Genomic DNA, 125,975 nt, shown 5'->3' with positions numbered 1-125,975 from the left:
AGGAGTGTTGCTGAGGGAGAGTCTCACTGTGGGGGGATTGTTGCTAAGGGGGAGTCTCACTGTGGGAGAGTGTTGGTGAGGGAGAATCTCACTGTGGGGGAGTGTTGCTAAGGGAGAGTCTCACTGTGGGGAGAGTGTTGGTGAGGGAGAGTCTCACTGTGGGGGAGTGTTGCTGAGGGAGAGTCTCACTGTGGGGGAGTGTTGGTGAGGGGGAGTCTCACTGTGAGGGAGTCTCACTGTGGGGAAGTGTTGCTGGGGGAGGGTCTCACTGTGGGGGAGTGTTGCTGAGGGAGAGTCTCACTGTGGGGGGAGTGTTGCTGAGGGAGAGTCTCACTGTGGGGGAGTGTTGCTGAGGGAGAGTCTCACCAAGGGGTAAGTGCTGCTGAGGGAGAGTCTCACTGTGGGGGAGTGTTGGTGAGGGAGAGTCTCACTGTGGGGGAGTGTTGGTGAGGGGGAGTCTCACTGTGGGGGAGTGTTGCTGAGGGAGAGTCTCACTGTGGGGGAGTGTTGCTGAGGGAGAGTCTCACTGTGGGGGAGTGTTGGTGAGGGGGAGTCTCACTGTGGGGGAGTCTCACTGTGGGGAAGTGTTGCTGGGGAGAGTCTCACTGTGGGGGAGTGTTGCTGAGGGAGAGTCTCAGTGTGGACGTGTGTTGGTGAGTGAGAGTCTCACTGTGGGGGGAGTGTTGGTGAGGGAGAGTCTCACTGTGGGGGAGTGTTGCTGAGGGAGAGTCTCACTGGGGGAAGTGTTGCTGAAGGAGAGTCTCACTGTGAGGGAAGTGTTGCTGAGGGGGAGTCTCACTGTGGGGGGAGTGTTGCTGAGGGAGAGTGTTGGTGAGGGAGAGTCTCACTGTGGGGGGAGTGTTGGTGAGGGAGAGTCTCACTGTGGGGGAGTGTTGCTGAGGGAGAGTCTCACTGTGGGGGGAGTGTTGCTGAAGGAGAGTCTCACTGTGAGGGAAGTGTTGCTGAGGGGGAGTCTCACTGTGGGGGGAGTGTTGCTGAGGGAGAGTGTTGGTGAGGGAGAGTCTCACTGGGGGAAGTGTTGCTGAAGGAGAGTCTCACTGTGGGGGGAGTGTTGCTGAGGGAGAGTGTTGGTGAGGGAGAGTCTCACTGTGGGGGGAGTGTTGGTGAGGGAGAGTCTCACTGTGGGGGAGTGTTGCTGAGGGAGAGTCTCACTGTGGGGGGAGTGTTGCTGAAGGAGAGTCTCACTGTGAGGGAAGTGTTGCTGAGGGGGAGTCTCACTGTGGGGGGAGTGTTGCTGAGGGAGAGTGTTGGTGAGGGAGAGTCTCACTGTGGGGGGAGTGTTGGTGAGGGAGAGTCTCACTGTGGGGGAGTGTTGCTGAGGGAGAGTCTCACTGTGGGGGAGTGTTGCTAAGGGAGAGTCTCATTGTGGGGGAAGTGTTGCTGAGGGAGAGTCTCACTGTGAGGGAAGTGTTGCTGAGGGGGAGTCTCACTGTGGGGGGAGTGTTGCTGAGGGAGAGTGTTGGTGAGGGAGAGTCTCACTGTGGGGGGGGAGAGTTGCTGAGGGAGAGTCTCACTGTGGGGAAGTGTTGGTGAGGGAGAGTCTCACTGTGAGGGAAGTGTTGCTGAGGGAGAGTCTCACTGTGGGGGAGTGGTGGTGAGGGAGAGTCTCACTGTGGGAGAGTGTTGGTGAGGGAGAGTCTCACTGTGGGGAAGTGTTGCTGAGGGAGAGTCTCACTGTGGGGGGATTGTTGCTGAGGGGGAGTCTCACTGTGGGAGAGTGTTGCTAAGGGAGAGTCTCACTGTGGGGAGAGTGTTGGTGAGGGAGAGTCTCACTGTGGGGGAGTGTTGCTGAGGGAGAGTCTCACTGTGGGGGAGTGTTGGTGAGGGAGGGTCTCACTGTTGGAGGAGTGTTGGTGAGGGAGAGTCTCACTGTGGGGGAAGTGTTGGTGAGGGAGAGTCTCACTGTGAGGGAGTGTTGCTGAGGGAGAGTCTCATTGTGGGGGGAGTGTTGCTGAGGGAAAGTCTCACTGTGAGGGAAGTGTTGCTGAGGGGAAGTCTCACTGTGGGGGGAGTGTTGCTGAGGGAGAGTGTTGGTGAGGGAGAGTCTCACTGTGGGGGGAGTGTTGGTGAGGGAGAGTCTCACTGTGGGGGGATTGTTGCTAAGGGGGAGTCTCACTGTGGGAGAGTGTTGGTGAGGGAGAATCTCACTGTGGGGGAGTGTTGCTAAGGGAGAGTCTCACTGTGGGGAGAGTGTTGGTGAGGGAGAGTCTCACTGTGGGGGAGTGTTGCTGAGGGAGAGTCTCACTGTGGGGGAGTGTTGGTGAGGGGGAGTCTCACTGTGGGGGAGTGTTGCTGAGGGAGAGTCTCACTGTGGGGGAGTGTTGCTGAGGGAGAGTCTCACTGTGGGGGAGTGTTGGCGAGGGGGAGTCTCACTGTGGGGGAGTCTCACTGTGGGGAAGTGTTGCTGGGGAGAGTCTCACTGTGGGGGAGTGTTGCTGAGGGAGAGTCTCAGTGTGGACGTGTGTTGGTGAGTGAGAGTCTCACTGTGGGGGGAGTGTTGGTGAGGGAGAGTCTCACTGTGGGGGAGTGTTGCTGAGGGAGAGTCTCACTGGGGGAAGTGTTGCTGAAGGAGAGTCTCACTGTGAGGGAAGTGTTGCTGAGGGGGAGTCTCACTGTGGGGGGAGTGTTGCTGAGGGAGAGTGTTGGTGAGGGAGAGTCTCACTGTGGGGGGAGTGTTGGTGAGGGAGAGTCTCACTGTGGGGGAGTGTTGCTGAGGGAGAGTCTCACTGTGGGGGGAGTGTTGCTGAAGGAGAGTCTCACTGTGAGGGAAGTGTTGCTGAGGGGGAGTCTCACTGTGGGGGGAGTGTTGCTGAGGGAGAGTGTTGGTGAGGGAGAGTCTCACTGGGGGAAGTGTTGCTGAGGGAGAGTCTCACTGTGGGAAGGGTGTTGCTGAGGGGGAGTCTCACTGTGGGGGAGTGTTGGTGAGGGAGGGTCTCACTGTTGGAGGAGTGTTGGTGAGGGAGAGTCTCACTGTGGGGGAAGTGTTGGTGAGGGAGAGTCTCACTGTGAGGGAGTGTTGGTGAGTGAGAGTCTCACTGTGGGGGGAGTGTTGCTGAGTGAGAGTCTCACTGTGGGGGAGTGTTGCTAAGGGAGAGTCTCATTGTGGGGGGAGTGTTGCTGAGGGAGAGTCTCACTGTGAGGGAAGTGTTGCTGAGGGGGAGTCTCACTGTGGGGGGAGTGTTGCTGAGGGAGAGTGTTGGTGAGGGAGAGTCTCACTGTGGGGGGAGTGTTGGTGAGGGAGAGTCTCACTATGGAGGAGTGTTGCTGAGGGAGAGTCTCACTGTGGGGGGATTGTTGCTAAGGGGGAGTCTCACTGTGGGAGAGTGTTGGTGAGGGAGAATCTCACTGTGGGGGAGTGTTGCTAAGGGAGAGTCTCACTGTGGGGAGAGTGTTGGTGAGGGAGAGTCTCACTGTGGGGGAGTGTTGCTGAGGGAGAGTCTCACTGTGGGGGAGTGTTGGTGAGGGGGAGTCTCACTGTGAGGGAGTCTCACTGTGGGGAAGTGTTGCTGGGGGAGGGTCTCACTGTGGGGGAGTGTTGCTGAGGGAGAGTCTCACTGTGGGGGGAGTGTTGCTGAGGGAGAGTCTCACTGTGGGGGAGTGTTGCTGAGGGAGAGTCTCACCAAGGGGTAAGTGCTGCTGAGGGAGAGTCTCACTGTGGGGGAGTGTTGGTGAGGGAGAGTCTCACTGTGGGGGAGTGTTGGTGAGGGGGAGTCTCACTGTGGGGGAGTGTTGCTGAGGGAGAGTCTCACTGTGGGGGAGTGTTGCTGAGGGAGAGTCTCACTGTGGGGGAGTGTTGGTGAGGGGGAGTCTCACTGTGGGGGAGTCTCACTGTGGGGAAGTGTTGCTGGGGAGAGTCTCACTGTGGGGGAGTGTTGCTGAGGGAGAGTCTCAGTGTGGACGTGTGTTGGTGAGTGAGAGTCTCACTGTGGGGGGAGTGTTGGTGAGGGAGAGTCTCACTGTGGGGGAGTGTTGCTGAGGGAGAGTCTCACTGGGGGAAGTGTTGCTGAAGGAGAGTCTCACTGTGAGGGAAGTGTTGCTGAGGGGGAGTCTCACTGTGGGGGGAGTGTTGCTGAGGGAGAGTGTTGGTGAGGGAGAGTCTCACTGTGGGGGGAGTGTTGGTGAGGGAGAGTCTCACTGTGGGGGAGTGTTGCTGAGGGAGAGTCTCACTGTGGGGGGAGTGTTGCTGAAGGAGAGTCTCACTGTGAGGGAAGTGTTGCTGAGGGGGAGTCTCACTGTGGGGGGAGTGTTGCTGAGGGAGAGTGTTGGTGAGGGAGAGTCTCACTGGGGGAAGTGTTGCTGAAGGAGAGTCTCACTGTGGGGGGAGTGTTGCTGAGGGAGAGTGTTGGTGAGGGAGAGTCTCACTGTGGGGGGAGTGTTGGTGAGGGAGAGTCTCACTGTGGGGGAGTGTTGCTGAGGGAGAGTCTCACTGTGGGGGGAGTGTTGCTGAAGGAGAGTCTCACTGTGAGGGAAGTGTTGCTGAGGGGGAGTCTCACTGTGGGGGGAGTGTTGCTGAGGGAGAGTGTTGGTGAGGGAGAGTCTCACTGTGGGGGGAGTGTTGGTGAGGGAGAGTCTCACTGTGGGGGAGTGTTGGTGAGGGAGAGTCTCACTGTGAGGGAAGTGTTGCTGAGGGAGAGTCTCACTGTGGGGGGAGTGTTGCTGAAGGAGAGTCTCACTGTGAGGGAAGTGTTGCTGAGGGGGAGTCTCACTGTGGGGGGAGTGTTGCTGAGGGAGAGTCTCACTGTGGGGGAGTGTTGGTGAGGGAGAGTCTCACTGTGAGGGAAGTGTTGCTCAGGGAGAGTCTCACTGTGGGGGAGTGTTGCTGAGGGAGAGTCTCACTCTGGGGGAAGTGTTGCTGAGGGAGAGTCTCACTCTGGGGGAGTGTTGGTGAGGGAGAGTCTCACTGTGGGGGAGTGTTGCTGAGGGAGAGTCTCACTGTGGGGGGAGTGTTGGGGAGTCTCACTGTGAGGGGAGTGTTGGTGAGGGAGAGTCTCACTGTGGGGGGAGTGTTGCTGAGGGAGAGTCTCACTGTCAGGGGAGTGTTACTGAGGGAGAGTCTCACTGTGGGGGAAGTGTTGCTGAGGGAGAGTCTCACTGTGTGGGAGTGTTGGTGAGGGAGAGTCCCACTCTGGGGGAGTGTTGCTGAGGGAGAGTCTCACTGTGTGGGAATGTTGGTGAGGGAGAGTCTCACTGTGGGGGGAGTGTTACTGAGGGAGAGTCTCACTGTGGGGGAAGTGTTGCTGGGAGAGTCTCACTGTGGGGGAGCGTTGCTGAGGGAGAGTCTCATTGTGGGGGAGTGTTGGTGAGGGGGAGTCTCACTGTGAGGGAGTGTTGGTGAGGGAGAGTCTCACTGTGGGGAGAGTGTTGCTGAGGGAGAGTCTCACTGTGGGGGGAGTGTTGCTGACGGAGAGTCTCACTGTCGGGGAGTGTTGGTGAGGGGGAGTCTCACTGTGGGGGAGTGTTTGTGAGGGGGAGTCTCACTGTGGGGGGATCAGTGAGGAAGGGACTGTACTCTGATGCCCGAGCTTCGGGACCCTTTGGTGCCTATGGCTGGGGTCTCCTGGGACAGATTGGTGTCGGTGGGGGAGTGGGCTTGAGGGTGAAGATGGAAGTGCACTGACTCCCATTTGAGAATCAAAGGAGAAGGTTCAAGTCTTGGCAGATGGTCGTGCTGCTGCCTCGCTGTTTCACTCTTGAACTTGGGCGCCAGCTGTGTGGGGTTTGTACATTCTCCCTGTGACAGACTCCACACAGACGTCTGGTTCTCCTGGTGCTCTCAGTTCCTCACATATTCCCATGATATGTTGTGGTCGTTTCATTGGCAGCTATCATTTGTCTGCAGTGCGTAGGTGGGTAGTAGAATGGGTGGTTGATGTTCATCAGGGCCTCAGTGGGCTGTGGGTCATCTTTCAGGACTGTATCACTGTATGACTGGCTGCAGAGATCTGGAAAGCTGAAAAGGAGGGGAGCAGGGGTATGTATTAAGTAAGAGTAATTCAACAAAGTAAACTGTTACTGTGTACAGTATTCGGTGAGTTGTCAGGGATGAGGAATCTAATTGGTTAATTGTTGTCACGTGTTCCAAGCTATAGTTGTTACGAAATGTAACATTTTAGAAATGAACCAGCAGCAACAGATTACACATAGAGTCTGGTTTTGATGTTAAAACCACTGTCTTTATTAGTAACTACTTATGATACAGTAACTTAGCCAAGATAAACAAGAGTTAACAGTGAGCTTGGGGAAACAAGGCTTAGAGTGTTGAGATGGTAAAGCAGGAAAGTTCAGTCAATCACGAAATAAATGATGGGAGAGAGACATTTGTAATCCAAGGTGAAACATAGAGAAAAGGTAAGTACAAAATATTCCACAGGTTCCACGCTGGTAAAACGAGATAACAGTCACCGTAGATCTTGTCTGACGTGTTGTTCAAATGCACATAGGAATTACCACCGAAAGTGACCTTTCACGGGAATGTCGTCTTCTAGTGGTTACCACACAACATACCCAGGCAAGGGTTAACACAGAAGTGGTCCACAAACTATCCCAAAAAAAATCCACTCCTATGGATTATACGAAGTGACAGTCCCACATTCGTTGTGCAACGTGTGCCGACGTTTAACCCAATCTCTTGGGCAAAAGAGGGTTCTAAGCCCCAGCTGTGACAAGCTGAAGCTACCGGCTTCCCCAGTCTTTCTCTCTCGCTCTCTTTTGACTGAAGGTCGCTCTCTGTATATGAGTTTAAGTTCGCAGCAGCCTGTGACTAACGTCATAGTCCCACCTCACTCAGGCGCTTAAAGTGACAGTCCACAGTAAACGAAACCTGTGGGTTCCTAACATAGTGAATAGCTTACTTTGTCTACAGATCACACACGTGGAAAATCCTGTTCAGTTCTGGTCACCTCGTTATGGGAAGATTGCCAAAGCTTCAGAGAGGGTGCAGAGGAGATTTTCCAGGATGCTGCCTGGATTAGAGAGGGTGCAGAGGAGATTTACCAGGATGCTGCCTGGATTAGAGAGGGTGCAGAGGAGATCTACCAGGATGCTGCCTGATTGGAGAGGGTGCAGAGGAGATTCACCAGGATGCTGCCTGGATTAGAGAGGGTGCAGAGGAGATTCACCAGGATGCTGCCTGGATTAGAGAGGGTGGTTTATGAGGACAGGTTGAGCGAGCCAGGGTTTTTCTCTTTGGAGAGGAGAATAAGAGGCAACTTGTTAGAGGTGTACAAGATGATAAGAGGCGTAGATCGAGTGGACTGCCAGAGATTTTTTCCCCCCAGGACAGAAATGTCTAATGCCAGGGGACATCATTTTGGTGTTGGAGCTAAGTACAGAGGGAGGTGTTGGAGGTAGGATTTTTACACAGACAATGGTGGGTGTATAGAACATGTTGCCAGGGGTGGTGGTAGAGGCAGGTAGATTAGGGACATTTAAAAGACTCTTAGATAGGCACATGGATGATAGAAAAATGGAGGGCTATGTGGGAGGAAAGGGTTAGATTTACCTTAGAGTAGGTTAAGGGGTCAGCATAACATTGTTGGCTGAAGGGCCTGTACTGTGTTCTAATGTTTTATGTTCTTGCATAAGGAGTATTATGAACTCTTCTCCAAAAGTGGCCACACCAGTGCCCCAACCACTGAAGCATAACCTCTCCACTAGTCTTTAGCTCTCACAATCGACAGTAATATTCTTTTAGCTTACTGCCCCTTCATGTATACCAACCTTTCAGTCTGCTGTCTGAGTTCTGCCGTCCCTCAACATCTATGAAATAGCTTTCTCTTTCATGTATAACTAGATCACAAGACGTTTCCCTACAATAAGACAGAAGGAGTCACAGCTCATCACTAGATCTTGTGTTATGAACGTAACTTCCTTCCCTGCCCATCCCTGGGTCCTTACGCCCTTAAGTGAGATGTAAAGAGCTGAGCTTCCATCACCCTACCCTGTGACTCTCCTCACCTCTCACAGCTTTTCCAGAATAACCGCTGATGTGGCAGCTTATCAAATGCCTTCGGGAACCTGAGCACCACCTGGTTCCGCTTTCTTCACAGCTCATAGTATTCATTCCAAAACAGTTGGTCAAACATGACCTTGCCATTTACAAACCCACACTGGCTGCCTGGTTTCCTTGAATTTTTCTATGATGAGATTGGCCGTTACCTCAATGGGTGAAGGAGCAGGGAGGAGGGGCCGAATTGCCTCGGTCCTGTTAGTGATGTTGGGATGGAGAGGACACGGGGGCTCTGAGGCTTGTAGATCTTCAGTCTGCGAGCAGGATAAGCAGAGGCTGTTTTGCTTCGGTACAGCAGTGAGCAGTGTGTGCTGACTAATATTGTTCCACCACTTCCTCATTCTTACCTCAATCTCTGTATCTGCCGAGCATCTTGACTTCATTCCTAACAATTAGTTACAATTAAAGCACTGATATCTTCTGGGCTGGGATGTGGAGCAGGAAGCTGTGGGAATCTAATCTCTGCATCACTGCACTCACTGGCCCTTACACAGAGTGACTAGGATCACATGCGGACGGGTGCCTCTGCTTCCCCGCTGAGGATCACTTGCCCAGAATAGAGTCTGCCTAACATTGGGGTAGCTTCCTTCCGCTCTGGGAGCAGCTGTTCTCTGCCTTGTCTAACTCTGTGGGTTTCCTCTTGTGGGAAAATGAACACACTCTGAATTCAAAGTGCCTTGTGAGGGTTGGACCCATTACAGCCCTCAGCTTGTTTCTTACATTCCGGATCATCAGAGGTGAGTGTAGTGTTTCTCAGTTGAGTCTGTGTGTGTGTATCTGCGCGTGTGCCTGTCTGAATGTGAGTGTGTGTCAATGTGTGGGGACATTCATACAAGTCATAATCTCCAGGTATGTGTCAGCTATTCCACATGGAATCTATTCTTATGGCCGGGGTGTGCAGTCTCAGGAGCTGGGGGAGTGAGACAGCTCGTGTTATAATGCTGCACCAGGATGGCCATGTCCACTCTCCCCCATGAGAGCAAGACCAACCTTTGCTGGGGTGGGGAGTTGGGAACCGGAAAAGGCACTGGCTTAGGTCAGGGTCAGAATATGGGATCATGATTAAGATTTGAGGTTTAGTGTCAATGTCGTGGTGTGGAGTTTGGGTTCAGAGTTTGTGACAAGGTTCTGTGTCAGAGTGTGAGTGTGTGTGATTGATTGTGGACCTGCAAGCATCGATCTGTGAGTGTGTGTGTGTGTGTGAGTGTGTGCTTGTCTGTATGTCTGTGACTGTGGGTCTATCCGTGTCTGTTTGTGTGTCTATCTGTGTGTCTGAATGTGTGTGTGTGGGGGTGTGTGTGTGTGTATCTATCTATGTGTGTGTTTATCTCTCTGAGAGTCTCTTTATCTGTGCGTGTAATTGTGTGTCTATCTGCATGCATCGATCTGTGTGTGTGTGTGTGTGTGTGTGTGTGTTTGTGCGTATTTGTGTGTCTATCTGTGAGTGAGAGTGTGTGTGTGTATCTCTCTGAGAGTCTGTCTATCTGTGTGTGTAATTGTGTGTCATCTGCGTGCATCGATCTGCGTGTGTGTGTGTGTGAGTGTGTGTGTCCGTCTCTCTGAGCTTATAAGAAATAGGAGCAGGAGTGGCCATCTGGCCTGTCGAGCCTGCTCCACCATTCAATAAGATCATGGCTGATCTGGCCATGGACTCATCTCCACCTACCTGCCTTTCCCCCATAACCCTCAATTCCCCGACCACGCAGAAATCTGTCCAACCTTGTCTTAAATATATTTACTGAGGTAGCCTCCATTGCTTCATTGGGCAGAGAATTCCACAGATTCATCACTCCCTGAGAAAAGCAGTTCCTCCTCATCTCCGTCCTAAATCTACTCCCCTGAATCTTGAGGCTGTGTGTGTGTGTGTGTGTGTGTGTGTGTGTGTGTGTGTGTGTCTATGTCTGTGGGTGAGTGTCTGGGACAGGTGTGTGGGTAAGTGTCCGGGAGAGGTCTATGGGTGAGTGTCTGGGAGAGGTCTGTGACTGGGTGAGTATCTGGGACAGGTCTGTGGGTGAATGGGTGAGGTCTGTGGGTGAGTGTCTGGGTGAGGTCTCTGGGTGAGTGTCTGGGAGAGGTCTGTGACTGGGTGAGTGTCTGGGACAGGTCTGTGGGTGAGTGGGTGAGGTCTGTGGGTGAGTGTCTGGGAGAGGTCTGTGGGTGAGTGGGTGAGGTCTGTGACTGGGTGAGTGTCTGGGACAGGTCTGTGGGTGAGTGGGTGAGGTCTGTGGGTGAGTGTCTGGGAGAGGTCTGTGACTGGGTGAGTGTCTGGGACAGGTCTGTGACTGGGTGAGGTCTGTGGGTGAGTGTCTGGGAGAGGTCTGTGACTGGGTGAGTGTCTGGGACAGGTCTGTGGGTGAGTGTCTGGGTGAGGTTTGTGGGTGAGTGTCTGGGACAGGTCTGTGGGTGAGTGTCTGGGACAGGTCTGTGACTGGGTGAGGTCTGTGGGTGAGTGTCTGGGTGAGGTCTGTGGGTGAGTGTCTGGGACAGGTCTGTGACTGGGTGAGGTCTGTGGGTGAGTGTCTGGGACAGGTCTGTGGGTGAATGGGTGAGGTTTGTGGGTGAGTGTCTGGGAGAGGTCTGTGACTGGGTGAGTGTCTGGGACAGGTCTGTGGGTGAGTGTCTGGGATAGGTCTGTGACTGGGTGAGGTCTGTGGGTGAGTGTCTGGGACAGGTCTGTGGGTGAGTGTCTGGGACAGGTCTGTGACTGGGTGAGGTCTGTGGGTGAGTGTCTGGGTGAGGTCTGTGGGTGAGTGTCTGGGACAGGTCTGTGGGTGAGTGTCTGGGACAGGTCTGTGACTGGGTGAGGTCTGTGGGTGAGTGTCTGGGACAGGTCTGTGGGTGAGTGGGTGAGGTTTGTGGGTGAGTGTCTGGGAGAGGTCTGTGACTGGGTGAGTGTCTGGGACAGGTCTGTGGGTGAGTGTCTGGGATAGGTCTGTGACTGGGTGAGGTCTGTGGGTGAGTGTCTGGGACAGGTCTGTGGGTGAGTGGGACAGATCTGTGACTGGGAGAGGTCTGTGGGTGAGTGTCTGGGACAGGTCTGTGACTGGGCGAGGTCTGTGGGTGAGTGTCTGGGACAGGTCTGTGACTGGGTGAGGTCTGTGGGTGAGTGTCTGGGACAGGTCTGTGACTGGGAGAGGTCTGTGGGTGAGTGTCTGGGACAGGTCTGTGACTGGGTTTAGGCTACATTGCACGACCTGTTGGAGAGTCTGTGATGTGTCAGATGGAACGCTGACCAGGGTGTGACCAAGCTCTGGGGGCTGTGTTCTGGGTATTTGGAGCTGCAGCCTGTTTATAAACCTTGGCTGTCTGGAGAAACTGCAGAAACTGCAGACCAGCTATCATAATAAGCTAAATGTTGACAAGAAAAGGCAGAAGTAAACAGGATATTCATGGACACCTCCCCTCCCCACCTAACCCTCCTCTGAAATTTGATTGTTTCCTCCTTGTAGCCTTTCCCGTAACATCCCCCCTTGCTAACCCCTGCTCTTCCACTCCAATTTCTGCTGCCCCAAGTCCCCTTTGTCCCACAATCTATCCTCTACCCCTCCAACTCTTCTCTCCACACCCTCTGAGGGTCAGCCATGACTTCCTGAATTGCCAGTTGGGCTAATCTCCCTCAGCACATACCCTAGTTCACCGCTGGGGAGAGGGTTTTCTCCGTCTGGGACTGTCTAGTTCACCGCTGGTGAGGGGGTTTTCTCTGTCTGGGACTGTCTAGTTCACCACTGGTGAGAGGGTTTTCTCCATCTGGGACTGTCTAGTTCACCGCTGGTGAGGGGGTTTTCTCTGTCTGGGACTGTCTAGTTCACCACTGGTGAGAGGGCTTTCTCTGTCTGGGACTGTCTAGTTCACCGCTGGTGAGAGGACTTTCTCTGTCTGGGACTGTCTAGTTCACTGCTGGTGAGAGGGTTTTCTCTGTCTGGGACTGTCCCACCACTCGGTGGCAAGACCTGTCTCCCCTCTGCCAGGGACTGTCCTGCTGTAGCAAGACCTGTCTCCCCTCTGCCAGTGTCTGTGCAGATTTGCTGATGTTGGAGGGGGGAGCAGGGAGGGGTCCTGGCCAGGCTGTCACGGGGGTGTGATGGGTGTCGGAGTGCAGAATGAGGGGGATCTTTTGAATATTGAAAGAACTAGATAGAGTGGATGTGGAGAGGACGTTTCCTATACTGGGGCAGTCTAAGAGTAGAAGGTACAGACTCAGAATAGAGGGACCTTCCATTTAGCACAGAGGTGAGGAGGGATTTCTTTAGCCAGAGGGTGGTGAATCTGTGGAACTCATTGCTACAGACAGCTGTGGTGGCCAAATCATTGGGTATATTTAAAACGAAGGTTGATGGATGATTGATTAGACAGAGCGTCAATAGTTACGGGGAGAAGGCAGGAGAATGGGGTTGAGAGGGATAATAACTCAGCCATGATGGAATAGCAGAGCAGACTCGATGGGCTGAATGGCCTCACTCTGTTCCTATGTCTTATGGTGTTAAAGTCTTATGAGTAGGGCATCGTGAGCGGACAGATGTAGGGAGCGCTGTCCCTTCCCCACTCCTTTATACAATATGCTTCCCTCAGAAAAACCCTCCCCAAATGTGTAAAATCAGTGGAGACAAATGTGAGTTCCTTCTGGTCACAAACAGGAGAACTTAAAATGGGGAACACAGGAAGTGCAGAGCAATTAAACAAATACTTTCACACAACACACACAAAATGCTGGAGGAACTGAGCAGGCCAGGCAGCACCTATGGAAAAGAGTAAACAGTCGACGTTTTGGGGCCTCGGACTGAAAAGTCGACTTTGTTCTTTTCCATCGATGCTGCCTGACCTGCTGAGTTCCTCCAGCATGCTGTGGGTGTTGTTTTGGATTTCCAGCCTTTGCAGATTTTCTCGTGTTTGAAATGCTTTCACTTTGTCTTCACACAGTAAACCACAAGTAACTTCCCAGAAATGCTGCCCAACCAAGGGGCTAATCAAAGAACATGAATTCTAATTAAAACAAAGGTACTGGAGAAATTAATGGGACTGGGAGCTGTTAAGTTCCTGATTTCGGCCAGAATGTTGCTGTTTCTTCATTTCTGCAGACACTACCTGACCTGCTGAGTTCCACCAGCGTTTTGTGTGTGTTACGTTGGAAGTGTGGGCCAGTTCAGCCAGGAACAGGCCATTTTGTCCATCTGTGCCAACAGTGATACCAAAATAAGACTGTTAGACATAGGGCAGAAGCTGGCCACTGGGCCCATTGTGTTCACTGTGCCTTTTCATCATGACTGATCTACCATATTCTCTGTTCAGGGCCTCACCCCTTTTCCTACCTATGTTGTTGGTACCAATAAGTACCATGACTTCCGGCTGCTCACTTTTCCATGAGGTCCTGTGCTCTCATGGACTGCTATATTTTCCCCTCATTCTCCTGCCTTCTTCCCATAAACTTTGTCATCCTTACTGAATTTATAAAAATAAATCCCATCTGCATGTGATTAATATTCCACATTTCATATCTGTTTAAATGGCTTTTAAACATTCCTGTCGAATCTGCTTCTGCTACCATCCCTGACAAGTATGTTGCAGGGACCCACTGTTCCCCATGTAAAACAAAACCTGCATTTTATTTAAACGTTCTCCCTCTCACCTTAAACTTCTGTCTTTACTATTTGACATTTACACCCTGGAGAAAAGACTCTAACTATCTAGCCTATTCACACCTCTCATAGTTTTACAGAATCCCGATGAAGGGTCTCGGACTGAAATGTCAACTGTTAATTTCTCTCCATCGATGCTGCCTGACCTGTTGAGTTCCTCCAGGATTTTGTGTGCGTATTGCTGGAAATAGTGGCGTTCATTGGGACAGAATTTGTAAAGTGTTTTGCTGAGGCAGTGTACAATTATGTGGCTTTCTCTTAGGGTTTGAGGCTGAAGTGTCAGTGGGCAAGTACTTGGGAACTGGGTAACGTGTTCTGTAATGCCCCAGTGCAAAGTGTCTCTGCCTCCTCCGCAGGCTCTTCACACAGAGAGGGGGTGAGATGCCAGCCATGAAGAAAACTGTTGGAGTGATAGCAAAAGCAGGCGTGCGGGGAAGCCAGGCTCCTACCTCAGTATCGCAGCCACCCCAAGCCGGACCCTCACTCCGCAGACCCACACAGCACAATGAGGTAGGAGGAAACATCAACCCTCAACGAGATGAGGGAAGGTCGCCCACCTCCACCTCTTGGACAGCACTGGTTACAGGGGCGAACTGGATTTCCTCAAGGTGTGGAGGGATTGGTGAGAGAGCTGGGTGGGGAGGACCTCTCCTTTTATGAGAGATTTGGAACAGGAGGGCTGCTCCTCGATGGCAGACTCCACCAGTGTGGCACTGACCCCTCCAGTGGGGATGGCACTGAGGTCAAGGACTGACCCCTCCACTGGAGGTAACACTGGGGTCAAGGTTTGACCCTTCAGTGGGTGTGACACTAGGGTGAGAGTTTGGGTTGATGCTGAGGCAGGAGCAGTGGGACAATCCTGACCAAACCGAGAAGGAAGAGGTGCAAGGGGCTAAATAACCTGTTGTTGCAAGAACTGGGATGGTTTGGCTGTGCTGATGTGGCCCAGATCATCACTAAACTCAATCCCTTCCACAGGTAAAGAGTCGAAGCTTTGCTGAGGTCACCCCCAGGAGCAAAGCTCGGACAAAGAATCTGCAAATGACAGCGACATCCATTACGACCAAGGCCAGGAGTCCAGGTCAGAGGGCAGAGGGCAGCACCAGACCTTATATTGAACATGGGTGATGACAGAATAACTTAGAACAGAGCTCAGATTAAGTCAGGGATGGCTTGGGACTGGGAATAAAGGATGGGGTCTGCGAATAGAGATGGGGAATAGGGAGTGGGAATAGGAAATGGGGAGGAGACTGTGTCTGAGTGGTGAAGAAAGTTGTCACAGATTACAATGGGTTCTTGATCAGTTAGGGAAGTGGCAAATGGATTTCAATACAGATACGTGTGAGGAGATGCATTTTGGTAAGACAAACCATTGAAGGAGTTATCCTGTGAATGGTTGGGCACGAGGGAGTTTAATGGGACAGAGAGACCTTGGAGTACAAGTGCATGCTTCATTGAAAGTGGCATCACAAGTAGGCAGGGTGATAAAAAGGATGTTTAGCACGCTGGACCTTCACCAGTCAGGACATTGAATATAGGAGCTGGGACGTTATGTTACAGTGGAACAAGTCGTTGGTAAACTACATTTGCAGTAGTTGCACAGTTTTGGTCACCCTGTCATACAAAAGATGTGGTTAAACTGGAAAGAGTGCGGGAAAGATTTCACAAGGATGTTGCTGGGATGAGAAGGTTTGAGTTATAGGGAGAGGGGTGATCTTATAGAAATGTTTAAAATGACGATGGATGGTAGCAGTCTTCTCCCCAGGGTAGGGGAATCCAAAATTAGGGGGCATAGATTTAGGGTGAAAGAGAGGGGAAAGATTTTAAAAGGGACCTGAAGGGCAACTTTTTCACACAGAGGGTGGTGAGTTTATAGAATGAGCTGCCAGAGGAAGTGGTTCTGGCAGCTACAATAAAAGAACTTGGACGGGTACATGGAGGAGGTGGGGGCTTAGAGGAATATGGCCTGAACACAGGAAATTGAGACTAGCTGGGTGGGCACTGTAGTCAATATGGACTGGTTGGGCGGAAGGGCCTTATCCGTGCTGTCTTGCTCCGTGACCCTGTTGTTGATGCAAATGTGTTTGCAATAAGGAGTAGAGGGCGGTTTGAGGGTAAGGGGGGGATGGTTTGGATGTAGGAAAGGTTCAGCAAGGATTTGCTGTTTGAGGGGAGCTAGAGCTGTTGGGGTTTGAAACTGTGTACCCCAACCGTTTGGCAAAAGTTTGGGGGTGAGGTTCAACAAGAGGGCAGAGTGCGATGCAAGCTTTCTGGTGACGATGGTTTGGGGTTGCAGTTGGGTTGGAGTAAGGTTAGGGTTGAACATCAACCCTATGACTTACAGTGGACTGAAGAACTTGAGCATATAGACATTAAGAAAGAGGATGAGCTGGTGCTTTTGGAAAACATCAAGTTGGATAAGTCACCAGGACTGGATGAGATGTACCCCAGGCTACTGTGGAAGGCGAGGGAGAAGATTGCTGAGCCTCTGGCGATGATCTTTGCATCATCAATGGGGAGAGGAGAGTCCCGGAGGATTGGAGGGTTGCAGATGTTGTTTCCTTATTCAAGAAAGGGAGTAGAGATAGCCCAAGAAATTAGAAACCAGTGAGTCTTACTTCAATGGTTGGTAAGCTGATGGAGAAGATCCTGAGAGGCAGGATTTACGAACATTTGGAGAGGCATAATATGATTAGGGATAGTCGGCATGGCTTTGTGAAAGTCAGGTCGTGCCTTACGAACCTGATTGAATTTTTTGAGGATATGACTAAACACATTGATGAAGGTAGAGCAGTAGATGTAGTGTATATGGATTTCAGCAAGGCATTTGATAAGGTACCCCATGCAAGGCTTATTGAGAAAGTAAGGAGGCATGGGATCCAAGGGAACCTTGCTTTGTGGATCCAGAATTGTCTCGCCCACAGAAGGCAAAGAGTGGTTGTGGACGGGTCATATTCTGCATGGATGTCGGTGACCAGTGGTGTGCCTCAGGGAACTGTTCTGGGACCCCTTCTCTTTGTGATTTTTATAATTGACCTGGATGAGGAAGTAGAGGGATGGGTTAGTAAATTTGCTGATGATACAAAGGTTGGGGGTGTTGTGGATAGTGTGGAGGGCTGTCAGAGGTTACAGTGGGACATCGATAGGATGCAAAACTGGGCTGAGAAGTGGCAGATGGAGTTCAACCCAGATAAGTGTGAAGTGCATCAAGAATTTTTTGATCCTCAGCCGAGATCTTAGGAAAAAAACTCTTTCGTAAAAAAGCATTCATTTCAGAGGACTCTAACGGACATTGAGATTTATAAAGTTCAGCATAAAAATTTTGAAAAATCTTATTAATTTCTTCATATTCCTGAGCCAAGGTACCATCTTTCCTACGAATTTTCATGATTTGGCTGCAGCTATTTTTAATTGAGATGCAAGCAGTTTATTATTTTTATCTCTGAACATATAGAATTGGCTCTTTAACTTAAGCAAATATCCCTCAATGGGATGAGTTAATAACAGGTTATATTGTGATTGAAGTTCCACCCTTTGTTTAAATAAATCAATATTGGGGGAAATTGCATAGATATTATCTAAATCTTTAATTTGTTTTGAAATTCTATCTAATTCTGCTTTAGTCTGTTTTTTAAGTTTAGCTGAATAAGAAATAGTCTGACCACATAAAAATGCTTTAAATGTATCCCATATAATTAATTTAGACATACCCCCTATATCATTAAAAAGAAAAGAATTCTTTTATCTGGGTTTTAATGAAACTGACAAAGTCAGAGTTTTGCAATAATGTCTGAGACATGCGCCATGGTGGATGGGCAAGAATGACATCATCAACTTCAAAAGACAAACTCAGAGGCATATGATCAGATATAGCAATAGTGTCATGTTCACAATTTTTAACACTAGGCAAGAAGCGGGGATCGATTATAATATAATCGATCCTTGAATATTTTTTATAAATATGTGAGAAGAAAGAATATTCTCTGTTATTGGGGTGCAGATACCTCCACAAAACAATCAATGCAAAATCAATCAAAAAAGAATTAATTAATGATGCAGAATGATTTGGAAGTTGCTGATTGGTTGAGCTCTTATCAATCATAGGATTTAAGCAGCAGTTAAAATCCCCGCCTATTATCAGCATATATTCATTTAAATCTTATATAAGATGATGAGGGGCATTGATCGTGTGGATAGTCAGAGGCTTTTTCCCAGGGCTGAAATGGGTAACACGAGAGGACACAGTTTTAAGGTGCTTGGAAGTAGGTACAGAGGAGATGTCAGGGGTAAGTTTTTTACACAGAGAGTGGTGAGTGCGTGGAATGGGCTGCCGGCGATGGTGGTGGAGGCGGATACGATAGGGTCTTTTGAGAGACTCCTGGATGGGTACATGGAGCTTAGAAAAATACAGGGCTATGGGTAACTCGAGGTAATTTATAAAGTTACGTACATGTTTGGCACAGCTTTGTGGGCTGGAGGGCCTGTATTGTTTTCTATGTTTCTATCAGGGCCAGTGTTGGGTTTCAAATGAAGTCAAGGCTGGGGTCAGTTCAGAATCAGAGCTCAGGGTCAGTGGTCAGGGTTGGTCAAGATTTGTGGTCCGACCTTTGAACTCTGCCCTCTCCCCACAGGGACCCTGTCGTCAGGCCGAGCCACTACTCCAATCCGCAGGGCGGTGCCGAAGGAGCCCGTTTCCCAGGGTCAGACTCACCGGCTGGGGCTGGGCCCCAGGGATCAGCGGTCACAGGGTCCCGTGAGTCCGAGACCGCCGGAGGTGGCCAGATCCCGACTGAAGGGCTGTTCAGCACTGCCCACACTGGAAAGAGGAGGTGTGAGGTCCCGCAGAGAACCCAGCAGCTTCTCCCGGGGCCCCCGGACCTTTGACCCCTCAACCTCCAACTCCTGCCCTGCCATAGATCTGCCCTTTGACCCTTCAAGCTCCAACCCCCCGACTTCCAACTCCTGCCTTGCCAAAGATCTGCCCTGTGATCTCCTGACCTCCAACCTTTTGACCACTGACCCCAACCCTGCCCAAAACCTGTCCTCTGACTCTCTGACCTCTGTCTCCCCTCCCTCCAACCCTATGCCCTTCAAACATTTGGCCTCTGACCCCCTGACTTTCAGCTCCATCCCCTTATGTCACATCAGTGCTAATAACTCCAACCCAGGATCATTGTCTCTGTGTGGGGAGGGGAACCACCCTCCCCCGGTGGTCCAGACCCCTCAGTTTCAGGGGCCAGGCCAGGGGAGGGAGCTGGGATCTGAGCAGCAGCTTACGGCCTGTCCAGGATGGTCCAGGAACCTCAGAGATGAAGGAGGAGTGGAAGACTCAGTGGGAAGTCATAGTGGTGAGGCAAGCACGCCTCAGGCAGAGAAACACAGAGCAGCGCAGGCTGGGGAATGCAGCACAATGGAAGCTGGGAATGGCAGAACAGTGCAGGGTGAGGAACGTGGAACAGCGCAGACGGAGAATTGTAGTGCAGCGCAGGCCAGGGAATGCAGAGCAGCACAGACAGAGAACTGTAGTACAGCGCAGGCCGGGGAGTTTGAAACAGTATTTGCCGGGGAATGCAGAGCAGTGCAGGCAGACGGAAGCAGTACAGTGCAGGCCAGGGAATGCAGAGCAGCGCAGGCCGGGGAATGCGGAGCAGCGCAGGCAGACGGAAGTAGTACAGTGCAGGCCGGGGAACGCGGAGCAGCGCAGGCAGACGGAAGTAGTACAGTGCAGGCCGGGGAACGCGGAGCAGCGCAGGCTGGGGAATGCGGAGCAGCGCAGGCAGACGGAAGTAGTACAGTGCAGGCCGGGGAACGCGGAACAGCGCAGGCCGGGGAATGCGGAGCAGCGCAGGCCGGGGAATGCAGAGCAGCACAGGCAGACGGAAGTAGTACAGTGCAGTACCGGGATCATGGAACAGTGGCAACCAGGGAGTGTGGATCACTGCGGACTGTGGAATGCAGAACAGTACAGGCTGGGGAGTTTGAAACAGCACAGGCCAGCGAGTTGTTCAGCATCCAGGTGGTAGTCACTGACGGGGAGCAGTCAAGCAGTGGGTGCTCGAAGCAGGGAGAGTGTCGGCACATGGAGAGTTCGGCAACGGGAACAGCGTCACTGGACCCTGGCTCCCAGCCTCTGGAGCACAGCGACTCACAGGTGAGGCTTTATGCTGCGGTACTGCTTCCTGCATGGTAGCAGCTGGAATAGATTGTGGTTGGGATGACTTGGGTCCCCAATGATCCTACGGGCCGTTTTTACACACCTGACCTTGTAAATGTCCTGAATCATGGGAAGTTCACAATTACAGATGCGCTGGGCTGACCACATCACTCTCTGCAGAGTCCTGTGATTAAGGGGGGTATAGGAGGAGATATAGATATAGGAGGAGAACTAGGCCCATTGTGTCTGCTCTGCCATCTCATCCTGGCTGATCCAGCCCCAGTCTCCTGTCTTCTCCCCGTATCCCTTCATGCCCTGATCAATCAAGGATCTTTCATCCTCTGCCTTAAATATACATAAAGACTTGGCCTCCAACCTGCCTGTGGCAAAGAATTCCACAGATTCACAACTCTCTGGCTAAAGAAATTCTTCCTCATCTCCGTTCTAAAAGGACACCCTTCTATTCTGAGGCTGTGCCCTCTGGTCTTACACTGTCCCATGAAGTTCCCAGCTATAATCCTCTTTCAGACATGATTCAGTGATGGCTACATCATCATACCTACCAATCTGCAACTGTGCTCCAAGTCCATTTACCTTACTCTGTACACTGCGTGCATTCAGATACAACACCTTCAGTCCTGTATTCTTCCTTTACAATTTTGTCACACCATGTTCAACCTTTTGATCTTTAACTCGTCTGAGGTCTTACCAACATCTGCCTTCACAACATCTCCACTAACTGCTCTGGCATTCTGGTACCCTTCCCCCTGCAACTCTAGTTTAAACCCCGCCATGCAGTATTAACAAACCTTACCCCTAGGCTATTAGTCCCCCTCCAGTTCAGGTGTAAATAGTCCTTTCTGTACAGGTCCCACTTTCCCTGTAAGAGAGCCCAATGATCCAAAAATCTTTTGCCCTCCCTCCCACACCAACTCCTTAGCCACATATTAAACGGTATAATCTTCCTAGGTCTTGCCTCACTGGCACGTGGCATGGGTACCAATCCCGAGTTCATAACCCTGGAGGTCCTGCCCTTTAATTTAGCACCTAACTCCCTGAGCTTGCCTTGCAGAACCTCGTCACTCATCCTCCCCATGTCATTGGAACCTACATGGACCATGCCCTCTGGCTGGTCATCCTCCCACTGAATGCTGAGCACTTGTGAAACCCCCTGGTTTTCTTGGCTGCGTAAGTCTCGGGAAGGCTCTCCGCGGTCCCATTAAGCTCCTGAGACAGAGACGGCTCTCCCACCCCAAACCACGGCTTGTGTGGGTGCTGTGTAAGCTGCCACCCTGCTACAAGTTAGTGCCACAAAATAACAGACGGGACACTGCATAAGACTAATGGAATTATATTTATTAACCTTAACTTAAGGGTTAGTAAAGAAAAACAAAAAGAAATAGGCCCACTGTAATTAAACAGTCCAATGTGCGCAAGTTGGAGGTCATCTTGAACTTCTCAGTCACTCACGTGCTGGTCCCTCGGTCTGCGTGAAAGTACACACCACCTTCCCAACGTCCCTCACAATCCATCTCGACAAACGCGTCTCCCACCAGGTTGTACCCTACGACTGGTTCTCCCCAATGTCTTCTCTATTCATCTCCTGCCAAACAAAAGACCCAAGCTGAACATTAGTTTCTTTCACCAGAGAAACCTCCCCTCAGCTTTACCATCCTGATTGGATGGCATCCATTTCTCATCATCTCTTATCTTCAACAATAACCCAAACAGGCTGAAAACGGAACAGAAAGCTCCTTCTGAACTGCTAAATGAGATACATACAGCGTGACAGTAAAAACATGAACCAGGGCATTACACTTGATTCGAGATATCCTGGACCCTGGTACCCAGGATACACCATACCATCCAGGAATCTCATTCTCACCCACAGACCCATCTGTCTGTTGCCCAAACTACGAATTCCCTGTCACCATAGCATGCCTCTTCTTCTCTCCTCCCTTCTGAGTCACAGAGGCAGTACTGACTCTCCCCGGGGTACAGTCCCTGACATACTGACTCTCCCCGGGGTACAGTCCCTGAAGTACCAAATCTCCCCGGGTACAGTCCATGACGTACTGACTCTCCCAGGTACAGTCTGTGACGTACCGACTCTCCCTGGGGACAGTCTCTGAAGTACTGCCTCCCGCCAGGGTCCGGTCAAGCTGTGCAAGGCCCAGAACTAACATTTTAAACAGTGTTTATCCACATCAGTTTAGAGACGCTAAGGTGTATGGATCTGAGGCGTGCTATGCTTACAGGTGGATTGTGGAGGACATGGTGGAGACGGAGGGAAGGAGCAGCAGGTGAGGGAGCTGGAGGAGACGGTCTTCGAGCTGAGGGACCAGTTGGAACAACATCAGGCCGTGCGCCTGCACAACGAGAGGATCATCGAGCAGCTGGAGTGTAAGTTCCACATCCTCCACCTCAAAACCCAGCCGGTCAACACCCACCAGGGTCCACACCCTCCACCTCAAAACCCAGCTGGTCAACACCCACCAGGGTCCACACCCTCCACCTCAAAACCCAGCCGGTCAACACCCACCAGGGTCCACACCCTCCACCTCAAAACCCAGCCGGTCAACACCCACCAGGGTCCACACCCTCCACCTCAAAACCCAGCCGGTCAACGCCCACCAGGGTCCATACCGTCCACCTCAAAACCCAGCCGGTCAACGGCCACCAGGGTCCACACCCTCCACCTCAAAACCCAGCCGGTCAACACCCACCGGGGTCCACACCCTCCACCTCAAAACCCAGCTGGTCAACACGCAACAGGGTCCACACCCTCCACCTCAAAACCCAGCCGGTCAACATCACTGAAATCTCAACACCCAACAGGGTCCACACCCTCCACCTCAAAACCCAGCTGGTCAACACCCACCAGGGTCCACACCCTCCATCTTAAAACCCAGCCGGTCAACACCCACCAGGGTCCACACCCTCCACCTCAAAACTCATCCGGCCAACATCACTGAAATCTCACCACTTACCAGGGTCCATACCCTCCACCTCAAACCTCATCTGGTCAACATCACTGAAATCTCAACACTCACCAGGGTGCATACCCTCCACCTCAAACCTCATCTGGCCAACATCACTGAAATCTCAACACTCACCAGGGTCCACACTCTCCACCTCAAAACCCAGCTGGTCAACAACCACCAGGGCCACACCCTCCACCTCAAAACCCAGCCGGTCAACACCCACCAGGGTCCACACCCTCCACCTCAAAACCCAGCCAGTCAACACCCACCAGGGTCCACACCCTCCACCTCAAACCTCATCCGGCCAACATCACTGAAATCTCACCACTCACCAGGGTCCATACCCTCCACCTCAAACCTCATCTGGCCAACATCACTGAAATCTCAACACTCACCAGGGTCCACACCCTCCACCTCAAAACCCAGCCGGTCAACACCCACCAGGGTCCACACCCTCCACCTCAAACCTCATCCGGCCAACATCACTGAAATCTCAACACTTACCAGGGTCCATACCCTCTGCCTCAAAACCCAGCCGGTCAACGCCCACCAGGGTCCACACCCTCCACCTCAAAACCCAGCCGGTCAACATCACTGAAATCTCAACACCCACCAGGGTCCACACCCTCCATCTCAAAACCCAGCCGGTCAACACCCACCAGGGTCCACACCCTCCACCTCAAAACCCAGCTGGTCAACACCCATCAGGGTCCACACCCTCCACCTCAAAACCCAGCTGGTCAACACCCACCAGGGTCCACACCCTCCACCTCAAAACCCAGCCGGTCAACACCCACCGGAGTCCACACCCTCCACCTCAAAACCCAGCCGGTCAACACCCACCAGGGTCCACACCCTCCACTGAAACCCATTTGACCAACACCCACTGGGGACAAGACCCTCCAACCCAAACCCACCTAGCCAACACCCACCGGGGACCACACCGTCTAACCCAAACCCCAACCGGCCAACACCCACCGGAGTCCACACCCTCCATCTTAAACCCATTTGACCAACACCCACCGGGGTCAACATCCTTCACCTCAAACCCCACCTAGCCAACACCCACCGGGGACCACACCCTCCACCTGAAACGCATTTGACCAACACCCACCGGGTTCAACATCCTTCACCTCAAACCCCACCCGGCCAACACCCACCGGAGTCCACACCCTCCATCTTAAACCCACCCTACACCTCAAGCACTACTCCGCCAATATCACTGAAATCTCAACACCCACCAGGGCCACACCCTCCACCTCAAAACCCAGCCGGTCAACACCCAACAGGGTCCACACCCTCCACCTCAAAACCCAGCCAGTCAACACCCATCAGGGTCCACACCCTCCACCTCAAAACCCAGCCGGTCAACACCCACCAGGGTCCACACCCTCCACCTCAAAACCCAGCTGGTCAACATCACTGAAATCTCAACACCCACCAGGGTCCACACCCTCCACCTCAAAACCCAACCGGTCAACACCCACCAGGGTCCACACCCTCCACCTCAAAACCCAGCCTGTCAACATCACTGAAATCTCAACACCCACCAGGGTCCACACCCTCCACCTCAAAACCCAGCCGGTCAACACCCACCAGGGTCCACGCCCTCCACCTCAAAACCCAGCCAGTCAACACCCACCAGGGTCCACACCCTCCACCTCAAAACCCAGCCGGTCAACACCCACCAGGGTCCACACCCTCCACCTCAAAACCCAGCCGGTCAACATGCACCAGAGTCCACACCCTCCACCTCAAACCTCATCCGGATAACATCACTGAAATCTCACCACTCACCGGAGTTCATACCCTCCACCTCAAACCTCATCTGGCCAACATCACTGAAATCTCAGCACTCACCAGGGTCTATACCCTCTGCCTCAAAACCCAGCCGGTCAACACCCACCAGGGTCCACACCCTCCACCTCAAAACCCAACCGGTCAACACCCACCAGGGTCCACACCCTCCACCTCAAAACCCAGCCGGTCAACATCACTGAAATCTCAACACCCACCAGGGTCCACACCCTCCACCTCAAAACCCAGCCGGTCAACACCCACCAGGGTCCACACCCTCCACCTCAAAACCCAGCAGGTCAACACGCACCAGGGTCCACACCCTCCACCTCAAACCTCATCCGGCCAACATCACTGAAATCTCACCACTCACCAGAGTCCATACCCTCCACCTCAAACCTCATCTGGCCAACATCACTGAAATCTCAACACTCACCAGGGTCCATACCCTCCACCTCAAAACCCAGCCGGTCAACACCCACCAGGGTCCACACCCTCCACCTCAAAACCCAGCCGGTCAACACCAACCAGGGTCCACACCCTCCACCTCAAACCTCATCCGGCCAACATCACTGAAATCTCAACACTCACCAGGGTCCATACCCTCTGCCTCAAAACCCAGCCGGTCAACACCCACCAGGGACAACACCCTCCACCTCAAAACCCAGCCGGTCAACATCACTGAAATCTCAACACCCATCAGGGTCCACACCCTCCACCTCAAAACCCAGCCGGTCAACACCCACCAGGGTCCACACCCTCCACCTCAAAACCCAGCTGGTCAACATCACTGAAATCTCAATACCCACCAGGGTCCACACCCTCCACCTCAAAACCCAACCGGTCAACACCCACCAGGGTCCACACCCTCCACCTCAAAACCCAGCCAGTCAACACCCATCAGGGTCCACACCCTCCACCTCAAAACCCAGCCGGTCAACACCCACCAGGGTCCACACCCTCCACCTCAAAACCCAGCTGGTCAACATCACTGAAATCTCAACACCCACCAGGGTCCACACCCTCCACCTCAAAACCCAGCCGGTCAACACCCACCAGGGTCCACGCCCTCCACCTCAAAACCCAGCCAGTCAACACCCACCAGGGTCCACACCCTCCACCTCAAAACCCAGCCGGTCAACACCCACCAGGGTCCACACCCTCCACCTCAAAACCCAGCCGGTCAACATGCACCAGAGTCCACACCCTCCACCTCAAACCTCATCCGGCCAACATCACTGAAATCTCACCACTCACCGGAGTCCATACCCTCCACCTCAAACCTCATCTGGCCAACATCACTGAAATCTCAGCACTCACCAGGGTCCATACCCTCCACCTCAAAACCCAGCCGGTCAACACCCACCAGGGTCCACACCCTCCACCTCAAAACCCAGCCGGTCAACACCCACCAGGGTCCACACCCTCCACCTCAAAACTCATCCGGCCAACATCACTGAAATCTCAACACTCACCATGGTCCATACCCTCTGCCTCAAAACCCAGCCGGTCAACACCCACCAGGGTCCACACCCTCCACCTCAAAACCCAACCGGTCAACACCCACCAGGGTCCACACCCTCCACCTCAAAACCCAGCCGGTCAACATCACTGAAATCTCAACACCCACCAGGGTCCACACCCTCCACCTCAAAACCCAGCCGGTCAACACCCACCAGGGTCCACACCCTCCACCTCAAAACCCAGCAGGTCAACACGCACCAGGGTCCACACCCTCCACCTCAAACCTCATCCGGCCAACATCACTGAAATCTCACCACTCACCAGAGTCCATACCCTCCACCTCAAACCTCATCTGGCCAACATCACTGAAATCTCAACACTCACCAGGGTCCATACCCTCCACCTCAAAACCCAGCCGGTCAACACCCACCAGGGTCCACACCCTCCACCTCAAAACCCAGCCGGTCAACACCAACCAAGGTCCACACCCTCCACCTCAAACCTCATCCGGCCAACATCACTGAAATCTCAACACTCACCAGGGTCCATACCCTCTGCCTCAAAACCCAGCCGGTCAACACCCACCAGGGACAACACCCTCCACCTCAAAACCCAGCCGGTCAACATCACTGAAATCTCAACACCCATCAGGGTCCACACCCTCCACCTCAAAACCCAGCCGGTCAACACCCACCAGGGTCCACACCCTCCACCTCAAAACCCAGCTGGTCAACATCACTGAAATCTCAATACCCACCAGGGTCCACACCCTCCACCTCAAAACCCAACCGGTCAACACCCACCAGGGTCCACACCCTCCACCTCAAAACCCAGCCGGTCAACACCCACCAGGGTCCACACCCTCCACCTCAAAACCCAGCCGGTCAACACCCACCAGGGTCCACACCCTCCACCTCAAAACCCAGCCGGTCAACACCCACCAGGGTCCACACCCTCCACCTCAAAACCCAGCCGGTCAACACGCACCAGGGTCCACACCCTCCACCTCAAACCTCATCCGGACAACATCACTGAAATCTCACCACTCACCAGAGTCCATACCCTCCACCTCAAACCTCATCTGGCCAACATCACTGAAATCTCAACACTCACCAGGGTCCATACCCTCCACCTCAAAACCCAGCCAGTCAACACTCACCAGGGTCCACACCCTCCACCTCAAAACCCAGCCGGTCAACACCCACCAGGGTCCACACCCTCCACCTCAAACCTCATCTGGCTAACATCACTGAAATCTCAACACTCACCAGGGTCCATACCCTCTGCCTCAAACCTCATCTGGCCAACATCACTGAAATCTCAGCACTCACCAGGGTCCATACCCTCCACCTCAAAACCCAGCCAGTCAACACCCACCAGGGTCGACACCCTCCACCTCACAACCCAGCCGGTCAACACCCACCAGGGTCCACACCCTCCACCTCAAACCTCATCCGGCCAACATCACTGAAATCTCAACACCCACCAGGGTCCACACCCTCCACCTCAAAACCCAGCCGGTCAACACCCACCAGGTTCCACACCCTCCACCTCAAAACCCAGCCGGACAACACCCACCAGGGTCCACACTCTCCACCTCAAAACCCAGCTGGTCAACACCCATCAGGGTCCACACCCTCCACCTCAAAACCCAGCCGGTCAACATCACTGAAATCTCAACACCCACCGGGGACCACACCCTCCACCTGAAATGCATTTGACCAACACCCACCGAGGTTAACATCCTTCACCTCAAACCCCACCCGGCCAACACCCACCGGAGTCCACACCCTCCATCTTAAACCCACCCTACACCTCAAGCACCACTCAGCCAATATCACTGAAATCTCAACACCCACCAGGGCCACACCCTCCACCTCAAAACCCAGCTGGTCAACACCCACCAGGGTCTACACCCTCCACCTCAAAACCCAGCCGGTCAACACCCAACAGGGTCCACACCCTCCACCTCAAAACCCAGCTGGTCAACACCCATCAGGGTCCACACCCTCCACCTCAAAACCCAGCTGGTCAACACCCACCAGGGTCCACACCCTCCACCTCAAAACCCAGCCGGTCAACACCCACCAGCGTCCACACCCTCCACCTCAAAACCCAGCCGGTCAACACCCACCAGGGTCCACACCCTCCACCTCAAAACCCAGCCGGTCAACACCCACCAGGGTCCACACCCTCCACCTCAAAACCCAGCCGGTCAACATCACTGAAATCTCAACACCCACCAGGGTCCACACCCTCCACCTCAAAACCCAGCCGGTCAACACCCACCAGGGTCCACGCCCTCCACCTCAAAACCTCATCCGGCCAACATCACTGAAATCTCAACACCCACCAGGGTCCACACCCTCCACCTCAAAACCCAGCCGGTCAACACCCATCAGGGTCCACACCCTCCACCTCAAAACCCAGCTGGTCAACACCCACCAGGGTCCACACCCTCCACCTCAAAACCCAGTCGGTCAACACCCACCAGGGTCCACACCCTCCACCTCAAAACCCAGCCGGTCAACACCCACCAGGGTCCACACCCTCCACCTCAAACCTCATCTGGCCAACATCACTGAAATCTCAACACCCACCAGGGTCCACACCCTCCACCTCAAAACCCAGCTGGTCAACACCCACCAGGGTCCACACCCTCCACCTCAAAACCCAGCCGGTCAACGCCCAACAGGGTCCACACCCTCCACCTCAAAACCCAGCCGGTCAACACCCACCAGGGTCCACACCCTCCACCTCAAAACCCAGCCAGTCAACACCCACCAGGGTCCACACCCTCCACCTCAAAACCCAGCCGGTCAACGCCCAACAGGGTCCACACCCTCCACCTCAAAACCCAGCCGGTCAACACCCATCAGGGTCCACATCCTCCACCTCAAAACCCAGCCGGTCAACACCCACCAGGGTCCACACCCTCCACCTCAAAACCCAGCCAGTCAACACCCACCAGGGTCCACACCCTCCACCTCAAAACCCAGCCGGTCAACACCCACCAGGGTCCACACCCTCCACCTCAAAACCCAGCTGGTCAACACCCACCAGGGTCCACACCCTCCACCTCAAAACCCAGCCGGTCAACACCCACCAGGGTCCACACCCTCCACCTCAAAACCCAGCCGGTCAACACCCACCAGAGTCCACACTCTCCATCTTAAAACCCAGCCGGTCAACACCCACCAGGGTCCACAACCTCCACCTCCAACCTCATCCGGCCAACATCACTGAAATCTCAACACCCACCAGGGTCCACACCCTCCACCTTAAAACCCAGCCGGTCAACACCCACCAGGGTCCACACCCTCCACCTCAAAACCCAGCCGGTCAACACCCACCAGGGTCCACACCCTCCACCTCAAACCTCATCCGGCCAACATCACTGAAATCTCAACACTCACCAGGGTCCATACCCTCCACCTCAAACACATCTGGCCCACATCACTGAAATCTCAACACTCACCAGGGTCCATACGCTCTACCTCAAAACCCAGCTGGTCAACACCCACCAGGGTCCACACCCTCCACCTCAAAACCCAGCCGGTCAACACCCACCAGGGTCCACACTCTCCACCTCAAAACCCAGCCGGTCAACACCCACCAGGGTCCACACTCTCCACCTCAAAACCTAGCCGGTCAACACCCACCAGGGTCCACACCCTCCACCTCAAAACCCAGCCGGTCAACACCCACCAGGGTCCATACCCTCCACCTCAAAACCCAGCCGGTCAACACCCACCAGGGTCCACACCCTCCACCTCAAACCTCATCCGGCCAATATCACTGAAATCTCACCACTCACCAGGGTCCATACCCTCCACCTCAAACCTCAGCTGGCCAACATCACTGAAATCTCAACACTCACCAGGGTCCATACCCTCCACCTCAAAACCCAGCCGGTCAACACCCACTAGGGTCCACACCCTCCACCTCAAAACCCAGCTGGTCAACACCCACCAGGGTCCACACCCTCCACCTCAAAACCCAGCCGGTCAACACCCACCGGAGTCCACACCCTCCATCTTAAACCCACCCTACACCTCAAGCACCACTCAGCCAATATCACTGAAATCTCAACACCCACTGGGGTCCACATCCTCCAACCCAAACCCCACCCAGTCCACACCCACTGGGGTCCACACCCTCCATCTTAAACCCCACCCAGTCTACACCCACTGGGGTCAACATCCTCCACCTCAAACCTCACCTGTTCAATGCCTTCTACCTCAAACCCTACCCGACCATCATCACTGGGATCCCAACACCTACTGGGATCTGCACCCTCCACCTCAAACTCCACCCAGCCAACACAGTATCTGTTGGGAGAGAACTAGTGACTATTTCAAGTGGTGGTGTCACTGTCACCCGGTCCTCAATAGCAAAGAGCTGAGCATAGCCGAGAGGCTGAGTGCATCGGAGGCCTGTGTGAGGAACTCAAACCTTGGGCTCTCTTTCTCACTGCCCGTACCTGTCCCCATCAACTCCCCCCGCTTCCCCAGCCTCCCTTTCCTAACACCAGCTTAACACTCCTCCTCCGCTCTCCATGTCACCGATCGCTGCTTCACTGTGCCATAATGGACAGGTCATAGAAGATATACAGGCCTTTCAGCCATTCTTGTCCATGTTGCCAAACTCCTCCTCGCCCGTCCCCGTAGCTGCCCAAGTGTATTTTAAATGTTCTTGTTTCTGCCTCTGGCAGATTGTTCCATATTCTCACCACCCGCTGTGTGAAGAAGCTGCCCTCTAATCTCTCCTCTCTCAACTGAATATCGAATTTATGAATTTTCTTTCCTAGGTAAAGTGAAGTCTTTGGAAAGGCAGAACCTGGAACTGGAGAAACAGCTGAAGATGTCCAACAAGAAAATGAAGGTGAGTGCAAGATCAGAGTTACTCAGTGTGCCAGCCTGTCATTGCAAAGGACCCAAGGATAATATTACAACAGCTTCAGCCGGAGGTGGTGAATCGGTGGAATTCATTGCCATAGATGGCAGTGGAGGCCAAGTCATTGGGTATATTTAAAGCAGCGGATAGGTTCTTGATTAGTCAGGGTGTCAAAGGTTACAGGGAGAAGGTCAGAGAATGGGGACGAGAGAGATCACAAATCAGGCATGATGGTATGCTGCAGGCTCAGGCCGAGTGGCATAATTCTACAGTTGTGTCTTATGGTCTGTGGATGTCCAGGAGATCTGAGCTGCAGCTTCCATTCCGTGAGCCGTTCACTGGGTGGTGGTTGGAATGTGTGTGTTTGTCCTTGGGCTGCACTGGCTGGGCAATGGCAATATTCGGGGTGGTCAGGGCTGGAACGTAATGCACCCCATCTGCTCCATATAGGCTCTTTACGATTCGAGTTCATCGTTAGGTTGATCCTCAGAAGAGCTTCACAAAATCAGAATCAGGTTTATTATCACCGGCATGTGTCGTGAAACTTAGTTTGGCAACACCAGTACAATGCAATACATGATAATATAGAAAGAAGAAAGAAATCATTTACAGTAAATATATATGCATATTAAATAGATTAAACTAGTGCAAAACGGAAATAATATATTTTTAAAAAGTGAGGTAATGTTCAAGGGTTCAATGTCCATTTAGGAATCGGATGGCAGAGGGGAAGAAGCTGTTCCTGAATCGCTGAGTGTGTGCCTTCAGGCTTCTGTACCTCCTGCCTGACAGTAACAATGAGAAGAGGACATGTCCTGGGAGATGGGGTTCTTCAATAATGGATGCTGATTTCTACATCCATACTATTTGAAGATTTCTTTGATACTACGGAGACTGGTACCCTAGATGGAGCTGGCTAATTTTACAACTCTCTGTAGCTACTTTCTGTCCTGTGCAGTATCAACCCCCCACCCCCCATACCAGACGGTGATGCAGCCTGTCAGAATGCTCTCCATGGTACATCTATAGAAGTTTTCGAGTGTTTTAGGTAACAGATCAAATCTCTTCAAGCTCCTAATGAAATAGAGCCACTATCTTGCCTTTGTAGCTGTACCAATATTTTGGGAATAGATTATATGCCCAGAGATCTTGACATCCAGAAATTGAAATTGCTCACTCTCTCCACTTATGATCCCTCTCTGAAGATTGGTTCGTGTTCCCATGTCCTACCCTTCCTGAAGTCCACAATCAGCTCTTTAGTAGTACTGATATTGAGTGCCAGGTTATTGTTGTGACACCACTCAAGTAGGTGGTATAACTTGCTCCTGTATGGCCTCTCATCTCCATCTGAGATTCTACCAACAATTATTGTATCATCAGCAAATTTATAGATGGTATTTGAGCAGTGCCTAGCCACACAGTAATGGGTATAGAGAGAGTAGAGCAGTGGTGTGTGGCCAGTGTTGATTGTCAGCGAGGAGGAGACATTATTATCAATCCATAAAGATTGTGGTCTTCAGGTTAGAAAGTTGAGGATCCAATTACAGAAGGAGGTACAGAAGCCCAGGTTCAGTTACTTATTGATTAGGACTGTGGGACTGATGATGTTATACGCTGAGCTATAGTCAACAAACAGCATCCTGACAGGTGTTTGTATTGTCCAGGTAATCTAAGAGTGTGTGAAGAGCCATTGAGATTGCGTCTGCCGTAGACCTATTGTGGTGATAGGCAAATCGTAGTTGGCCCAGGTCCTTGCTGAGGCAGGAGTTGATTCTAGCCATGACCAATGGGCAATCAGCCTATTGCTCTGTACTAACACCATCAAGAGCTGTCCAGGCGGAATCACTCCTCACACTCTCCCCACAGTTTGGGCAATCCTTTCAGGTATTTCCTTGCCCCTCAAATTCGGCAGAGGAGGTGTGATGGATACTCCATGCAGCGAGGCATGGCAGAAGTGATGGTGTTGGCAAAACTTCAGGAGGAAGATGCTACTGCTAAAGGTCAAGTGCAGCAGTGGAAACAGAAAGTGTGGGACACAGAATGAGGCAATTCAGCCCATCTTGTTCATGTCTGTCAACAGAGTTCTCCAGCCTTAGCCCAGGAATGCCCAGTTCTTCATGTACAACTCCCAGGCACAGTTAAACATAAAGGATTTCAGTCATTGAGTTCCAGGAACCCCCCCCCCCCACCCTCTGGATTTACCCCATTGTCCCCTAATCTACCAGTTACTTCTGTTATCTGTCCCTGGTCTCTGACTGCCCTCTGCTCAGGTAATTAGCTCTGAAAGGACTCTGACAGTTTTACGCATTTCAACCACTCTCCCCTCAACCTTCTCCACTGTAAGTTACCCCAATCATTCCTTCTGGCCACATTTTACCAATTCTGATGACATCTTTGCAGTCTCCTCTGGCATCCTGTAGCCTGGGGAGGATTGGGATATCTGGGCTCACCTCCACCATTCCCCCTGGCATTTCTCAGTGCTCTGGGATACAGCATATCTGGGCTGGAATATGAAAGGTGAATGTGTGTGACCTCCACTAGAATAACGGGAGATGGAGAACTGTGCTGAAAATGTGTGTGACAGATCAAATTTAGAGGCTGTGGTTGAAATTTATAGAGTCACATAACAGAGAAACCACTCTTCTACTTTCCTACCTGTCTATTCTTGCTCTAAACCAATGTCCTCTTGCTCCAAACCAATGTCCTCTTCACACTTGCCCCAAATGAATGTCCTCTTCCCTCAAACCAATGTCTTTTTCCCCTTCCCCAAACCAATGTCTTCTTTCCTCTTCCCCCAAACCAATGTACCCTTTCCTTTTCCCCCAAACCAATGTACTCTTCCCTTTTCCCTAAACCAATGTCCTTTTCCCTTTTCCCTAAACCAATGTCCTTTTCCCACCTGCCACAAATGAATGTGCTCTTCCCCCAAACTAATATCCTCTTCCTTCTTACCTGACACCAATATCCGCTGGTTTTGGGCAAAAGTTTACTACTATTGGCCTTCCCTTTGCACGTCTTAATTTTATACACCTCCATCAGTCTCTCCCTCAGCCTCCCCTGCCCCAGAGAAAAGAGACCTGACGCCTCCAGTTACTGAAGCATTCCATCACAGGTGAGATTGTGGTGTGTCTCCTCTGCACTCTGTACCATGCGGTCTCCATCACCCTACTGAGCTACACACTTCTCCCACTGTAGCTGTGACCAATAGCTTATAGAATAACAGAAAATTCCAGTGGTCATGGGCTGTGAATCACACAGCAAGCGTCCAGCATCACCCACTGCCTCCTGGTGCCGAGGCAGTTTGCATCCCACATATCCCTGGCTAGTAGAGAGCTGCAGAGTGTCAGTGAGAGAGAGAACATCCCATGAGGAGTGTTGGTCAGGTAAACAATGAGGGCCTGTGTCTAGGACAAGGAGTGTGGGTAGGCAGAGGGGACGCAGAGTCAAGGGGGTCGGCAGAGAACCAAATGAAGAATGTGTCCTGTGGTGAGTGACCCCGCTGAAAGGCAAGTGGAAGCAGTTTGTGTAACAACTTGCCAAAGGGAAACATCAGTGGAATGTGGGAAAGGCCGAAGCACGGAGCTAAGTGGAGAGCATCGTTTGAATGGGTTGAATGGCCTCGAGTGAATTAGGGAAAATCTCTAAGAGGAAAGTTGCAATGAGGAGGTCATCTGTAAGTCGAGGCCAACCATGGATGTTGCATCCATGCCATACTCAAGCAAGGGCAGGAAGATATGGCATCCATGGCATACTCAAGCCAGGGCAGTACGATATGCCATTCATGGCATACTCAAGCCAGGGCGGTACGATATGGCATTCATGGCATACTCAACCCAGGGTGGTACGATATGTCATCCATGGCATACTCAACCCAGGGTGGTACGATATGTCATCCATGGCATGCTCAAGCCAGGGCGGTAGGATATGGCATCCAAGGCATACTCAAGCCAGGGCGGTAAGATATGGCATCCATGGCATACTCAAGCCAGGGCGGTACGATATGGCGTCCATGGCATACTCAAGCCAGGACGGTACGATTTATGACATCCATGGCAAACTCAACCCAGGGCGGTATGATATGGCATCCATGGCATATTCAAGCCAGGGCGGTACGATATGGCAGCCAGGGCATACTCAAGCCAGGGTGGTACGATATGGCATCCATGGCATATTCAAGCCAGGGCGGTACGATATGGCATCCATGGCATACTCAAGCCAGGGCAGTAAGATATGGCATCCATGGCATACTCAAGCAGGGTGGTACGATATAGCATCCATGGCATACAAAAGCCAGGGCAGTACGATATGCCATCCATCCATCCATGGCGTACTCAAGCTAGGGCAGTACGATATGGCATCCATGGCATACTCAAGCCAGGGCAGTAAGATATGGCATCCATAGCATCTTCAAGCCAGGGCAGTAAGATATGGCATCCAGGGCATACTCAAGCCAGGATGGTACGATATGGCATCCATGGCGTACTCAAGCCAGGGCAATACAATATGGAGAGCATCCATGGCATACTCAAGCCAGGGCGGTACAATATGGCATCCATGAAATACTCAAGCCAGGGTGGTATGATATAGCATCCATGGCATACTCAAGCCAGGATGGTACGATATGGCATCCATGGCGTACTCAAGCCAGGGCAATACAATATGGAGAGCATCCATGGCATACTCAAGCCAGGGCGGTACGATATGGCATCCATGGCATACTCAAGCCAAGGCGGTACGATATGGCATCCATGGCATACTCAAGCCAGGGTGGTACGATATAGCACCCATGGCATACTCAAGCCAGGGTGATACAATATGTCATCCATGGCATACTCAAGCCAGGGAGGTACCATATGGCATCCATGGCATACTCAAGCCAGGGCAGTATGATATGGCAGCCATGGCATACTCAAGCCAGGGCGGTACGATATGGCATCCATGGCATATTCAAGCCAGGGTGGTATGATATGGCAGCCATGGCATACTCAAGCCAGGGCGGTACGATGTGGCACCATGGCATACTCAAGCCAGGGTGGTACGATATGGCATCCATGGCATATTCAAGCCAGGGCGGTACGATATGGCATCCATGGCATACTAAAGCCAGGGCGGTACGATATGGCACCATGGCATACTCACGCCAGGGCTGTACAATATGGCATCCATGGCATATTCAAGCCAGGGCGGTACGATATGGCAGCCATGGCATACTCAAGCCAGTGCAGTACAATATGGCATCCATGGCATACACAAGCCAGGGCAATACAATATGGAGAGCAACCATGGCATACTCAAGCCAGGGCAGTACAATATGGCATCCATGGCATACTCAAGCCAGGGCGGTACGATATGGCATCCATGGCAAACTCAAGCCAGGGTGGTACGATATGTCATCCATAGCATACTCGAGCTAGGGCGGTACGATATAGCAGCCATGGCATACTCAAGCCAGGGCAGTACGATATGGCATCCATGGCATACTCAAGACAGGGCGGTACGATATGCCATCCATGGCATACTCAAGCCAGGGCAGTACGATATGCCATCCACGGCATACTCAAGCCAGGGCAGTACGATATAGCATCCATAGCATACTCAAGCCAGGGCAGTAAGATATGGCATTCAGGGCATACTCAAGCCAGGACAGTAAGATATGGCATCCATGGCATAGTCAAACCAGGGCGGTACGATATGGCATCCATGGCATACTCAAGCCAGGATGGTACGATATGGCATTCATGGCATACTCAAACCAGGGCGGTACGATATCGCATCCATGGCATACTCAAGCCAGGGCTGTACGATATGGCATGCATGGCATATTCAAGCCAGGGCAGTACGATATGGCATCCATGGCATACTCAAGCCAGGGCAGTAAGATGTGGCATTCATGGCATACTCAAGCCAGGGCAGTAGAATATGGGATCCATGGCATACTCAAACCAGGGCAATACAATATGGAGAGCAACCATGGCATACTCAAGCCAGGGCAGTACGATATGGCATCCATGGCATACTCAACCAGGGCGGTAGAATATGGCATTCATGGCATACTCAGCCCAGGATGGTACGATATTTCATCCATGGCATGCTCAAGCCAGGGTGGTACGATATGGCATCCATGGCATACTCAAGCCAGGGCGGTACGATATGGCGTCCATGGCATACTCAAGCCAGGGCGGTACGATTTTGACATCCATGGCAAATTCAAGCCAGGGTGGTACGATATGGCATCCATGGCATATTCAAGCCAGGGCGGTACGATATGGCATCCATGGCATATTCAAGCCAGGGTGGTACGATATGGCATCCATGGCATACTCAAGCCAGGGCAGTAAGATATGGCATCCATGGCATACTCAAGCCAGGTCAGTACGATATGGCATCCATGGCATACTCAAGACAGCATGGTACGATATGGCATCCATGGCATACTCAAGCCAGGGTGGTACGACATAGCATCCATGGCATACTCAAGCCAGGATGGTACGATATGGCATTCATGGCATACTCAAACCAGGGCGGTACGATATGGCATCCATGGCATGCTCAAGCCAGGGTGGTACGATATGGCATCCATGCCATACTCAAGCCAGGGCTGTACGATATGGCATCCATGGCATACTCAAGCCAGGGCGGTATGATATGGCATCCATGGCATACTCAAGCCAGGGCGGTATGATATGGCATCCATGGCATACTCAAGCCAGGGCGGTACAATATGGCACCATGGCATACTCAAGCCAGGGCGGTACGATATGGCATCCATGGCATACTCAAGCCAGGGCAATACAACATCTAGAGCAACCATGGCATACTCAAGCTAGGACAGTACAATATGGCATTCATGGCATACTCAAGCCAGGGTGGTATGATATAGCATCCATGGCATACTCAAGCCAGGATGGTACGATATGGCATCCATGGCGTACTCAAGCCAGGGCAATACAATATGGAGAGCATCCATGGCATACTCAAGCCAGGGCGGTACGATATGGCATCCATGGCATACTCAAGCCAAGGCGGTACGATATGGCATCCATGGCATACTCAAGCCAGGGTGGTACGATATAGCACCCATGGCATACTCAAGCCAGGGCGATACAATATGTCATCCATGGCATACTCAAGCCAGGGAGGTACCATATGGCATCCATGGCATACTCAAGCCAGGGCAGTATGATATGGCAGCCATGGCATACTCAAGCCAGGGCGGTACGATATGGCATCCATGGCATATTCAAGCCAGGGTGGTATGATATGGCAGCCATGGCATACTCAAGCCAGGGCGGTACGATGTGGCACCATGGCATACTCAAGCCAGGGTGGTACGATATGGCATCCATGGCATATTCAAGCCAGGGCGGTACGATATGGCATCCATGGCATACTAAAGCCAGGGCGGTACGATATGGCACCATGGCATACTCACGCCAGGGCTGTACAATATGGCATCCATGGCATATTCAAGCCAGGGCGGTACGATATGGCAGCCATGGCATACTCAAGCCAGTGCAGTACAATATGGCATCCATGGCATACACAAGCCAGGGCAATACAATATGGAGAGCAACCATGGCATACTCAAGCCAGGGCAGTACAATATGGCATCCATGGCATACTCAAGCCAGGGCGGTACGATATGGCATCCATGGCAAACTCAAGCCAGGGTGGTACGATATGTCATCCATAGCATACTCGAGCTAGGGCGGTACGATATAGCAGCCATGGCATACTCAAGCCAGGGCAGTACGATATGGCATCCATGGCATACTCAAGACAGGGCGGTACGATATGCCATCCACGGCATACTCAAGCCAGGGCAGTACGATATAGCATCCATAGCATACTCAAGCCAGGGCAGTAAGATATGGCATTCAGGGCATACTCAAGCCAGGACAGTAAGATATGGCATCCATGGCATAGTCAAACCAGGGCGGTACGATATGGCATCCATGGCATACTCAAGCCAGGATGGTACGATATGGCATTCATGGCATACTCAAACCAGGGCGGTACGATATCGCATCCATGGCATACTCAAGCCAGGGCTGTACGATATGGCATGCATGGCATATTCAAGCCAGGGCAGTACGATATGGCATCCATGGCATACTCAAGCCAGGGCAGTAAGATGTGGCATTCATGGCATACTCAAGCCAGGGCAGTAGAATATGGGATCCATGGCATACTCAAACCAGGGCAATACAATATGGAGAGCAACCATGGCATACTCAAGCCAGGGCAGTACGATATGGCATCCATGGCATACTCAACCAGGGCGGTAGAATATGGCATTCATGGCATACTCAGCCCAGGATGGTACGATATTTCATCCATGGCATGCTCAAGCCAGGGTGGTACGATATGGCATCCATGGCATACTCAAGCCAGGGCGGTACGATATGGCGTCCATGGCATACTCAAGCCAGGGCGGTACGATTTTGACATCCATGGCAAATTCAAGCCAGGGTGGTACGATATGGCATCCATGGCATATTCAAGCCAGGGCGGTACGATATGGCATCCATGGCATATTCAAGCCAGGGTGGTACGATATGGCATCCATGGCATACTCAAGCCAGGGCAGTAAGATATGGCATCCATGGCATACTCAAGCCAGGTCAGTACGATATGGCATCCATGGCATACTCAAGACAGCATGGTACGATATGGCATCCATGGCATACTCAAGCCAGGGTGGTACGACATAGCATCCATGGCATACTCAAGCCAGGATGGTACGATATGGCATTCATGGCATACTCAAACCAGGGCGGTACGATATGGCATCCATGGCATGCTCAAGCCAGGGTGGTACGATATGGCATCCATGCCATACTCAAGCCAGGGCTGTACGATATGGCATCCATGGCATACTCAAGCCAGGGCGGTATGATATGGCATCCATGGCATACTCAAGCCAGGGCGGTATGATATGGCATCCATGGCATACTCAAGCCAGGGCGGTACAATATGGCACCATGGCATACTCAAGCCAGGGCGGTACGATATGGCATCCATGGCATACTCAAGCCAGGGCAATACAACATCTAGAGCAACCATGGCATACTCAAGCTAGGACAGTACAATATGGCATTCATGGCATACTGAACCCACGGTGGTACGATATGTCATCCATGGCATACTCAACCTTGGGCAGTACGATATGGCATCCAAGGCATACTCAAGCCAGGGTAGTAAGATATGGCATCCTTGACATACTCAAGCCAGGGCAGTACGATATGGCATCCATGGCATACTCAAGCCAGGGTAGTACAATATGGCATTCATGGCATACTCAACCCAGGGCGGTATGATATGGCATCCATGGCATATTCAAGCCAGGGCGGTACGATATGGCAGCCATGGCATACTCAACCCAGGATGGTACGATATGTCATCCATGGCATGCTCAAGCCAGGGCAGTACGATATGGCATCCAGGACATACACAAGCCAGGGCGGTATGATATGGCATCCATGGCATATTCAAGCCAGGGCGGTACGATATGGCAGCCATGGCATACTGAAGCCAGGGCGGTACGATATGGCATCCATAGCATACTCAAGCCAGGGTAGTACAATATGGCATTCATGACATACTCAACCCAGGGCGGTATGATATGGCATCCATGGCATACTCAAGCCAGGGCAGTAAGATATGGCATCCATGGCATACTCAAGCCAGGTCAGTACGATATGGCATCCATGGCATACTCAAGACAGCATGGTACGATATGGCATCCATGGCATACTCAAGCCAGGGTGGTACGACATAGCATCCATGGCATACTCAAGCCAGGATGGTACGATATGGCATTCATGGCATACTCAAACCAGGGCGGTACGATATGGCATCCATGGCATGCTCAAGCCAGGGTGGTACGATATGGCATCCATGCCATACTCAAGCCAGGGCTGTACGATATGGCATCCATGGCATACTCAAGCCAGGGCGGTATGATATGGCATCCATGGCATACTCAAGCCAGGGCGGTATGATATGGCATCCATGGCATACTCAAGCCAGGGCGGTACAATATGGCCCCATGGCATACTCAAGCCAGGGCGGTACGATATGGCATCCATGGCATACTCAAGCCAGGGCAATACAACATCTAGAGCAACCATGGCATACTCAAGCTAGGACAGTACAATATGGCATTCATGGCATACTCAACCCACGGTGGTACGATATGTCATCCATGGCATACTCAACCTTGGGCAGTACGATATGGCATCCAAGGCATACTCAAGCCAGGGTAGTAAGATATGGCATCCATGACATACTCAAGCCAGGGCAGTACGATATGGCATCCATGGCATACTCAAGCCAGGGTAGTACAATATGGCATTCATGGCATACTCAACCCAGGGCAGTATGATATGGCATCCATGGCATATTCAAGCCAGGGCGGTACGATATGGCAGCCATGGCATACTCAACCCAGGATGGTACGATATGTCATCCATGGCATGCTCAAGCCAGGGCAGTACGATATGGCATCCATGACATACACAAGCCAGGGCGGTATGATATGGCATCCATGGCATATTCAAGCCAGGGCGGTACGATATGGCAGCCATGGCATACTGAAGCCAGGGCGGTACGATATGGCATCCATGGCATACTCAAGCCAGGGCAGTACGATATGGCATCCATGACATACACAAGCCAGGGCGGTATGATATGGCATCCATGGCATATTCAAGCCAGGGCGTACGATATGGCAGCCATGGCATACTCAAGCCAGGGCGGTACGATATGGCAGCCATGGCATACTCAAGCCAGGGCGGTACGATATGGCATCCATGGAATATTCAAGCCAGGGCGGTACGATATGGCATCCATGGCATACTAAAGCCAGGGCGGTACGATATGGCACCATGGCATACTCACGCCAGGGCTGTACGATATGGCATCCATGGCATATTCAAGCCAGGGCAGTACGATATGGCAGCCATGGCATACTCAAGCCAGGGCAGTAAGATATGGCATTCATGGCATACTCAAGCCAGGGCAGTACAATATGGTATCCATAGCATTCTCAAGCCAGGGCAATACAATATGGAGAGCAACCATGGCATACTCAAGCCAGGGTGATACGATATGGCATCCATGGCATACTCGAGCTAGGGCGGTACGATATAGCATCCATGGCATACTCAAGCCAGGGTAGTACGATATGGCATCCATGGCATACTCAAGACAGGGCGGTACGATATGGCATCTATGGCATACTAAAGCCAGGGCAGTACGATATGCCATCCATGGCATACTCAAGCCAGGGCGGTACGATATGGCATCCATGGCATACTCAAGCCAGGGCAATACAACATCTAGAGCAACCATGGCATACTCAAGCTAGGACAGTACAATATGGCATTCATGGCATACTCAACCCACGGTGGTACGATATGTCATCCATGGCATACTCAACCTTGGGCAGTACGATATGGCATCCATGGCATATTCAAGCCAGGGTGGTATGATATGGCAGCCATGGCATACTCAAGCCAGGGCGGTACGATGTGGCACCATGGCATACTCAAGCCAGGGTGGTACGATATGGCATCCATGGCATATTCAAGCCAGGGCGGTACGATATGGCATCCATGGCATACTAAAGCCAGGGCGGTACGATATGGCACCATGGCATACTCACGCCAGGGCTGTACAATATGGCATCCATGGCATATTCAAGCCAGGGCGGTACGATATGGCAGCCATGGCATACTCAAGCCAGTGCAGTACAATATGGCATCCATGGCATACACAAGCCAGGGCAATACAATATGGAGAGCAACCATGGCATACTCAAGCCAGGGCAGTACAATATGGCATCCATGGCATACTCAAGCCAGGGCGGTACGATATGGCATCCATGGCAAACTCAAGCCAGGGTGGTACGATATGTCATCCATAGCATACTCGAGCTAGGGCGGTACGATATAGCAGCCATGGCATACTCAAGCCAGGGCAGTACGATATAGCATCCATAGCATACTCAAGCCAGGGCAGTAAGATATGGCATTCAGGGCATACTCAAGCCAGGACAGTAAGATATGGCATCCATGGCATAGTCAAACCAGGGCGGTACGATATGGCATCCATGGCATACTCAAGCCAGGATGGTACGATATGGCATTCATGGCATACTCAAACCAGGGCGGTACGATATCGCATCCATGGCATACTCAAGCCAGGGCTGTACGATATGGCATGCATGGCATATTCAAGCCAGGGCAGTACGATATGGCATCCATGGCATACTCAAGCCAGGGCAGTAAGATGTGGCATTCATGGCATACTCAAGCCAGGGCAGTAGAATATGGGATCCATGGCATACTCAAACCAGGGCAATACAATATGGAGAGCAACCATGGCATACTCAAGCCAGGGCAGTACGATATGGCATCCATGGCATACTCAACCAGGGCGGTAGAATATGGCATTCATGGCATACTCAGCCCAGGATGGTACGATATTTCATCCATGGCATGCTCAAGCCAGGGTGGTACGATATGGCATCCATGGCATACTCAAGCCAGGGCGGTACGATATGGCGTCCATGGCATACTCAAGCCAGGGCGGTACGATTTTGACATCCATGGCAAATTCAAGCCAGGGTGGTACGATATGGCATCCATGGCATATTCAAGCCAGGGCGGTACGATATGGCATCCATGGCATATTCAAGCCAGGGTGGTACGATATGGCATCCATGGCATACTCAAGCCAGGGCAGTAAGATATGGCATCCATGGCATACTCAAGCCAGGTCAGTACGATATGGCATCCATGGCATACTCAAGACAGCATGGTACGATATGGCATCCATGGCATACTCAAGCCAGGGTGGTACGACATAGCATCCATGGCATACTCAAGCCAGGATGGTACGATATGGCATTCATGGCATACTCAAACCAGGGCGGTACGATATGGCATCCATGGCATGCTCAAGCCAGGGTGGTACGATATGGCATCCATGCCATACTCAAGCCAGGGCTGTACGATATGGCATCCATGGCATACTCAAGCCAGGGCGGTATGATATGGCATCCATGGCATACTCAAGCCAGGGCGGTATGATATGGCATCCATGGCATACTCAAGCCAGGGCGGTACAATATGGCACCATGGCATACTCAAGCCAGGGCGGTACGATATGGCATCCATGGCATACTCAAGCCAGGGCAATACAACATCTAGAGCAACCATGGCATACTCAAGCTAGGACAGTACAATATGGCATTCATGGCATACTCAAGCCAGGGTGGTATGATATAGCATCCATGGCATACTCAAGCCAGGATGGTACGATATGGCATCCATGGCGTACTCAAGCCAGGGCAATACAATATGGAGAGCATCCATGGCATACTCAAGCCAGGGCGGTACGATATGGCATCCATGGCATACTCAAGCCAAGGCGGTACGATATGGCATCCATGGCATACTCAAGCCAGGGTGGTACGATATAGCACCCATGGCATACTCAAGCCAGGGCGATACAATATGTCATCCATGGCATACTCAAGCCAGGGAGGTACCATATGGCATCCATGGCATACTCAAGCCAGGGCAGTATGATATGGCAGCCATGGCATACTCAAGCCAGGGCGGTACGATATGGCATCCATGGCATATTCAAGCCAGGGTGGTATGATATGGCAGCCATGGCATACTCAAGCCAGGGCGGTACGATGTGGCACCATGGCATACTCAAGCCAGGGTGGTACGATATGGCATCCATGGCATATTCAAGCCAGGGCGGTACGATATGGCATCCATGGCATACTAAAGCCAGGGCGGTACGATATGGCACCATGGCATACTCACGCCAGGGCTGTACAATATGGCATCCATGGCATATTCAAGCCAGGGCGGTACGATATGGCAGCCATGGCATACTCAAGCCAGTGCAGTACAATATGGCATCCATGGCATACACAAGCCAGGGCAATACAATATGGAGAGCAACCATGGCATACTCAAGCCAGGGCAGTACAATATGGCATCCATGGCATACTCTAGCCAGTGCGGTACGATATGGCATCCATGGCAAACTCAAGCCAGGGTGGTACGATATGTCATCCATAGCATACTCGAGCTAGGGCGGTACGATATAGCAGCCATGGCATACTCAAGCCAGGGCAGTACGATATGGCATCCATGGCATACTCAAGACAGGGCGGTACGATATGCCATCCATGGCATACTCAAGCCAGGGCAGTACGATATGCCATCCACGGCATACTCAAGCCAGGGCAGTACGATATAGCATCCATAGCATACTCAAGCCAGGGCAGTAAGATATGGCATTCAGGGCATACTCAAGCCAGGACAGTAAGATATGGCATCCATGGCATAGTCAAACCAGGGCGGTACGATATGGCATCCATGGCATACTCAAGCCAGGATGGTACGATATGGCATTCATGGCATACTCAAACCAGGGCGGTACGATATCGCATCCATGGCATACTCAAGCCAGGGCTGTACGATATGGCATGCATGGCATATTCAAGCCAGGGCAGTACGATATGGCATCCATGGCATACTCAAGCCAGGGCAGTAAGATGTGGCATTCATGGCATACTCAAGCCAGGGCAGTACAATATGGGATCCATGGCATACTCAAACCAGGGCAATACAATATGGAGAGCAACCATGGCATACTCAAGCCAGGGCAGTACGATATGGCATCCATGGCATACTCAACCAGGGCGGTAGAATATGGCATTCATGGCATACTCAGCCCAGGATGGTACGATATTTCATCCATGGCATGCTCAAGCCAGGGTGGTACGATATGGCATCCATGGCATACTCAAGCCAGGGCGGTACGATATGGCGTCCATGGCATACTCAAGCCAGGGCGGTACGATTTTGACATCCATGGCAAATTCAAGCCAGGGTGGTACGATATGGCATCCATGGCATATTCAAGCCAGGGCGGTACGATATGGCATCCATGGCATATTCAAGCCAGGGTGGTACGATATGGCATCCATGGCATACTCAAGCCAGGGCAGTACGATATGGCATCCATGGCATACTCAACCAGGGCGGTAGAATATGGCATTCATGGCATACTCAGCCCAGGATGGTACGATATTTCATCCATGGCATGCTCAAGCCAGGGTGGTACGATATGGCATCCATGGCATACTCAAGCCAGGGCGGTACGATATGGCGTCCATGGCATACTCAAGCCAGGGCGGTACGATTTTGACATCCATGGCAAATTCAAGCCAGGGTGGTACGATATGGCATCCATGGCATATTCAAGCCAGGGCGGTACGATATGGCATCCATGGCATATTCAAGCCAGGGTGGTACGATATGGCATCCATGGCATACTCAAGCCAGGGCAGTAAGATATGGCATCCATGGCATACTCAAGCCAGGTCAGTACGATATGGCATCCATGGCATACTCAAGACAGCATGGTACGATATGGCATCCATGGCATACTCAAGCCAGGGTGGTACGACATAGCATCCATGGCATACTCAAGCCAGGATGGTACGATATGGCATTCATGGCATACTCAAACCAGGGCGGTACGATATGGCATCCATGGCATGCTCAAGCCAGGGTGGTACGATATGGCATCCATGCCATACTCAAGCCAGGGCTGTACGATATGGCATCCATGGCATACTCAAGCCAGGGCGGTATGATATGGCATCCATGGCATACTCAAGCCAGGGCGGTATGATATGGCATCCATGGCATACTCAAGCCAGGGCGGTACAATATGGCACCATGGCATACTCAAGCCAGGGCGGTACGATATGGCATCCATGGCATACTCAAGCCAGGGCAATACAACATCTAGAGCAACCATGGCATACTCAAGCTAGGACAGTACAATATGGCATTCATGGCATACTCAACCCACGGTGGTACGATATGTCATCCATGGCATACTCAACCTTGGGCAGTACGATATGGCATCCAAGGCATACTCAAGCCAGGGTAGTAAGATATGGCATCCTTGACATACTCAAGCCAGGGCAGTACGATATGGCATCCATGGCATACTCAAGCCAGGGTAGTACAATATGGCATTCATGGCATACTCAACCCAGGGCGGTATGATATGGCATCCATGGCATATTCAAGCCAGGGCGGTACGATATGGCAGCCATGGCATACTCAACCCAGGATGGTACGATATGTCATCCATGGCATGCTCAAGCCAGGGCAGTACGATATGGCATCCATGACATACACAAGCCAGGGCGGTATGATATGGCATCCATGGCATATTCAAGCCAGGGCGGTACGATATGGCAGCCATGGCATACTGAAGCCAGGGCGGTACGATATGGCATCCATAGCATACTCAAGCCAGGGTAGTACAATATGGCATTCATGACATACTCAACCCAGGGCGGTATGATATGGCATCCATGGCATACTCAAGCCAGGGCAGTAAGATATGGCATCCATGGCATACTCAAGCCAGGTCAGTACGATATGGCATCCATGGCATACTCAAGACAGCATGGTACGATATGGCATCCATGGCATACTCAAGCCAGGGTGGTACGACATAGCATCCATGGCATACTCAAGCCAGGATGGTACGATATGGCATTCATGGCATACTCAAACCAGGGCGGTACGATATGGCATCCATGGCATGCTCAAGCCAGGGTGGTACGATATGGCATCCATGCCATACTCAAGCCAGGGCTGTACGATATGGCATCCATGGCATACTCAAGCCAGGGCGGTATGATATGGCATCCATGGCATACTCAAGCCAGGGCGGTATGATATGGCATCCATGGCATACTCAAGCCAGGGCGGTACAATATGGCCCCATGGCATACTCAAGCCAGGGCGGTACGATATGGCATCCATGGCATACTCAAGCCAGGGCAATACAACATCTAGAGCAACCATGGCATACTCAAGCTAGGACAGTACAATATGGCATTCATGGCATACTCAACCCACGGTGGTACGATATGTCATCCATGGCATACTCAACCTTGGGCAGTACGATATGGCATCCAAGGCATACTCAAGCCAGGGTAGTAAGATATGGCATCCATGACATACTCAAGCCAGGGCAGTACGATATGGCATCCATGGCATACTCAAGCCAGGGTAGTACAATATGGCATTCATGGCATACTCAACCCAGGGCGGTATGATATGGCATCCATGGCATATTCAAGCCAGGGCGGTACGATATGGCAGCCATGGCATACTCAACCCAGGATGGTACGATATGTCATCCATGGCATGCTCAAGCCAGGGCAGTACGATATGGCATCCATGACATACACAAGCCAGGGCGGTATGATATGGCATCCATGGCATATTCAAGCCAGGGCGGTACGATATGGCAGCCATGGCATACTGAAGCCAGGGCGGTACGATATGGCATCCATGGCATACTCAAGCCAGGGCAGTACGATATGGCATCCATGACATACACAAGCCAGGGCGGTATGATATGGCATCCATGGCATATTCAAGCCAGGGCGTACGATATGGCAGCCATGGCATACTCAAGCCAGGGCGGTACGATATGGCAGCCATGGCATACTCAAGCCAGGGCGGTACGATATGGCATCCATGGAATATTCAAGCCAGGGCGGTACGATATGGCATCCATGGCATACTAAAGCCAGGGCGGTACGATATGGCACCATGGCATACTCACGCCAGGGCTGTACGATATGGCATCCATGGCATATTCAAGCCAGGGCAGTACGATATGGCAGCCATGGCATACTCAAGCCAGGGCAGTAAGATATGGCATTCATGGCATACTCAAGCCAGGGCAGTACAATATGGTATCCATAGCATTCTCAAGCCAGGGCAATACAATATGGAGAGCAACCATGGCATACTCAAGCCAGGGTGATACGATATGGCATCCATGGCATACTCGAGCTAGGGCGGTACGATATAGCATCCATGGCATACTCAAGCCAGGGTAGTACGATATGGCATCCATGGCATACTCAAGACAGGGCGGTACGATATGGCATCTATGGCATACTAAAGCCAGGGCAGTACGATATGCCATCCATGGCATACTCAAGCCAGGGCGGTACGATATGGCATCCATGGCATACTCAAGCCAGGGCAATACAACATCTAGAGCAACCATGGCATACTCAAGCTAGGACAGTACAATATGGCATTCATGGCATACTCAACCCACGGTGGTACGATATGTCATCCATGGCATACTCAACCTTGGGCAGTACGATATGGCATCCAAGGCATACTCAAGCCAGGGTAGTAAGATATGGCATCCATGACATACTCAAGCCAGGGCAGTACGATATGGCATCCATGGCATACTCAACCACGGTAGTACAATATGGCATTCATGGCATACTCAACCCAGGGCGGTATGATATGGCATCCATGGCATATTCAAGCCAGGGCGGTACGATATGGCAGCCATGGCATACTCAGCTCAGGATGGTACGATATGTCATCCATGGCATGCTCAAGCCAGGGCAGTACGATATGGCATCCATGACATACACAAGCCAGGGCGGTATGATATGGCATCCATGGCATATTCAAGCCAGGGCGGTACGATATGGCAGCCATGGCATACTCAAGCCAGGGCGGTACGATATGGCAGCCATGGCATACTCAAGCCAGGGCGGTACGATATGGCATCCATGGAATATTCAAGCCAGGGTGGTACGATATGGCATCCATGGCATACTAAAGCCAGGGCGGTACGATATGGCACCATGGCATACTCACGCCAGGGCTGTACGATATGGCATCCATGGCATATTCAAGCCAGGGCAGTACGATATGGCAGCCATGGCATACTCAAGCCAGGGCAGTAAGATATGGCATTCATGGCATACTCAAGCCAGGGCAGTACAATATGGTATCCATAGCATTCTCAAGCCAGGGCAATACAATATGGAGAGCAACCATGGCATACTCAAGCCAGGGTGATACGATATAGCATCCATGGCATACTCAAGCCAGGGTAGTACGATATGGCATCCATGGCATACTCAAGACAGGGCGGTACGATATGGCATCTATGGCATACTAAAGCCAGGGCAGTACGATATGCCATCCATGGCATACTCAAGCCAGGGCGGTACGATATGGCATCCAAGACATACGCAAGCCAGGGCAGTATGAGATGGCATCCATGGCATACTCAAGCCAGGGCAGTACGATATGGCATCCATGGCATACTCAAGCAAGGGCAATGCAATATGGAGAGCAACCATGGCATACGCAAGCCAGGGCAGTACGATATGTCATCCATGGCATACTCAAGCCAGGGCGGTACGATATGGCATCCATGGTATACTCAAGCCAGGGCGGTACGATATGGCATCCATGGTATACTCAAGCAGGGCGGTACGATTTGGCATCCATGGCATATTGAAGCCAGGGCAGTACGATATGGCATCCATGGCATATTCAAGCCAGGGCGGTACGATATGGCATCCATGGCATACTCAAGCCAGGGCAGTAAGATATGGCATCCATGGCATACTCAAGCCAGGGCAATACAATATGGAGAGCAACCATGGCATACTCAAGCCAGGGCAGTACGATATGGCATCCATGGCATACTCAAGCCAGGGCAGTACTATATGGCATCCATGGCATACTCAAGCCAGTGCGGTACGATATGGCATCCAAGACATACGCAAGCCAGGGCTGTACGAGATGGCATCCATGGCATACTCAAGCCAGGGCAATACAATATGGAGAGCAACCATGGCATACGCAAGCCAGGGCAGTATGATATGGCATCCATGGCATACTCAAGCCAGGGATGTACGATATGGCATCCATGGCATACTAAAGCCCGGGCAGTACGATATGGCATCCATGGCATACTCAAGCCAGGGCGGTATGATATTGGCATCCATGGCATACTCAAGCCAGGGCGGGACGATATGGCATCCATGGCATACTCAAGCCAGGGTGGTATGATATAGCATCCATGACATACTCAAGCCAGGGCGGTACGATATGGCATCCATGGCATACTCAAACCAGGGCAGTAAGGTATGGCATCCATTGCGTACTCAAGCCAGGGCAAGACGATATGGCATCCATGGCATACTCAAGCCAGGGTGGTACGATATGGCAGCCATGGCATACTCAAACCAGGGTAGTAAGATATGGCATTCATGGCATACTCAAGCCAGGGCAGTATGATATGGCATCCATGGCATACTTAAGCCAGGGCAGTACGATATGGCATCCATGGCATACTCAAGCCAGGGCGGTACGATACGGCATCCATGGTATACTCAAGCCAGGGCGGTACGATATGGCATCCATGGCATACTCAAGCTAGGGCAGTAAGATATGGCATTCATGGCATACTCAAACCAGGGCAGTACTATATGGCATCCATGGCATACTTAAGCCAGGGCAGTACTATATGGCATCCATGGCATACTCAAGCCAGGGCGGTACGATATGGCATCCAAGACATACGCAAGCCAGGGCAGTACGAGATGGCATCCATGGCATACTCAAGCCAGGGCGGTACGATATGTCATCCATGGCATACTCAAGCCAGGGCGGTACGATATGGCATCCAAGACATACGCAAGCCAGGGCAGTATGAGATGGCATCCATGGCATACTCAAGCCAGGGCAATACAATATGCAGAGCAACCATGGCATACGCAAGCCAGGGCACTACGATATGGCATCCATGGCATACTCAAGCCAGGGCGGTACGATATGCCATCCATGGCATACTCAAGCCAGGGCGGTACGATATGGCATCCAAGACATACGCAAGCCAGGGCAGTATGAGATGGCATCCATGGCATACTCAAGCCAGGGCAGTACGATATGGCATCCATGGCATACTCAAGCAAGGGCAATGCAATATGGAGAGCAACCATGGCATACGCAAGCCAGGGCAGTACGATATGTCATCCATGGCATACTCAAGCCAGGGCGGTACGATATGGCATCCATGGCATACTCAAGCCAGGGCGGTACGATATGGCATCCATGGCATACTCAAGCCAGGGCGGTACGATATGGCATCCATGGTATACTCAAGCCAGGGCGGTACGATATGGCATCCATGGTATACTCAAGCAGGGCGGTACGATTTGGCATCCATGGCATATTGAAGCCAGGGCAGTACGATATGGCATCCATGGCATATTCAAGCCAGGGCGGTACGATATGGCATCCATGGCATACTCAAGCCAGGGCAGTAAGATATGGCATCCATGGCATACTCAAGCCAGGGCAATACAATATGGAGAGCAACCATGGCATACTCAAGCCAGGGCAGTACGATATGGCATCCATGGCATACTCAAGCCAGGGCAGTACTATATGGCATCCATGGCATACTCAAGCCAGTGCGGTACGATATGGCATCCAAGACATACGCAAGCCAGGGCTGTACGAGATGGCATCCATGGCATACTCAAGCCAGGGCAATACAATATGGAGAGCAACCATGGCATACGCAAGCCAGGGCAGTATGATATGGCATCCATGGCATACTCAAGCCAGGGATGTACGATATGGCATCCATGGCATACTAAAGCCCGGGCAGTACGATATGGCATCCATGGCATACTCAAGCCAGGGCGGTATGATATTGACATCCATGGCATACTCAAGCCAGGGCGGGACAATATGGCATCCATGGCATACTCAAGCCAGGGTGGTATGATATAGCATCCATGACATACTCAAGCCAGGGCGGTACGATATGGCATCCATGGCATACTCAAACCAGGGCAGTAAGGTATGGCATCCATTGCGTACTCAAGCCAGGGCAAGACGATATGGCATCCATGGCATACTCAAGCCAGGGTGGTACGATATGGCAGCCATGGCATACTCAAACCAGGGTAGTAAGATATGGCATTCATGGCATACTCAAGCCAGGGCAGTATGATATGGCATCCATGGCATACTTAAGCCAGGGCAGTACGATATGGCATCCATGGCATACTCAAGCCAGGGCGGTACGATACGGCATCCATGGTATACTCAAGCCAGGGCGGTACGATATGGCATCCATGGCATATTCAAGCCAGGGCGGTACGATATGGCATCCATGGCATACTCAAGCTAGGGCAGTAAGATATGGCATTCATGGCATACTCAAACCAGGGCAGTACTATATGGCATCCATGGCATACTCAAGCCAGGGCAGTACTATATGGCATCCATGGCATACTCAAGCCAGGGCGGTACGATATGGCATCCAAGACATACGCAAGCCAGGGCAGTACGAGATGGCATCCATGGCATACTCAAGCTAGGGCGGTACGATATGGCATCCATGGCATACTCAAGCCAGGGCAATACAATATGCAGAGCAACCATGGCATACGCAAGCCAGGGCACTACGATATGGCATCCATGGCATACTCAAGCCAGGGCGGTACGATATGTCATCCATGGCATACTCAAGCCAGGGAGGTACGATATGGCATCCATGGCATACTAAAGCCCGGGCAGTACGATATGGCATCCATGGCATACTCAAGCCAGGGCGGTATGATATTGGCATCCATGGCATACTCAAGCCAGGGCGGGACAATATGGCATCCATGGCATACTCAAGCCAGGGTGGTACGATATAGCATCCATGACATACTCAAGCCAGGGCGGTACGATATGGAATCCATGGCATACTCAAACCAGGGCAGTAAGATATGGCATCCATGGCATACTCAAGCCAGGGCAGTACGATATGGCATCCATGGCATACTCAAGCCAGGGTGGTACGATATAGCATCCATGACCTACTCAAGCCAGGGCGGTACGATATGGCATCCATGCCATACTCAAGCCAGGGCAGTAAGATATGGCATTCATGGCATACTCAAGCCAGGGCAGTATCATATGGCATCCATGGCATACTTAAGCCAGGGCAGTACGATATGGCATCCATGGCATACTCAAGCCAGGGTGGTATGATATTGGCATCCATGGCATATTCAAGCCAGGGCGGGACAATATGGCATCCATGGCATATTCAAGCTAGGGTGGTACGATATGGCATCCATGGCATATTCAAGCTAGGGCGGTACGATATGGCATCCATGGCATACTCAAGCTAGGGCAGTAAGATATGGCATTCATGGCATACTCAAACCAGGGCAGTACAATATGGCATCCATGGCATACTCAAGCCAGGGCGATACGATATAACATCCATGGCATACTCGAGCTAGGGCGGTACGATATGGCATGCATGGCATACTGAACCCAGGGTGGTACGATATGTCATCCATGGCATGCTCAAGCCAGGGCGGTACGATATGGCATGCATGGCATACTCAACCCAGGGTGGTACGATATGTCATCCATGGCATGCTCAAGCCAGGGCGGTACGATATGGCATCCAAGACATACGCAAGCCAGGGCAATACAATATGGAGAGCAACCATGGCATACTCAAGCCAGGGTGGAACGATATGTCATCCATGGCATACTCAAGCCAGGGCAGTACGATATGGAGAGCAAGCTGTTGCTCAGGCAGCAGGCTCTCTCCCTGTCTACGTAGCTGATGAACCTAAAGGAACTCCAGTGGTATCTCAGGAGTTGACAATCAATTTAGAACTGCCTTAGGGACTCCAGCTCTGGATTTCCCTCTGGGTTTACTTCCAAAGCCTCGCCTGTGAATGGGTACAGCTCCAGGGCAGTGGAAGTTTGAGATCGGAGTTTTCCTTCTCTCAAATGGATTGTCAACCATAGCTGACAAACCCCATCTGCCTGAATCGGCTGGTTTTAAAGTGCCTATAATCCACCTTTGCCCCTTCTCTTGTCTGTAGAAATGGTTCCAAAGGGCTTAGTAGCTAAGCCACACATGAGGGCCAGGAGCTGGACATGGTTTTTGGAGGCTCTTTGTGCTGCACACCACTGAGAGCATTTAATAGGCAGTGGGAGCTTGTCCCCATTACCACCCCCAGCTCTGACAACATTAAGGAAACTTAAGGAACTTGGAATGAAGAGGAAGTAACAATGTTTGAAGAGAGGAGGAAGTGAAAGTGAGAGTGATAGGGTGAAGCTAAGAGGGTGGTTTGCAGTTCTTGGACTGTCTGGGTGCTGGAACTCTGCCCCACAGTATGGCTCTGTGCTCATCACAGGTAGGTGGTGTGATGAGAAAGGCAGATCATCATGGGGTGGGGGCTCTGTTCATCAGATCCCGGGGCGGGGGCCTCTGTTCATCAGATCCCGGGGTGGGGGCCTCTGTTCATCAGATCCCGGGGCGGGGGCCTCTGTTCATCAGATCCCAGGGTGGGGCCTCTGTTCATCAGATCCCGGGGCGGGGGCCTCTGTTCATCAGATCCCGGGGCGGGGGCTCTGTTCATCAGATCCCGGGGCGGGGCCTCTGTTCATCAGATCCCGGGGCGGGGGCTCTGTTCATCAGATCCGGGGGCGGGGGCTCTGTTCATCAGATCCCGGGGCGGGGCCTCTGTTCATCAGATCCCGGGGCGGGGGCTCTGTTCATCAGATCCCGGGGTGGGGCCTCTGTTCATCAGATCCCGGGGTGGGGGCCTCTGTTCATCAGATCCCGGGGTGGGGGCTCTGTTCATCAGATCCCGGGGTGGGGCCTCTGTTCATCAGATCCCAACCCATAAGCAGATGCAAGTCCATCAATAACTTTGCTTTCCATCTCTTCTGACCCTGCCTTTCTCACTGAGTTGCTCTCTGTCTCTGTCCCTCTCTGTCTCTCTCTCTCCTTCCTTCCCTCCCTCTCTCACGTCTTTCTTCCTCTCCCACCTCACCCCTCCCACACTCCCCTCTTTCCTCCTATCCCCTCCCCCCTCTCTCCACTCCCGTCTCTGTCCTACCCCATCCCCATGGGTTATGATGAACCAAGAGGTTGTGTGTTCACACCTCCACTCCATTTGATGTTGGGTCATGGGGTGTAGGGACAACAGCCCACTCCAGCGGTTGGTGAGGAAGGAAGAGTATGTCGGCTGTCCCTGGGAATTACTGTTATTCCTTGGCAGGAGGAAGAGGAGGAGTGGCAATACTTCCAGGCTGACCTACAGACAGCGGTAGTGGTGGCCAACGACATGAAGTGCGAAGCACAGGAGGAGGTGCAGGAGCTGAGGAGGGAGCTCCAGGAAGAGAGGAGGAAAACGAGGCAGCTGCACAGGGAGCTGGCTGCCGTTCGGGCTCTCAGGTGGGCCAGCAACTTATGTCTGATGGCCAAAGTGGTCACTTGCACAGTAATCAGGCTCTGCTCTGCCAACTGCTGCCATCACCATAGGGATGTTCCTCACTGATTACGCCCTGGTTTGGATTTCCACAGCTCCTGATGGGTCTATCAGCAGAGGTTCAAAGTGACACACCAGCAAGGAGGAACTTGCATATTTGAAAGGGCTGGGGATTGGCCAAGGGGTGGTGGGGACAGGGCCATTATTACTGAGTCCCATTAAATCAGTGTACATGTCCATTGTCCTGCCTGCCCAAAGCCTCTGCACTCTGATCATCTCCATCTCACTCCCTACCCGTCCTTCTCCATCTACAAACCCCCATGAAATGGGGGTAGGGGAGTGGATGACCCATTCCACCCATCGTTTCAGACTGTTCTTCAAACTCAGCAGCACGTTCCTTCCTGATCTTGTAATAAAGCTATGGATCCCTTCCCAACGGTATACGGGGACATGATCCAAAGCCTTGTTATCCTCAGTGAAGACATCCCTCCTCCTCTCTCTCCACTCCTCCCTTGCCCCCACCGTGTTTGAGACTGTGATTCCTGGCTGAATATACCCCATCTAGAAGAAACAGCAATACCCCTCCCAACCGGTGAAGCTCAGAACTTCATACCTTTCTATTTGTCACCTCCTGTCATCCAGAACGGGAGAGTACGGGCCCAGGATGCCGAATCTCTCCCCTTTCAAGAGTCCAGCCATCCTGAGTCAATTTGAGATCCCCAATCTCACAACTACACCTTTTCTTTGATAAACAGCCCAAAAGGTATGCAATGTTCTAAATGTGGCCTCACTAAAGATGGAGATATCTGTTCTTGTTCTTACATACATTTGTCACAGAGTTGTACAAAACAGAGTCTTCAGCCCACCCTAGTGCTAACCTTTTTGCCATCTACACTAATCCAAGTTTTAGGTCTATATTCTTTTGTATATTTCCTAATGGTGTCTGTGTTAATGTCTGTCAAACATGGGGATTGTATCTGATTCTACACTTCCTCTCTCTGAACACTGAGTCCTGCCAAGATCTACCATTCCCTATAGAGTGAGCACCACATTTTCTATGTCCCATCTGCACATCTATTCCCTCAACCCTTCCAACTGTCCCCAAACTACCTTTGCATTCCCCACACTCCCAGATTCGATCATCACAACCTCACACAAAATCAATGAGAAAATCACTGATGTAGACAGAGATCAGCACTGATCTGCCACACAGGACTTGTCAAAGCCTCCCTCCTGTCAATTCTGACCTGCCCAATCTGTCGTGTGTGCCACCAACACCCACACTTGATTTTTCTATCAAAGACCTTCAGAAAGTCGAACGACACCATGTTTACAACTTCAACCTGCTCTATCAGCCACTGACCATCGCAAAGCCCACACATGGTCTGTACCCCTTGGTACCTTGATGATTCAGCTTCACATCCACTTAAATGCTCCTGGTGATCTGTCCCACTGCCCCATCGGAGAGTGTTTCCCCAGTAATCTGCCCCACTAACCCCTCAGACAGTGTTTCCCCCGGTAATCCATCCCACTAACCCCTTGGACAGTGTTCATCAGTAATCTGCCGCACTACCCCCTCGGACAGTGTTCCCCCAGTAATCTGTCCCACTACCCCCTCGGACAGTGTTCCCCCAGTAATCTGTCCCACTACCCCCTCGGACAGTGTTCCCCCAGTAATCTGTCCCACTACCCCCTCGGACATTGTTCCCCCAGTAATCTGTCCCACTACCCCCTCGGACAGTGTTCCCCCAGTAATCTGTCCCACTACCCCCTCGGACAGTGTTCCCCCAGTAATCTGTCCCACTACCCCCTCGGACAGTGTTCTCCCAGTAATCTGTCCCACCAACCCCTCGGACAGTGTTCCCCCAGTAATCTGTCCCACTACCCCCTCGGACAGTGTTCCCCCAGTAATCTGTCCCACTACCCCCTCGGACAGTGTTCCCCCAGTAATCTGTCCCACTACCCCCTCGGACAGTGTTCCCCCAGTAATCTGTCCCACTACCCCCTCGGACAGTGTTCCCCCAGTAATCTGTCCCACTACCCCCTCGGACAGTGTTCCCCCAGTAATCTGTCCCACTACCCCTCGGACAGTGTTCCCCCAGTAATCTGTCCCACTACCCCCTCGGACAGTGTTCTCCCAGTAATCTGTCCCACTAACCCCTCGGACAGTGTTCCCCCAGTAATCTGTCCCACTACCCCCTCGGACAGTGTTCCCCCAGTAATCTGTCCCACTACCCCCTCGGACAGTGTTCCCCCAGTAATCTGTCCCACTACCCCCTCGGACAGTGTTCCCCCAGTAATCTGTCCCACTACCCCCTTGGACAGTGTTCCCCCAGTAATCTGTCCCACTACCCCCTCGGACAGTGTTTCCCCAGTAATCTGCCCCACTACCCCCTCGGACAGTGTTTCCCCCGGTAATCCGTCCCACTAACCCCTCAGACAGTGTTTCCCCTGTAATCTGCCTCACTAATGCCTTGGACAGTGTTCCCCAGTAATCTGTCCCACTACCCCCACAGACAGTGTTTCCCCAGTAATCTGTCCCACTACCCCCTCGGACAGTGTTTCCCCAGTAATCTGCCCCACTACCCCCTCGGACAGTGTTTCCCCCGGTAATCCGTCCCACTAACCCCTCAGACAGTGTTTCCCCTGTAATCTGCCTCACTAATGCCTTGGACAGTGTTCCCCAGTAATCTGTCCCACTACCCCCTCAGACAGTGTTTCCCCAGTAATCTGTCCCACTACCCCCTCGGACAGTGTTTCCCCAGTAATCTGTCCCAGTAACCCCTCGGACAGTGTTTCCCCAGTAATCTGTCCCAGTAACCCCTCGGACAGTGTTTCCCAATAATCTGTCCCCCTACCCCCTCGGACAGTGTTTCCCAATAATCTGTCACCCTACCCCCTCAGACTGTGGTCTGCCCCAGCATCCCTCTCAGGTGATATGTCCCTAGTGGTCTGCCCCACCGTGCCCTTGGGCAGTGTTTTCCCGGTCACAGAGTGATAGAAAAGTACAGCACCGGAACAGGCCTTTGGCCCATTTAATTCATGACAAGCCATTTAAACTGCCTACTGCTTGAGACATAGGAGCAGAACTAGGGCCACTCAGCCACCGAGTCTGATCTAAAATTCCATCATGGCTGATATATTATTGCTCTTAACCTTCTTTTTACCTGTAACCTTTGACACCCTAATGACCAAGAACAAATTAACCATTGTTTAAATCTACTGAATGACCTGGCCTCCACAGCTGTTCACAACAATGAATTCCACAGACTCACCGTGCTCTGGCTGATGAAATTCTAAATGAACATCTCTTGTAGTTCTAGACTCCACCTCCATAGGAAACATCCTCTCCACATCCACCCCATCTCGACCTTTCAATATTCAATAGGTTTCAATGAGGTTCCCCCACTGCCACCATTCTTGTAAACTCTAATGAGTACAGGCCCAGAGCCAACCAAATGCTCTTCATATAATAACCCTTTCATTCCTGGGATAATTATTGTGGACCTCCACTGGACCCTCTCCAATGCCATCACATCTTTTCTTAGATAAAGGGACCAAAACTGCTCACAAAAAGTGTGGTCTGACTAACGCCTTATAACGTTTCTGCATCACATCCTTGCTCTTATATTATAATCTTCTCAAAATGAATGCTAGGATTGCAATTAAAACCACAATACCTTAAAATATAGGAGCAGAATTAGGCCATTTGATGAGGCTCCCCCTCTATTGGAAACATCCTCTTCACATCCACTCTTTCAAAGCCTTTCAGCATTCGATAGGTTTCAATGAGATCAGCCCTCATTTCTTTGAATTCCAGTGAGTACTGGTCCAGAGCCATCAAATATTCCTCATATGACAAGCCTTTAAATCCCGGAATCAATTTCATGAACCTCCTTTGAACCCTCTCCAATATCAGCAATGTTTGCCTTCCTCATTACTACATCAACCTGCAAATTAACCTTTAGAGAATTCTGTATGAGTACTCCCAGGTCCCTTTGCACCTCTGATTATCGAATTTTCTTCCCATTTAGAAAATAGTCTATGCTTTTGTTCCTTCTATCAAAGTGCATGACCAGGCACTTTCCTACATTATATTCCATCCCCCACTTCTTTGCCCATTTTTCCAATCTGTCCATCCTTCTGCAGCCTCACTGCTTCCGTAGAAATTGTAGAGGGGTGGAGAAGATGGTGGCGCGATGCAGCACACACGGCCGCTCCGAAATGATATCGTATTTGTTAAATAGGGGCCGTGCAGAATCATGAATTGATGGAAATGGACGTGAAAAGCACGGAGGAACATCTGGAGAAACTTCTGAAATGCCTGCTTCGCTGCCGTTGCTACTGTGCGATTGAGAATCTCCGGAGGGGAAGGCCCCAAACCCTTGGCTTTGCCTATTGCCTGTTGCCGGGGCCGGGGTCGAAGCGCTTGGCAGAGATGGTGCTCGGTGTCGGAGAGCTGGTCGGAAGCTTGAAGTTTTCGGATGGACTCAAGAGTCGGCTGTGGTCAGGTGCTTCCACGGTGCTGCATCGGCAAGTTTGAGGCACTGGAAGCTCATGGCAGGGAGAGTTTCTCCCTTCTACCGTCTGCGTGAGATGATGGGACTTTTGGGAGACTTTGAAACTTTTTTTTACTGTGCCCATCGTCTGTTCTTTATCAAATTACGGTATTGCTTTGCACTGTTGTAACTATATGTTATAATTATGTGGTTTTTGTCAGTTTTTTTTTAGTCTTGGTTTGTCTTGTGTTTCTGTGATATCATTCTGGAGGAACATTGTATCATTTCTTAATGCATGCATTACTAAATGACAATAAAAGAGGACTGCGTGTCCTCATAATCTAATCTAATCTAATCTTCAACAGTACCTGCCCCTCCACTCATCTTCATATCATTCGCAAACTTGGCCACAAAGCCATCAATTGCATCATCCAAATCATTGACATGCAATGTAGAGAGAAGAGATCCCAACACCTATGGAACACCAGAAGTCACCGACAGTCAACCAGAAAAGGCTCCCTTTATTCCTGCTCTTAACTTGTCAAGCAGCCTCATGTGCAGCACCTTGCCAAGGACCTTCTGAAAATCCAAATAAATAACAACTACTGACTCTCCTGTGTCTATCCTGCCTGTTAATTCCTCAAAGAATTCCAACAGATTTGTCAGGCAAGATTTTCCCTTAAGGAAACCGTGCTGACGTTGGTTTACTTTATCATGCCCATTCAAGTACTCCAAAACCTCATCCTTAATAATATACTCAAACATCTTTCCAACCACTGAAGTCAGTATAACGGGTCGAAAATTTCCTTTCTTCTGCCTCCCTCCCTTCTTGAAGAATGGTCTGACAGTTGCAATTTTCCATTTCACTGGAACCTTTTGAGAATTTATTGATTCTTGAAAGATCATTATTAATGCTTCCACAATCTCTCCAACTACTTCTTTCAGAACTGTGGGATGTATCCATAAGACCATAAGACGTAGGAGCAGAATTAGGCCATTTGGAGTCTGCCCTGCTATTTAATCATGACTGATTCTTTTTTTCTCCTTCTCAACCCCATTTCCCAGCCTTCTCCCCGTAACCTTTGATGCCATATCCAATTAAGAACCTATCAATCTCTGCCTTAAATACACCCAATGACCTGGCCTCCGTAGCTGCATGTGGCAACAAATTCCACAAATTCACCGGCCTCCAGCTAGAGAAATTTCTCCTCATCTCTGTTTTGAATGGACATACCTTTATCCTGAGGCTGTGCCCTCTTGTCCTAGACTCTCCCAATATGAGAAAAATCCTTTCCACATCTACTCTGTCTAGTCCTTTCAACGTTCAAAAGGTTTCAATAAGATCCTCCCTCATCCTTCTAAATTCCAGCGAGTACAGACCCAGAGCCATCAAATGTTCCTCGTATGATAACCCTTTCATTCCTGGAATCATCCTTGTCAACCTCCTCTGGACCCTCTCCAATGCTAACGCAATAGACAATAGACAATAGGTGCAAGAGTAGGCCATTCGGCCCTTCGAGCCAGCACCACCATTCACTGTGATCATGGCTGATCATCCACAATCAGTACCCCGTTTCTGCCTTCTCCCCATATCCCTTGACTCCACTATCATTAAGAGCTCTATCTAACTCTTTCTTGAAAGCATCCAGAGAATTGGCCTCCACTACCTTCTGAGGCAGAGCATTCCACAGATCCACAATTCTCTGGGTGAAAAAGTTTTTCCTCAACTCCATTCTAAATGGTCTACCCCTTATTCCCAAATCGTGCCCTCTGGTTCTGGACTCCCCCAACATCGGGAACATGTTTCCTGTTTCTAGCGTGTCCAATCCCTTAATAATCTTATATGTTAGGAGAACACATCTCTTCTAAGATGAGGAGCCCAAAACTGTTCACAATACTCAAGGTGAGGCCTCACCAGTGCCTTATAAAGCCTCAGCATCACATCCCTGTTCTTATATTCTAGACCTCTTGAAATGAATGCTAAAATTGCATTTGCCTTCCTCACCACCGACTCAGCCTGCAAATTAACCTTCAGGGTGCTCTGCACAAGGACTCCCAAGTCCCTTTGCATCTCAGATTTTTGGATTTCTTCCCATTTAGAAGATAGTCTGCACATTTATTTCTACTACCAAAGTGCATGACCATGCATTTTCCAACATTATATTTTATTTGCCAATTTCTTGCCCATTCTCCTGATCTGTCTAAGTCCTTCTGTATCCTACCTGTTTCCTCAACACTACCTGCCCCTCCACCAATCTTTGTGTCATCTGTAAACTTGGCAACAAAGTAATCTATTCCATCATCTAAATCATTTATATACAGAATAAAAAGAAGTGGTCCCAACACTGATCCCTGTGGAACACCACTAGTCACTGGCAGCTAACCAGTAAAAGATCCTTTTATTCCCACTCACTGTCTTCTTCCAATCAGCTAATGCTCTAACCATCTTAGTAACTTCCTGTAATACCATGGGCTCTTAACTTCGTAAGCAGCCTCATGTGTGGCACCTTGTCAAAGGCCTTATGAAAGTCCAAATATACAACATCCACTGTGTCCCCTTTATCTACCCTACTTGTGATCTCCTCAAAGAATTTCAAGAAGTTTGCAAGGCAGAATTTTCCCTTAAGGAAACCATGCTGACTTTGTCCTATCTTGTCCTGTGTCACCAAGTACTCCATCACCTCGTCCTTAACAATAACACCTTCCGAACCACTGAGGTCAGACTAATTGGTCTATAATTTCCTTCAAAGGTTTCAAAGGTACATTTAATGTCAGAGAAATGCATCCTGAAATGCTTTTTCTTTGCAACTATCCACGAAAACAGAGGAGTGCCCCAAAAAATGAATGAACCCCAAAGTCCCCCCAGCTCCCCTCCTCCCGCGCGTAGGCAGCAGCACGCAACGATCCTTCCTCTCCCCACCAGCAAAAAAAAATCATCGTACCCACCACCAAGCACTCAAGCATGAGCAAAGCAACAGCAAAGACACAGACTTGCAGTTACCCCAAAGACTCGGAGAAGGAAGTCTGAGAGTCGGAGCGGGAGTGTGGAGGAAGCCATTTTTGAATTTTTCGGGTTTTTTTCCATCGGCGTTCAGAGAGGCGGGACTGCGCAGGCGTGTGACGTCAGGCAGTGCAGCGCGGCAGATTTAAAAGGAACAGAGCCTCATACAGCGGGCAGCGGAGTGAAGGCTTAAAGGCTTCGGCTCAGCAGGCTTAGGTGGAAATGGGCGAGGCGAGGAAGGTTTGGTATTCATTTTTTGTTGTTATTTGAGGAGAAGGGCAGTATGAGTGTGAGGGCAGTTTGTTGTTCTCGGTGCCGGATGTGGGAGGCCCTGGAGTCTCCAAGCCTCCCAGACGTCCACATCTGCACCAGGTGCGCCGAGATGCAGCTCCTAAGGGACCGCGATAGGGAACTGGAGCTGCAGCTCAATGACCTTCGTCTGGTCAGGGAGAGTGAGGAGTTGATAGAGAGGAGTTACAGGCAGGTGGTCACACGGGGGTCACGGGAGGTAGACCAGTGGGTCACAGTTAGGAGGGGGAAGAGGAAGGGTCAGGTAATAGGGAGTACCCCGGTGGCTGTGCCCCTTGACAATAGGTACTCCTGTTTGAGTACTGTTGGGCGGGAGAGCTTACCTGGGGGAAGCGACAGTGGCCATTCCTCTGGCACAGAGTCCAGCCCTGTAGCTCAGAAGGGTAGGGAAAGGAAGAAGAGGGCAGTAGTAATAGGGAACTCGATAGTAAAGGAGTCAGATAGGCGATTCTGTGGATGCAGTCCAGAGACCCGGGTGGTAGTTTGCCTCCCTGGTGCCAGAATCCGGGATATTTCTGATCGTGTCCAAGATATCCTGAAGTGGGAGGATGAGGAGCCAGACGTCATGGTACATAGAGGTACCAACGACATAGGTAGGAAAAGCGAAGAGGTCCCGAAAGGAGAATATAGGGAGTTAGGAAGGGATTTGAGAAAAAGGACTGCAAAGGTAGTAATCTTGGGATTACTGCCTGTGCCACGCGACAGTGAGAGTAGGAATGCAATGAGGTGGAGGATAAATGCGTGGCTGAGTGATTGGAGCAGGGGGCAGGGATTCAGATTTCTGGATCATTGGGACCTCTTCTGGCGCAGGTGTGACCTGTACAAAAAGGACGGGTTACACTTGAATCCGAAGGGGACCAATATCCTGGCGGGGAGACTTGCGAGGGCAACTGAGGTGACTTTAAACTAGAATGGTTGGGGGGTGGGAATCAAATTAAAGAGACTAGGAGAGAGGAGGTTAGTTCACAACAGGGGGATGGGAACAAGTGCAGAGAGACAGAGGGGTGTAAAATGAGGGTAGAAGCAAAAAGTAGTAAGGTGAAAAGTAAAAGTGGCAGGCCGGCAAATCCAGGGCAAAAATCAAAAAGGGCCACATTTCAACATAATTGTATAAGGGCTAAGAGTGTTGTAAAAGCAAGCCTGAAGGCTTTGTGTGTCAATGCAAGGAGCATTCGTAATAAGGTGGATGAATTAAAAGTGCAGATTGTTATTAATGAATATGATATAGTTGGGATCACAGAGACATGGCTCCAGGGTGACCAAGGATGGGAGCTCAACATTCAGGGATATTCAATATTCAGGAGGGATAGACATGAAAGAAAAGGAGGTGGGATGGCGTTGCTGGTTAGAGAGGAGATTAATGCAATAGAAAGGAAGGACATTAGCCGGGAAGATGTGGAATCGATATGGGTAGAGCTGTATAACACTAAGGGGCAGAAAACGCTGGAGGGAGTTGTGTACAGGCCACCTAACAGTAGTAGTGAGGTTGGGGATGGATTTAAACAGGAAATTAGAAATGTGTGCAATAAAGGAACAGCAGTTATAATGGGTGACTTCAATCTACATATAGATTGGGTGAACCAAATTGGTAAAGGTGCTGAGGAAGAGGATTTCTTGGAATGTATGCGGGATGGTTTTTTGAACCAACATGTCGAGGAATCAACTAGAGAGCAGGCCATTCTAGACTGGGTATTGAGCAATGAGGAAGGGTTAATTAACAATCTTGTCGTGAGAGGCCCCTTGGGTAAGAGTGACCATAATATGGTGGAATTCTTCATTAAGATGGAGAATGACATAGTTAATTCAGAAACAAAGGTTCTGAACTTAAAGAAGGGTAACTTTGAAGGTATGAGACGTGAATTAGCTAAGATAGACTGGCAAATGACACTTAAAGGGTTGACGGTGGATATGCAATGGCAAGCATTTAAAGATTGCATGGATGTACTACAGCAAAAGAATAAAACAGGGAAGGTAGTGCACCCGTGGCTGACAAGGGAAATTAGGGATAGTATCAATTCCAAAGAAGAAGCATACAAATTAGCCAGAAAAAGTGGCTCACCTGAGGACTGGAAGAAATTCAGAGTCCAGCAGAGGAGGACAAAGGGCTTAATTAGGAAAAGGAAAAAAGATTACGAGAGGAAACTGGCAAGGAACATAAAAACTGACTATAAAAGCTTTTATAGATATGTGAAAAGAAAAAGATTGGTTAAGACGAATGTAGGTCCCCTACAGACAGAAACAGGTGAATTGATTATGGGGAGCAAGGACATGGCAGACCAATTGAATAAACTCGCGGATACCTCCTCTTATTTACCCCTCTATCGTGACCCCACTAAGGAGCACCAGGCTATTGTCTCCCACACCATCACCGACTTTATCCGCTCAGGGGATCTCCCATCCACTGCTACCAACCTCACAGTTCCCACACCTCGCACTTCCCGTTTCTACCTCCTACCCAAGATCCACAAACCTGCCTGTCCTGGCAGACCTATTGTCTCAGCTTGCTCCTGCTCCACCGAACTCATTTCTGCATACCTCGACACGGTTTTATCCCCCCTTGTTCAATCCCTTCCTACCTATGTTTGTGACACTTCTCACGCTCTTAAACTTTTCGATGATTTTAAGTTCCCTGGCCCCCACCACTTTATTTTCACCATGGATGTCCAGTCCCTATATACTTCCATCTCCCATCAGGAAGGTCTCAAAGCTCTCCGCTTCTTTTTGGATTCCAGACCTAATCAGTTCCCCTCTACCACCACTCTGCTCCGTCTAGCAGAATTAGTCCTTACTCTTAATAATTTCTCCTTTGGCTCCTCCCACTTCCTCCAAACTAAAGGTGTAGCCATGGGCACCCGTATGGGTCCCAGCTATTGCCTTTTTGTTGGCTTTGTGGAACAATCCATGTTCCAAGCCTATACTGGTATCTGTTCCCCACTTTTCCTTCGCTACATTGACGACTGCATTGGCACTGCTTCCTGCACGCATGCTGAGCTTGTTGACTTTATTAACTTTGCCTCCAACTTTCACCCTGCCCTCAAGTTTACCTGGTCCATTTCCGACACCTCCCTCCCTTTTTTAGATCTTCCTGTCTCTGTCTCTGGAGACAGCTTATCCACTGATGTCTACTATAAGCCTACTGACTCTCACAGCTATCTGGACTGTTCCTCTTCTCACCCTGTCTCTTGCAAAAATGCCATCCCCTTCTCGCAATTCCTCCGTCTTCGCTGCATCTGCTCTCAGGATGAGGCTTTTCATTCCAGGACGAGGGAGATGTCCTCCTTTTTTAAAGAAAGGGGCTTCCCTTCCTCCACTATCAACTCTGCTCTCAAACGCATCTCCCCCATTTCACGCACATGTGCTCTCACTCCATCCTCCCGCCACCCCGCTAGGAATAGGGTTCCCCTGGTCATCATCTACCACCCCACCAGCCTCCAGGTCCAACATATTATTCTCCGTAACTTCCGCCACCTCCAACAGGATCCCACCATAAGCACATCTTTCCCTCCCCCTCCCCCGCTTTCCGCAGGGATCGTTCCCTACGCAACTCCCTTGTCCATTTGTCCCCCCCATCCCTCCCCACTGATCTCCCTCCTGGCACTTATCCTTGTAAGCGGAACAAGTGCTACACATGCCCTTACACTTCCTCCCTTACCACCATTCAGGGCCCCAAACAGTCCTTCCAGGTGAGGCAACACTTCACCTGTGAGTCGACTGGGGTGATATACTGCGTCCGGTGCTCCCGATGTGGCCTTTTATATATTGGCGAGACCCGACGCAGACTGGGAGACCGCTTTGCTGAACATCTACGCTCTGTCCGCCAGAGAAAGCAGGATCTCCCAGTGGCCACACATTTTAATTCCACATCCCATTCCCATTCTGACATGTCTATCCACGGCCTCCTCTACTGTAAAGATGAAGCCACACTCAGGTTGGAGGAACAACACCTTATATTCCGTCTGGGTAGCCTCCAACCTGATGGCATGAACATCGACTTCTCGAACTTCCGCTAGGCCCCATCTCCCCCTCGTACCCCATCCGTTATTTATTTTTATGCACACATTCTTTCTCTCACCCTCTTTTTTCTCCCTCTGTCCCTCTGAATATACCCCTTGCCCATCCTCTGGAGTCCCTCCCCCCTTGCCTTTCTCCCCGGACCTCCTGTCCCATGATCCTCTCATATCCCCTTTGCCAATCACCTGTCCAGCTCTCGGCTCCATCCCTCCCCCTCCTGTCTTCTCCTATCATTTTGGATCTCCCCCTCCCCCTCCCACTTTCAAATCTCTTACTAACTCTTCCTTCAGTTAGTCCTGACGAAGGGTCTCGGCCTGAAACGTCGACTGTACTTCTTCCTAGAGATGCTGCCTGGCCTGCTGCGTTCACCAGCAACTTTGATGGGTGTTGCTAGATGAATTGAATAACTACTTTGGTTCTGTCTTCACTAAGGAGGACATAAATAATCTTCCGGAAATAATAGGGGACAGAGGGTCCAGTGAGATGGAGGAACTGAGGGAAATAGGGAAGTGGTGTTAGGTAAATTGAAGGGAGTAAAGGCAGATAAATCCCCAGGGCCAGATGGTCTGCATCCCAGAGTGCTTAAGGAAGTAGTCCAAGAAATAGTGGATGCATTAGTGATAATTTTTCAAAACTCTTTAGATTCTGGACTAGTTCCTGAGCATTGGAGGGTGGCTAATGTAACCCCACTTTTTGAAAACGGAGGGAGAGAGAAACCGAGGAATTATAGACCGGTTAGCCTAACATCGGTGGTGGGGAAACTGCTAGAGTCAGTTATCAAAGATGTGATAACAGCAGATTTGGAAAGCGGTGAAATCATCGGACAAAGTCAGCATGGATTTGTGAAAGGAAAATCATGTCTGACGAATCTCATAGAATTTTTTGAGGATGTAACTCGTAGAGTGGATAGGGGAGAACCAGTGGATGTGGTATATTTGGATTTTCAAAAGGCTTTTGACAAGGTCCCACACAGGAGATTAGTGTGCAAATTTAAAGACCATAAGACAAAAGAGCAGAAGTAGGCCATTCAGCCCATCGAGTCTGCTCCGCCATTTTATCATAAGCTGATTCATTCTCCTATTTAGTCCCACTCTCCAGCCTTCTCACCATAACCTTTGATGCCCTGGCTACTCAGATACCTATCAATCTCTGCCTTAAACACACCCAATGACTTGGCCTCCACTGCCGCCCATGGCAGCAAATTCCATAGATTCACCACCCTCTGACGAAAAAAATTTCTTCGTAAAGCACACGGTATTGGGGGTAAGGTATTGATGTGGATAGAGAATTGGTTGGCAGACAGGAAGCAAAGAGTGGGAATAAACGGGACCTTTTCAGAATGGCAGGCAGTGACTAGTGGGGTACCGCAAGGCTCAGTGCTGGGACCCCAGTTGTTTACAATATATATTAATGACTTAGATGAGGGAATTAAATGCAGCATCTCCAAGTTTGCGGATGACACGAAGCTGGGCGGCAGTGTTAGCTGTGAGGAGGATGCTAAGAGGATGCAGGGTGACTTGGATAGGTTAGGTGAGTGGGCAAATTCATGGCAGATGCAATTTAATGTGGATAAATGTGAGGTTATCCACTTTGGTGGCAAAAACAGGAAAACAGATTATTATCTGAATGGTGGCCAATTAGGAAAAGGGGAGGTGCAACGAGACCAGAGTGTCATTATACACCAGTCATTGAAAGTGGGCATGCAGGTATAGCAGGCGGTGAAAAAGGCGAATGGTATGCTGGCATTCATAGCAAGAGGATTCGAGTACAGGAGCAGGGAGGTTCTACTGCAGTTGTACAAGGCCTTGATGAGACCACACCTGGAGTATTGTGTGCAGTTTTGGTCCCCTAATCTGAGGAAAGACATCTTTGCCATAGAGGGAGGACAAAGAAGGTTCACCAGATTGATTCCTGGGATGGCAGGACTTTCATATGATGAAAGACTGGATCAACTAGGCCTATACTCATTGGAATTTAGAAGATTGAGGGGGGATCTTATTGAAACGTATAAAATCCTAAAGGGATTGGACAGGCTAGATGCAGGAAGATTGTTCCCAATGTTGGGAACGAGGGGTCACAGTTGGTGGATAAAGGGGAAGCCTTTTAGGACCAAGATGAGGAAAAACTTCTTCACACAGAGAGTGGTGAATCTGTGGAATTCTCTGCCACAGGAAACAGTTGAGGCCAGTTCATTGGCTATATTTAAGAGGGAGTTAGATATGGCCCTTGAGGCTAAAGGGATCAGGGGGTATGGAGGGAAGGCTGGTACAGGGTTCTGAGTTGGATGATCAGCCATGATCATACTGAATGGCGGTGCAGGCTCGAAGGGCAGAATGGCCTACTCCTGCACCTATTTTCTATGTTTCTACTATGTGCTCACCTGCTATTCAATGTACCACAGGTTCTCTCTCTCCCTAATAAGGGAGAAAGAGATGTCTCCATTTCACAGCGAGAGGGGAGACATAACCAGCAATTTCCTGGTTTATGATGTTAAAAGTCTATTGTGTTGCTTTTTCCGAGCTCTGTGCCTAAAGGTCTTGTGTCTCTGGGCACACAGCCAAAGATCTTCCAGCTCCCACGACACACCGGTCTGTCGGGACACTGACCTTTGATCCGCCCGTCTCCAGAGCCCTGAGATCCTAGGCCTCCAAAGGCGAATCGAACTCTTAGGCCCCGCCCTTGGCATGTTGGATAACAGCTAGTCATGAAACCACAAGAACGGGTCCCATTCCCGCAAAGAACCAAAGTCAGTGTGTAACTCCAGGTCAGGGTCTGCAAAAGAATCCTGAAAGGGAAAAGTAGAGATATTAAAGATGCAGTTAGAACTGTTTCCAAAGATGCAAACAAAGGAGTCACTGTTTAGCACTATCTTGACTAAGCTCCGCCCTCCTTAGAGGCCTTTCTGCTGCCTTCCTCCTTTCTTAAAGAGTGGAGTGACATTTGCAATTTTCCAGTCCTCTGGCACCATGCCAGAGTCCAATAATTTTTGAAAGATCATTTCTAATGCCATCACAATTTCTAATGCTACCTCTTTCAGAACCCTAGGGTGCAGTTCCTCTGGTCTGGGTGACTTAAGTACCCTCAGGTCTTTCAGCTTTTTGAGCACCTTCTCCCTTGTAATAGTAACTGCACCCACTTCTCTTCCTTCACACACAACATCTGGTACACTGCTAGTGTCTTCCACAGTGAAGAATTATGCAAAATACTCATTTAGTTCATTTGCCATCTCTTTGACCCCCGTTATTATTTCTCCTGCCTCATTTTCTAGCGATCCTATATCCACTCTCATCTCTCTTATTTTTTACATGCTTGAGAAAGCTTTTACTGTATGCATTGATATTAATGGTAGTTTGCTTTCATATTTCATCCTTTCCCTTCTAATGATTATTTTAGTTGCTCTCTGTAGGTTTTTAAAAACTTCCCGATCCTCTATCTTCCCACTAATTTTAGCTTTGTTGTATGCACTCTCTTTTGTTTTTACATTAGCTCTGACTTCCCTTGTCAGCTGCGGTTGTGCTATTTTGCCACTTGAGTATTTCTTCACTTTTGGAATGCACATGTCCTGCACCTTCCTCATTTTCCCCAGAAATGTATCCCATTGCTGCTCTGTTGACATCCCTGCCAGCAGCTCCTTCCATTTTACTCTGGCCAACTTCTCTCTCATACCACTGTAATTTCCCTTACTCCCCCGAAATACTGCTACTTCAGACTTTACTTTCACCCTATCAAATATCAAGTTGAACTCAATCATATTGTGATCACAAGTTCCAAAGGGTTAGAACCATAGAACCATAGAAACTACAGCAAAGAAACAGGCCCTTTGGCCCTTCTTGGCTGTGCCGAACCATTTTCTGCCTAGTCCCACTGACCTGCACACGGACCATATCCCTCCATACACCTCCCATCCATGTATCTGTCCAATTGATTCTTAAATGTTAAAAAAGAACCCGCATTTACCACCTCGTCTGGCAGCTCATTCCATACTCCCACCACTCTCTGTGTGAAGAAGCCCCCTCTAATGTTCCCTTTAAACTTTTCCCCCCTCACCCTTAACCCATGTCCTCTGGTTTTTTTCTCCCCTTGCCTCAGTGGAAAAAGCCTGCTTGCATTCACTCTATCTACACCCATCATAATTTTATATACCTCTATCAAATCTCCCCTCATTCTTCTACGCTCCAGGGAATAGAGTCCTAACTATTCAACCTTTCTCTGTAACTGAGTTTCTCAAGTCCCGGCAACATCCTTATAAACCTTCTCTGCACTCTTTCAACCTTATTTATATCCTTCCTGTAATTTGGTGACCAAAACTGAACACGATACTCCAGATTCGGCCTCACCAATGCCTTATACAACCTCATCATAACATTCCAGCTCTTATACTCAATACTTTGATTAATAAAGGCCAATGTACCAAAAGCTCTCTTTACGACCCTATCTACCTGTGACGACACTTATAGGGAATTTTGTATCTGTATTCCCAGATCCCTCTGTTCCACTGCACTCCTCAGTGCCTTACCATTAACCCTATATGTTCTATGCTGGTTTGTCCTTCCAACGTGCAATACCTCACAATTGTCAGTATTAAACTCCATCTGCCATTTTTCAGCCCATTTTTCCAGCTGGTCCAAGTCCCTCTGCAGGCTCTGAAAACCTTCCTCACTGTCTACTACACCTCCAATCTTTGTATCATCAGCAAACTTGCTGATCCAATTTACCACATTATCATCCAGATCATTGATATAGATGACAAATAACAATGGACCCAGCACTGATCCCTGTGGCACACCACTAGTCACAGGCCTCCACTCAGAGAAGCAATTCTCTACTACCACTCTCTGGCTTCTTCCATCGAGCCAATGTCTAATCCAATTTACCACCTCTCCATGTATACCTAGCGACTGAATTTTCCTAACTAACCTCCCATGCGGGACCTTGTCAAAGACCTTACTGAAGTCCATGTAGACAATATCCACTGCCTTCCCTTCATCTACTTTCCTGGTAACCTCCTCGAAAAACTCCAACAGATTGATCAAACGTGACCTACCACGCACAAAGCCATGTTGACTCTCCCTAATAAGCCCCTGTCTATCCAAATGCTTGTAGATTCTGTCTCTTAGTACTCCCTCCAATAACTTACCTACTACTGATGTTAACCTCACCGGCCTATAATTTCCCGGATTACTTTTCGATCCTTTTTTAAACAACGGAACAATATGAGCCACTCTCCAATCCTCCGGCACTTCACCCGTAGACAGCGACATGTTAAATGTTTCTGCCAGGGCCCCCGCAATTTCAACACTACTCTCCTTCAAGGTCCGAGGGAACACTCTGTCAGGTCCCGGGGATTTATCCACTTTAATTTTCCTCAAGACAGCAAGCACCTCCTCCTTTTCAATCTGTACAGTTTCCATGGTCTCACTACTTGATTCCCTCAATTCCATAGATTGCATGCCAGCTTCCTGAGTAAATACAGACGCAAAAAACCTATTTAAGATCTCCCCCATTTCCTTTGGTTCCGCACAAAGTCGACCGCTCTGATCTTCAAGAGGACCAATTTTATCCCTTACAATCCTTTTGCCCTTAATATACTTGTAAAAGCTCTTTGGATTATCCTTCACTTTGACTGCTAAGGCAACCTCATGTCTTCTTTTAGCCCTCCTGATTTCTTTCTTAAGTATTTTCTTGCACTTCTTATACTCCTCAAGCACCTGATTTACCCCCTGTTTCCTATACATTTCATACAACTCCCTCTTCTTCTTTATCAGAGTTGCAATATCCCTTGAGAACCAAGGTTCCTTATTCCTATTCAATTTGCCTTTAATCCTGACAGGAACATACAAACTCTGCACTCTCAAAATTTCCCCTTTGAAGACTTCCCACCTACCAATCACATCTTTGCCAGAGAACAACCTGTCCCAATCCACGCTTTTTGGATCCTTTCTCATTTCTTCAAATTTGGCCTTCTTCCAGTTCAGAACCTCAACCCTAGGACCAGATCTATCCTTGTCCATGATCAAATTGAAACTAATGGTGTTATGATCACTGGAACCAAAGTGCTCCCCTACACAGACTTCTGTCACTTGCCCTAATTCGTTTCCTAACAGATCCAATATTGCATCCCCTCTAGTTGGTCCCTCTATATACTGATTTAGAAAACTTTCCTGAACACATTTTACAAACTCTAAACCATCTAGACCCATAACAGTATGGGAGTCCCCATCAATGTATGGAAAATTAAAATCCCCTACCACCACAACTTTATGTTTCCTGCAGTTGCCTGCTATCTCTCTGAAGATTTGCTCTTCCAAGTCTCGTTGACTATTGGGTGGTCTGTAATACAATCCCACTAATGTGGCCATACCTTTCCTGTTTCTCAGCTCCACCCATAAGGACTCAGTAGACAAGCCCTCTAATCTGTCCTGCCTGAGCACTGCTGTAATATTTTCCCTAACAAGCAATGCTACTCCCCCACCTTTCATTCCTCTGCCTCGATCACATCTGAAATATCAGAATCCCGGAATATTAAGCTGCCCCTCCTGTAGCCAAGTTTCACTAATTGCTAGAACATCATAATTCCACGTGTCAATCCACGCCCTCAACTCATCCGCCTTCCCCGCAATACTCCTAGCATTGAAATATATACACCTCAGAAGATTTTTACCACCACTCACAACCTTTCTATCAGCGGATTTGCTTAAACTTTCAACATCATTTACCTTAAGCTCCCTAATCGTCTCCGGTTCCTTACATAACACCCAATCCAGTTTAGCTGATCCCCTAGGCAATGACAAACTGCTCTAAAAAGCCATCTCTTAGGCATTCAACAAACTCACTCTCTTGAGATCCATTTCCAACCTGATTTTCTCAATCCACCTGCATGTTAAAATCTCCCATGACTACCATAACATTGCCCTTTTGACTCGCTTTTTCTATTTCCTATTGTAACCTGTGGTCCACCTCCCAGCCACTGTTGGGAGGCTTGTGTATAACTGCCATCAACGTCCTTTTACTCTTGCAGTTTCTTAACTCAATCCACAGGGATTCAACATCTTCCGATCCTCTGTCACGACTTTCTAGTGATTTGATGATATTTTTTACCAACAGAGCCCACACCACCCCTTCTGCCTACCTTCCTATCCCTCCAATACAACGTGTAACCTTGGACATTCAGCTCCCAATTACAACCGTCCTTCAGCCACAATTCAGCGATGGCCACAACATCATACCTGATATTCTGTAATAGTGCAACAAAATCATCCACCTTATTTCTTATACTCCGCACATTGAGATACAACACCTTGGACACCGTATTTGCTACCCTTTTTGATTTGGTGTCCCTAATGTACTGATACTCACCCTGCTGGCTGCGACTATGCAGATCCTGTCTGGTCCAGCTGATTTATCTACCTTCAGACCTTTCAGCTTCCCAGGCACCTTCTCCTTATTAATAACAACTATTCTCACTTCTACCCCAATGCTCTCAAATTTCTGGCATACTGCTAGTGTCTTCCAGAGTGAAAACTGATGCAAAATACTTATTCAGTTGTCTGTCATTTCCTTGTTACCTCTCCAGCATCATTTCCAGCTGTTCCATATCCACTCTTGCCTCTCTTTTACTCCTTATATATCTGGAAAAGCTTTTGACTTCCTCTTTGATGTTTGACTAGCTTATCTTCATATTTTATCTTTTCTCTCATTTTTTTTTCGGTTGCCTTATGTTGGGTTTTAAAAGCTTCCCAATCTTCATTTTTACTATATTATATGCCCTCTATTTTGCTGTTATGCTGTCTTTAACTTTCTTTGTGAGCCATATTTACCTCATCCTCCCTTTAGAATACTTCTTCATCTTTGAGGTGTAACAAAATTGTGCCTTCCTATTTGCTCCCAGAAACTCCAGTCATTGCAGCTCTGCCATCAACCATGCTAGTATTCCCTTCTAATCAACTTTGGCCAGCTCCTCTCTCATGCCTCTCTAAATCTATAATTCTCTTTACTCCATTATAATACTGATATTTCTGACTTTATCTTCTCCCTCTCACATTGCAGGTTGAATTCTATCATTTACCCTTAAGGGTTCCTTTACCTTAAGCTCTCAAATCAATTCCAGTTCATTGAGTAACATCTGATCCAGAATGGCTGATTCCCTACTGGGTTCAACAGAAGATGCTCTAAAAAGCTATCTCATAAGCACTCAACAAATTCCCTCTCTTGGGATCCAATACCGATCTAATTATTCCTATCTACCTGCATATTGAAATCGCACATGACTATCATAACGTTGCCCTTATTACATGCCTTTTCTATCTTCTGTTGAAATTTATATCCCACATCTTGGCTACTGTTCGGGGCCCTGTATATAATTCCCAACATATTCTTTTTACCCTTGCAGTTTCTTAACTTTACCCATAAGACTACAAGACCATAAGATATCAGAGCAGAAGTAGGCCATTCGACCCATCGAGTCTCCTCCACTATTCAATAATGGGGTGATCCAATTCTTCCAGTCATCCCCACTCCCCTGCTTTCACCCCATACCCTTTGATGCCCTGGCCAATCAAGAACCTATCTGTCTCTGCCTTAATTGTACCCAATGACTTGGCCTCCACAGCCGTTCGTGGCAACAAATTCCACAGATTTACCACTCTGTGACTAAAGTCATTTCTCCGCATCTCAGTTCAAAAAGGACGTCCTTCAATCCTGAAGTTGTGCCCTCTTGTTCTAGAATCACCTACCATGGGAAAGAACTTTGCCATTTCTAATCTGTTCAGGCCTTTTAACATTCGGAATATTTCTATGAGATCCCCCCTCATTCTCCTGAACTCCTGGGAATACAACCCAAGAGGTGCCAGATGTTCCTCATATGGTAACCCTCTCATTCCTGGAATTGTTCTTGTGAATCTTCTCTGAACCCTCTCCAATGTTAGTATATCCTTTCTAAAATAAGGAGCCCAAAACTGCACACAATACTCCAAGTGTGGTCTCACAAGTGCTTTATAGAGCCTCAACATCACATCCCTGCTCTTATATTCTATACCTCTAGAAATGAATGTGAACATTACATTCGCCTTCTTCACAACCGACTTATCTTGGAGGTTAACCTTTAGAGTATCCTGCACAAGGACTCCCAAGTCCCTTTGCATCTCTGCATTTTCAATTCTCTCCCCATCTAAATAATAGTCTGCCCGTTTATTTCTTCCACCAAAGTACAAGACCATACACTTTCCAACATTGTATTTCATTTGCCACTTCTTTGCCCATTCCCCTGAACTATCTAAGTCTCTCTGCAGGCTCTCTGTTTCCTCAACCCTACCTACTCCTCCACCTATCTTTGTATCATCAGCAAATTTAAGAACAAATCCATTAATACTGTGGTCCAAATCATTGACATGCATCGTAAAAAGCAGTGGTCCCAACACCGGCCCCTGTGGATCTCCACTGGTAACCGGCAGCCAGCCAGAATAGGATCCCTTTATTCCCACTCTCTGTTTTCTGCCGACCAGTCAATGCTCCACCCATGCTAGTAACTTCCCTGTAATTCCATGGGTTCTTATCTTGCTAAGTAGCCTCATGTGCGGCACCTTGTCAAAGACCTTCTGAAAGTCCAAGTACACCACGTCTACTGCATCTCCTTTGTCTACCCTACTTTTAATTTCCTCAAAGAATGGCAATAGGTTAGTCAGGCAGGATTTTCCCTTCAGGAAACTATGCTGGCTTTGACCTATCTTGTCATGTGCCTCCAGGTACCCCATAACCTCATCCCTAACAATTGATATCCACAAGGATTCTATATCTTCCTATCCTATGTTACCTCTTCTAATGATTAGATTTCATTTTTTTTTATCAAAAGAGCCACACCATCTGTTCTGCTTACCTGCCTGACCTTTCAATACAATTTATATCTTTGGATGTTGTGTTTCCAACTATGATATTCTTTCAGCCACATCTCAATGATGCCCACAATGTCAACCTGCCAATCTCTAACTGTGCTACAAGATATCTACCTTATTCCATGTACTGTGTACATTGAAATAGTTTTTGAAATATATAGCACAGGAATGACCCCTTTGGACCATCTGGTTCATGCTGAACCATTTAAACTGCCTACATTTATCGACCTGTACTGGGACCATAGACCTCCATACCACTAACATCCATGTATCTATCCAAACTACTCTTAATGTTGAAATCGAGCTTGCATGCACCACTTGTCCTGGCAGCTCATTCCACACTCTCACAGCCCTCTGAGTGAAGAAGTTACCCCTCATGTTCCCCTGAAACTTTTCACCTTTCACCCTTAACCCATGACCTCTAGATGTAGTCCTACCCAACGTCAGTGGGAAAAGCTTGCTTGCGTTTACTCTAGCTATACCCCTCATAATTTTTTATACCTCTAGGAAATCTCCCCTTGATCTTCTACGTTCCAAGGAATAAAGTCCTAACCTATTCAATCTTTCCTCATAACTCAGGTCCTCCAGCAACATCCTTGAATTTTCTCTGTACTATTTCAACCTTTTTTATATCTTCCCTGTAAGTAGATGACCAAAACTGCAGATGATACTCCAAATTAGGCTGCACCAATGTCTTATTAAAATTCAAAATAACATCCAATCTCCTGTACTCAGTACCTTGATTTATGAAGGCAAACGTGCCAATAACTTTCTTAATGATCCTATCCACCTGTGCAGCCACCTTCAATGAATTGTGGACTGTATTTCCAGATTTCTTTGTTCTATCACACCCCTCAGTGCCCGACCATTCACTGTGTAAGTCCTACCCTAGTTGGTCCTATCGAGGTGCAACGCCTTGCAATTGTCTGCATTAATTTCCATCTGTCATTTTTCAACCCATTTTTTCAGCTGTTCTAGATCCCACTGAAAGCTCTGGTAGTCTTCCTCCCTGTCCACTACATCCCCAGTCTTGGTCTCATCTGCAAATTTGCTGATTCAGTTTCCTACATTATTATCCAGATCTTTAATATAGATGACAAACAACGAAGGACACAGTACCGATTCCTGCGGCACTCCACTAGTCACAGGCCTCCAGTCAGAGAGGCAACCCTCTACTACCTCTCTCTGACTTCTCCCACAAAGCCATTGTCTAATCCAATTTACTACCTCATCTTGAATACTGAGCAACTGGGACCTTCTTGACCAACCTCCAATGCGGGACCTTATCAAATGGCTTACTAAAGTCCATGAAGACAACATCTACTGTCTTGCCTTTATCAACTTTGCTGGTAACATCCTCAAAAAACTCTATAAGATTGGTCTGCCATGCACAAAGCCATGGAAAAGATCGGTCGACGTTTCCACGGATGCTGCCCGACCTGCTGAGTTCCTCCAGCGTGTTGTAAGTGTTGCTTTGACCCCAGCATCTGCAGATTATTTTGTGTATGCACAAAGCCGTGCTGACTATCCCTAATTTGTCCATGTCTATCCAGATACTCATATAACCTTATCCTTAGAATACCTTCCAATAATTTTCCCACTGCTGATGGCAGGCTCACTGTCCTATAATTTCCTGGTTTATTTTTTGAGACTTTTCTTAAACAGCTGAACACGTTAGCTATCCTCCAATCCTCTGGTACCTCCCTCGTCACTAAGGATGATTCGATTATCTCTGCTAGGATCCCTGCAGTTTCTGCACTTTCCTCCCACAGGATCTGATGGAACACCTTGTCAAGCCCCGGGGATTTATCCACCCTAACTTCCCTCAAGACAGCAAACAGCGTCTCCTCTGTAATCGGTATCGGGTCCATGAAGTTGATGCCGCTTTGTCTCACTTCTATAGGCTCTGTGTCCATCTCCCAAGCAAATACAAATGCAAGAAATTCATTTAACTTCTCTCCCATCACGTTTGGCTCCATTCTGATCTTCCAGAGGACCAGTTTTGGAATCCTTTTTGCTCTTAACATATCTGTAGAATCCCTTAAGATTCTCCTTCACCTTGTCTGCTAGAGCCACTTCATGCCTTCTTTTAGCCCTCCTGATTTCTTTTTTAAGTGTTTACTTGCCCATTAACATCCCATTTGTTCCTACCTGCCTACACCTGTATGCACTTCCTTTTCCCCTTAACCAGAACTGCAATATCTCTTGACAACGAAGATTCCCTAAGCCTGTTATACTTGCCTTTTATTCTGACATACAAGCTTTGTACTCCCAAAATTTCACTTTTGAAGGCCTCTCATTTAATAAGTACCTCTTTGCCAGAAGACAGCCCGTCCCAATCCACACTACCAGATCCCTTGTGATATCATCACATTTGGCCTTTCTCCAATTTAGAATCTCAATTTGCAGACTAGACCTATCTTTTTCCATACTTACTTTGAAACTAATGGCATTTATGATCACTGGATACAAAGCGTTCCCCTACACAAACTTCTGTCACCTGCCCTGTCTCATTCCCTAACAGGAGACCAGGTACTGCACACTCTCTCATTGGGACTTCTATGTACTGATTAAGGAAACTTTCCTGAACACACTTGACAAATTTTATCCCATTTAGTCCCAGTCAATGTGTCGAAAGTTAAAAATCAGCTACTATAACCACTTCATGTTTCTTGCAACGGTCTGCAATTGCGCTGCAAATTTGTTCCTCAAAATCCTGCAGACTGTTGGTGGTCTGTATATAGCCCCATTAACATGGTCACACCTTTCTTATTCCTCATTTCCGCCCATAAAGCCTCATTGGACGAGTTCTCCAGTTTGTCCTGACTCAGCACTGTCGTGACATTTTCTCTGAGTAGTCCCATCACTCCTCCCCCTTGAATAACTCCCGGTCTGCCCCAACTGAAACAGCGGACCCTGGAATATTGAGTTGACTGCCCTGCCCCTCCTACAACCAAGTCTCACTAATGGCTACAATATCATAACTCCAGGTGTTAACAAATTTCACGACACATGCTGGAGATAATAAACCTGATTCTGATTCTGATCCCTATCTTGAGCTCATCTACCCTTCCTACAATACTTCTTGCATTAACATTTTCAATCCTGTATTCATCACCCTTTCAATTTTGTCTCCATGGTACACTTCACCTCATCCCACTGACTGAAATTTTGTCCTACCATCTGCCTGTCCATCCTCACAGTCTCACTACACACTGAGTCAATTTGTATACCGACTGTCCAGTTCCCATCCCCCTGCCAACTTAGTTTAAAACCTCCCCAACAGCTCTTTCAAACCTGCCCGCAAGGATATTGGTCCACCTTGGGTTCGTGTATAATCCCTCCTTTTTGTACAGAAGAGATGCCAATGATCCAGAAATCTGAAATCCATCCCCTACACCACTTTCTCAGCTATTCATTCATCTGTACCACAGGGAGTTCAGGGAGTCAGGTGCTAAGTCAAAGAACAGGACCTCCGGGATTGTGGTCTCAGGAATGCCATGTGCTAGTGAGGCCAGAAATAGGAAGATTAGACAGTTTAATTCATGGCTAAGGAGTTGGTATAGGAGGGAGGGCATAAGATTTTTGGATCATTGGGCTCTCTTCCAGGAAAGGTGGGACCAGTACAGACAGGATGGTTTGCATCTGAACTGGAGGGGGACTAATAATCTAGCAGGAAGGTTTATTACAACTGCACAGTGCGATTTAAAGTAGAATTGCAGGGGATGGGAACCAGAGTGCCAGAACAGCTCATGGAGAGGTTGTGGAGGCAGATGTTGGTAAGATCTCAGACAAAGTTAGGAATCAAAATGTTGAGCATGATGTGACTAGTGTCCTGAGCTGCCTATATTTCAATACAAGAAGTATCGTAGGAAAGGCAGATGATTGTGCTGAAGATGAGGTAGCTGGTTTACAAATCTGGGGAAAGACATTCTTGCCATAGAGGGAGTACAAAGAAGGTTCACCAGATTGATTCCTGGGATGGCAAGACTTTCACATGATGAAAGACTGGATCAGCTAGGCTTATACTCTCTGGAATTTAGAAGATTGAGGGGGGATCTTATTGAAACATATAAAATCCTAAAGGGATTGGACAAGCTAGATGCAGGAAGATTGTCCCCAATGTTGGGGAAGTCCAGAACGAGGGGTCACAGTTTGAGGATAAAGGGGAAGCCTTTTAGGACCGAGATTAGGAAAAACTTCTTCACACAGAGAGTGGTGAATCTGTGGAATTCTCTGCTACAGGAAACAGTTGAGGCCAGTTCATTGGCTATATTTAAGAGGGAGTTGGATATGGCCCTTGTGGCGAAAGGGATCAGGGGGTATGGAGAGAAGGCTGGTACAAGGTTCTGAGTTGGATGATCAGCCATGATCATACTGAATGGCGATGCAGGCTCGAAAGGCCAAATAACCTACTCCTGCACCTATTTTCTATGCTTCTATGTAAACAGAGGCAATGTGTAGTGAGGAGAGGCTGTTGATAGGGCAAAATTGCAATCAGCAGGATAAGTTGCAACATAAAAGGCAGACAAAATCGAAAAGGGTCAATATAGGATTGAAGGTACTGTATCTTCATGCGTGCAGTATATGGAATAAGGTAGATGAACTTGTAGCACAGTTGCAGATTGGCAGGTATGATGTTGCAGGCATCACTGAATCATGGCTGAAAGAAGATTATAGCTGAGAACTTCATGTCCAATGATACACACTGTATCAAAAGGACAGGTAGGAAGGCAAATGGGGCAGCATTACTCTGTTGGTGAAAAATGATCAGCCATTTCATTATCTAAGAAAATTCATCATTCAAAGTCAATTTATTATCAAAGTAAATATGTATCACCATATACCATATTGGGATTAGTTTTCTTGTAGACATTCACAATAGAATCAATGAAAAACTACAAATTAAGAAAGACTAACAAGCAACCAATGAGCAAAAGAAGACAAACTTTGCAAAGACAAAAATAGTGAATAAATAAATAGTACTGTGAACAAGAGTTGTAGAGTCCTTGAAAGCGAGTCCATGGTGGAATCATTTCAGAGTTGAGATGAGTGAAGTTTCCATGCTGGTTCAGGAGCCTAGGTTTTGAAGGGTTATCACTGTTCCTGAACCTGGTGGTGTGGTAACTAAAGCTCTAGCAGCAGTAAGGAGAGAGCACAGCGTGGATGGAAGGGGTCCTTGACGACGGATGCTGCTCCACTGGTTAGTGTCAAGAGAAGGTTGAACCCTGCTGAATACTGAAAGGCCTAGATAGAGTGGATATGAAGTGGATGCTTCCTATAGGAGGATAGTCTTACTGAGATAAGAGGCCTTGGTCGTATAGGGAAAATACTAGCATGGATAGACCATTGGCAAGAGGCAAAGAGTAAGAATAAAGGGAGTCTTTTCTGGTTGGCTGCCAGTGACTAGTGGTGTTCCACAGGGGTCTGTCTTTTTACATTATATGTCAATGATTTGGATGACAAAATTGATGACTTTGTGGCCAAGTTTGTGGACAATACAAAGATAGGTGGAGGGGCATGTAGCATTGAAGAAATAGGACGCCTGCAGAAGGACTTGGACAAGTTAGGAGGATGGGGAAAAGAAGTGGCAAATGGAATACAGTGTTGGGATATGTTGATTGAGTCAGTGGTGAGGAAGGCAAATGCAATGTTAGCATTCATTTGGAAAGGACTAGAATATAAAAGCAAGAATGTAATGCTGAGGCTTTAGAAGGCACAGGTGAGGCCTAACTTGGAGTATTGTGAGCAGTTTTGGACCTCTTATTTAAGAAAGGATGTGCTGACACTGGAGAAAGTTGAAAGGAGGTTCACTAAAGTGATTCTGGGATTGAAAGGGTTATCATATGAGGAACGCTTGATGGTTCAGGGCCCGTACTCACTGGAATTCAGAAGAATGAGGGGTGACCTGATTGAAACCTATTGCATGTTGAAAGGCCTAGATAGAATGAATGCGGAGAGGATGTTTCCTATGATGGCGGAGTCTAGGACCAGAGCACACAAGCTCAGAATTGAGGGACATCCATTTACAACAGAGATGAGGATGAATTCTTTTAGGCAGAGCATGGTGAATCTGTGCAACTTGTTGTCACAGGCAGCTGTGGAGGCCAGGTCATGTAAGGTGGAGGTTGATAGGTTCTTGATTAGTCAGGGTGTCAAAGGTTACAGGGAGAAGGCAGAACAATGGGGGAAATGGATCAGCCAGGATGAAATGGAGGATCAGACTCGATTGGCCGAATGGCCTAATCCTGCCCCTATATCTTATGGTCCAGGACCAGAGGGCACAGCCTCAGAATAGAAGGACTCCATTTAGAACAGAGATTACGAGCAATTTCTTCAGGCAGAGGATAGTAAATCTGTTGAATTCATTGGCACTAATGGCCATGGAGGCTAAATCATTGGGTAGATTTAAAGAAAAGGGTATGTTTAAAGCTGAAGTCCCACAACACCAAGTTCAGGGATAGTTATGACTTCTCAACCATCAGGCTCCTGAACCAGCTTCACTCACCTCAACACTGAACTGATTCCACAACTTATGGACTCCCTTTCAAGAACTGCGCAATTCAGGTACTTATTATTATTTATATATTTGTTTGTTTTTAGTATTTCCATAGTTTGTCTTTTTTTGCACATTGGTTGTTTGCTAGACATTGTGTGTGTGTGTTGTTTTTCATTGATTCTATTATATTCCTTTGTTCCACTGTGAATGCCAGCAGTAAAAAGGAATCTCGGATTAGCAGTGGTGATATACATGTACAGATATGTACCTTGACAATAAATTTTCTTTGAAGTTTGAACATTAGTAAGGGTGTCAAAGATTACAAGGAGAAGCTAGGAGAGTGGGGTTGAGAGAGAAATAAATCAGCCATGATGGAATGGTGGAGCAGACTCAATGGCTAAATGATTCCTAAGGCCTTCTGAAAAGATTAAGTTAGACTAGGGGTGCATTCTAGAAGAATGAGAGGAGAATTCACTGAAATGTAGATAATAGTTATGGGACTGGAATGAAGTTTCCCTTTTTTGGGGGCAGTCTGGAAAACAATGGGTCACAATCACAAGACAAGGTGTCAAATTTTACTTCGAGTAAGATGGTGACACACTGGGACACAGTGGCCTCTTGGGGAACAACCAAAGGTGTTTTTTTTTCCTTTTTTAAATGTTTTATTTTAGGATCTCAAGACAATGTTGGATTCCAAGAACTTCAGGTACTACAGTTGTACACCATCAGTGAGCTGCTGGATAGTGTATAAGCTGGACAGTGCAGACCATGCTGCTGCCTACTACAGGAAGGCTTTGGAGTCAGTGCGAGAAGGCAGCATGCAATGTAACTGCGGGTGATTGTCTTTGACGTTTCTCTTGCAATTGCAGGACCCTATTAGACATTGATAATGTAAGATGCGGCAGGTCTTCTTCCCTTGTTTGATGGTGCAACAGATGGCAGGGAAGCTGTGTTGTCTTGGTTGCAGTGAGGACTAGGCCTCAAGCCGTGGGTTTGCCTGCTGCTGCAGTTCAGGAGAGGAGATGCCAGGGATGGTGTAGCATGGCATCCATGTTTGGTTGGGGGCTGGCCTCTCCTGTCAGAGCTGCTCTCCAGTGTTCGATCGGCGGAATATCAAGCTGAATTGCGTGTGTGTGTTTGTTCATGGACTGCTGGGAACTGCACCAACAATTTGTGGGACAAGTCACACAGGGACTTGGTCTATATATATATGTATATATAGCAACACTCACAACACGCTGGAGGAACTCAGCAGGTCGGGCAGCATCCGTGGAAAAGATCGGTCGATGTTTCGAGCTGGAACCCTTCATCAGGACTGAAGAGGGAAGGGGCAGAGGCCCTATAAAGAAGGTCGGGGGAGGGTGGGAAGGAGAAAGCTGGTAGGTTCCAGGTGAAAAACCAGTAAAGGGAAAGATAAAGGGGTGGGGGAAGGGAAGTAGGGAGGTGATAGGCAGGAAAGGTGAAGAAAGAATAGGGAAAAACACAATGGGTAGTAGAAGGAGGCGGAACCATGAGGGAGGTGATAGGCAGCTGGGGGAGGGGGCAGAGTGAAATAGGGATAGGGGAAGGGAGGGTGAGGGAATTACCGGAAGTTGGAGAATTCTATGTTCATACCAAGGGGCTGGAGACTACCTAGATGGTATATGAGGTGTTGCTCCTCCAACCTGAGTTTAGCCTCATCAGAGGAGGCCATGTATGGACATATCTGAATGGGAGTGGGAAGCAGAGTTGAAGTGGGTGGCTACTGGGAGATCCTGTCTGTTTTGGCGGATGGAGTGGAGGTGCTCAACGAAGCGGTCCCCCAATCTGCGTTGGGTTTCACCGATGTAGAGGAGACTGCACCGGGAGCACCGGATGCAATAGATGACCCCAACAGACTCACAAGTGAAGTGTTGCCTCACCTGGAAGGACTGTTTGGGACCCTGAATGGTGGCAAGAGAGAAGGTGTAGGGACAGGTGTAGCACTTACGCTTACAGGGATAAGTGCCAGGTGGGAGATACGTGGGGAGGGACGTGTGGACCAGGGAGTCGCGGAGGGCGGAGAAGGGTGGAGAGGGAAAGATGCGCTTAGTAGTGGGGTCCTGTTGAAGTTGCGGAGGATAATGTTCTGGATCCGGAGACTGGTGGGGTAGTAGGTGAAGGCAAGGGGAACTCTGTCCTTGTAGGGGTGGCGGGAGGATGGGGTGAGAGCCGAAGTGCGGGAAATGGAGGAGATGCGGGTGAGGGCATCGTTGATGACGGCAGAAGGGAAACCACGATCCTTAAAGAAAGAGGACATTTGAGATGTCCTGGAATGGAAAACCTAATTCTCAGAGCAGATGCGGCGGAGATGGAGGAACTGGGAATAGGGAATGGCATTTTTGCATGTGGCGGGGTGGGAAGAGGTATAGTTGAGGTAGTTATGAGAGTCAGTGGGCTTGTAGAAGATGTCAGTGGATAGTCTGTCTCCAGAGATGGAGACCGAGAGATCGAGAAAGGGGAGAGAAGTGTCCGAGTTAGACCAAGTGAACTTGAGGGCTGGGTGGAAGTTAGAAATAAAGTCGATGAAATTGACGAGCTCAGCATGGGTGCAGGAAGCAGCACCAATGTAGTCGTCAATGTAGCGAAGGAAAAGTTGGGGAGCAGTACCAGGATAGGTTTGGAGCACAGACTGTTCCATATAACCAATGAAGAGGCAGGCATAGCTGGGACCCATGGGAGTTCCTATAGCTACACCCTTTGTCTGAAGAAAGTGGGAAGAGCCAAAAGAGAAGTTATTGAGTGTGAGAACCAGTTCCGCCTACCAGAGGAGGGCAGTGGTGGTGGGGAACTGGTGCGGTCTATTATCCAGAAAGTAGAGGAGGGCTTTGAGGCACCATTCAGGGCCCCAAACTGTCCTTCCAAGTGAGGCAACATTTCACTTGTGAGTCTGTTGGGGTCATCTATTGCATCCGGTGCTCCCGGTGCGGCCTCCTCTACATCGATGAAACCCAACGCAGATTGGGGGACCGCTTCATCGAGCACCTCCGCTCTGTTCGCCACAACAGACAGGATCTCCCAGTAGCCACCCACTTCAACTCTGCTTCCCACTCCCGTTCAGATATGTCCATAGATGGCCTCCTCTACTGTCATGGTGAGGCTGAGCTCAGGTTGGAGGAGCAACACCTCATATACTGTCTAGGTAGTCTCCAGCCCCTTGGTATGAACATAGAATTCTCCAACTTCTGGTAATTCCCTCCTCCTCCCTTCCTCTATCCCTATTTCACTCTGCCCCCTCCCCCAGCTGCCTACCACCTCCCTATTGGTTCTGCCTCCTTCTACTACCCATTGTGTTTTCCCCTATTCTTTCTTCACCTTTCCTGCCTATCACCTCCCTGCCTCCCCTCCCCTACCCCTTTATCTTTCCCCTTACTGGTTTTTCACCTGGAACCTACCAGCCTTCTCCTTCCCACCCTCCCCCCACCTACTTTATAAGGCCTCTGCCCCTTCCCTCTACAGTCCTGACGAAGGGCTCCAGCCTGAAACCTCAACCGATCTTTTCCACAGATGCTGCCCGACCTGCAGAGTTCCTCCAGCGTGTTGTGAGTGTGGCTTTGACCCCAGCATCTGCAGATTATTCTGTGTCTATATATATATTTGCATGATTGCATGTGTGCTTGCTATCTTGAATATGCTGTGTAGCACTTTGGCCCCAGAGGAACACTGTTTTATTTGGCTGTATTCATGCATGGTTGAATGATAATTAAACTTGAATTTGATTTGAAAGGAATTTCCTGCCCAGAGGAAGGTGGATTTTTGGAATGTTCCTGCAAGAAGGATGAGACAGAGAAAACCAGAGGGTATGGGATTAGTGCAGGGGAATGACACTGAAGTAGAAAATTCACCCTGAACCACAGAAGCAGCAAGAGGGGCCGAATGGCTTGCTCCTATTTGTCCCATTTTCTGACCAGTGGCCCCACTCACAGGTCATCAACAGCTTTTTTCCTTTCCTCTCCCTTCTTTTGTTTCCCACTTTGACCTATGACTTCCCTCTGGTGTCCTTCCTCCTCTGGTCCACTCTACTTCTGTACCAGATTCCTTCTTCTCTGGCCTTTTACCTTTCCAACTTACCTGGCTTTACCTATCACCTCGAGCTATCTTCCTTCCTCTCTCCTACCTTTTTATTCTGGTGTCTTCCCCTTTCCTTCCCAGTATCTCAGCCCAAAACATCAACTGTTTGTTTATTTCCATAAATGCTGCCTGACCTGCTGAATCCTCCAGCATTTCTGTGTGTTGCTCTGGATTTCTGGTCAGCGGGACTGCAGTGTGCATCTGCAGCCACCAGGTGGGGCAACTCCACACTGGGCACAAACTGGGTCAGGAGACATGGCAGGCTGCAGGAGCTGGGCGAATTCAGATGGTCTGGCAACAATTCTGGGAGAAATGGACAGGTTGAGACCATTTCCCTGTACAGATGCTGCCTAAACTGCAGCACATTTTTTGCTCACCCAGCATCAAAAGTGGTTTACTTCTGCCTCTCATTGTTTTGCTTTAATTTTTAAGTGTGTTCTCACCGGCTTCAACTCAGCCAGCTCCATTTGAGCACGAGCCTCTGAGTGTCTGAAAGGCAGCATCCACCATTAAGGAGCCCCATCACCCAGGACATGCCCTCTTCTCATTGCCACCACCTGGGAAGAGGTATGGAAGACTGAAGATACACACTCAATATTTCAGGGCCAGCTTCTTTCCCTCTGCCATCAGATTTCTGAATGGACAGTGAACCCATGAACCTTTCCTCACTATTTTCCCTCTCTTTTTGCACTACTTCTTTATTTTCCTTTTTTAAGTACAGTATATATTTATTGTATGTGTAGTTTCTATTAGGTATTGCAATGTGCTGCTGCTGCAAAACAACAAATTACATGACATATGCCAATGATATTGAACCTGACTCTGACCCTCCCAATACACAGCATGCATGATATGGCATCTCACTGGGACAGCACCTTCCAAACCCACCATATCTATCAGCTGTACACCACCCCCAGCAGTTCCCTCCAAACCACACACTATCCCAGCTTGGGAATATATTGCCACTCCTTTATCGTCACTGGGTTGAAATTTCCCCCCAAAAGCACTGTAGAGTGGGTGTACCCAAAGCTCGAAGACTGCACAGCTCACCACCCCTTCTTCACGGAAACTAGAGAAGGGGAAACTGGAGACAGACGTTAAATGGTGTTTCATCCTCTTTGAATGAGGGTTTATACAAAAATGATCCTAACCTTACCCAGTCTCAGAGATATTCTCTTGAAGCCTGAAGACACACACTCAGCACTTTAGGAACAGCCATCAGATTTCTGAATGAAAAATGAACCCATGAACGTTATTTTAAGGCAAACAACAGGAATTCTGCAGATGCTGGAAATTCAAGCAACACACATCAAAGTTGCTGGTGAACGCAGCAGGCCAGGCAGCATCTGTAGGAAGAGGTACAGTCGACGTTTCAGGCCGAGACCCTTCGTCAGGACTAACTGAAAGAAGAGTGAGTAAGGGATTTGAAAGTTGGAGAAGGAGGGGGAGATCCAAAATGATAGGAGAAGCCACACTCAGGTTGGAGGAACAACACCTTATATTCCGTCTGGGTAGCCTCCAACCTGATGGCATGAACATCGACTTCTCTAACTTCCGCTAGGCCCCACCTCCCCCTCGTACCCCATCTGTTATTTATTTTTATGCACACATTCTTTCTCTCACTCTCCTTTTTCTCCCTCTGTCCCTCTGAATACACCTCTTTCCCATCCTCTGGGTCACCCCCCACCTTGTCTTTCTTCCCGGACCTCCTGTCCCATGATCCTCTCGTATATCCTTTTGCCTATCACCTGTCCAGCTCTTGGCTCCATCCCTGCCCCTCCTGTCTTCTCCTATCATTTTGTATCTCCCACTCGCCCTCCAACTTTCAAATCCCTTACTCACTCTTCCTTCAGTTAGTCCTGATGAAGGGTCTCGGCCTGAAACGTCGACTGCTCCTCTTCCTACAGATGCTGCTTGGCCTGCTGCGTTCACCAGCAACTTTGATGTGTGTTCCATGAACGTTATTCCTCTTTTGCACTATATATTTGTTTTATTGATTGTAATTTACAGTAATTTTTATGTCCTGTGCTGCACTTCCGTCACAAAACAACAAATGTCAGGGATAATAAACCTGATTCTGATTCTTTACGCCATCTCTCTGTACATATTCTCTGCTCCATCTCCCCGTACATATTCTCTGCTCCATCTCCCCTTACATATTCTCTGCCCCATCTCCCCGTACATATTCTCTGCCCCATCTCCCCGTACATATTCTCTGCCCCATCTCCCCGTACATATTCTCTGCCCCATCACCCCGTGCATATTCTCTGCACCATCTCCCCGTACGTATTCTCTGCCCCATCTCCCAGTACATAATCTCTGCCCATCTCCCCGTACATAATCTCTGCCCCATCTCCCCGTACATATTCCCTGCCCCACCTCCCCGTACGTATTCTCTGCCCCATCTCCCCATACCTATTCTCTGCCCCATCTCCCCGTACTTATTCTCTGCCCCATCTCCCCGTACCTATTCTCTGCCCCATCTCCCCATACATATTCCCTGCTTCATCTCCCGGTACATATTCTCTGTTCCATCTCCCCGTACATATTTTCTGCCCCATTTCCCCGTACATATTCTCTGCCCCATATCCCTGTACATATTCCCTGCTCCATCACCCGTACATAATCTCTGCCCCATCTCTCCGTACATATTCTCTGCCCCATCTCCCCGTACATATTCTCTCCCACATCTCCCCGAACATATTCTCTGCCCCATCTCCCCGTACATATTCTCTGCCCCATCTCCCCGTACGTATTCTCTGCCCCATCTCCCCGTACGTATTCTCTGCCCCATCTCCCCGTACCTATACTCTGCCCCATCTCCCGTACATATTCTCTGCCCCATCTCCCCGTAAATATTCTCTGCTCCATCTCCCCGTACATATTCTCGGCCCCATCTCCCCGTACATAATCTCTGCCCCATCTCCCCGTACATATTCCCTGCCCCACCTCCCCGTACGTATTCTCTGCCCCATCTCCCCATACCTATTCTCTGCCCCATCTCCCCGTACTTATTCTCTGCCCCATCTCCCCGTACCTATTCTCTGCCCCATCTCCCCATACATATTCCCTGCTTCATCTCCCGGTACATATTCTCTGTTCCATCTCCCCGTACATATTTTCTGCCCCATCTCCCCGTACATATTTTCTGCCCCATCTCCCCGTACATATTCTCTGCCCCATATCCCTGTACATATTCCCTGCTCCATCACCCGTACATAATCTCTGCCCCATCTCTCCGTACATATTCTCTGCCCCATCTCCCCGTACATATTCTCTCCCACATCTCCCCGAACATATTCTCTGCCCCATCTCCCCGTACATATTCTCTGCCCCATCTCCCCGTACGTATTCTCTGCCCCATCTCCCCGTACGTATTCTCTAACCATCTCCCCGTAAATATTCTCTGCTCCATCTCCCCGTACATATTCTCGGCCCCATCTCCCCATACATAATATCTGCCCCATCTCCCCATACGTATTCTCTGCCCCATCTCCCCGTACGTATTCTCTGCCCCATCTCCCCGTACCTATTCTCTGCCCCATCTCCCGTACATATTCTCTGCCCCATCTCCCCGTACATATTCTCTGCTCCATCTCCCCGTACATATTCTCTGCCCCATCTCCCCGTACATATTCTCTGCCCCATCTCCCCGTACATATTCTCTCCCACATCTCCCCATACATATTCTCAGCCCCATCTCCCTGTACATATTCTCTGCCCCATCTCCCCGTACATATTCTCTGCCCCATCTCCCCGTACGTATTCTCTAACCATCTCCCCGTACGTATTCTTTGCCCCATCTCCCCATACGTATTCTCTACCCCATCTCCCCGTACATATTCTCTAACCATCTCCCCGTACATATTCTCTGCCACATCTCCCCGTACATATTCTCTGCCCCATTTCCCGGTGCATATTCTCTCTTCCATCTCCCCGTAAATATTCTCTGCCCCATCTCCCCGTACATATTCTCTGCCCCATCACCCGTACATATTCTCTGCCCCATCTCCCCGTACATATTCACTGCCCCATCTCCACGTACATATTCTCTGCTCCATCACCCGTACATATTCCCGGCCCCATTACACGTACATATTCTCTGCCCCATCTCCCCGTAGATATTCTCTGCCCCATCTCCCCGTAAATATTCTCTACCCCATCTCCCCGTACGTATTCTCTAACCATCTCCCCGTACGTATTCTCTGCCCGATCTCCCCGTACATATTCTCTGACACTTTACCCCGTACATATTCTCTGCCCCATCATCGGTACATATTCTCTGCCCCATCTCCCCGTGCATGTTCTCTGCCCCATCTCCCCGTACATATTCTCTGCCCCATCTCCCCTAACATAATCTCTGCCCCATCTCCCCGTGCATATTCACTGCCCCATCTACCCGTACATAATCTCTGCCCCATCTCTCCGTACATATTCTCTGCTCCAACTCCTGGTACATATTCTCGGTTCTTTCTCCCCGTACATATTTTCTGCCCCATCTCCCCGTTCATATTCTTTCTTCCATCACCCCGTACATATCCTCTGCCCCATCTCCCCGTACATATTCTCTGCTCCATCTCCCCGTACATATTTCCTGCTCCATCACCCCGTACATATTCTCTGCCCCATCTCCCCGTACATATTCTCTGCCCCATCTCTCCGTACATATTCTCTGCCCCATCTCCCCGTACATATTCTCTCCCACATCTCCCCGTACATATCCTCTGCCCCATCTCCCCGTACATAATCCCTGCCCCATCTCTCCGTACGTATTCTCTGCCCCATCTCCCCGTACGTATTCTCTGCCCCATCTCCCCGTACGTATTCTCAGCCCCAACTCACCGTACATATTCTCTACCACATCTCCCCGTACATAATCTCTGCCCCATCTCTCCGTACGTATTCTCTGCCCCATCTCTCCGTACATATTCTCGGCCCCATATCCCCGTACATATTCTCTGCACCATCTCCCCGTACCTATTGTCTGCCCCATCTCCCCGTACATATTCTCTGCCTCATCACTCGTACATATTCTCTGACCCATCTCCCCGTACATATTCTCTGCCCCATCTCCCCGTACGTATTCCCTGCCCCATCTCCCCGTACATATTCTCTGCCCCATCTCCCCGTACCAATTCTCTGCCCCATCACCCGTACATATTCTCTGCCGCATCTCCCCGTACATATTCTCACCACATCTCCCCGTACATATTCTCTGCCCCATCTCCCCGTAGATATTCTCTGCCCCATCTCCCCGTACATAATCTCTGCCCCATTTACCCGTACATATTCTCTGCCCCATCACCCCGTACATAATCTCTGCCACATCTCTCCGTACATATTCTCCGGCCCATCTCCCAGTACATATTCTCTCCCACATCTCCCCGTACATATTCTCTGCCCCATCTCCCCGTACACATTCTCTCCCACATCTCCCCGTACATATTCTCTGTCCCATCTCCCCGTACATATTCTCTGCCCCATCTCCCCGTACGTATTCCCTGCCCCATCACCCCGTACATATTCTCTGCCCCATCACCCGTACATATTCTCTGACCCATCTCCCCGTAAATATTCTCTGCCCCATCTCCCCGTACGTATTCCCTGCCCCATCTCCCCGTACATAATCTCTGCCCCATTTACCCGTACATATTCTCTGCCCCATCACCCCGTACATAATCTCTGCCTCATCTCTCCGTACATATTCTCCGGCCCATCTCCCAGTACATATTCTCTCCCACATCTCCCCGTACATATTCTCTGCCCCATCTCCCCGTACACATTCTCTCCCACATCTCCCCGTACATATTCTCTGTCCCATCTCCCCGTACATATTCTCTGCCCCATCTCCCCGTACGTATTCCCTGCCCCATCACCCCGTACATATTCTCTGCCCCATCACCCGTACATATTCTCTGACCCATCTCCCCGTAAATATTCTCTGCCCCATCTCCCCGTACGTATTCCCTGCCCCATCTCCCCGTACATATTCTCTGCCCCATCTCCCCGTACCATTTCTCTGCCCCATCACCCGTACATATTCTCTGCCGCATCTCCCCGTACATATTCTCTGTCCCATCTCCCCGTACATATTCTCTCCCACATCTCCCCATACATATTCTCTGCCCCATCACCCGTACATGTTCTCTGCCCCATTTCCCCGTACGTATTCTCTGCCCCATCTTCCCGTACATATTCTCTGCTCCATCATCCCGTACATATTCTCTGCCCCATCTCCCCGTACATATTCTCTCCCACATCTCCCCACACATATTCTCTGCCCCATTTCCCCGTACATATTCTCTGCCCCATCTCCCCGTACATATTCTCTGCTCCATCTCCCCGTACATATTCTCTGTCCCATCTCCCCATACATATTCTCTCCCACATCTTCCCATACATATTCTCTGCCCCATCTCCCCGTACATATTCTCTGCCCCATCTCCCCGTACATATTCTCTGCCCCATCTCCCCGTACGTATTCTCTGCCCCATCTCCCCGTACGTATTCTCTGCCCCATCTCCCCGTACGTATTCTCTGTGCCATTTCCCGGTACATATTTTCTGTTCCATCTCCCCGTACATATTCTCTGCCCCATCTCCCCGTACATATTCTCTGCCCCATGTCCACGTACATATTCTCTGCTCCATCACCCGTACATATTCTCTGCCCCATTACATGTAGATATTCTCTGCCCATCTCCCCGTTCATATTCTCTGCCCCATCTCCCCATACATATTCTCTGCTGCATCTCCCCGTACATATTCTCTGCACCATCTCCCCGTACATATTCCCTGCCCCTTCACCCCGTACATATTCTCCCCCCAATCACCCGTACATATTCTCTGCCCCATCACCAGTACATATTGTCTGTTCCATTTCCCGGTACATATTCTCTGTTCCATCTCCCCGTACATATTCTCTACCCCATCTCCCGTACCTATTCTCTGCCCCATCTCCCCGTACATATGCTCTGTCCCATCTCCCCGTACATATTCTCTGCACCATGTCACCGTACATATTCTCTAACCATCTCCCGGTGCGTATTCTCTGCCCTATCTCCCCGTACGTATTCTCTGCCCCATCTCCCCGTACCTATTCTCTGCCCCATCTCCCCATACCTATTCTCTGCCCCATCTCCCGTACATATTCTCTGCCGCATCTCCCCGTACATATTCTCTGCCCCATTTCCCGGTGCATATTCTCTGCTCCATCTCCCCGTACATATTCTCTGCTCCATCTCCCCGTACATATTCTCTGCCCCATCTCCCCGTACATATTCTCTGCCCCATCACCCCGTACATATTACCTGCCCCATCTCCCCGTACATATTCTCTGCCCCATCTCCCCTTACATATACTCTGCCCCTTCTCCCCTAACATAATCTCTGCCCCATCTCCCCGTACATGTTCTCTGCCCCATCTCGCCGTACATAATCTCTGCCCCATCCCTCCGTACATATTCTCTGCCCCATCTCCCCGTACACAATCTCTCCCACATCTCCCCGTACATATTCTCTGCCCCATCTCCCCGTACATATTCTCTGCCCCATCTCCCCGTACATAATCTCTGCCCCATCTCTCCGTACATATTCTCTGCCCCATCTCCCTGTACGTATTCTCTGCCCCATCTCCCCGTACGTATTCTCTGATACATCTCCCCATACCTATTCTATGCCCCATATCCCGTACATATTCTCTGCCCCATCTCCCCGTACATATTCTCTGCCCCATCTCCCCGTACATATTCTGTGCCCCATCTCCCCGTGCATATTCTCTGCCCCATCTCCCCGTACATATTCTCTGTTCCATCTCCCCGTACATATTCTCTGCCCCATCTCCACGTACTTATTCTCTGCTCCATCACCCCGTACATATTCTCTGCTCCATCTCCCGGTCCATATTCTCTGTTCCATCTCCCCGTACATATTTTCTGCCCCATCTCCCCGTACATATTCTCTGCCCCATCTCCCCATACGTATTCTCTGCCCCATCTCCCCGTACGTATTCTCTAACCATCTCCCCGTACGTATTCTCTGCCCCATCTCCCCGTATGTATTCTCTGCCCCATCTCCCCGTACGTATTCTCTAACCATCTCCCCGTACGTATGCTCTGCCCCATCTCCCCGTACATATTCTCTACCCCATCTCCCCGTATATATTCTATCCCACATCTCCCCATACATATTCTCTGCCCCATCTCCCCGTACATATTCTCTGCCCCATCTCCCCGTACGTATTCTCTGCCCCATCTCCCCGTACGTACTCTCTGTTCCATTTCCCGGTACGTATTCTCTGTTCCATCTCCACGTACTTATTCTCTGCTCCATCACCCCGTACATATTCTCTGCTCCATCTCCCGGTCCATATTCTCTGTTCCATCTCCCCGTACATATTTTCTGCCCCATCACCCGTACATTTTCTTTGACCCATCTCCCCGTACATATTCTCTGCCCCATCTCCCCGTACATATTCTCTGCCCCATCTCCCCGTACATATTCTCTGCCCCATCTCCACGTGCAGATTCTCTGCTCCATCACCCGTACATATTCTCTGCCCCATTACACGTACATATTCTCTGCCCCATCTCCCCGTACATATTCTCTGCCTGATCTCCCAGTACATATTCTCTGCTCCATCTCCCCGTACATATTCTCTGCCCGATCTCCCCGTACATATTCTCTGACACTTTACCCCGTATATATTCTCTGCCCCATCATCGGTACATATTCTCTGCCCCATCTCCCCGTACATGTTCTCTGCCCCATCTCCCCATACATATTCTCTGCCCCATCTCCCCTAACATAATCTCTGCCCCATCTCCCCGTGCATATTCACTGCCCCATCTACCCGTACATAATCTCTGCCCCATCTCTCCGTACATATTCTCTGCTCCATCTCCTGGTACATATTCTCGGTTCTTTCTCCCCGTACATATTTTCTGCCCCATCTCCCCGTTCATATTCTCTGTTCCATCACCCCGTACATATTCTCTGCCCCATCTCCCCGTACATATTCTCTGCTCCATCTCCCCGTACATATTTCCTGCTCCATCACCCCGTACATATTCTCTGCCCCATCTCCCCGTACATATTCTCTGCCCCATCTCTCCGTACATATTCTCTGCCCCATATCCCCGTACATATTCTCTCCCACATCTCCCCGTACATATCCTCTGCCCCATCTCCCCGTACATATTCTCTGCCCCATCTCCCCGTACATATTCTCTGCCACATCTCCCCGTACATAATCCCTGCCCCATCTCTCCGTACGTATTCTCTGCCCCATCTCCCCATACGTATTCTCTGCCCCATCTCCCCGTACGTATTCTCAGCCCCATCTCACCGTACATATTCTCTGCCACATCTCCCAGTTCATAATCTCTGCCCCATCTCTCCGTACTTATTCTCTGCCCCATCTCTCCGTACATATTCTCGGCCCCATCTCCCCGTACATATTCTCTGCCCCATCTCCCCGTACCTATTCTCTGCCCCATCTCCCCGTACATATTCTCTGCCCCATCTCCCGTGCATATTCTCTGCCCCATCTCCCAAGTACATATTCTCTGCCCCATTTCCCGGTACATATTCTCTGTTCCATCTCCCCGTACATATTCTCTGCCCCATATCCCCGTACATATTCTCTGCACCATCTCCCCGTACATATTCTCTGCCCCATCACCCCGTACATATTCTCTGCCTCATCACCCATACATATTCTCTGCCCCATCTCCCCGTACATATTCTCTGCCCCATCTCCCCGTACCAATTCTCTGCCCCATCACCCGTACATATTCTCTGCCGCATCTCCCCGTACATATTCTCTGCCCCATCTCCCTGTACATATTCTCACCACATCTCCCCGTACATATTCTCTGCCCCATCTCCCCGTAGATATTCTCTGCCCCATCTCCCCGTACACAATCTCAGCCCCATTTACCCGTACATATTCTCTGCCCCATCTCGCCGTACATAATCTCTGCCACATCTCTCCGTACATATTCTCCGGCCCATCTCCCAGTACATATTCTCTCCCACATCTCCCCGTACATATTCTCTGCCCCATCTCCCCGTACACATTCTCTCCCACATCTCCCCGTACATATTCTCTGTCCCATCTCCCCGTACATATTCTCTGCCCCATCTCCCCGTACGTATTCCCTGCCCCATCATCCCGTACATATTCTCTGACCCATCTCCCCGTAAATATTCTCTGCCCCATCTCCCCGTACGTATTCCCTGCCCCATCTCCCCGTACATATTCTCTGCCCCATCTCCCCGTACCATTTCTCTGCCCCATCACCCGTACATATTCTCTGCCGCATCTCCCCGTACATATTCTCTGTCCCATCTCCCCGTACATATTCTCTGCCACATCTCCCCATACATATTCTCTGCCCCATCACCCGTACATGTTCTCTGCCCCATTTCCCCGTACATATTCTCTGCCCCATCTTCCCGTACATATTCTCTGCCCCATCTCCCCGTACATATTCTCTCCCACATCTTCCCATACATATTCTCTGCCCCATCTCCCCGTACATATTCTCTGCCCGATTTCCCCGTACATATTCTCTGCTCCATCTCCCGGTACATATTCTCTGTTCCATCTCCCCGTACATGTTTTCTGCCCCATCTCCCCGTACATATTCTCTGCTCCATCACACCGTACATATTCTCTGCTCCATCTCCCCGTACATATTCTCTGCCCCATCACCCGTAGATATTCTCTGCCCCATCACCCGTACATATTCTCTGCCCCATCTCCCCGGACATAATCTCTGCCCCATCTCTCCGTACATATTCTCTGCCTCATCTCCACGTGCGTATTCTCTGCCCCATCTCCCCGTACCTATTCTCTGCCCCATCTCCCTGTACATATTCTCTGCCGCATCTCCGCGTACATGTTCTCTGCCCCATCTCCCCGTAGATATTCTCTGCCCCATCTCCCCGTACACAATCTCAGCCCCATTTACCCGTACATATTCTCTGCCCCATCTCGCCGTACATAATCTCTGCCACATCTCTCCGTACATATTCTCCGGCCCATCTCCCAGTACATATTCTCTCCCACATCTCCCCGTACATATTCTCTGCCCCATCTCCCCGTACACATTCTCTCCCACATCTCCCCGTACATATTCTCTGTCCCATCTCCCCGTACATATTCTCTGCCCCATCTCCCCGTACGTATTCCCTGCCCCATCATCCCGTACATATTCTCTGACCCATCTCCCCGTAAATATTCTCTGCCCCATCTCCCCGTACGTATTCCCTGCCCCATCTCCCCGTACATATTCTCTGCCCCATCTCCCCGTACCATTTCTCTGCCCCATCACCCGTACATATTCTCTGCCGCATCTCCCCGTACATATTCTCTGTCCCATCTCCCCGTACATATTCTCTGCCACATCTCCCCATACATATTCTCTGCCCCATCACCCGTACATGTTCTCTGCCCCATTTCCCCGTACATATTCTCTGCCCCATCTTCCCGTACATATTCTCTGCCCCATCTCCCCGTACATATTCTCTCCCACATCTTCCCATACATATTCTCTGCCCCATCTCCCCGTACATATTCTCTGCCCCATCTCCCCGTACATATTCTCTGCCCCATCTCCCCGTACATATTCTCTGCCCCATCTCCACGTGCAGATTCTCTGCTCCATCACCCGTACATATTCTCTGCCCCATTACACGTACATATTCTCTGCCCCATCTCCCCGTACATATTCTCTGCCTGATCTCCCAGTACATATTCTCTGCTCCATCTCCCCGTACATATTCTCTGCCCGATCTCCCCGTACATATTCTCTGACACTTTACCCCGTATATATTCTCTGCCCCATCATCGGTACATATTCTCTGCCCCATCTCCCCGTACATGTTCTCTGCCCCATCTCCCCATACATATTCTCTGCCCCATCTCCCCTAACATAATCTCTGCCCCATCTCCCCGTGCATATTCACTGCCCCATCTACCCGTACATAATCTCTGCCCCATCTCTCCGTACATATTCTCTGCTCCATCTCCTGGTACATATTCTCGGTTCTTTCTCCCCGTACATATTTTCTGCCCCATCTCCCCGTTCATATTCTCTGTTCCATCACCCCGTACATATTCTCTGCCCCATCTCCCCGTACATATTCTCTGCTCCATCTCCCCGTACATATTTCCTGCTCCATCACCCCGTACATATTCTCTGCCCCATCTCCCCGTACATATTCTCTGCCCCATCTCTCCGTACATATTCTCTGCCCCATATCCCCGTACATATTCTCTCCCACATCTCCCCGTACATATCCTCTGCCCCATCTCCCCGTACATATTCTCTGCCCCATCTCCCCGTACATATTCTCTGCCACATCTCCCCGTACATAATCCCTGCCCCATCTCTCCGTACGTATTCTCTGCCCCATCTCCCCATACGTATTCTCTGCCCCATCTCCCCGTACGTATTCTCAGCCCCATCTCACCGTACATATTCTCTGCCACATCTCCCAGTTCATAATCTCTGCCCCATCTCTCCGTACTTATTCTCTGCCCCATCTCTCCGTACATATTCTCGGCCCCATCTCCCCGTACATATTCTCTGCCCCATCTCCCCGTACCTATTCTCTGCCCCATCTCCCCGTACATATTCTCTGCCCCATCTCCCGTGCATATTCTCTGCCCCATCTCCCAAGTACATATTCTCTGCCCCATTTCCCGGTACATATTCTCTGTTCCATCTCCCCGTACATATTCTCTGCCCCATATCCCCGTACATATTCTCTGCACCATCTCCCCGTACATATTCTCTGCCCCATCACCCCGTACATATTCTCTGCCTCATCACCCATACATATTCTCTGCCCCATCTCCCCGTACATATTCTCTGCCCCATCTCCCCGTACCAATTCTCTGCCCCATCACCCGTACATATTCTCTGCCGCATCTCCCCGTACATATTCTCTGCCCCATCTCCCTGTACATATTCTCACCACATCTCCCCGTACATATTCTCTGCCCCATCTCCCCGTAGATATTCTCTGCCCCATCTCCCCGTACACAATCTCAGCCCCATTTACCCGTACATATTCTCTGCCCCATCTCGCCGTACATAATCTCTGCCACATCTCTCCGTACATATTCTCCGGCCCATCTCCCAGTACATATTCTCTCCCACATCTCCCCGTACATATTCTCTGCCCCATCTCCCCGTACACATTCTCTCCCACATCTCCCCGTACATATTCTCTGTCCCATCTCCCCGTACATATTCTCTGCCCCATCTCCCCGTACGTATTCCCTGCCCCATCATCCCGTACATATTCTCTGACCCATCTCCCCGTAAATATTCTCTGCCCCATCTCCCCGTACGTATTCCCTGCCCCATCTCCCCGTACATATTCTCTGCCCCATCTCCCCGTACCATTTCTCTGCCCCATCACCCGTACATATTCTCTGCCGCATCTCCCCGTACATATTCTCTGTCCCATCTCCCCGTACATATTCTCTGCCACATCTCCCCATACATATTCTCTGCCCCATCACCCGTACATGTTCTCTGCCCCATTTCCCCGTACATATTCTCTGCCCCATCTTCCCGTACATATTCTCTGCCCCATCTCCCCGTACATATTCTCTCCCACATCTTCCCATACATATTCTCTGCCCCATCTCCCCGTACATATTCTCTGCCCGATTTCCCCGTACATATTCTCTGCTCCATCTCCCGGTACATATTCTCTGTTCCATCTCCCCGTACATGTTTTCTGCCCCATCTCCCCGTACATATTCTCTGCTCCATCACACCGTACATATTCTCTGCTCCATCTCCCCGTACATATTCTCTGCCCCATCACCCGTAGATATTCTCTGCCCCATCACCCGTACATATTCTCTGCCCCATCTCCCCGGACATAATCTCTGCCCCATCTCTCCGTACATATTCTCTGCCTCATCTCCACGTGCGTATTCTCTGCCCCATCTCCCCGTACCTATTCTCTGCCCCATCTCCCTGTACATATTCTCTGCCGCATCTCCGCGTACATGTTCTCTGCCCCATCTCCCCGTAGATATTCTCTGCCCCCATCTCCCCGTACACAATCTCAGCCCCATTTACCCGTACATATTCTCTGCCCCATCTCGCCGTACATAATCTCTGCCACATCTCTCCGTACATATTCTCCGGCCCATCTCCCAGTACATATTCTCTCCCACATCTCCCCGTACATATTCTCTGCCCCATCTCCCCGTACACATTCTCTCCCACATCTCCCCGTACATATTCTCTGTCCCATCTCCCCGTACATATTCTCTGCCCCATCTCCCCGTACGTATTCCCTGCCCCATCATCCCGTACATATTCTCTGACCCATCTCCCCGTAAATATTCTCTGCCCCATCTCCCCGTACGTATTCCCTGCCCCATCTCCCCGTACATATTCTCTGCCCCATCTCCCCGTACCATTTCTCTGCCCCATCACCCGTACATATTCTCTGCCGCATCTCCCCGTACATATTCTCTGTCCCATCTCCCCGTACATATTCTCTGCCACATCTCCCCATACATATTCTCTGCCCCATCACCCGTACATGTTCTCTGCCCCATTTCCCCGTACATATTCTCTGCCCCATCTTCCCGTACATATTCTCTGCCCCATCTCCCCGTACATATTCTCTCCCACATCTTCCCATACATATTCTCTGCCCCATCTCCCCGTACATATTCTCTGCCCCATCTCCCCGTACGTATTCTCTGCCCCATCTCCCCATACGTATTCTCTGCCCCATCTCCCCGTACGTATTCTCTGCCCCATCTCCCCGTACGTATTCTCTGTGCCATTTCCCGGTACATATTTTCTGTTCCATCTCCCCGTACATATTCTCTGCCCCATCTCCCCGTACATATTCTCTGCCCCATGTCCATGTACATATTCTCTGCTCCATCACCCGTACGTATTCTCTGCCCCATTACATGTAGATATTCTCTGCCCATCTCCCCGTTCATATTCTCTGCCCCATCTCCCCATACATATTCTCTGCTCCATCTCCCCGTACATATTCTCTGCTCCATCTCCCCGTACATATTCTCTGCCCCTTCACCCCGTACATATTCTCCCCCCAATCACCCGTACATATTCTCTGCCCCTTCACCCTGTACATATTCTCCCCCCAATCACCCGTACATATTCTCTGCCCCATCACCAGTACATATTGTCTGTTCCATTTCCCCGTACATATTCTCTGCCCCATCTCCCCGTGCATATTCTCTGATACATCTCCCAATACCTATTCTATGCCCCATATCACGTACATATTCTCTGCCCCATCTCCCCGTACATATTCTTTGCCCCATCTCCCCGTGCATATTCTCTGCTCCATCTCCCGGTACATATTCTCTGCTCCATCTCCCCTGACATATTCTCTGCCCCATCTCCCCGTACATATTCTCTGTTCCATCTCCCCGTACATATTCTCTGCGCCATCACCCGTACATATTCTCTGCCCCATTACACGTACATATTCTCTGCCCCATCTCCCCGTACATATTCTCTGCCCCATCTCCCCGTACTTATTCTCGGCTCCATCACCCCGTACATATTCTCTGCTCCATCTCCCCGAACATATTCTGTGCCCCATTTCCCCGTACATATTCTCTGCTCCATCTCCCAGTACATATTCTCTGTTCCATCTCCCCGTACATATTTTCTGCCCCATCTCCCCGTACATATTCTCTGCCCCATCACACCGTACATATTCTGTGCTCCATCTCCCCGTACGTGTTCTCTGCCCCATCACCCGTAGATATTCTCTGCCCCATCACCCGTACATATTCTCTGCCTCATCTCCCCGGACATAATCTCTGCCCCATCTCTCCGTACATATTCTCTGCCTCATCTCCCCGTGCGTATTCTCTGCCCCATCTCCCCGTACCTATTCTCTGCCCCATCTCCCGTACATATTCTCTGCCCCATCTCCCCGTACATATTCTCTGCTCAATCTCCCCGTACATATTCTCTGCCCCATCTCCCCGTACATAGTCTCTGCCCCATCACCCGTACATATTCTCTGCCCCATTTCCCCGTACATATTCTCTGCCCCATCTCCCCGTACATATTCTCTGCTCCATCTCCCCGTACACATTCTCTGCCCCATCTCCCCGTTCATATTCTCTGCCCCATCTCCCCGTACGTATTCTCTGCCCCATCTCCCCGTACGTATTCTCTGCCCCATCACCCCGTACCTATTCTCTGCCCCATCCCCCGTACATATTCTCTGCCCCATCTCCCCGTACATATTCTCTGCTCCATCTCCCTGTACATATTCTCTGCCGCATCCCCGCGTACATGTTCTCTGCCCCATCTCCCCGTACATATTCTCTCACGCATCTCCCCGTACATATTCTCTGCCCCATCTCCCCGTACATATTCTCTGCCCCATCTCCCTGTACATATTCTCTGCCCTATCTCCCAGTACGTATTCTCTAACCATCTCCCCTTACGTATTCTCTGCCCCATCCCCCCGTACGTATTCTCTGCCCCATCTCCCCGTACGTATTCTCTGCCCCATCTCCCCGTACGTATTCTCTGCCCCATCTCCCCATACATATTCTCTGCCCCATCTCCCGTGCATATTCTCTGCCCCATCTCCCAAGTACATATTCTCTGCCCCATTTCCCGGTACATATTCTCTGTTCCATCTCCCCGTACATATTCTCTGCCCCATATCCCCGTACATATTCTCTGCACCATCTCCCCGTACATATTCTCTGCCCCATCACCCCGTACATATTCTCTGCCTCATCACCCATACATATTCCCTGACCCATCTCCCCGTACATATTCTCTGCCCCATCTCCCTGTACGTACTCCCTGCCCCATCTCCCCGTACATATTCTCTGCCCCATCTCCCCGTACCAATTCTCTGCCCCATCACCCGTACATATTCTCTGCCGCATCTCCCCGTACATATTCTCTGCCCCATCTCCCCGTACATGTTCTCACCACATCTCCCCGTACATATTCTCTGCCCCATCTCCCCGTAGATATTCTCTGCCCCATCTCCCCGTACATAATCTCTGCCCCATTTACCCGTACATATTCTCTGCCCCATCTCACCGTACATAATCTCTGCCACATCTCTCCGTACATATTCTCCGGCCCATCTCCCAGTACATATTCTCTCCCACATCTCCCCGTACATATTCTCTGCCCCATCTCCCCGTACACATTCTCTCCCACATCTCCCCGTACATATTCTCTGTCCCATCTCCCCGTACATATTCTCTGCCCCATCTCCCCGTACGTATTCCCTGCCCCATCATCCCGTACATATTCTCTGCCCCATCACCCGTACATATTCTCTGACCCATCTCCCCGTAAATATTCTCTGCCCCATCTCCCCGTACGTATTCCCTGCCCCATCTCCCCGTACATATTCTCTGCCCCATCTCCCCGTACCATTTCTCTGCCCCATCACCCGTACATATTCTCTGCCGCATCTCCCCGTACATATTCTCTGTCCCATCTCCCCGTACATATTCTCTCCCACATCTCCCCATACATATTCTCTGCCCCATCACCCGTACATGTTCTCTGCCCCATTTCCCCGTACATATTCTCTGCCCCATCTTCCCGTACATATTCTCTGCCCCATCTCCCCGTACATATTCTCTGCTTCATCTCCCCGTACATATTCTCTGTCCCATCTCCCCGTACATATTCTCTGTCCCATCTCCCCGTACATATTCTCTGCCCCATCTCCCCGTACATATTCTCTGCCCCATCTCCCCGTACGTATTCTCTGCCCCATCTCCCAGTACGTATTCTCTAACCATCTCCCCTTACGTATTCTCTGCCCCATCTCCCCGTACGTATTCTCTGCCCCATCTCCCCGTACGTATTCTCTGTTCCATTTCCCGGTACGTATTCTCTGTTCCATCTCCCCGTACATATCCTCTGCCCCATCTCCCCGTACATATTCTCTGCCCCATCTCCACGTACATATTCTCTGCTCCATCACCCATACATATTCTCTGCCCCATTACACGTACATATTCTCTGCCCCATCTCCCCGTACATATTCTCTGCCCCATCTCCCCGTACATATTCTCTGCCCCATCTCTCCGTACGTATTCTCTGCCCCATCTCTCCGTACATATTCCCCGCCCCATCTCCCCGTACATATTTTCTGCCCCATCTCCCCTTACCTATTCTCTGCCCCATCTCCCTTGCATATTCTCTGCCCCATCTCCCCGTACATATTCTCGGCCCCATTTTCCGGTACATATTCTCTGTTCCATCTCCCCGTACATATTCTCTGCCCCATCTCCCCGTACTATTTCTCTGCCCCTTCTCCACGTAAATATTCTCTGCTCCATCACCCATGCATATTCTCTGCACCATTACACGTACATATTCTCTGCCCCATCACCCCGTACATATTCTCTGCTCCATCTCCTGGTGCATATTCTCAGTTCCATCACCCCGTACATATTCTCTGCCCCATCTCCCCGTTCATATTCTCTGTTCCATCGCCCCGTACATATACTCTGCCCCATCTCCCTGTACATATTCTCTGCTCCATCTCCCCGTACATATTTCCTGCTCCATCACCCCGTACATATTCTCTGCTCCATCACTCGTACATATTCTCTGCCCCATCTCCCCGTACATATTCTCTGCTCCTTCATCCGTACATATTCTCTGCCCCATTACACGTACATATTCTCTGCCCCATCTCCCCATAAATATTCTCTGCCCCATCTCCCCGTACATATTCTCTGCCCCATCACCCCATACATATTCTCTGCCCCATCTCCCCGTGCATATTCTCTGCTCCATCGCCCGGTACATATTCTCTGCTCCATCTCCCCTTACATATTCTCTGCTCCATCTCCCCGTACATATTCTCTGCCCGATTTCCCCGTACATATTCTCTGCTCCATCTCCCGGTACATATTCTCTGTTCCATCTCCCCGTACATGTTTTCTGCCCCATCTCCCCGTACATATTCTCTGCTCCATCACACCGTACATATTCTCTGCTCCATCTCCCCGTACATATTCTCTGCCCCATCACCCGTAGATATTCTCTGCCCCATCACCCGTACATATTCTCTGCCCCATCTCCCCGGACATAATCTCTGCCCCATCTCTCCGTACATATTCTCTGCCTCATCTCCACGTGCGTATTCTCTGCCCCATCTCCCCGTACCTATTCTCTGCCCCATCTCCCTGTACATATTCTCTGCCGCATCTCCGCGTACATGTTCTCTGCCCCATCTCCCCATACATATTCCCTGACCCATCTCCCCGTACATATTCTCTGCCCCATCTCCCTGTACGTACTCCCTGCCCCATCTCCCCGTACATATTCTCTGCCCCATCTCCCCGTACCAATTCTCTGCCCCATCACCCGTACATATTCTCTGCCGCATCTCCCCGTACATATTCTCTGCCCCATCTCCCCGTACATGTTCTCACCACATCTCCCCGTACATATTCTCTGCCCCATCTCCCCGTAGATATTCTCTGCCCCATCTCCCCGTACATAATCTCTGCCCCATTTACCCGTACATATTCTCTGCCCCATCTCACCGTACATAATCTCTGCCACATCTCTCCGTACATATTCTCCGGCCCATCTCCCAGTACATATTCTCTCCCACATCTCCCCGTACATATTCTCTGCCCCATCTCCCCGTACACATTCTCTCCCACATCTCCCCGTACATATTCTCTGTCCCATCTCCCCGTACATATTCTCTGCCCCATCTCCCCGTACGTATTCCCTGCCCCATCATCCCGTACATATTCTCTGCCCCATCACCCGTACATATTCTCTGACCCATCTCCCCGTAAATATTCTCTGCCCCATCTCCCCGTACGTATTCCCTGCCCCATCTCCCCGTACATATTCTCTGCCCCATCTCCCCGTACCATTTCTCTGCCCCATCACCCGTACATATTCTCTGCCGCATCTCCCCGTACATATTCTCTGTCCCACCTCCCCGTACATATTCTCTCCCACATCTCCCCATACATATTCTCTGCCCCATCACCCGTACATGTTCTCTGCCCCATTTCCCCGTACATATTCTCTGCCCCATCTTCCCGTACATATTCTCTGCCCCATCTCCCCGTACATATTCTCTGCTTCATCTCCCCGTACATATTCTCTGTCCCATCTCCCCGTACATATTCTCTGTCCCATCTCCCCGTACATATTCTCTGCCCCATCTCCCCGTACATATTCTCTGCCCCATCTCCCCGTACGTATTCTCTGCCCCATCTCCCAGTACGTATTCTCTAACCATCTCCCCTTACGTATTCTCTGCCCCATCTCCCCGTACGTATTCTCTGCCCCATCTCCCCGTACGTATTCTCTGTTCCATTTCCCGGTACGTATTCTCTGTTCCATCTCCCCGTACATATCCTCTGCCCCATCTCCCCGTACATATTCTCTGCCCCATCTCCACGTACATATTCTCTGCTCCATCACCCATACATATTCTCTGCCCCATTACACGTACATATTCTCTGCCCCATCTCCCCGTACATATTCTCTGCCCCATCTCCCCGTACATATTCTCTGCCCCATCTCTCCGTACGTATTCTCTGCCCCATCTCTCCGTACATATTCCCCGCCCCATCTCCCCGTACATATTTTCTGCCCCATCTCCCCGTACCTATTCTCTGCCCCATCTCCCTTGCATATTCTCTGCCCCATCTCCCCGTACATATTCTCGGCCCCATTTTCCGGTACATATTCTCTGTTCCATCTCCCCGTACATATTCTCTGCCCCATCTCCACGTACTATTTCTCTGCCCCATCTCCACGTAAATATTCTCTGCTCCATCACCCATGCATATTCTCTGCACCATTACACGTACATATTCTTTGCCCCATCACCCCGTACATATTCTCTGCTCCATCTCCTGGTGCATATTCTCAGTTCCATCACCCCGTACATATTCTCTGCCCCATCTCCCCGTTCATATTCTCTGTTCCATCGCCCCGTACATATACTCTGCCCCATCTCCCTGTACATATTCTCTGCTCCATCTCCCCGTACATATTTCCTGCTCCATCACCCCGTACATATTCTCTGCTCCATCACTCGTACATATTCTCTGCCCCATCTCCCCGTACATATTCTCTGCTCCTTCATCCGTACATATTCTCTGCCCCATTACACGTACATATTCTCTGCCCCATCTCCCCATAAATATTCTCTGCCCCATCTCCCCGTACATATTCTCTGCCCCATCACCCCATACATATTCTCTGCCCCATCTCCCCGTGCATATTCTCTGCTCCATCGCCCGGTACATATTCTCTGCTCCATCTCCCCTTACATATTCTCTGCTCCATCTCCCCGTACATATTCTCTGCCCGATTTCCCCGTACATATTCTCTGCTCCATCTCCCGGTACATATTCTCTGTTCCATCTCCCCGTACATGTTTTCTGCCCCATCTCCCCGTACATATTCTCTGCTCCATCACACCGTACATATTCTCTGCTCCATCTCCCCGTACATATTCTCTGCCCCATCACCCGTAGATATTCTCTGCCCCATCTCTCCGTACATATTCTCTGCCCCATCTCCCCGGACATAATCTCTGCCCCATCTCTCCGTACATATTCTCTGCCTCATCTCCACGTGCGTATTCTCTGCCCCATCTCCCCGTACCTATTCTCTGCCCCATCTCCCTGTACATATTCTCTGCCGCATCTCCGCGTACATGTTCTCTGCCCCATCTCCCCGTACATATTCTCTCACACATCTCCCCGTACATATTCTCTGCCCCATCTCCCCGTACATATTCTCTGCCCCATCTCCCCGTACATATTCTCTGCCCCATCTCCCCATACATATTTTCTACCCCATCTCCCCGTATATATTCTATCCCACATCTCTCCATACATATTCTCTGCCCCATCTCCCCGTACATATTCTCTGCCCCATCTCCCCGTACGTATTCTCTGCCCCATCTCCCCGTACGTATTCTCTGTTCCATTTCCCGGTACGTATTCTCTGTTCCATCTCCCCGTACATATCCTCTGCCCCATCTCCCCGTACATATTCTCTGCCCCATCTCCACGTACATATTCTCTGCTCCATCACCCATACATATTCTCTGCCCCATTACACGTACATATTCTCTGCCCCATCTCCCTGTACATATTCTCTGCCCCATCTCCCCGTACATATTCTCTACCCCATCTCTCCGTACGTATTCTCTGCCCCATCTCTCCGTACATATTCCCCGCCCCATCGCCCCGTACATATTTTCTGCCCCATCTCCCCGTACCTATTCTCTGCCCCATCTCCCCGTACCTATTCTCTGCCCCATCTCCCTTGCATATTCTCTGCCCCATCTCCCAAGTACATATTCTCTGCCCCATTTCCCGGTACATATTCTCTGTTCCATCTCCCCGTACATATTCTCTGCCCCATCACCCCGTACATATTCTCTGCCTCATCACCCATACATATTCTCTGACCCATCTCCCCGTACATATTCTCTGCCCCATCTCCACGTAAATATTCTCTGCTCCATCACCCATGCATATTCTCTGCACCATTACACGTACATATTCTCTGCCCCATCACCCCGTACATATTCTCTGCCCCATCTCCCCGTACATATTCTCTGCCCCATCTCTCCGTACGTATTCTCTGCCCCATCTCTCCATACATATTCCCCGCCCCATCTCCCCGTACATATTTTCTGCCCCATCTCCCCGTACCTATTCTCTGCCCCATCTCCCTTGCATATTCTCTGCCCCATCTCCCCGTACATATTCTCGGCCCCATTTTCCGGTACATATTCTCTGTTCCATCTCCCCGTACATATTCTCTGCCCCATCTCCCCGTACTATTTCTCTGCCCCATCTCCACGTAAATATTCTCTGCTCCATCACCCATGCATATTCTCTGCACCATTACACGTACATATTCTCTGCCCCATCACCCCGTACATATTCTCTGCTCCATCTCCTGGTGCATATTCTCAGTTCCATCACCCCGTACATATTCTCTGCCCCATCTCCCCGTTCATATTCTCTGTTCCATCGCCCCGTACATATACTCTGCCCCATCTCCCTGTACATATTCTCTGCTCCATCTCCCCGTACATATTTCCTGCTCCATCACCCCGTACATATTCTCTGCTCCATCACTCGTACATATTCTCTGCCCCATCTCCCCGTACATATTCTCTGCTCCTTCATCCGTACATATTCTCTGCCCCATTACACGTACATATTCTCTGCCCCATCTCCCCATAAATATTCTCTGCCCCATCTCCCCGTACATATTCTCTGCCCCATCACCCCATACATATTCTCTGCCCCATCTCCCCGTGCATATTCTCTGCTCCATCGCCCGGTACATATTCTCTGCTCCATCTCCCCTTACATATTCTCTGCTCCATCTCCCCGTACATATTCTCTGCCCGATTTCCCCGTACATATTCTCTGCTCCATCTCCCGGTACATATTCTCTGTTCCATCTCCCCGTACATGTTTTCTGCCCCATCTCCCCGTACATATTCTCTGCTCCATCACACCGTACATATTCTCTGCTCCATCTCCCCGTACATATTCTCTGCCCCATCACCCGTAGATATTCTCTGCCCCATCACACGTACATATTCTCTGCCCCATCTCCCTGGACATAATCTCTGCCCCATCTCTCCGTACATATTCTCTGCCTCATCTCCACGTGCGTATTGCCTGCCCCATCTCCCCGTACCTATTCTCTGCCCCATCTCCCTGTACATATTCTCTGCCGCATCTCCGCGTACATGTTCTCTGCCCCATCTCCCCGTACATATTCTCTCACACATCTCCCCGTACATATTCTCTGCCCCATCTCCCCGTACATATTCTCTGCCCCATCTCCCCGTACATATTCTCTGCCCCATCTCCCCATACATATTTTCTACCCCATCTCCCCGTATATATTCTATCCCACATCTCCCCATACATATTCTCTGCCCAACTCCCCGTACATATTCTCTGCCCCATCTCCCCGTACGTATTCTCTGCCCCATCTCCCCGTACGTATTCTCTGTTCCATTTCCCGGTACGTATTCTCTGTTCCATCTCCCCGTACATATCCTCTGCCCCATCTCCCCGTACATATTCTCTGCCCCATCTCCACGTACATATTCTCTGCTCCATCACCCATACATATTCTCTGCCCAATTACACGTACATATTCTCTGCCCCATCTCCCTGTACATATTCTCTGCCCCATCTCCCCGTACATATTCTCTACCCCATCTCTCCGTACGTATTCTCTGCCCCATCTCTCCGTACATATTCCCCGCCCCATCTCCCCGTACATATTTTCTGCCCCATCTCCCCGTACCTATTCTCTGCCCCATCTCCCCGTACCTATTCTCTGCCCCATCTCCCTTGCATATTCTCTGCCCCATCTCCCAAGTACATATTCTCTGCCCCATTTCCCGGTACATATTCTCTGTTCCATCTCCCCGTACATATTCTCTGCCCCATATCCCCGTACATATTCTCTGCACCATCTCCCCGTACATATTCTCTGCCCCATCACCCCGTACATATTCTCTGCCTCATCACCCATACATATTCTCTGACCCATCTCCCCGTACATATTCTCTGCCCCATCTCCACGTACGTATTCCCTGCCCCATCATCCCGTACATATTCTCTGCCCCATCACCCGTACATATTCTCTGACCCATCTCCCCGTAAATATTCTCTGCCCCATCTCCCCGTACGTATTCCCTGCCCCATCTCCCCGTACATATTCTCTGCCCCATCTCCCCGTACCATTTCTCTGCCCCATCACCCGTACATATTCTCTGCCGCATCTCCCCGTACATATTCTCTGTCCCATCTCCCCGTACATATTCTCTCCCACATCTCCCCATACATATTCTCTGCCCCATCACCCGTACATGTTCTCTGCCCCATTTCCCCGTACATATTCTCTGCCCCATCTTCCCGTACATATTCTCTGCCCCATCTCCCCGTACATATTCTCTGCTTCATCTCCCCGTACATATTCTCTGTCCCATCTCCCCGTACATATTCTCTGTCCCATCTCCCCGTACATATTCTCTGCCCCATCTCCCCGTACGTATTCTCTGCCCCATCTCCCAGTACGTATTCTCTAACCATCTCCCCTTACGTATTCTCTGCCCCATCTCCCCGTACGTATTCTCTGCCCCATCTCCCCGTACGTATTCTCTGTTCCATTTCCCGGTACGTATTCTCTGTTCCATCTCCCCGTACATATCCTCTGCCCCATCTCCCCGTACATATTCTCTGCCCCATCTCCACGTACATATTCTCTGCTCCATCACCCATACATATTCTCTGCCCCATTACACGTACATATTCTCTGCCCCATCTCCCCGTACATATTCTCTGCCCCATCTCCCCGTACATATTCTCTGCCCCATCTCTCCGTACGTATTCTCTGCCCCATCTCTCCGTACATATTCCCCGCCCCATCTCCCCGTACATATTTTCTGCCCCATCTCCCCGTACCTATTCTCTGCCCCATTTTCCGGTACATATTCTCTGTTCCATCTCCCCGTACATATTCTCTGCCCCATCTCCCCGTACTATTTCTCTGCCCCATCTCCACGTAAATATTCTCTGCTCCATCACCCATGCATATTCTCTGCACCATTACACGTACATATTCTCTGCCCCATCACCCCGTACATATTCTCTGCTCCATCTCCTGGTGCATATTCTCAGTTCCATCACCCCGTACATATTCTCTGCCCCATCTCCCCGTTCATATTCTCTGTTCCATCGCCCCGTACATATACTCTGCCCCATCTCCCTGTACATATTCTCTGCTCCATTTCCCCGTACATATTTCCTGCTCCATCACCCCGTACATATTCTCTGCTCCATCACTCGTACATATTCTCTGCCCCATCTCCCCGTACATATTCTCTGCTCCTTCATCCGTACATATTCTCTGCCCCATTACACGTACATATTCTCTGCCCCATCTCCCCATAAATATTCTCTGCCCCATCTCCCCGTACATATTCTCTGCCCCATCACCCCATACATATTCTCTGCCCCATCTCCCCGTGCATATTCTCTGCTCCATCGCCCGGTACATATTCTCTGCTCCATCTCCCCTTACATATTCTCTGCTCCATCTCCCCGTACATATTCTCTGCCCGATTTCCCCGTACATATTCTCTGCTCCATCTCCCGGTACATATTCTCTGTTCCATCTCCCCGTACATGTTTTCTGCCCCATCTCCCCGTACATATTCTCTGCTCCATCACACCGTATATATTCTCTGCTCCATCTCCCCGTACATATTCTCTGCCCCATCACCCGTAGATATTCTCTGCCCCATCACCCGTACATATTCTCTGCCCCATCTCCCCGGACATAATCTCTGCCCCATCTCTCCGTACATATTCTCTGCCTCATCTCCACGTGCGTATTCTCTGCCCCATCTCCCCGTACCTATTCTCTGCCCCATCTCCCTGTACATATTCTCTGCCGCATCTCCGCGTACATGTTCTCTGCCCCATCTCCCCGTACATATTCTCTCACACATCTCCCCGTACATATTCTCTGCCCCATCTCCCCGTACATATTCTCTGCCCCATCTCCCCGTACATATTCTCTGCCCCATCTCCCCATACATATTTTCTACCCCATCTCCCCGTATATATTCTATCCCACATCTCTCCATACATATTCTCTGCCCCATCTCCCCGTACATATTCTCTGCCCCATCTCCCCGTACGTATTCTCTGCCCCATCTCCCCGTACGTATTCTCTGTTCCATTTCCCGGTACGTATTCTCTGTTCCATCTCCCCGTACATATCCTCTGCCCCATCTCCCCGTACATATTCTCTGCCCCATCTCCACGTACATATTCTCTGCTCCATCACCCATACATATTCTCTGCCCCATTACACGTACATATTCTCTGCCCCATCTCCCTGTACATATTCTCTGCCCCATCTCCCCGTACATATTCTCTACCCCATCTCTCCGTACGTATTCTCTGCCCCATCTCTCCGTACATATTCCCCGCCCCATCGCCCCGTACATATTTTCTGCCCCATCTCCCCGTACCTATTCTCTGCCCCATCTCCCCGTACCTATTCTCTGCCCCATCTCCCTTGCATATTCTCTGCCCCATCTCCCAAGTACATATTCTCTGCCCCATTTCCCGGTACATATTCTCTGTTCCATCTCCCCGTACATATTCTCTGCCCCATATCCCCGTACATATTCTCTGCACCATCTCCCCGTACATATTCTCTGCCCCATCACCCCGTACATATTCTCTGCCTCATCACCCATACATATTCTCTGACCCATCTCCCCGTACATATTCTCTGCCCCATCTCCACGTAAATATTCTCTGCTCCATCACCCATGCATATTCTCTGCACCATTACACGTACATATTCTCTGCCCCATCACCCCGTACATATTCTCTGCCCCACCTCCCCGTACATATTCTCTGCCCCATCTCTCCGTACGTATTCTCTGCCCCATCTCTCCGTACATATTCCCCGCCCCATCTCCCCGTACATATTTTCTGCCCCATCTCCCTTGCATATTCTCTGCCCCATCTCCCCGTACATATTCTCGGCCCCATTTTCCGGTACATATTCTCTGTTCCATCTCCCCGTACATATTCTCTGCCCCATCTCCCCGTACTATTTCTCTGCCCCATCTCCACGTAAATATTCTCTGCTCCATCACCCATGCATATTCTCTGCACCATTACACGTACATATTCTCTGCCCCATCACCCCGTACATATTCTCTGCTCCATCTCCTGGTGCATATTCTCAGTTCCATCACCCCGTACATATTCTCTGCCCCATCTCCCCGTTCATATTCTCTGTTCCATCGCCCCGTACATATACTCTGCCCCATCTCCCTGTACATATTCTCTGCTCCATCTCCCCGTACATATTTCCTGCTCCATCACCCCGTACATATTCTCTGCTCCATCACTCGTACATATTCTCTGCCCCATCTCCCCGTACATATTCTCTGCTCCTTCATCCGTACATATTCTCTGCCCCATTACACGTACATATTCTCTGCCCCATCTCCCCATAAATATTCTCTGCCCCATCTCCCCGTACATATTCTCTGCCCCATCACCCCATACATATTCTCTGCCCCATCTCCCCGTGCATATTCTCTGCTCCATCGCCCAGTACATATTCTCTGCTCCATCTCCCCTTACATATTCTCTGCTCCATCTCCCCGTACATATTCTCTGCCCGATTTCCCCGTACATATTCTCTGCTCCATCTCCCGGTACATATTCTCTGTTCCATCTCCCCGTACATGTTTTCTGCCCCATCTCCCCGTACATATTCTCTGCTCCATCACACCGTACATATTCTCTGCTCCATCTCCCCGTACATATTCTCTGCCCCATCACCCGTAGATATTCTCTGCCCCATCACACGTACATATTCTCTGCCCCATCTCCCCGGACATAATCTCTGCCCCATCTCTCCGTACATATTCTCTGCCTCATCTCCACGTGCGTATTGCCTGCCCCATCTCCCCGTACCTATTCTCTGCCCCATCTCCCTGTACATATTCTCTGCCGCATCTCCGCGTACATGTTCTCTGCCCCATCTCCCCGTACATATTCTCTCACACATCTCCCTGTACATATTCTCTGCCCCATCTCCCCGTACATATTCTCTGCCCCATCTCCCCGTACATATTCTCTGCCCCATCTCCCCATACATATTTTCTACCCCATCTCCCCGTATATATTCTATCCCACATCTCCCCATACATATTCTCTGCCCCATCTCCCCGTACATATTCTCTGCCCCATCTCCCCGTACGTATTCTCTGCCCCATCTCCCCGTACGTATTCTCTGTTCCATTTCCCGGTACGTATTCTCTGTTCCATCTCCCCGTACATATCCTCTGCCCCATCTCCCCGTACATATTCTCTGCCCCATCTCCACGTACATATTCTCTGCTCCATCACCCATACATATTCTCTGCCCCATTACACGTACATATTCTCTGCCCCATCTCCCTGTACATATTCTCTGCCCCATCTCCCCGTACATATTCTCTACCCCATCTCTCCGTACGTATTCTCTGCCCCATCTCTCCGTACATATTCCCCGCCCCATCTCCCCGTACATATTTTCTGCCCCATCTCCCCGTACCTATTCTCTGCCCCATCTCCCCGTACCTATTCTCTGCCCCATCTCCCTTGCATATTCTCTGCCCCATCTCCCAAGTACATATTCTCTGCCCCATTTCCCGGTACATATTCTCTGTTCCATCTCCCCGTACATATTCTCTGCCCCATATCCCCGTACATATTCTCTGCACCATCTCCCCGTACATATTCTCTGCCCCATCACCCCGTACATATTCTCTGCCTCATCACCCATACATATTCTCTGACCCATCTCCCCGTACATATTCTCTGCTCCATCTCCTGGTGCATATTCTCAGTTCCATCACCCCGTACATATTCTCTGCCGCATCTCCCCGTTCATATTCTCTGTTCCATCGCCCCGTACATATTCTCTGCCCCATCTCCCTGTACATATTCTCTGCTCCATCTCCCCGTACATATTTCCTGCTCCATCACCCCGTACATATTCTCTGCTCCATCACTCGTACATATTCTCTGCCCCATCTCCCCGTACATATTCTCTGCTCCTTCATCCGTACATATTCTCTGCCCCATTACACGTACATATTCTCTGCCCCATCTCCCCATAAATATTCTCTGCCCCATCTCCCCGTACATATTCTCTGCCCCATCACCCCATACATATTCTCTGCCCCATCTCCCCGTGCATATTCTCTGCTCCATCGCCCGGTACATATTCTCTGCTCCATCTCCCCTTACATATTCTCTGCTCCATCTCCCCGTACATATTCTCTGCCCGATTTCCCCGTACATATTCTCTGCTCCATCTCCCGGTACATATTCTCTGTTCCATCTCCCCGTACATGTTTTCTGCCCCATCTCCCCGTACATATTCTCCGCTCCATCACACCGTACATATTCTCTGCTCCATCTCCCCGTACATATTCTCTGCCCCATCACCCGTAGATATTCTCTGCCCCATCACCCGTACATATTCTCTGCCCCATCTCCCCGGACATAATCTCTGCCCCATCTCTCCGTACATATTCTCTGCCTCATCTCCACGTGCGTATTCTCTGCCCCATCTCCCCGTACCTATTCTCTGCCCCATCTCCCTGTACATATTCTCTGCCGCATCTCCGCGTACATGTTCTCTGCCCCATCTCCCCGTACATATTCTCTCACACATCTCCCCGTACATATTCTCTGCCCCATCTCCCCGTACATATTTTCTACCCCATCTCCCCGTATATATTCTATCCCACATCTCTCCATACATATTCTCTGCCCCATCTCCCCGTACATATTCTCTGCCCCATCTCCCCGTACGTATTCTCTGCCCCATCTCCCCGTACGTATTCTCTGTTCCATTTCCCGGTACGTATTCTCTGTTCCATCTCCCCGTACATATCCTCTGCCCCATCTCCCCGTACATATTCTCTGCCCCATCTCCCTGTACATATTCTCTGCCCCATCTCCCCGTAAATATTCTCTACCCCATCTCTCCGTACGTATTCTCTGCCCCATCTCTCCGTACATATTCCCCGCCCCATCTCCCCGTACATATTTTCTGCCCCATCTCCCCGTACCTATTCTCTGCCCCATCTCCCCGTACCTATTCTCTGCCCCATCTCCCTTGCATATTCTCTGCCCCATCTCCCAAGTACATATTCTCTGCCCCATTTCCCGGTACATATTCTCTGTTCCATCTCCCCGTACATATTCTCTGCCCCATATCCCCGTACATATTCTCTGCACCATCTCCCCGTACATATTCTCTGCCCCATCACCCCGTACATATTCTCTGCCTCATCACCCATACATATTCTCTGACCCATCTCCCCGTACATATTCTCTGCCCCATCTCCACGTAAATATTCTCTGCTCCATCACCCATGCATATTCTCTGCACCATTACACGTACATATTCTCTGCCCCATCACCCCGTACATATTCTCTGCTCCATCTCCTGGTGCATATTCTCAGTTCCATCACCCCGTACATATTCTCTGCCCCATCTCCCCGTTCATATTCTCTGTTCCATCGCCCCGTACATATTCTCTGCCCCATCTCCCTGTACATATTCTCTGCTCCATCTCCCCGTACATATTTCCTGCTCCATCACCCCGTACATATTCTCTGCTCCATCACTCCTACATATTCTCTGCCCCATCTCCCCGTACATATTCTCTGCTCCTTCATCCGTACATATTCTCTGCCCCATTACACGTACATATTCTCTGCCCCATCTCCCCATAAATATTCTCTGCCCCATCTCCCCGTACATATTCTCTGCCCCATCACCCCATACATATTCTCTGCCCCATCTCCCCGTGCATATTCTCTGCTCCATCGCCCGGTACATATTCTCTGCTCCATCTCCCCTTACATATTCTCTGCTCCATCTCCCCGTACATATTCTCTGCCCGATTTCCCCGTACATATTCTCTGCTCCATCTCCCGGTACATATTCTCTGTTCCATCTCCCCGTACATGTTTTCTGCCCCATCTCCCCGTACATATTCTCTGCTCCATCACACCGTACATATTCTCTGCTCCATCTCCCCGTACATATTCTCTGCCCCATCACCCGTAGATATTCTCTGCCCCATCACCCGTACATATTCTCTGCCCCATCTCCCCGGACATAATCTCTGCCCCATCTCTCCGTACATATTCTCTGCCTCATCTCCACGTGCGTATTCTCTGCCCCATCTCCCCGTACCTATTCTCTGCCCCATCTCCCTGTACATATTCTCTGCCGCATCTCCGCGTACATGTTCTCTGCCCCATCTCCCCGTACATATTCTCTCACACATCTCCCCGTACATATTCTCTGCCCCATCTCCCCGTACATATTCTCTGCTCCATCTCCCCATACATATTCTCTGCCCCATCTCCCCGTACATATTTTCTACCCCATCTCCCCGTATATATTCTATCCCACATCTCTCCATACATATTCTCTGCCCCATCTCCCCGTACATATTCTCTGCCCCATCTCCCCGTACGTATTCTCTGCCCCATCTCCCCGTACGTATTCTCTGTTCCATTTCCCGGTACGTATTCTCTGTTCCATCTCCCCGTACATATCCTCTGCCCCATCTCCCCGTACATATTCTCTGCCCCATCTCCACGTACATATTCTCTGCTCCATCACCCATATATATTCTCTGCCCCATTACACGTACATATTCTCTGCCCCATCTCCCCGTACATATTCTCTGCCCCATCTCCCCGTACATATTCTCTGCCCCATCTCTCCGTACGTATTCTCTGCCCCATCTCTCCGTACATATTCCCCGCCCCATCTCCCCGTACATATTTTCTGCCCCATCTCCCCGTACCTATTCTCTGCCCCATCTCCCCGTACCTATTCTCTGCCCCATCTCCCTTGCATATTCTCTGCCCCATCTCCCCGTACATATTCTCGGCCCCATTTTCCGGTACATATTCTCTGTTCCATCTCCCCGTACATATTCTCTGCCCCATCTCCCCGTACATATTCTCTGCCCCATCTCCCCGTACATATTCTCTGCCCCATCTCCCCATACATATTTTCTACCCCATCTCCCCGTATATATTCTATCCCACATCTCTCCATACATATTCTCTGCCCCATCTCCCCGTACATATTCTCTGCCCCATCTCCCCGTACGTATTCTCTGCCCCATCTCCCCGTACGTATTCTCTGTTCCATTTCCCGGTACGTATTCTCTGTTCCATCTCCCCGTACATATCCTCTGCCCCATCTCCCCGTACATATTCTCTGCCCCATCTCCACGTACATATTCTCTGCTCCATCACCCATACATATTCTCTGCCCCATTACACGTACATATTCTCTGCCCCATCTCCCCGTACATATTCTCTGCCCCATCTCCCCGTACATATTCTCTGCCCCATCTCTCCGTACGTATTCTCTGCCCCATCTCTCCGTACATATTCCCCGCCCCATCTCCCCGTACATATTTTCTGCCCCATCTCCCCGTACCTATTCTCTGCCCCATCTCCCCGTACCTATTCTCTGCCCCATCTCCCTTGCATATTCTCTGCCCCATCTCCCCGTACATATTCTCGGCCCCATTTTCCGGTACATATTCTCTGTTCCATCTCCCCGTACATATTCTCTGCCCCATCTCCCCGTACTATTTCTCTGCCCCATCTCCACGTAAATATTCTCTGCTCCATCACCCATGCATATTCTCTGCACCATTACACGTACATATTCTCTGCCCCATCACCCCGTACATATTCTCTGCTCCATCTCCTGGTGCATATTCTCAGTTCCATCACCCCGTACATATTCTCTGCCCCATCTCCCCGTTCATATTCTCTGTTCCATCACCCCGTACATATTCTCTGCCCCATCTCCCCGTACATATTCTCTGCTCGTTCATCCGTACATATTCTCTGCCCCATTACACGTACATATTCTCTGCCCCATCTCCCGGTACCTATTCTCTGCCCCATCTCCCCGTACCTATTCTCTGCCCCATCTCCCTTGCATATTCTCTGCCCCATCTCCCAAGTACATATTCTCTGCCCCATTTCCCGGTACATATTCTCTGTTCCATCTCCCCGTACATATTCTCTGCCCCATATCCCCGTACATATTCTCTGCACCATCTCCCCGTACATATTCTCTGCCCCATCACCCCGTACATATTCTCTGCCTCATCACCCATACATATTCTCTGACCCATCTCCCCGTACATATTCTCTGCTCCATCTCCTGGTGCATATTCTCAGTTCCATCACCCCGTACATATTCTCTGCCGCATCTCCCCGTTCATATTCTCTGTTCCATCGCCCCGTACATATTCTCTGCCCCATCTCCCTGTACATATTCTCTGCTCCATCTCCCCGTACATATTTCCTGCTCCATCACCCCGTACATATTCTCTGCTCCATCACTCGTACATATTCTCTGCCCCATCTCCCCGTACATATTCTCTGCTCCTTCATCCGTACATATTCTCTGCCCCATTACACGTACATATTCTCTGCCCCATCTCCCCATAAGTATTCTCTGCCCCATCTCCCCGTACATATTCTCTGCCCCATCACCCCATACATATTCTCTGCCCCATCTCCCCGTGCATATTCTCTGCTCCATCGCCCGGTACATATTCTCTGCTCCATCTCCCCTTACATATTCTCTGCTCCATCTCCCCGTACATATTCTCTGCCCGATTTCCCCGTACATATTCTCTGCTCCATCTCCCGGTACATATTCTCTGTTCCATCTCCCCGTACATGTTTTCTGCCCCATCTCCCCGTACATATTCTCTGCTCCATCTCCCCGTACATATTCTCTGCCCCATCACCCGTAGATATTCTCTGCCCCATCACCCGTACATATTCTCTGCCCCATCTCCCCGGACATAATCTCTGCCCCATCTCTCCGTACATATTCTCTGCCTCATCTCCACGTGCGTATTCTCTGCCCCATCTCCCCGTACCTATTCTCTGCCCCATCTCCCTGTACATATTCTCTGCCGCATCTCCGCGTACATGTTCTCTGCCCCATCTCCCCGTACATATTCTCTCACACATCTCCCCGTACATATTCTCTGCCCCATCTCCCCGTACATATTTTCTACCCCATCTCCCCGTATATATTCTATCCCACATCTCTCCATACATATTCTCTGCCCCATCTCCCCGTACATATTCTCTGCCCCATCTCCCCGTACGTATTCTCTGCCCCATCTCCCCGTACGTATTCTCTGTTCCATTTCCCGGTACGTATTCTCTGTTCCATCTCCCCGTACATATCCTCTGCCCCATCTCCCCGTACATATTCTCTGCCCCATCTCCACGTACATATTCTCTGCTCCATCACCCATACATATTCTCTGCCCCATTACACGTACATATTCTCTGCCCCATCTCCCTGTACATATTCTCTGCCCCATCTCCCCGTAAATATTCTCTACCCCATCTCTCCGTACGTATTCTCTGCCCCATCTCTCCGTACATATTCCCCGCCCCATCTCCCCGTACATATTTTCTGCCCCATCTCCCCGTACCTATTCTCTGCCCCATCTCCCCGTACCTATTCTCTGCCCCATCTCCCTTGCATATTCTCTGCCCCATCTCCCAAGTACATATTCTCTGCCCCATTTCCCGGTACATATTCTCTGTTCCATCTCCCCGTACATATTCTCTGCCCCATATCCCCGTACATATTCTCTGCACCATCTCCCCGTACATATTCTCTGCCCCATCACCCCGTACATATTCTCTGCCTCATCACCCATACATATTCTCTGACCCATCTCCCCGTACATATTCTCTGCCCCATCTCCACGTAAATATTCTCTGCTCCATCACCCATGCATATTCTCTGCACCATTACACGTACATATTCTCTGCCCCATCACCCCGTACATATTCTCTGCTCCATCTCCTGGTGCATATTCTCAGTTCCATCACCCCGTACATATTCTCTGCCCCATCTCCCCGTTCATATTCTCTGTTCCATCGCCCCGTACATATTCTCTGCCCCATCTCCCTGTACATATTCTCTGCTCCATCTCCCCGTACATATTTCCTGCTCCATCACCCCGTACATATTCTCTGCTCCATCACTCCTACATATTCTCTGCCCCATCTCCCCGTACATATTCTCTGCTCCTTCATCCGTACATATTCTCTGCCCCATTACACGTACATATTCTCTGCCCCATCTCCCCATAAATATTCTCTGCCCCATCTCCCCGTACATATTCTCTGCCCCATCACCCCATACATATTCTCTGCCCCATCTCCCCGTGCATATTCTCTGCTCCATCGCCCGGTACATATTCTCTGCTCCATCTCCCCTTATATATTCTCTGCTCCATCTCCCCGTACATATTCTCTGCCCGATTTCCCCGTACATATTCTCTGCTCCATCTCCCGGTACATATTCTCTGTTCCATCTCCCCGTACATGTTTTCTGCCCCATCTCCCCGTACATATTCTCTGCTCCATCACACCGTACATATTCTCTGCTCCATCTCCCCGTACATATTCTCTGCCCCATCACCCGTAGATATTCTCTGCCCCATCACCCGTACATATTCTCTGCCCCATCTCCCCGGACATAATCTCTGCCCCATCTCTCCGTACATATTCTCTGCCTCATCTCCACGTGCGTATTCTCTGCCCCATCTCCCCGTACCTATTCTCTGCCCCATCTCCCTGTACATATTCTCTGCCGCATCTCCGCGTACATGTTCTCTGCCCCATCTCCCCGTACATATTCTCTCACACATCTCCCCGTACATATTCTCTGCCCCATCTCCCCGTACATATTCTCTGCTCCATCTCCCCGTACATATTCTCTGCCCCATCTCCCCGTACATATTTTCTACCCCATCTCCCCGTATATATTCTATCCCACATCTCTCCATACATATTCTCTGCCCCATCTCCCCGTACATATTCTCTGCCCCATCTCCCCGTACGTATTCTCTGCCCCATCTCCCCGTACGTATTCTCTGTTCCATTTCCCGGTACGTATTCTCTGTTCCATCTCCCCGTACATATCCTCTGCCCCATCTCCCCGTACATATTCTCTGCCCCATCTCCACGTACATATTCTCTGCTCCATCACCCATATATATTCTCTGCCCCATTACACGTACATATTCTCTGCCCCATCTCCCCGTACATATTCTCTGCCCCATCTCCCCGTACATATTCTCTGCCCCATCTCTCCGTACGTATACTCTGCCCCATCTCTCCGTACATATTCCCCGCCCCATCTCCCCGTACATATTTTCTGCCCCATCTCCCCGTACCTATTCTCTGCCCCATCTCCCCGTACCTATTCTCTGCCCCATCTCCCTTGCATATTCTCTGCCCCATCTCCCCGTACATATTCTCGGCCCCATTTTCCGGTACATATTCTCTGTTCCATCTCCCCGTACATATTCTCTGCCCCATCTCCCCGTACATATTCTCTGCCCCATCTCCCCGTACATATTCTCTGCCCCATCTCCCCATACATATTTTCTACCCCATCTCCCCGTATATATTCTATCCCACATCTCTCCATACATATTCTCTGCCCCATCTCCCCGTACATATTCTCTGCCCCATCTCCCCGTACGTATTCTCTGCCCCATCTCCCCGTACGTATTCTCTGTTCCATTTCCCGGTACGTATTCTCTGTTCCATCTCCCCGTACATATCCTCTGCCCCATCTCCCCGTACATATTCTCTGCCCCATCTCCACGTACATATTCTCTGCTCCATCACCCATACATATTCTCTGCCCCATTACACGTACATATTCTCTGCCCCATCTCCCCGTACATATTCTCTGCCCCATCTCCCCGTACATATTCTCTGCCCCATCTCTCCGTACGTAT

At 50.1% G+C, this 125,975-nt stretch overlaps 1 protein-coding gene across 3 annotated transcripts; it reads left to right on the top strand.

Moving 5' to 3' along the window:
• Positions 1-5,958: 5,958 nt before the first annotated feature.
• LOC140187711 (uncharacterized) lies at positions 5,959-61,222 on the top strand. 3 transcript variants are annotated; one of them, XM_072243277.1, is made up of 9 exons: positions 8,863-8,878; positions 12,947-13,024; positions 14,019-14,172; positions 14,641-14,743; positions 18,294-19,813; positions 22,075-22,219; positions 30,872-30,945; positions 55,961-56,136; positions 60,418-61,222. In XM_072243277.1, exons 3-9 carry the CDS (start codon positions 14,044-14,046, stop codon positions 60,434-60,436), a joined length of 2,166 nt encoding a protein of 721 aa, XP_072099378.1. In that variant the 5' UTR covers positions 8,863-8,878; positions 12,947-13,024; positions 14,019-14,043; the 3' UTR covers positions 60,437-61,222. The 3 variants fall into 3 exon arrangements, with proteins under 3 accessions (XP_072099379.1, XP_072099377.1, XP_072099378.1); XM_072243278.1 differs by lacking the exons at positions 8,863-8,878; positions 12,947-13,024 and adding an exon at positions 5,959-5,992; XM_072243276.1 differs by lacking the exons at positions 8,863-8,878; positions 12,947-13,024 and adding an exon at positions 8,612-8,766.
• Positions 61,223-125,975: the final 64,753 nt, after the last annotated feature.

The sequence above is a fragment of the Mobula birostris genome, chromosome 25, assembly GCF_030028105.1.
Source record: "Mobula birostris isolate sMobBir1 chromosome 25, sMobBir1.hap1, whole genome shotgun sequence".
Taxonomy (NCBI): domain Eukaryota; kingdom Metazoa; phylum Chordata; class Chondrichthyes; order Myliobatiformes; family Myliobatidae; genus Mobula; species Mobula birostris.
This window is presented reverse-complemented; position numbering and strand designations above follow the sequence as displayed.

Bases quoted from the DNA above. Each gene is read 5' to 3' on its own strand.
- LOC140187711 (XM_072243278.1), top strand. From the start codon at position 14,044: ATGCCAGCCATGAAGAAAACTGTTGGAGTGATAGCAAAAGCAGGCGTG. The intron at 14,173-14,640 runs GTAGGAGGAAAC...TCCCTTCCACAG, and splicing joins GACCCACACAGCACAATGAG to GTAAAGAGTCGAAGCTTTGC. The intron at 19,814-22,074 runs GTGAGGCTTTAT...CTATGCTTACAG, and splicing joins TGGAGCACAGCGACTCACAG to GTGGATTGTGGAGGACATGG.